At 54.2% G+C, this 115909-nt stretch overlaps 12 protein-coding genes, 1 non-coding gene and 1 pseudogene across 16 annotated transcripts in view; 8 read left to right on the top strand and 6 right to left on the bottom strand.

Moving 5' to 3' along the window:
- FHAD1 (forkhead associated phosphopeptide binding domain 1) overlaps positions 1 to 3436 on the top strand; it is a 16327-nt gene extending 12891 nt beyond the window's left edge. The window contains exons 22-28 of the mRNA XM_070956131.1: positions 1 to 87; positions 614 to 740; positions 1373 to 1488; positions 1627 to 1722; positions 1837 to 2057; positions 2226 to 2391; positions 3171 to 3436. The exon at positions 1 to 87 is cut by the window's left edge and continues 40 nt beyond it. Coding sequence (XP_070812232.1) covers positions 1 to 87; positions 614 to 740; positions 1373 to 1488; positions 1627 to 1722; positions 1837 to 2057; positions 2226 to 2391; positions 3171 to 3269 — 912 coding nt within the window. The 3' untranslated portion in view covers positions 3270 to 3436. The remainder of the gene's footprint in view (positions 88 to 613; positions 741 to 1372; positions 1489 to 1626; positions 1723 to 1836; positions 2058 to 2225; positions 2392 to 3170) is intronic.
- Positions 3437 to 8699: 5263 nt separating this feature from the next.
- Positions 8700 to 14103, top strand: EFHD2 (EF-hand domain family member D2). The gene is given in 7 exon segments (XM_070956079.1): positions 8700 to 8747; positions 8750 to 8851; positions 8853 to 8978; positions 8980 to 9224; positions 11640 to 11787; positions 11898 to 12032; positions 12295 to 14103. Coding segments are annotated over 7 exon segments (939 nt in total). The 3' UTR covers positions 12430 to 14103.
- Positions 14104 to 14995: 892 nt separating this feature from the next.
- Positions 14996 to 17665, top strand: CTRC (chymotrypsin C). Its single transcript, XM_070956028.1, has 8 exons — positions 14996 to 15137; positions 15472 to 15560; positions 15801 to 15898; positions 16069 to 16191; positions 16325 to 16461; positions 16566 to 16711; positions 16989 to 17138; positions 17606 to 17665. The coding sequence occupies exons 1-8, from the start codon at positions 15098 to 15100 to the stop codon at positions 17621 to 17623; spliced, it is 801 nt and encodes a 266-aa protein (XP_070812129.1). The 5' UTR covers positions 14996 to 15097; the 3' UTR covers positions 17624 to 17665.
- An 853-nt stretch (positions 17666 to 18518) lies between these two features.
- On the bottom strand, positions 18519 to 22712 carry CASP9 (caspase 9). 2 transcript variants are annotated; one of them, XM_070956024.1, is made up of 9 exons: positions 22581 to 22712; positions 22216 to 22450; positions 21807 to 21844; positions 21090 to 21266; positions 20345 to 20434; positions 19674 to 19821; positions 19408 to 19587; positions 19164 to 19273; positions 18519 to 18930 (listed from the first exon to the last, which is right to left on the bottom strand). In XM_070956024.1, exons 1-9 carry the CDS (start codon positions 22710 to 22712, stop codon positions 18835 to 18837), a joined length of 1206 nt encoding a protein of 401 aa, XP_070812125.1. In that variant the 3' UTR covers positions 18519 to 18834. The 2 variants fall into 2 exon arrangements, with proteins under 2 accessions (XP_070812125.1, XP_070812126.1); XM_070956025.1 differs by lacking the exon at positions 18519 to 18930 and having other exon boundaries at positions 19182 to 19319.
- A 160-nt stretch (positions 22713 to 22872) lies between these two features.
- Positions 22873 to 31930, top strand: DNAJC16 (DnaJ heat shock protein family (Hsp40) member C16). The gene is made up of 15 exons (XM_070956021.1): positions 22873 to 22907; positions 24101 to 24302; positions 25003 to 25069; positions 25202 to 25547; positions 25857 to 26041; positions 26618 to 26722; positions 27015 to 27173; positions 27827 to 27957; positions 28258 to 28441; positions 28878 to 29060; positions 29352 to 29428; positions 29822 to 29902; positions 30022 to 30117; positions 30315 to 30482; positions 30619 to 31930. The coding sequence occupies exons 2-15, from the start codon at positions 24136 to 24138 to the stop codon at positions 30995 to 30997; spliced, it is 2328 nt and encodes a 775-aa protein (XP_070812122.1). The 5' UTR covers positions 22873 to 22907; positions 24101 to 24135; the 3' UTR covers positions 30998 to 31930.
- Positions 31931 to 32977: 1047 nt separating this feature from the next.
- On the bottom strand, positions 32978 to 37787 carry AGMAT (agmatinase (putative)). The gene is given in 8 exon segments (XM_070956023.1): positions 32978 to 33645; positions 33958 to 34042; positions 34150 to 34329; positions 34628 to 34823; positions 34988 to 35036; positions 35192 to 35394; positions 36278 to 36786; positions 36788 to 37787. Coding segments are annotated over 8 exon segments (1401 nt in total). The 5' UTR covers positions 36863 to 37787; the 3' UTR covers positions 32978 to 33541.
- Positions 37788 to 37867: 80 nt separating this feature from the next.
- On the bottom strand, positions 37868 to 43720 carry PINK1 (PTEN induced kinase 1). Its single transcript, XM_070956022.1, has 8 exons — positions 43373 to 43720; positions 42076 to 42348; positions 41568 to 41671; positions 41244 to 41426; positions 40443 to 40606; positions 40155 to 40282; positions 38930 to 39166; positions 37868 to 38707 (listed from the first exon to the last, which is right to left on the bottom strand). The coding sequence occupies exons 1-8, from the start codon at positions 43691 to 43693 to the stop codon at positions 38435 to 38437; spliced, it is 1683 nt and encodes a 560-aa protein (XP_070812123.1). The 5' UTR covers positions 43694 to 43720; the 3' UTR covers positions 37868 to 38434.
- A 1271-nt stretch (positions 43721 to 44991) lies between these two features.
- On the bottom strand, positions 44992 to 68423 carry CDA (cytidine deaminase). The gene is given in 10 exon segments (XM_070956027.1): positions 44992 to 45695; positions 47044 to 47101; positions 47616 to 47727; positions 48204 to 48249; positions 48251 to 48387; positions 50440 to 50705; positions 50830 to 50900; positions 53703 to 53870; positions 63880 to 63981; positions 68245 to 68423. Coding segments are annotated over 5 exon segments (444 nt in total). The 5' UTR covers positions 48368 to 48387; positions 50440 to 50705; positions 50830 to 50900; positions 53703 to 53870; positions 63880 to 63981; positions 68245 to 68423; the 3' UTR covers positions 44992 to 45584.
- On the top strand, positions 48392 to 56926 carry LOC139326134 (trypsin-3-like; annotated as a pseudogene).
- Positions 58698 to 62185, top strand: FAM43B (family with sequence similarity 43 member B). Its single transcript, XM_070956268.1, is given in 8 exon segments — positions 58698 to 58850; positions 60738 to 61403; positions 61405 to 61557; positions 61559 to 61717; positions 61720 to 61885; positions 61888 to 62141; positions 62143 to 62154; positions 62156 to 62185. Coding segments are annotated over 8 exon segments (1593 nt in total).
- A 100-nt stretch (positions 68424 to 68523) lies between the features above and the next one.
- Positions 68524 to 72471, top strand: UBXN10 (UBX domain protein 10). Of its 3 annotated transcripts, XR_011601135.1 has the most exons (4): positions 68524 to 68597; positions 69118 to 69217; positions 69492 to 70586; positions 72161 to 72471. XR_011601135.1 is itself a non-coding variant. In XM_070956242.1 (3 exons), the coding sequence occupies exon 3, from the start codon at positions 69507 to 69509 to the stop codon at positions 70386 to 70388; it is 882 nt and encodes a 293-aa protein (XP_070812343.1). In that variant the 5' UTR covers positions 68524 to 68597; positions 69118 to 69217; positions 69492 to 69506; the 3' UTR covers positions 70389 to 71169. The 3 variants fall into 3 exon arrangements, 2 of the variants coding, with proteins under 2 accessions (XP_070812343.1, XP_070812344.1); XM_070956242.1 differs by lacking the exon at positions 72161 to 72471 and having other exon boundaries at positions 69492 to 71169; XM_070956243.1 differs by lacking the exons at positions 68524 to 68597; positions 72161 to 72471 and adding an exon at positions 68664 to 68718 and having other exon boundaries at positions 69492 to 71169.
- A 1492-nt stretch (positions 72472 to 73963) lies between these two features.
- Positions 73964 to 82060, bottom strand: LOC139326115 (ATP-dependent RNA helicase DDX19B). Its single transcript, XM_070956241.1, has 12 exons — positions 81934 to 82060; positions 80323 to 80371; positions 79404 to 79457; positions 78532 to 78667; positions 77776 to 77868; positions 77518 to 77620; positions 77126 to 77240; positions 76778 to 76955; positions 76414 to 76651; positions 76167 to 76329; positions 75147 to 75338; positions 73964 to 74447 (listed from the first exon to the last, which is right to left on the bottom strand). The coding sequence occupies exons 1-12, from the start codon at positions 81991 to 81993 to the stop codon at positions 74386 to 74388; spliced, it is 1443 nt and encodes a 480-aa protein (XP_070812342.1). The 5' UTR covers positions 81994 to 82060; the 3' UTR covers positions 73964 to 74385.
- Positions 79142 to 79281, bottom strand: LOC139326217 (small nucleolar RNA SNORA57). The gene has a single exon (XR_011601138.1). It is a non-coding gene; the product is annotated as a small nucleolar RNA SNORA57 (small nucleolar RNA).
- Positions 82061 to 89936: 7876 nt separating the features above from the next.
- VWA5B1 (von Willebrand factor A domain containing 5B1) lies at positions 89937 to 110177 on the top strand. Its single transcript, XM_070955973.1, has 21 exons — positions 89937 to 90075; positions 90811 to 90957; positions 91209 to 91431; positions 92234 to 92379; positions 93620 to 93751; positions 94287 to 94411; positions 94967 to 95143; positions 96240 to 96350; positions 97171 to 97373; positions 97788 to 97902; positions 100230 to 100415; positions 100883 to 101084; positions 101424 to 101617; positions 104407 to 104602; positions 105080 to 105415; positions 106514 to 106651; positions 106999 to 107118; positions 107639 to 107713; positions 107919 to 107979; positions 108443 to 108566; positions 109488 to 110177. Exons 1-21 carry the CDS (start codon positions 89937 to 89939, stop codon positions 110175 to 110177), a joined length of 3840 nt encoding a protein of 1279 aa, XP_070812074.1.
- Positions 110178 to 115909: the final 5732 nt, after the last annotated feature.

The following is a 115909-nucleotide window of genomic DNA, read 5'->3' on the forward strand; positions in this document are numbered from 1 at the left end:
AAGGCCGCGGAGATGGCCAGGCTTGTGCAGCACAAGGGCGTGCAGACCATGGGGGCCCTGCAGGACCAGCCCCACCCTGCTGCGAAGGCAAGTGGGGTGGGGCTGATGGGAGTTCTCAGGGGTGGGGTGTGTGTGTGTGTGTGTGTGTGTGTGTTGCTCGTATCCCTGGCCAGAGGGATGCCTGGAGCTCTCCGTAAGCAGCCAATGTTTTCATCACACCTTTATGGGAGCCTCAAGTTTTGTCATTGCTAATTGTTGCTCTAATTGCTGAGGAGGGGCTGTCAAGGCAGCTTGTGGGAGGGAACAGCAACATGTGGCTGCTCCTTCTGCCTGCCACCTCCCCCCCCCACACACACACATACTCTGGAGGATCCAGGCACCACTCTTCTCCTTTCACAAGGTGGTTGGGGGGTGGGGTTATCACAGAGGTATTTTTTCAGCCCCAGGAAACATAAAAGTGACTGGGGAGCTTCTTGTGGGCTGACGGAGCTGCAGGAGCCCCTTGGCCCAAATCCTGCAGCCAGCTTGCCCAAGGAAGCACCCCCTCCCCCCTTATGCCTTCTGGCTTTAGCAGGGCATGCTGAGTGCCAGTGGGGTGTCTCTGTGCTTCCAGGAGCCCCCGCTGTTGTGCCTAGCCGACCTGGGAGCCAGGTGCAAAGGCTCCCGCCACGAGGAGGTCATCCATCGGCAGAAGGAGACCCTGGCCGAGCTGCGCAAGAAGCTCCGGAAACTGGAGAAGGGTGAGTCGGGGGCTTGGCTGGTGCATGAGGGGAACTGACCTGCTCCACTGTTTTGAGATGCGGCCGAGGTTGTCTTTTGGGTGGGGTGCCCTGGACGGCACGCTAGAACACAAGCAGGCAGGAGCTGCCTTTAGGTCTTTAAACGGGGGCTCTTGGCCACTTGGAAGACTTCAGCTCCCAGAATTCCTCAGCCAGCTTAGTCTTAAAGTGGCCACGTTTGGAGACCCCTGGTCTAAGCTAACTTTTCTCCTTGCTCACATTAACTATTGCAGTATGGAGTCTGCTTGGGGGGAGGGGGGGGGCATCCTCACACCAAGTGCTTTCAGGGGTGCGCCCAGAACAGTACAAGGGTGCAGGACCCTTCCCACCAATGGAAACCCCTTGGTCTTGGCGGCTGCTTGGCCTCCAGCGTCCAGGCTCCCGGTTTGCGCTTCCTTGTGTACTTCTGGTCTGAATGGATCGGTCATTTTCAAAAGCTAAGAATTTGAGAGCTCGGCAAATGCCAGCCCTGACCCCCGAAGTGCCGTCCCATTCAGACATGGCAGTGGGGCTCTGAGAAAGGTGGCGGCAAGGCCTCCCCTTCACCCAAAGCTTGCCTTGCCTTCAACGTGGCCACGTCTTCCCTTCTGTAGACGCAAAAAACTCAGAGCCGCTTCTGGTTGTGCGGAAAGGGCCGGAAGAGAAGCGAGAGCAGGCGAGGGAGAAGGACCCTGCGGCGGTGCTGACGGCAGCAATGGGTGCCCACCAGGTAATCCGAGCTCTCGGGGGCATCGTGGGGCTTGGCTCCTTTTAAGAGACGGGCAGGGCAGAGGTGCCAAGCAGGCTCCAGGTGCAAGTGCCTGCAGGCCATGCTTCAGGAGCTCTCTGTGTCTTTCCTTCCTTGGAGCCTCCAGCTGGGCCCTCCTGCATCGACCCCAACGTGGCCACTGAGAGGACCGCCAGGCTGGAGATGGCGGATGCGCTGGACCTCAGCGAGAACCTGGTAGGGAAGGAGGGGAGCTGCCAGTGTGGGCCTTCCCAGTGTCTGCAGGCCTCAGTTCCGTGTGTTGGGCAGGCCCTTCAGAGGACTCACCGCATCCTCCTCCCCCCACCCCAGTACCTCAGCCTTGTCCGGGGCCTCTCCAGCCTGATGGACGTAGAGCAGCTGATGGGCTTGCGGACTCTCAAGCACCTGTCCCAGGCCGAGCGGGAAAAGGTGAGCCTGCTGCGCCAGAAGAACCTGGAGCTGCTGCTGGACAGGATCAGCAAGCTGAAGAGCCGCCTGGAGAGGAAGGAGTCCCTGCTGAAGGAGTACGAGGGGGACTCCGGGCCCTTCAGGTACCGGCCCTGGAAGGAGAGGGAGGGAAGGAGGCGGGGGGCAGTCAGCTAGCAGGGACCAGGAGCATAGAGCTTGGGGGAAGGCGGGGGGGGGGTGTCTTCTCTAAATAAGGCCAGTTCTCTGGGGAGGAGCTCAGAGCGCACCCCCCTCCCCTTGGCCCCACGCAGGAGCAACAGGCACAGCCTGCAGGCCTACCAGTCGGAGGTGGCCAAGCTGGCTGACCAGGTGTACCGGGACGCGGAGGAGAAGGCGCTGCTGAAGGAGGCGCTGGAGAGGACACGGCTGCAGCTGAGCAAGGAGAAGAGGCTGAACAAGGCCCTCAAGAAGCCCAAGGTAGTAGGGGCCACCCGGGACTGGAGGAGGCGACAATAAACCAGGCCTGTGGCGTCCGACGGGGGCTGTGTGCCAGTGTCGTGCCAGTCTCCCCCTGGGAAGGACTGAACAGAGGGGTTGAGGGGTCGTGGGCATCAAACCTGAAAGGCGGCAGCTGTTGCGGGATGAATCTCAAGATCTGAGGTGCCAGGTGGGGAGGCCGGGTGGGCAGGGGTACAAGATGCCAGCGGATGGCCCTCTCCAAACTCCCCACCCAAAATTGGAGGCAAAAGAGCCCTCTGTCAAGTTTCCGAAAGATGCCCTAATTAATTAATTAATTAATTAATCTTTGCAAGTTGACACCCCCATCCCCATCCAAGGAGTTGACACTCCAGAGCTGCTTGGCCCGGGGCTTCACTTCTCGGGGGGCACCCGAGGCCCTCCATGGCTGGGACACACGCAGCACCCTGTGCCTGGGCCCAGGAACATGCGCTGTGCAAGCCACAGCACAGGGAGGTGGGCAGGCAGGCAGTTTGGTTTAGACCATCGGGGGGACTTGTGACGCCATCCTCCCCACCCACCACCCTGAATAAGGACCTCCAGCTCAGGCTTGGGGAGAGGGCAGAGAGAGGAGGGAGGGCACCCCTGGGCCCTCGAGGCCAGGGGGCAGGGAGACCTCCTCCAACACTCAGGCAGGACGTGGGAACAAACGGTTGCCAACGCCAACTCATCGTTGGTCAAAAGGCCTGTGCCGTCCTGCCTTTCCTCACGCGCCTCCCCTCCCTTCCTGCCTTTTGTAGACGCCGGCCCCAAGGAAGCCGCCCTCCGAAAGCCCGAAGGCAGCCGAAGGGCCGAGGGAGGCCTGCCGACCCCGAGTGCCTTGCAGCGGCTGGGCCTAGGCAGCCCCCTTTCTGGAGCACTGTGGGGTAGGAACGGTCCTGCCGCTGTAAATAGAAGAAAACGGTGGGAAAACGATGTATTTTGTAACTACGTGGGCGCCTCGTCCAGGCAGCCAGTGGCCCCTCTGGAGACGCCATGCTTCGATTGTGAGAAAAGCACCAAAAGTGCCAAGGATGGATAAAAGGCTCTGTCGCCCTGCTACCCGTGTCAGGCTGGCATCTTTGGGGAAAGAGGCGTGGGCTTCAGACGGCTCAATCCCATGGGGAGGGGGCTATGGGACCCTAATCCGCAATGAGCAAGCGGGTCTTGGGGGCCGTTTTATGGGGACTTTGGGGGTAACATGATAGCCGAGTTGGGGGCAGGCGATGGCATTTCACAGGGACTTCCGTGAGGTTTTTCTGGGTGAAAGAACAGACTTCTAGAACGTTTTTTTGACTTCCAGGCCGAAGCAACATCCCCCTGCTAAGTTTGGCTTTTTGGGATGAACCAAGGTCTGCTCAACCCTCACCTGGACACTTGGGAGGGGGAAGGGGCTGCCTTTGTTCCTAAACTGGGGTGAAAGCTGACATCTGGGAGCGCCAGGATGGCCGAGCTCGCTTCAGACGCGGATTCCCAAGGAAACCAGGACCCAGCTAGCGCAGAGGCCACCTCTCCAGCGGACTTGAGGCCGATGGCAGGAGAAGATCCAGGGGGATTGTGCCCGCTGTGAAGGAGAAGGTAGTGCGGGTCGTTGGGGCAAGTGAAAAGAAGGCTCTGCCTGCTGCAACCCGTCCCAGCATCCCCCAGAGGGCCTGCCTGTCATTCTGACTCTGTGGGTCCCTCTGGAAACGCCTGAGGTTGGTTGGGAAGGAGGCCAAAGCCCACCGCAGGCCCACCCAAGCCCTGCGGCCGCGGCTGCCCTCTCCAGCCCAAGGCAAACCTGATTCGGGCAAAAGGGCCGGTCAGCCAGCCAGTTCTCCCGTGTCTCCATCCGGCCGGCCGGCCAGCCAACCAACCATCGGGAGGCAGAGAAGGAACCTCTGCAAAACTTGTCCCAGGAGATGGACCTTCCTGGCACCTTTGCCCAGAGGGCTGCCTCATTCCTGGAAAGCGGGCCATGGCTGGCAGCGCCGCTCTGCCTCTTCCACGAAAGAATGCCGAAGTAAAGGGGCACCTTTTCCAGGTGGCAGAATTCACCCCTCAAGTTGCACTGTGGCTCTTGCGCTTGCAAGTGGGTGTTTGGGACCCAGGCTGTCACACTCCCCACGAGGACGCAGCTTCTGGAAAGGCTCCGCAGAGGCCTCTCTCTCTCCACTCCACGGGAAAGACAGAACAGGAGCCTCTTCTGATAAAGATCCCAGATTTTTGTTCGGGGGCAAAATGCGAGCACCCACGAATATCTTTATTTAAGAAAGAAAAAAAAAGGAAACAGCCCCTGTCGTGAAATTTGTCATGGAATTGATCCTTTTTTCCTTCCTCTTTCCTGCTTTCCCCCCTCCCTCTTCTCTTTCCCCATTTCTACAGCATTCACTTTAAAAAAAATCTCAGCCAAGTGTTGTTTTCTTAGCTTTTCCCTTCAAGGACACACCCCCACCCCCACCCCCACAGCGGCAAACAAAGGTCTCGGGATCCGTGGCTAAAACGGCCCTTCTTGGCCTGGGCACGTAGGCCGGTGCTTTCCGTCCCAAATGTGCCAGCCAGCCAGCCAGCCAGCCAGCTTGCTTCCAAAGGTAAGAGAAATGGGGGTTCCCCCCCCCCACATACTTATTTTTCAGTTTCACTGATAGAAATCAAATGTGCTCAGGAGGCCAAATAGTAAAACTATTAATACTAAAATAGGAAATGACCCAGGAAGAAGAATCAATGTGGATTTATTGTAAACAAGTTTTGGATTTTTTTAAGTTTCTTAGGAAGGGGGTGTTTTTCACGACTTTTATGTTTGAGTTTTAGATTTTTGAGAAACGGTCAACAAGCCTCTTTTATCCTGCACTTTTGGTAGCTGCGTATAATAAACAACTATCTTACTGTCTGCTTGAACATACGAACACAGTGTTTCCATAAATTTGCTGGGTGATGCCCTTTGCAAAGGATTTTATTTGAAACAGGTGAAGCTTTCCTGCAAAACGGCATTTTACACACCCGTGCCTGGGGACATTGGGTTTTCCAGAGGGGGACGTTTCCGGTTTCGGAGCATGTGAAGAGAGCTCTCCTTAGGCCTCAGGGTTGTTTCAGGCTGCCCAGATGGCCCAGACTGAGTCCCTCCATCGTTCCCAGGCTGCTTAGACAAAGTCTGCTGTCAGGATTGGGGTTATATGGCCAAACTTTTATTTATTCCATGAGTGATTACATTTGTTTAGCTAGGGGGTTGAATTAACACTTGTTCTGGGTTCACATAAGTGGTGGAATTCGGAACTCGCCAAACAACCTGGATTTGCAGACTCAAAGAAAGCTTCAAAAAGAATAAGAAAAGTTGACTTTAATCTGGCATGTTTTTTTTTCCCCCAAAGCAGGGGGGGGCACTCTTAAAAAAGGCCCACCCTCCAGGCTTCTCCTAGCAAAATTACACCATGTATTTATCTGACTCTGGCGCTAATTAGGATGATTTCAAGTATTTATAATATTTTTCCCCCTCTCATTTAGCCCCTCAAAAAACACGTGTGAGTTTGCAAATAAATTGTTAAAAGTTTAAGTTAAAAAATGTTAAAATAAGTTTTTTAAAAAGCAAGTGCCCAATAGCAGTGATGAACAGAATAACAGAGTTGGAAGGGACCTTGGAGGAGTTCTTCTGGTCCAACTCCCGGCCCCCTCAAGCAGGAAACCCTAGACCAGGGAGGGCGAAACTTTTGGGCACCGAGTGCCCAAACCGGAATGCGCGTGTGTGCGCCAGAGCCCCGGAAACTTGGACCTGCGCACCAGCCAAGCTGGTCTTTGGGTTTCTGGGGCTCCGGGCACACGCGAAGAACCGCTGGCTGACGCACATGCCTGCGCCAGAAACCATAAGAGCAGCTGGCGACGGCAACACGTGCCCCACAGAGAGGGCCCTGCATACCACCTCTGTCTACCACCATCACGGCCCTAGAGTCTAGACCAGTCTGGACAAGCATCTCTCCCATCTCTTTTTGGAAACCTCCAGTGATGGAGCGCCCACAACTTCCACCGGTCGCTTGTTCAGGAAACCCTTCCCCGAGTTCTAAAGCGGCTTCTCTCCTGGAGGGGTTTCCATCCGTGGCTTCTTGTCCTGCCTTCTGGGACTTGACCCCTCCCCCCCCTTCCTTCGTGCCAGCCCCTCAGTTAAGATTAACGTTGGTTCTGCCCAATGGATCCATAAAAGCCCCTTTCCCCCCAAAGAGCCATCAAATCCCCTCCCTGGAATGAAAAGGTTTGTGCTTCAGGCCGGCCCAGGTCCCTCCTGATGGAGCCTTTGGGAGAAGGACACGCTGAAGGTGCCGGCCTCCCCTGCCCGCCTCTTTCTGTGGCCGTTCCATGGCATCCTTGTTCTGCAGCATCCACGGGGGTCATTCGAGGACAGGGCAGCCTCTGAGCCGGGAGCGCTCAGCATCAGCAGCAGCCGACCATCTATGTTGGAGGCTCTGCTCTCGCCATCCCCCCCCTTCCCAAAATAGCTGTGCACCCACTTCACCCGCCCTAGCCTGGCAGGAAGCTGACCTTCCCCGGGGGCATCTCTGGCCAGCTTCTCCCACTGACACCCCCCTCCCATGCGGCCTCCTTTGCTGGACATGGGGGGGGGAGGATCGCCCTCCTCTTGCCTGGCACCCCACTGTGCCACGGAGGGCCTTTCTCCCTGCCCAAAGGGAGGTGCCGATGGGGTGGCAGCCAGGATTCTGTTTCCTGAAGCGGCCCATGGGGCTGTCGACATAGCTACCACCAGCCCGAAGCAGGGAAAAGGGAGGGTGGGGGGCAGCCGGGATTCTGATCTTGTCTCCCCTCGATTGCACCCGTTCTACGAAAGCTTTGCAGCAGCCGCTGCCTGCCCTGGTTGTCACCTCCATCTGTCTCAGGGATCTGTGTGGGTGCAGATCTAAGCTTGACATGATTGCTGGGGAACCGGGTGCGGATGTCTGTGTAGGAAGCCCCCCCCCAACCCCCGCCCACCGCTCTTCAGAGCCAAATGGGATAATTTCCTTATTTTCTCCCCAAGATGCCCCTGGCAAGGTCAGGCCTGGGATGGGTTAGAGCCCACAGCCAAGCCCCCCACCCCCACCCCGCCTTCCCTCCCTGATCCTTCCCCAATGCCCAGCAGCTCCTCCGTGGGGGAGGGAAGCCCCCAAATTTCCCCCAGGAGGACCGTGGGGGCCCAGCAGGAGCCTTCGCTCTTCATCACGAAGGCAGCCAGCCGAGGGGCAGGGGCTCCCCTGGCCTTCCCTTGGGATGTAAGCAGAGGTGGAAAGGCAGGAGGACCCCAAATGCCTGGGAGCTACCCAGAGGCAAGGGCAGCATCCCCCAGCCCCATCCAAAGCCACCCACGTTCACCCCTCTGGGCAGAGGCCCAGGCAGGCGATGCTCTGGGAGAGGCAGAAACCATCTCAAGGGGTCCTGGGAGGAAGAGGAGGAAGGGACTCCCTGACTGGAGAAAGAAAGAAAGAATCCCTGCCAGTTTTGCATTTCTGCCCAAGTTTTTCCTTTCAATACCCCACCCAGTACCTGTCTTTGTGCTCTGGTTAAAGGTGCCGCCTATTGTGTGTGTTGTTCTTGTGAGGTGATGGGACACACTCAGGCTGGCAGGAAAGTGGGCAGGTGCTTATCGGAGGGTCCCCCTGTGCCCCCCCTCTCTCCCCCCCCCTCCTGCATGGGTTGGTTCTCAACCTCCGCTGATATTCTCCTTGAACCCTTTTTGGAAGGAAAGGCAGCGATTGGCCCTGCAGCCAGGAGGGTCTCTGCAGCTGAATCTGCAGCCCACGCCCCGGGCCCTCACCCCAAACGGGGCCTGGCCCTCCTCGGGGAACCACAATCCCCCCCTCCAGGTTGGCGCAGAGGGACAGAGATGCTCTCCGAAAGAGGCTTCCGTTTTTCTGCCTCATTTGCTTTCGGTGGTCTTTTCACCCCCTTTGGCGCTTCCTTCCCTCCAAGTTAGCAACGGCTGGGAAGTGTTACTTGTGGTCCCTGCCCCCACCCCGCGGAGCCCCCCTCCTTCCCTCCCTCCTGGTCCCCGAAAGCCCCCAACGGCTGGGCTCCCCACGGGGGCCATTTGCACTGCCTTGGCGGTGTTGTGGGTCTTCCGCGGGGGGGGGGACGGAGGGACAATGGCTGCTTTTGTGGGGATAGCAGCCCCCCAGAGTTCCCTGGAGTGGGGTGTCGGGAGAGAGAGGGAGAAGGGCAGAGTGGGGGGCTCTCTTGCCGGGAGAAGGGGGATTTGCCCCCGTGTTGGGTCTGCTGGGGTTTGGGCTACGCTGATACGTGCATCTCCAGGTCCTGCCTAAATTGAGGGGGGGATGGGGGAGGAAGTACTCCGCTCCAGGGTCCTCTCGCTTCGGAGCAGGGCGGGCGGGGGAGCGGCGGGGCCGCGGTGTGCGCAAGGCTGGGGAGGGGGCCGGCGCGAACTACGACTCCCAGCAGCCCGCGGCCGGGGCACGGGATGATGGGAGCTGTGGTTCTGCCCCTCGGGGGCCGCCACCCGGCCGCCCGTCTCTCTCCCCCACCCACCCCCCTCACTTTCCCGTGGCCGTCGGGGCGGAGCCGGGCTCGGCTGGCCGGCGGAGGGGAGGCGCGCTGGCTGCCAGCGCTGCTGCCGCCAGGATGGCCACGGAGGAGCTGGCCGGCAAGCTGAGCCGCCGCCTGCGCGTGGAGGGGGCCCCCGAGGAGGAGGAGGAGGGCGAGGCGGAGGGGTCGCCGGGCCCCCGAGCCCCCCCGGCCGGCCAGCTCTCGCCGGGCGGCGCCCACCGCGTCTTCAGCCCCTACGGCGAGTTCCGCGAGTTCTCCCGCCGGCAGATCAAGGACATGGAGCGCCTCTTCCGCCAGTGAGTGGCGGGGGGCTTCGCGGGGTCTTTTCGGAGGGGGGGCTGCAGAGGAAGGCCCCCTACTCGCCCCTCCCCCCGCTTCTCTTGCGCCCTGCCGAAAAGCTGGCTGGGGGATGCCCTGCTCGGCGCGGGAGGTGGGTGGGTGGGAGGAAGAGTTGGGGGCTTTTCTTTAAACCCGGAGCGACGCAGAGAGAGAGGGAGGAGGGGGCGGCGGGCAGATGCGAGGGAGGCCGCCTCCGCTCGCATCCTGGGGAAAGCATCCTCTGGGCACGTGCAGAGGACCCTGGCGACGGGATTGCAGGCCGCCCTGGCTTTGGTGAAGGCGATGGGACTTGGAGTCCAAAGTAGCGGAAAAGGCCAAGGCTACCCAGTCTGGAGCCTGGTCCCAAAGAGAAACGCAGATCCGAAAAGCCGGGTCCCCCCCCCCTGCAGGTTTCGGCAGGGCATCGTTTGTGAATTGGTGGGAGGGGGAGGCTGGGATTCCAGCCTGCGATCTGCTTCTGGTAGGAGGGATTTTGGTGTGTGCCCACCCCCCCCTTTCCAGGTGCTCCGCAGCTCCCCGCCTTCTGCTTGTGGGGCTGGCAAGGCAGATCAAGGAGAGCAGGTTGTGCCAGGTGGAAATGCAGCAGCCTGTTTTTCATTCAAGGCTGCCAGGGACTTGGCTTGTGGTGGTTGCTGCTGCTGCTGTTTTATGGGCTGGTTTGCCAAGAAATTTAGGCTATAATGACTCTGAGGTTTAGTGGAGCCTCACTGTTCGGGATAGTCTTCCTGAATACTGGAACTTTGGGGATGGTTCTTTCCGCTCTGGAGGGTCTTTTGGGGCTGGGTGCAGAAGGGGCTGAAACTGACCGGTGGGGCTGCCTGACCTGTAGGTGCTGGGCTGGGGCAGTAAGGAGGGGAAGTGGGGTTTTAAAATTGGCTGGCCTAGCTCTCTCCGTTTCCAGCAAAGCAGACGTGTGTTGCATTCTCGACAAGGGTTGTTTGTGCACTATCACACAGTTATGAAGCGTTTCATCAGCTCCCTGAATGGGGGAAAAGGGGGAAACCTGGCGTCCAAAGGTCATGCTGTAGTTTCTGACTCGTCCGGTAGAGAAAAGGTGGGGAGAAACCCAGGTCACTTGCAGCCCCACCCCCACCCTTTCCTGGCTTCCAGGTTGCCTCCCTCCCAGATTACCTGGGAACCCGAAGCCCCTCCCCAGTTCTTGATAGGCATCTTACTGGCCCACCTCATGACCTGTTCCTGGCACCCCGCATCCAGCCAGCTAGACGCCCACCCAGTTCTGCACTAAACGGAAAGGGTGCGGGTGGCAGATCACACCTGGACAGGCCCCAGTGCACAGATGATGGGGGAACAGAAGGGAAGCTCAGCCAACATTACCAAGCTGTTATAATAATCTGTAGATTATTAAAATGGCACCCTTATAGTTGTAATAATGGTCCCATTGTGAGACCCGGCCCCCTCAAAGCTAGCTTTAAGCCTCCCTGAGCTTGGTGGTTTCCTTGCAGACGTCTCGTAACACCATTAGTGCCACTGGTAACATTACCTGGTTTGGGTCATATAACATCTGCAAGGAAACCACCAAGCCTCTCAGGTTGCCTTCTCTCTAGTGCGCAGCTGCTTCCAGCCGGTCCTTCCAGCTGCCCCCCGTGGGCAACTTCTGCCACTCTGCTCCTTTGGGGCAGGAAGCCAACGTGTGCTCAGACTGGACCCCTCCGCCAGCAGGCACAGCAGTCCAGCAAGAGAAATGCTTGTTTATTCTGGCAGAGGCAACACTGTCCTTCCTGAAGGAACTTCTGTTTTGGAAATTTCCCTGCCCAGGAGAAGGGGAGGTGGGCGAGGGGCATGCAGGGATGTCTTCTGCCAGCCTCGCTCCTGCCAGCTGTGACCTCCTGAACCAGCTGGGTGGCAGCCGGGCAGCTCTTGGAGAGGAAAAGCCGCACAACCAGCAGCACTCCTTTCCCTGCCCTCCTTTGGGCCCATAAAGGCAGCCCAAAAATGCCACCAAGCGACAGGCGAACGAAGCCCGCATCGTTTATCCGGGGGGGGGGGAAAGAAACCCACACGAAGGCCACGTTCGCCAAAAAGTCTCGGAGAAGTTGGGAGCCCCCAGGCTGGAGAGTTCCAGTGGTTTTAGGCCTTCCGTGCTGGAGAGTCCAGGCTCTTGACGGAAGCAGGCCATTCTCTAGGGCGTGTGTGTGTGTGTGTGTGTGCGTGCACGTGAGGGGGGCAACTGGCAACCTCGGGGCGGAGGGTGGCCCTTGGGCCAAACCATGCCACCCTCAGCAGCAGATCCGTCCAGAGCCCCTGCAAGAGGGATCTGGGTCTCCCTGGGAGATCAGCTGGCCGAGGAATCTGTCCAGGGCGGGGGGGGGGGAGCTGGATAACGGGCCCTCCGCTCCTGTTTCCGTCCCCAGGTACGACGCGGGCAAAGACGGCTTCATCGACCTGATGGAGCTGAAACTGATGATGGAGAAACTGGGGGCTCCCCAGACGCACCTGGGCTTGAAGAACATGATCAAGGAAGTGGACGAAGATGTGGACAGCAAGCTCAGTTTTCGGGAGGTGAGAGTCCTTCCCCCGCCCACCCCCCAGCTTAAACAAGGGCTGGGGCAGAATCTGGCGGAAGCTCCGGTCTGTTTCCAACCCTTTCCCCCCTCCCACCATCACCACAGTTCCTTCTCATCTTCCGCAAAGCGGCCGCCGGGGAGCTGGAGGAAGACAGTGGCCTACACGCCCTGGCCTGCCTCTCGGAGATCGACGTCTCCACCCAGGGCGTCAAGGGGGCCAAGAGCTTTTTCGAGGCCAAAGTAAGCAGGGAAGAGGGCAGCCTCGGGGGGGGGGGGCAAGGGGAGCAGGTTCACTTGCACAGTTGAGCCTGGAAACCAGCTGGGCGGCTTTGGGCCCCACTTTCTTGGCCCACCTCATGAGGACATTGTTGTGGGGGAAAAAAGGGGGGAGGGAGGGAGAGGATCACCCCCTTGAGTTATTGATAAAAAGAATAAAGGAGGGCTAAACATAAATAAACCCACCCCCCACCCCCCGCCCTCCTTGGCCGCCCCGTCCCCGCAGGTGCAGGCGATGAACGTGGGTAGCCGCTTCGAAGAGGAGATCAAGGCAGAGCAGGAGGAGAAGCGGCGCCAGGCAGAGGAGCTGAAGCAGCGGAAGGAGGCCTTCAAGGAGCTGCAGTCCACCTTCAGGCAGTAGCCAGCACCCCGCCCCCGAGCCCCCCACCGGACACAGCCCATCCCCCCGCCACACCCATCCGCCCCCCCCACTGCAAGACCCTCCAGCCGGTGTTTGCGGGCCAGGTGACGGCTAGAGGCGCAGGAGCCCGAGGGGTCCCAGTCAGCTGGCGACCCAGCGTGGTTGGTGGGCAAACCGCTGGGGGAAGAAGGCAGACCTTGGAGCCCCCAGACCCATTTGGGCCTGATTTGCAACCCCCTTCCCCCGAGCCAGCCGTTCGGTGTTTCCTTCGCGGCGTTTTCGTCTCCCGTCCGTCGGTCTCGTGGTTCTCCGTGTCTCCTGGTCCCAGGTTTGCGGACTCGATGTGTGAATCGTTCCATTCTCCCCCTGGGGTTGTGGTGCATGGATGTGGCTTGCTGTTAAAGGCGGGGTGGAGGTCTCCCCACTCCCCCCACCACCCCCGGCTGCTTGTGCCGAAATGCTGTCTTTGTGTGCGTTGCCTCAGCTGTATAGATGTGCTCGGACTGGGGGCTCCAGCTCCTGGGGGTCCCCAGCCAAGTGGGCAGGTGGGGGCGCTGGGGGGGTCTCCTTTGAGGGAGCCCTTTATACCACTTTCCCTCAGGGCCCCCGTCACTCTCCTTTCCCACCCTGGCTTTGGAGTTTAGACTCAGCAAAACGTTTAGGGGGCGTCCCCGGCTGTTCTCTGACAGGCAGGGGATAATGGGAGCTGGAGTCTGGCATGTCTGCGGGACAGGGTCAGTTTATAGTTTGTGTGTCTGTGCGTGTGTTTCTGTGTGTGTGTGTGTTTATGTCCAGACAATAATTTCCAAGTTCTGGAATTGTGTTGTTGTGTAGAAGTGTTCTGGTGGCAGGAACAGAAGGAGAGGAGAGGTGCCGGAATCAGGCCCTCCCGAGAGATTTGGGGCAGGTGGGGCCCCGGGTCTGTTTGAAGCGGTGAACCCTCCAGCCCCGGGAGCTCCACCGGTCGGGGAGGGATGGGACTGTGTCAAAATCCCCCAGGTGGGAGTGGCACCTAGAGGTCATCTAATCCAACCCCCAGCCGAGGAAGACATTCACGGTGGGGCAGTTGGGGACCCAGCTCCTTTTCCACTGCCCCAGACGGCCGGAGGGTTAGGCCGACTGGAGCGTAGAAGGGGCCTCCAGTGGGGCCACTTGTCCACAAGGGGGTCTCTTTCCTAGGTGGGCCCCCTTAGCCAGCTGTGTGAGCTCTGCCATGGATGGCCAAAAAAAAACCCCCACAACCCACTGAAACATGGCTTAATAGCAGCGTCTGAGCCAGAACATGGTTAAGAAGGCGGTGTGAGGCGTGAACCACTCTGATGCTAGCTTGTTCAACAAGCCACAATCCAGGCAGACCTGGCTCAGTACTTTGCAGAGCCCTGTCTAGCTGTAGTTGTGCGGGGGGGGGGGGGGCTCCTTCCACACACACACCGCCCCCCCCTTCTCTCCGTGCTTGCTTGCTTCTGTGCTGAACTTGTGCTTTTGGGCCCCTGAAGGCTGGCTGGCTCCTTCCTGGGGCCGCGGGAGGGTTTGTGCTCCGCCTGACCTGGAAGCCACAAGGTCTGCGGGTTGGGAGGCGGCGGCCTTTTTCGGGTTCAGAAGCTGCTCCATTTCAGTGGTATGGTTTTATTTTTTTTACCCAAATATAATTAAAACAGAACTATATTTCATAAAGCTCATGGTGGTATCCGGATTCTCTCTCTTGTGGCGGTGGGGTGGGGGGAGGAATTCAATCAGGAAGTGCGGCTGATGCCTCTGGGCCATTCCTGTGGCTGGGCTTACTGACTCGAGCAACCTCTCCGGTCTGCTGCAGAGGAGGGGGTGGGGTGGGTAGGACGGAGCCGGCCAAATGGGCCAGTCGGTCAGATTCAGACCCCACCCCAAGTGGAGGCAGCAGCTTTCCCCCCCGCCCCTCCCCCCCACCCCCGAGAAGGCCAGATGGCATCGCTTAGCCATTCCTGGGCAAGCCAGAAGCCAAAGTGAGGACTTGCTGAGGTTGTGTGAATCAGGCGACAAAGACATTGATTTCCATGGTTCTGGGCTTGGTGTGCAGGCTTCTTCCGGCCAGGCCCCATAAAGGTTTGATTGTGGTTTATCCCACAAGCCACGGGGTGCCTCCTGTTCCCCCATGGGAAGCGGACAGGTGAGGAAGGACGCGCGAAAGGGAGGTTTCCACCGGCCGTGCCAGGCTGGATGAGGCAGCTGCTGCTTCTCCCATGGCTGGGACTGCTGAGCCAGGGCCCCCCCCCCATTACCCAGAGGGCCTCTGGCCATACCCGTTGAGGCCAGGAGTTGCCCTTGGGCCCCCGAGGAGCTGGCGTCACCAGGACTGGTCTGGCTCCCTAGTACCAAGGCTGGGATGGCTTTCTCTGGGCAGCACCACCCACAGCCAAGCCAGGTTCCTGATGGGAGTGTGGGAGGGGGGCCCAAGACGATTTTGGGGGGGGGGTGCAGAAAGAGCCGCTCTGCCCCCCCTCCCCCTGTGAGCGGACGATGACTGCGATCTCTGCCAAGGGGCAGCCTTCCTCCTTTATCGACCCAGCGATAACCTGGCAAGATCAAAGAGGCCTGGCGATCACACCTGGTCGGGGCTCCAAGGATGCTCGGCTGCAGCTGGCTATAAATACGGGAGGGGCTTCCCACAAAGCCCACTTCAGCGGCTGCCATCATGTTCAAGCTGCTCTGTGCCCTCCTGCTCGTGGCTCATGGTAAGTGGTTGTGGGGAGGGAGCCCTGCCCTGCCTCCCCTCTGGGAACAGATGGTTAGGGTTAGGGCTAGGGCTAGCCTTGCCTGGAACTGCTCAGTGAAGGGACTAGTCAGTTTCTCTGGCTATTTAATGCAAAGAGAATCTGGTCACTCCTTCTTGCACTGATGCACTTTCAAAAGGTGACATTTCCCCCTTGGAAGTGCCTCAGTTTCCCCTGTTTGTGGGGGCCAGACTTTAGAAGAAGAAAGCTGTCGAGAGGGCTCGTGTGTTATTGACCTCAGTCGCTGAGAGGCCTCCTTTCCTTCCTTCGCTCTCCTCCTCTGTGCTTTTCTCAGCTTACGGCTGTGGCCACCCCACCTACGTGCCCAACATTTCGCGTGTGGTTGGGGGCGAAGATGTCCGGCCCCACAGCTGGCCCTGGCAGGTAAGGGGTACTTGGGGGGGGATCCTTGCTTGCCACAGTCTGGAAGGGCAGAATGATGGCTGACTGCCGGTGTTGCTCTGGGGGACTCCTTGCCACTGGAAGGGGGAAGAGGAGATCTTTGTGAAAGGGGGGTTCTTGCCCGTTTCTTCAGGGGTTTGAGGTGCAGGGCAAAATCCAGGTTGGAGGGAAGGGAAATTTTGAGGGTTTTGAAGGTAATAGTTGGGCCCATTTTGCTTCCAGGTCTCCCTCCAGTATGACAAGAAAGGAGTTTGGGCTCACACTTGCGGCGGGACCCTCATTGACGCCAACTGGGTGCTGACAGCGGCTCACTGCATCAGGTACCCCCTGCGTCCCTCCAAGGGGCCCTGAGGGGGAGGCGGAATTTGTGAGAAAGAGGCTTTTCTTCTCCTTGGATTTAGCAAGCGAAGCCACAGCCTCTTGTCTCCCAAAACACCTGCCAGCTTTCTGAAGAGACTCTTGCTTCCCTCCCCTTCCCCTGTCCCCACAGCTCCAAGCGGACCTACCGAGTGCTGCTGGGCAAGCAGAACCTGAAAGCGGCCGAGGCTGGGGAGGTGGCCGTGGCAGTGGAGAAGGCCATCGTCCACGAGAAGTGGAACTCACTCTTCATTATGTAGGTCTCTGGAGGACTGGCCGAGGAGGGGGCGGCCATGCCACAGATGACCGGGGGGGGGGGGCTTGCTTCACCCTCTCCTTCCCGGGGTGCCCTCCTGCCCCCCCCCCAAATGCTGCTGTTCCTCTTGCAGCAACGACATCGCCCTGTTGAAGCTGGCGGAGCCGGTCCAGTTCAGCGACACCATCCAGCCCTCCTGCCTGCCCTCCCCGGAGTCTCTGCTGCCCCAGGGCTTCCCCTGCTACGTCACCGGGTGGGGCCGTCTCTGGAGTAAGTCACCGGCTGCCCCTCCCCCACCCAAAGCGGGGAGGAATAGCCCCAAAGGTGGGCAACCTGGGCTCCTAACGCCCCCCCCCCCCCTTCCTCACTTGCAGCCAACGGGCCCATCGCGGACACCCTTCAGCAGGGCTTCCTGCCCGTGGTCGACCACGCCACCTGCACCCAGAAGGACTGGTGGGGCTCCATGGTCAAGCCCAGCATGGTCTGCGCGGGGGGAGACGGTGTCATTTCGGGCTGCAATGTAGGTTTGCTTCTCCTGGACGACAAATGGGAGTTGCCGAAGGCCAAACTGTGGTTAGCTGAACTCATGATCAGCCACAACAGTCTGGGTTCTAATCCTGCATGAACCCACAGGGCTTCGTGACTGGATTGGCAGGAAGCTGGGATCCAACCCAGTGCAATCTGGTTTCTCACAATCAGTGGTTACAAGGACGGGGACATAGCCACCCAGCCAGCCAGCCTCTGGAGGGTTGCCGCTCTCCCGTCCCTGCAACCGGCCTGCCCTCCTCTGTCCTCAGGGTGACTCCGGGGGGCCCCTGAACTGCCGCAATGGCGACTCCTGGCAAGTCCATGGCATTGTGAGTTTTGGGTCCGCCCTCGGCTGCAACACGGCCAAGAAGCCCACCGTCTTCACCCGCGTCTCTGCCTTCATCACCTGGATCAACGAGGTGAGTGTGCAGTGGCAGGGACCCCGTCCTGGCTCCCACTTGGATCCTTTCCCCACGGACTCAGAGGCCCCCTATCCGGAGCGATGGACAGACACCCTTTCTGATAATCTGGGAAATCCAGCAATGTTTGATTCTATCGCCATGAGGTCAGGAAGCCTCCTCAACGATAGGCTTGGCCCTGATCCTTCTGTGGCTGGAGCATGTGCAGAGGGCAGACCCTGAAAAGCCAGGCATCGGCTCCCCCGCCTTCTCCTGCCGAAGGGGTGGCTTGGCTACATAGCTCACCCCGAGGGGAGCCCCTCCAGCTCTGCTTCCGCAAGGGGGGGAATTGTGCCTGGTTAATGCTGGAGAAGCGTCGCGCAGGGCAGAGATGCTGCAGCTGCCATCAGGGTTTGTCCAGGAAAAACACGTATTTTAAGAAGGCGGTGAACAAGAACCCCTTTGCTTTCTCTTTTCCCCTCCCATAGAAAATGACTCAGGACTGAGGAGGCAGCTGTGCCGCCTGGCAAACCGAGATTGGAAAAGGCTCAATAAACATTTTAACCTCCCAAAGGGCTGTGTGTTTGTAGCATTTCCTGCCCTCCCCCCACCCCCACCCCCCAAAAAAGCCTGGGATTTCTTCAAAAAAAAAAAACACCTCCCCCCATTCATTCATCTCCGGGTCGGTCTGTGTGACTTTACCTCGCCTGTTAACCACAACTGCACCTCTAAAGGCAAAGGAATCCGCCACCATCAGGCAACTGAGGCAAGAGGCAAGCTCTAGCAGGTACAGGGAGTCCTCGACTTATGACCACAATGGAGCCAAAAATACATGTTGCCGAGACATCTGTTAAGTGAGTTCCCCCCCCCTTCATTTTACAACCTTCCTTGCCACCTTTGTTAAGCGAACCACAGCAGTTAAGTTAGCCAGATGGTGGTTATGTGAATCCAGCTTCCCCCATTGACTTTGCTTGCCAGAAAGTAGCAAAAGGGGAATCACGTGACACCCCCCCCCCAGGACACGCTGAGCGTCTGAATTCTGATCATGTGACCATAGGGAGGCTGCCACGGTCGTGTGAAAAATCGCTCCACGGCCCTTTGTTTCAGTGCATTCGTAAATTTGAATGGTACTAAATGAACTCTGGTAACTCCCCCCGTACAATGCTTTCACAGCTCAGGTGTGTGATGGGACTGTGTAGGCGACAATTTTGGGTGGAGAAAGGAAGGCGGAGGGCGCCCCCCCTCCCCCTCACTTCTAAGCTCACGAGAGGCTCCAGAACTGCCCGATGTTTCCTGGCAAGACCAGGCCTCCCTCTCAGGGAAAGGAGCACCTTAAGGGGTTTTTTTTTTTTTTTTTTTAAGATTAACGCTTGTGGCTCAAAAACAATTTCGAAGAGCACCTTCTCATTGTAATTATCTTGATTTCTCAAAAAGAGGAAGAAGAGAAATGTAAACAGCAGAAACTTGATTCACATTGATTTGTTCCATTAGAACTCCATAAGCCAAGGTTTCCATGCAACTCCAAAGGCTGGCCGATAGGGGAGGGCGGGGATCATTTGGAGTCTGGGGTCTCTGCCTGCTGTTGGGGGCTTTCCCATGGAACACAGCACTGAACAGGCACCAGGTGGCAAAATGGGGCCTTAAAGATCTCACCCACCCACCCCCCAAAAAAATACATCTCCAGAAATACGTCCCAGGACCGGTGAAGGAAATTTTGTCATGCCTTGAAGAAAAACTTTTTCCGGAGAAAGTTGAAGTGACCCGGCATTTGCTTGTAAGGTCCTGCAACTTTGGCAGCGACGATGTTTCCCACCTGCGGAGGAAGAGGGGTGGGGTGGGGTGGGGTGGGGTGAGAAATGGGTTCCTGCAGAGACCATGTGGGCCCCCATCTCACTGGGAAGGAACCGCCCCCCGAAAGCCGGAATTCATGGCTTGAGGATGAGGAAGGCGCCCCACACTTGCTACCCCAGATTGGGGTCGGGGGGAAAGACTAAAAGCACCGCCCGAGGCCCAGAGGAATGGCAAAGGGGGGGACCACGAAGGTACCTTCATGAGGATGCTGGGCAAGTCCTCCAGGTGGGCATATTCGGCCAAGACCTGATCCAGAGCCTCGATGAACCAGGAGCCGCTCTGGGTGTCCCGCCAGGAGACGTGGCCTTTGGGACAGAAGTGCCACGTGTCAGAGCTCGCCCGTCCTCACAACTGAAAGGTGGTCATGAAAGCTGAAGTGGCGCCCATCGGTGGCACAGGAGGGGGACTCCCCTGGTGACTGCCGAGGGTTGCCCCTTACCTGGGAAGGTGGGATAGCAAACCAAGATGTCGCTGTCTGTGGGCAGACTAGCTGTGGCATCAAGCTCATCGGAGTCTCCTCCCGGCCCTGGCATTGGGGTGGCGTCTGACTCCACGGCTTTTCCTTCACGCCGGCCTGGCGGTGTGTCGGCCTCCATTTCAAAGCCTTGGTCTTTTTCCTCTGGGAAGCCAAAGAGGTTTGTTTTCCCAGGTGATGGTTTGGGCCCGTGGCCCCTCTGGAGCTCAAAGATCACCCCCCCCCCTCACCTCCTCCGCAGGCCTGGATGAGGAACAATTTTGGCTTCCCCCTCAGACTCGGGCAGTGGGAGCCGTTGAAATAGCTGACCACCTTCTGCACTGGAATGCGCTGCCCGTCCGTCCCAATGATGGCGCCCGGAATCTGGATGTGGTAGCTCTGGAAGTGGCAGGAGACCCTCAGGAGCGACCCCCCAGGGAAGGGAAGCTCTCAAGGAGCAAGTTGCTTAGGCGGTAGTTACAACCTAGCCTGAAAAAGGGGAGTTACAGCCCAGTTCCAGTGGTTGGCCCCCTCCCCCATCATCATGTCATGCCTTTGGGCCCCATGGCTGCCATTGGGTTGGGTTCATGACCGCGGCATTGTTTTTACGACAAAGTTCCCTTAACAACTGCTGCAAAAAAAAAAAAAAAAAAAGGTGTGTGTCTTACAAGGAGCCAAACTGGTTTCTAGGCAGCAGCAACACTTGAATTACATTTATTCGGAGCACAGCAAGGCTTAACGGTTCAGAAAAGCAGCAGCTGCCCCTCAAGTATCAAAGCCCCGGCTTCTTCAGGCCTGCCCCCCTCGCACCTGCCCTAGACGGATTAATCGCTGGTCTCTGGGTGGGATCTTGAGTTGATGTTATCCTGTGGGGGAAGCATGCGGCCACCCTGCACGAAGCATGCTCTAGGCGCCTGCCTACCTCACAGCCGTGCGACAGAATGACCACCATGCAGCAGTCCAGACCGCTGTGATCGCACCTGGCCAGGCTCTGCAGCTCCTGAGCTATTTCCTGAGGGGGGGGGGGAAAGAGAGAGAGAGAGACCCTGAGGACGCCCAGCAACAAGAGCAGCCTGCCCACCCAGCAAGACCAATTTCCTTTCGGCCTCCTTCTGCCAAGCAACGGAAAGAAGGAACAGTTGCCTTATGACTGCTTTCAAAGCTGAATCCAGATCTTGGGGAGGGGGGAAATATTTTCCCCTTTGAGACAGGAATTTGTACAGCAGATCCTGAAAGGGGTCTCAACTAGGCCACCACTGGCAGGCCAGATGCTCCTGATCCATTATCATCACCTATTTATTTATATGGTATCTTTTTATGTTTATTTATAAACAATATCCTCATCGCTATTTTAGAAATACAGCTTTTAACTTTGTCCATTTTTCCAAACCCTTTTACGGTTTTTTATTCTTATATTGTTTCTGTTTTACAGAAAACTCAAGTCATAAAATTAAAAATAAATTGCCTCTGAAGGACCACTGATCGCTGGATGAGGTCAGTTTGGAGATGGACCCTGCACGCTGCCCAGGGTGCTACAGCCACATTCTGAAGTGTGGGTCCTTGCGTGCAGCCAGGGGTGAGACTAGATGACCACCTGGACCCCAGATAAGTTCTGTCGTTCTGTATGAGTGATTTTCCTTTCTCAAGCCCCAGCTTGAGATGCTCACCTGAGCTGTAAGGTCTTCCTTGGTCAAGACCTCGAAATGCAGCGCCCGGAACCTCTTTTCCAGCCTCTGGCGATCGATGTCGGAGCCCAGGCGACGTTTCAAATCCGTGTCTTTGTCGAAATGGACGTTGTTGATGATGAGACAGTAGCCACAGGGCTCAGAATTCAGAGGGTAAACCTGTCAGGACACGTCAAGAGTTATACCGGCCTGGCACCACTGCAAAGTGACCTCCAGCCGGCCCTTAGCCCAGTGCGGCCTCTGAATGGAACCTAAAATCTTGGATAAAATTTTAACTGGAGATTTTACGCAGCCCATCTTCTGACTCTGGGGAGTGTTCTCTCAAGAGGGGAGAAGGAATTCCATCTCAGTTTTTCACGTGGGAAAGTGAAGGCAGCCAGGGAGACAGAATGACATTCTCTCCCGATTTCAATGATCGAGAAAAGTAAACAAATAAAAATCCAAAAACTGGAAAGAGTCCCGACCCTGTGAGGAGAGCGGCAGAAAAACCAAAATCTCCTTTTCAGGGGAGGAAATGGCCCAACACTCATCCGAACAGAAGCAAAGCGCTGGAGTTGCAGGCTTTCCATCCCGTCTGCTGGTGTTCCTGAGGCAGCCCCCACTGCTGGCCGGGGGAGTTTTATGTGGGCACCAGGAGTCAAACGCAGCCCCTGGGAACGGCCGGGGGGGTGGGGGGGAGGGGGAAGGAAGCAAACTCACCATTTCTGAATCCATTTTGGGTTTCTCTCCGACGGGGTCTAGAAGGCGGGAGAGAGAGAGAGGGAAGGGGAAACGGTCGGAGGGGAAAACAAAAGTCCCGCTTGGAGCCAAGCCGCACCTTGAAACAAAGCCCAGCAGGACTTTGACTGTCTCCCCGGCCGGCCGGCCAAAAGGCCAGGAAATCTGGACTTTTCCCCTCTTCCGCCCTTCCCTCCTCCTCCTCCCCCCCCGGAAGCTGGCCCAGGAAGGCACTTGGGTGGGTGGGTGGGTGTTGTGTGGGTGTGTTGTGTTGTGTAGAGGCAATGAAACCCAGGACCACCTGCGAAGGGGGGGGGAATGATACCCACAAGCAGCCACAGAGCCGGTGGGGGTGGGGGTGGGGGTGTGGGGGTCGACCTGCCTCACTTACCTGGCTGGCTGGGCTGGTGGGCCGGGGCCTTCCCGGGCAGGGGACGATGGGCCTCAGGGTGCCTCGGGGGCTGCTCGGGGGGTCCCTCCGGGCGGCGCCCGTCGCTCAGCAGCTCCGCCAGCGCCTCCTGGCCGCTCTCCCGCAGGCACAGCACGAAGTCCCCCAGCGCCCTCCGGCCCCGCGTCGCCACGTCGCCCACCAGCTGCCTCGCCTGGTCCCGCCGGGTCCCCGCCGACTGCGCAGGCGCAGGGAGAGAGAGAGAGAGAGAGAGATAGAGAAGAGGGGGAGAGAGCGTTGGGGGCACGACTAGATGGCCGCACGGGGACCCCCATCCTCTCCCCCCACCCCCACCCGCACATTAGTACCTGGATCTCCTCGATCATGTCGGCGGTGAAGAGGCCCCGGCGCAGGAGCGGCGCCCAGAGCGGCTCCAGCCGCAGCTCCTTCACCAGCCTCACCCGGGAGCGAAGCAGCCGCCGCCGGTCCGCTTCCTCCATGGCCGGGGTCGGGGTGGAAACGCTGCTACTGCGCATGCGCGCACCTCTCCCTCCCTCCCTCCCTCCCTCCCTCCCAGGTCCCTGCGCGAAGGCGGGGCTAACCCCACGCCGGAAGTCAGCGCCGGCTGCGCCGTCTCTATGGTGACGAGGCCGCCGAGCCGGAAGTGGGGACCAGGGAGACAGGAGGAGCCCAGGGTGGGTATCGCGGCTGCCCTTCGCCCCCCTCCTTTCCTTCGGGGGGGGGGGGGCGCATCACGTCGTCGCCTCGCCCGGGGGGGGAGGAGGGGGACGCGGTAGCCCATCTTCCTCCGCGGGGGCGGGAGGGCCGCGCCGGGCCTGGGAAACCTTGGCGGCGGTGGGTGGGTGGGGCCCCCCTCCTCTTTGGGGGATCCCGAGGGACCAGCACTGCTCCCGGCTCCAGGCAAGGGAAGGAGCCGCCCAGGAACGGGCCCTGCTGGGAACGGGCCGAAGGATGGAGTGGGGCAGGCTCTGCGCATGCGCGCCAAGGGCCCCCGGGCATCCTAGCCCCTCCAAGGAGGAGGAGGAAGAGAGTTGAGGGTCCCTGGATGCCCCCCCCCAAGAAAAAGTGACGGAGGCCCCAAAACAGCCTAACCCCCTCCCCCCAAAAGTGGCTGCCTGGCAGCAGAAGCCCCCCGCTAAAGACCCTCCCTGGGTGGAGGCAGAAGACCCGGCAAGCCTCGGCCTGCGGAGGACGCGATGCCCCTGCTCAGCCAGGCAAGGAAGACGGGCACGGAGGCCCCTCCAAGCAGAGCCCTGGATCGCCTCTAAAGGGTTGGCGGCTCTTCTCCTTCCACGAGGGGTGGGGGACCCAACAGGGGAGATGAGACGCCCGAGAAGCCTCCTGCGGCATCCTTGCCTGGCATGCAACCCGTCCAGCTGCAGATGAGCAACGGAAGCCAGAGAGGGACGCTGGATGTCTGGATCAAAGCGCCTCGTCTCTCCGGTTTGGCATCCTCCGTAAAAAAAAAAAATGGCCCCGAGGTGCTGCGAGGGCAGATTTCCCCAGCTGAACCCGGAAGCATTGAGGCAGAACATGAGTTTTTCATCAAGGAACCTTTTCCTGAATATTCCAATAGCTCCTGCCTTGGTGACAAAAGGCTGGTAGATCCATCTCGGCCTACACAAAAATTATCCCTCTTGCGCTGCTCCCCTGGATGGCTCCGCCTGGGTTGTGCTGCAAAACACCAGCCTTGTTTTGGGGTGGCTAAAAAGAACTTGAGCAATATTTTTTAGCTGCAGGAATTAAACCGTCTCCAAATAAACAAGAGGGATGGAAATGTGGTGGTTTTCCTTACCGGGTTCTGACGGGGTGCGTGGTTGACCTGGGAGGGCCCACCACAGGCCCTGACATCTCCTCTTGTCCCCAGGGAGGCTCCTGGCCAGATTCCCTGCAGGAAAGGAGATGGAGATGAAACGGCTCAGCCTCTCCCTGGTACTGGTCCTCTTCCTTGTCTTGGCCTTGCAAATCTTGTCGGCCGTCGATTTTGACCCGTATCGGATCCTGGGCGTCAGCAGGACTGCGAGCCAGGCGGATATTAAGAAAGCCTACAAGAAACTCGCCCGGGAGTGGTGAGTATATCGAATTCAGAGTAACCTGATTCTGATTCTGATGAGAATTAAAGTGATTCATATCCAAACCACTCGCCTGACGAATTGAGGTTTTCAGGGCTTCTGCTCCGACCAATTTCCAGTCATGGGAAAATAGGCGAGCCATTAAAAGCACATCAGGATGCTTACCGGCTTGTTACATGCCAGAGTGTTCTTGTAGCTCTTTTTTTCTTTTTTCTTTTTGCTTTTATTGTCCATTTGCTGTATTTGACACATTTTTAGATTGCTAGCTGTGTCTTCCTCTTGAAATGATATACCACTCGGTGTCTTCCCTGCCCAAACAAAGTTATTAATGCCTTTCTGCCATTCCTCCAAATTTACATCCTTTTTAAGTATTGGTATCATTTGAAAGAGAAATAGAAACTTGGGCAGAACATTCATTTTAACTACTGCTATTCTTCCCAACAAAGACAGTTGTAATTTTTTCCATTTATCCATCTCTATCTGTATTTTATGCCATAACAATTCATAATTATACTTGTATAATTTCCCATTTGACGTTGTAATAAAGATTCCTAAGTACTTAACCTTTTTCACTATCTTGCATCCTGTTACTCTTTTGTTTAAAAACAAAAAGTAGAGCTCCCCCCCCCCACCCCGTGCATAACTCCATGAAGCTGTCAGTTCTTGAGCTCCTGTTGATCATCTTTTGACCTTCCAGGCATCCAGACAAGAATAAAGACCCAGGAGCGGAAGACAGGTTTATACAAATCAGCAAAGCCTACGAGGTACGGAAGTCACAGTTTGTGGGTCCGAAAGTGCAGATGTATGTGAGAGGGACAGCTGCAGGGGGTGGGGGGGGGAGGAGAAGGCCGGTTGGAAGAAGAAGAGGGGACAAGAGACCGGCTCTTCCCATGCAGATCCTGTCCAACGAGGAGAAGCGGTTGAATTTTGACCGTTACGGCGATGTGGGCGAGAACCAGGGCTTCCCGCACCAGCAGCAGCAGGCACCGCATCGCCATGCACACCCCTTCCATGAGAGCTTCTACTTCGACGAGTCCTTCTTCCACTTCCCCTTCAACTCAGAGCGCCACCAGGACTCCATCGACGAGAAGTACCTGCTGCACTTCTCCCACTACGTCAACGAGGTCGTTCCCGAGAGCTTCCGGAAACCTTACTTGATCAAGATCACCTCCGATTGGTGCTTCAGCTGCATCCACATCGAGCCCGTCTGGAAGGAGGTGGTGCAGGAGCTGGAGGCGCTGGGTGAGCCTAAGGCGGAGGGAGGGAGGGAGGGAGCGCATGTGGGGGGAGGGTCCGTCTGGGTGGGGCTGGGCAGCCCCGCTTGAGTTGAAGCTGCTCACCCCGAGAGGCAGAGGCCAGGCGTTGACTTTTGGGGGATGGTGGCTGATCTGGGGGGGAAGGGGGGGGATCTGAGGTCATCTGAGGTTAGCCTGTCCGTAGCACAAGGCTTCAGCTCCTCCTGAGCAGGGAAGGCCTGAAGCTCTGCTGGCACCCTCTGGATTGGCCGGCTTGCTTCCATGTTGAGGGGTCCGTCTGTTCGTCACGTGCCAGGTGTGGGAATCGGTGTTATCCACGCGGGCTACGAGCGGCGCCTGGCCCAACACCTTGGAGCACATAGCACCCCGTCCATCCTGGGCCTGATCAACGGAAAGGTCACCTTCTTCCACAACGCCGTCGTCCGGGAGAACCTCCGGCAGTTTGTGGAGAGCCTGCTCCCTGGGGCGCTGGTGGAGAAGGTGAGCAGCGGCTCTCAGGCAGTTTGGGACGCCCTCTCCCCACACACACACACCCCTCCCCACTCAGTTTCCAGGAAGGAGCCCGACGGACAGGGAGGGGCCAGGAGGAGAAGGCCAATGGTTCTCAGCCTGTGGTCCCCTCGGGAGGGGGGGGCTTAATGTCGTCACAGGGGGTCCATGAAGGCTTGGAGAAATGTTATGATTTAAATGTTTAATCTTGGGGGTCCGGGGTCAAGAAAAGGTCTTTATAGGTGGCTCCATGGTGAAGAAAAAGTTGAAAAGCACTGGCTTAAACGTTTACTCTGCGTTCTGCTGTTTCTCTCTTTAATTGGGTGGGGGGGAGGGAGACGAGTAAGGGGCTGAGGGGGCGGGATGGGCAGCACTCAGCTTCAGAGCCAGGGCCAGGGCTGCTCAGAGAGCTATTTCCAGGGTTTGGCGCCTAAGGGTTCATTCACCAATCCAAGGTAGCTGAGAAACCCCTTCGAATCATGCACGGGGCCTGAGCAGCTCCGTGGCCCCCTTTTGGCTGGCAGCTGGGCGGGAGTCTGACAGCCTCCTCTCCCCCCACCCCCGCAGATTACGGACAAGAACTATGTCCAGTTCCTGTCCAACTGGAAGAAGGAGAACAAGCCTCACGTCCTGCTCTTTGACCACATGCCCCTGGCGCCCCTCCTCTACAAGGTCAGTATCTGAAATGCCGGCCCTTGAGGGGAGGGGGAGGCCTTGGAGGAGAGCCCCCTTTCGGGATGAGGTGGGGGAGGAGCCTGGGCACCCAGGCTTTGCAATCCCCACCCCGGGCTCAACAGGGTGCCTCTTCTTGGCCCATTGAGGCCATGGGGCTGCAAGTACGACAAAAGGGGGAGCTCAGAAGCCTGGGGTACCCAGGTACGATGGAGGTGCTCCCATCACCCACCGCCTGGTGACCCTGAGCAACTGATCCTCCCCTCCTCTGCTGACTCCTCTTCCCTTCCAGCTCACGGCCTTCGCGTATAGAGACTACCTCTCCTTCGGCTACGTGTATGTGGGGCTCCGGGGCACCGAGGAACTTTCCCGGCAGTACAACATCAATGTCTACACGCCCACCATGATGGTCTTCAAGGAGCAGATTGAGAAGCCGGCTGACGTCATCCAGGTAAGCCCCACGGGAGGCGCAGCGCAGCACAGGCCGAGGCCTTGGGGGCTCTTTCCTCTCTCTTGGGGGCTTCCGGGGGCCTTGAGGCCTGGCCTGCGGGGGTGTTGGCTTATATCCAAGGGGGGAAAGTCGGGATGCTTTGGAACCTCAGGGAACCTCAGAGTATTGGGGAGGGGGAAGCTGGAGAAAGGGGCATCAGGGCAGTCAGGGATGGAAAATACAGAGGAGGAAGATGATGAGGTTTTAAGGGGCCCAGTTTTGGTCTTTCCCTTCTCAGACCGTTGGGGCCCATAATTTCCATTGCTCAGCAAGGAAGTTGTTAAGTGAGTTTTGCCCCATCGCCCGACCTCTCTGGCCACAGTTGTTAAGTTAGTCAGACGGCTGTGAAGCGAATCCAGCTTCCCCACTGACTTTGCCGTCCAGAAGGTCGCAAAAGGGGATCATGAGACTCTGGGACACGGCAACCGTCATAAATGTGAGTCAGTTGCCAAGGGTCCGGATTTTGACCCCGGGGGATGCCGTGATGGTCGTAAGTGTGAAAAAGGATCCAGAGTCCCTTTTTTCGGTGACCTTGTAAATTTGAATGGTTGTAAGTGGAGGACTCCCTTTTCAAAGGCGGCCCATCCTCTTCTCTGCCCATGGCTCTCCCGCAGGCCCGCCACATGAGGAAGCAGCTGATCGATGACTTCCTGTCCCAGAACAAATTCCTCCTCGCCTCCCGCCTGACCAGCCAGAAGCTCTTCCAGGAATTGTGTCCCGTGAAGAAATCTCACCGTCAGCACAAGTGAGTCCTCCTCCATCCAGCCCCTCAGATTCCGAAGACAGGGGAAGCGGGACTCGGACTCCCAGAATCCTCTGGAGAGGGTCTGGCTTTGAGATGGCTGGTCCCAGGCAGATGGGCTCTGGAGTCCAGGCCTGCATGGAGGACTACCGACTATGAACAGACCTTGGTGGCTGGCAAAGCGGAGTCCAGAGTCCTGGGGGGAGGGGGAGGGGGGGGCAGCTCAGACAGGGCCTGGGTCGTCCTCTGCCAAGGAGCTAGTCCTCATGCTTCCATGGGATGCCACCCACTTTCCTTGTGCAGGTACTGTGTGGTCCTGGCCACGGGCGAGGGGGAGAAGTACGCGGAGGGCTACGGGGCCTTTCTGGCCTTCGCTGTGGCTAACACGAAGGAGACCCTGCGGTTCGTCCATATCTACGGCGACAACCAGCCGGACTTTGTCCGCACTCTGCTCCAGGGGGACGCTTGGTTTCGGTCCAAGTCAGCTGTGAGTGCTGTGAGCCTGCCTCCTTCCCCTTCCTCCCCCTCCCCCTGCTTCAGGTCTGCCCTCCCCCCAAACTCCTCCTCCCCCAGCTGTGTGGCAGGCAACATCACTCTGCATTCTCTGGGGAAGTAAAAGCAGAGCCGGATGGGCCCCGCTTGCATGGCGTTGGGGGAGGAGTTTGTGTCCTAGATGGGGGGTGGCTGTCCCTGCATTGCTGAGGGGGGGGGGCAGCAGTGGCTCTCCCTGTCATTGGGGGACATCTGAGCCAGCATGAAGGGTCTCTTCCTCCCCGAAGGAAGCCTTTGAGAGCCCTGGACCTGCTCCCCCGCATTGGGCAGCGCCATTGGAGGTGCCAGAGGGGCAGAAGCTCTGATGCCCGCTGAAGGGGATGCTGGACATGGCTTCGGTGCTCTGACCCCCTCGGGTTCCCCTTTCACAGGTGCTGATCCTCGAGAGACGCACCAACTCCGGGCAGGTGGTATACAGGGCCTTGGAGGAGCCCTGGACGGGCACCGAGGAGGGCACCTTCACCCTGCTGGACTTCCTGGACCAGCTGAGGATGGACGCCTCCTTCCTATCCTCCCAGGCTGTCCTGACGGACCTGACGGACGAGCTGGCACCTGTAAGCCCTCTGGGGGGGAGGGGGGTCAGCAGGGTGAGAACCCCAAAAATCCAGAGAAATGTGGCTCCTCTTCCCTTGTGAATTTTCACCAGTCCAAAGGCCGAGGGGCTTTGATTTGGGGGGGGGGTGTTTTCACAAGCCCCCCGGAAGGAAGGAGGCCCCTCGGCTAGGCTACCTGTCTGGGTGAAGCTCCAGCAGCCAGGCCCCTCTGGAGGCTGTCCCCTGCCCGTCCACGCCCCTTCCCCTATTCCAGCCTTTCGTTTGACCCTCCGTGGCATCTCTCCGTGGCAGGTTTTCTTCCTCCGGTGGGCCTACTCAGCTGTGGACTACGCCGTGGACAGCTGGGAGAGCCTCTTCCGCAGCAACTGGTGCGTGTCCAGAGGGCCCCTCTTGCTGTGGGCATCCGGCTTGCACTGAGCCAGGGGCCTCCAAAGCCCATAATTCCCTGCTGCCCTCAGTTTGTGAAGATAGATAGAAAATAGAAAGCCCCCCCCCCCCCCCTTAAGTCCTTCTTTCCCAAGAAAAGGGAGAGTCCAAGGAGGAGCAGGCGCCCTCTGCTCCCCCTCATGATTTGGGGGGGGGAATCTTAGCAGTAGACTGGGCTCCCCACCCCCACCCCAGTTACAAGCCCCTGTGAGATCCAGAGAGGCCACTTGGATCTTTCACCCTTAAAATCATGCCAGCCACCTTGTCTGACCCTCAGTAAGGGGCTCTGTTTCATTCATCCCCTTTCATCCGTGCGCACCTTCTCTCTCCTCCAGGCGGGAGATGATGCCTTTGCTCTCCCTGATCTTCTCGGCGCTTTTCATCCTCTTTGGGACGGTGATCGTGCAGGCCTTCAGGTGAGACCCCTTCCCTCCCCCTCCCCTGGTCACCTGGGTCCATTTGAGGAGGGAGAGGGCGGTGTCAGAGGTGCAAGATGCTAGAGCCCCTGGGACCAGCCCCACTTTCTCTTCTCCAGTGATTCGAGTGACGAGAGGGATTTGCCTCCCCCCAAGAAGGAGGACCCTACCCCCAAGAGCGAGAAGAACGACATGAGCTTCGCCAAAGAAGACAGGTGTGTGTTTGGGTCGGGATATTGTGTTGTATTAACAACGCAACCGAGGATCACACAGCTGCGTCCACACCCTGCTGGCCCTTGGCCGGCTGGAAGGCCTTCCCCTCTCCTCCCCCGATGTCTGCGGAGACTCCTGCCTTCCCCCGCCCTCCCCCCGCTTTCTCCCTGTGCGATGACCGCCCGGTGCTGCCTTGCAGGATTCCCAAGAAGTACTCGGTGAAAGTGACGGAGCTGACGGACATCACCTACACCAGCAACCTGGTGCGGCTGAGGCCCGGCCACATCAACGTGGTCCTGATCCTCTCCAACGCCACCAAGACCCCCCTGCTGCAGAGGTTCGCTCAGGAGGTCTTCACTTTCACCGGGTAAGGCCCCAGCCCCTCCTCTGGAGTGTGGGAGGGGAGGGGGGAGGGGGCGCTGCCTTATTCAGGCCCCTAACCACCGTGGCTGCTCTTCCTGGGCCTCTTCTTGATGACCTCCCCTGACCCCCTCCCCCCCCAGGAGCAGCTGCCTCCATTTCTCCTTCCTGAGCCTGGACAAGCACCGGGAGTGGCTGGAGTACGTGCTGGAGTTTGCTCAGGACGCGGCCCCCATCCCCAACCAGTACGACAAGCACTTCCTGGAGCGCGACTACGCCGGCTACGTCCTGGCCCTCAATGGCCACAAGAAGTACTTCTGCCTCTTCCGGCCCCCGCAGCCCGAGGAGGGCCCCTGCGAGGACGAGACGGCCGACCCGGCAGAGGCGTGGGGCAGGCCCTCTTCGTCGGGCGGCCTGCGGGGCGTGAAGAGCAAGCTGCAGCGGCTGTCCTTCTGGATGGAGCGGCTGCTGGAGGGGTCCCTGCAGAGATTTTACATCCCCTCCTGGCCCGCCCTAGACTGAACCCCCATTAAAGTCCTCCCAGAAAGGCTGAGAGGCGGCTGGGTGACTGCAGGCTCGGAAGGAGGGCCCCCTGGAGCCTCTCGGGGGCCCGATAAGACTGTAGCGTTTAGATGACCTCTCCTAGGCCCGGTGAGTTAGAAACCGCGTCGTGGCCCTCAGGGCTGGCTGGCTGACCAGGAAGGCGCTGACCGGTCCCCTGGCACCAAATAGTCCAGACTGTCTCAGGGGAGCCTGGGCGGGGGGGCCTCCACCTCCTCTTCCTCCCCCCTGCCCGCTTCCCCAGCCTTCGAGGGGTCTGCAGGAGCCGCTGCTGCTGTTAGAACTCTTGGCCTACGGACTTACGGCTGCTGTTCCTTCGAAGATGGGCTTTGTTCTCTCTCCAGACCCTCCACTTATGGCTCGTTCAGGCCTGGCCTCCCCCTGCATGCACCGGGCCTGTCCCCCCCCCACACCAGCCGCTTCTGGCGGGAGGGGCTCCCCTTGATCGGATGACAGGACAGGCAGTCTAATTGGGGGGTGGGGAGACCCCCCACCCTGCCCTCCAGTCTGGGGAAGCTGTGCAGAATGAGCCTGGCCGGGTCCCCAAGCAGATCCACGAGCCGTTTTCCTCCTTTTGTCTCCTCCGTGGCTGCCCGTGTCAGGATGTCTAGTCTAGAGCCATAATCCAGCTGCTCTGCCCCCCCCCCCCGCAAATCCCTTTGTGCCCCCCCCCCCGCTCCCCACAGGGAAAGGTGACCACGGGGGGGGGGGGGCAGGGAAGGTCTCGAGAGTCCTGGATCTGGTCTGTGGGAAGCAGGGCCGGGGTCCCTCCGTCCGGCTCTTTGTGGCCAAAGCCAGCCCCATTTCGGTTGCTTTTGTTTACAATTTTTGTGCAGCTGCCTCTTTACCTCTTTTTGCCCTCTCGTCTCGGGACAGGGCAGAGTATGTGTCTTTTTTGGGGAGGGGGCTGTTTGTCCTTTCAGTTCATCTCTGTGTCTAGATAGGCTGCCTGGATCATGGGGGGGGGGGTGTTTTTCAGACGCTGTCGGGGGGGGGGGGAGATGATTGGAACTCTGTCCTCCCTTGAGGTGCTAGCTTTCTTCACGCAGGGAGGCTTTTCAGTACTCTTTGGAAATACAGCCCCTTCCCCCAAAAGCCGGTCCAGAGTTCTGCAGGTGGTCCTTTACTGTGGGGGAACTAAGGAAAGGGGGGGGGGCTTTCATTTTGTGCACCTTTGCATGCCTTTTCTGGGTCTGTGTTCTCCCGCGGCCATCGTCTGCCTTGTGCTGCCCCAGAAGGGACTGGCAGGAGAAGCACGCACAAAGCCAGTTTGGGAACAACCCCCTATTCTCCTCCCCGCCCCCCCCTCCCCCCAAATGGAGGGATTGGGTTTCAGGCTGGGGGCGTTTGCCTGGACCAGATGCCTTCAGGACGGAAGCTGTGGAGACGGTGCCTTTAGCAGAGCCCGGGTCTGGGGGCTGCACACAGGTGGAGGCTTTGCCCCCCACACACACACACACATGCACACATATTGGGGCAGGGGGCTGACCTGGGCACTTGAATGGCCGGTGCCAAAGCAGCTCCCTTGCCAAGCGATGGCGAATGTGACTCTGACATAGTGCTTCCTCCCCCCACCCAGCCCCAGTGGCCTGCAGCCAAAAGGAAGGACGTGGCCCAACCCAAAGCCTTCAGATGTTTCGCCCCCCCACCCTTCGGTTCCCCCACCACCACCTTTCTCCCTCCCCCTCCCCCCCCCCCGGGCGTTGCCTCCCATCTGCGGAAGAAAAGGGGTGCACCACAATCCAGGCAGGGAAGTCGCTTGGAGGGATAGCGATGAATTTTGCACTTTTGATATTGGGAGTGGGGGGATAGGAGGGGGGGGGGGTGTCAGGAAATAAATAATTTATTGGGCAGCCTTTTCTCCCCCTCCCCTTCCCGGGTATCTGTGAACAAGCCCTGCCTTTATTGGGGGTTTGCTTTGCTTTAAGACTCCGAAACCAGTTTGAAGCTGAAATAAACTTATTTTAATGTCTGGCCACAAGACGGAGCAGCCATAACCTCAATTAGCAGAAGTGGGGGGGATGGGGGGGCCCTTTGGCCCTACCATGGGACCGGAAGCGGAGGCACCCCACGGGGGGAGGGGGGTAGAGGAGGTTTCCAGATTCTCTGGGGAACTGGCATCACCAAGTATGCTTCGCGCTGGGGTGGGTTTCACTGAGGGGGCCAGTTCCCCCAAGATGCGTAGGGACCCTGGCTGAGACAGAGGGGAGGGCCAGAGGAGCTCTAAAGGGCAGCTGGCTCTCTTCCAGGGATCTGGGTGCCAATCTTCCTCTCAATAAAGCCTCTGCTTTTGGGGGGGGGGGGAGGACTCTGCTGATGCTGCCGGATGCGTCTTCAGCCTCTTCCCCCTAAGTGGAGGACTCAGGTCAGCCTCAGGAGCCGGCCTCTTGCCATTGTCCCCTCCAGCGTCCTCAGGATCTCACTGCAGCAATGAGGACTAGCTACTTCTTGCTAAAAACGGAAAAGATGTTGCAAAGCCAGAGTCCCAGAGGCAGCTCCCCTCTTCTATTCAGACTGCGTGGCCTTTTGGGGGACAGGATGCCTCTTCACCCCAGGGAGGGCGCACAGCATTTCAAAGAGCAGGTTGGCGCCCAGGAGCCCAGTGTTACCTGGAAGGCAAAGAACAGGACGTGCTTCGTTCATCCGGGGGGGGCAATGACCACTGAAGCCTCCCCCATCCTGCTGCTGGGGTGCTTCCCCCCACAACCAAGCTTTATGCAGGGAAGGGGAGGAGACTGTGGAGCCCCCCATTTCCTCTCACCAGCCTCAGCCTTCCGGTCTGTGAGGTGGGACAGCAGCAGGGGCCATGGGTGGCTCGGCCCTCTGACGGGTGCCAGGGCTTGGGGGAGGCTGCCCTTGGCACTGAATCTGATGTTTGAGGAGGGGAATTGTGACCCCCCCTTCCTCTTTAGCCCCCTTACCAGACAGATCGTACGCGGGGGCCACTTCTACCAGGTCCCCCCCCACGACGCGTAATCCTTGGCAGCCTCGGATGATCTCCAGGGCCTGCGGGGAAGCCGGAATGAGGAAGTGGGCGGGCCACTAGGACTGGCTCCCGGGACAATAGGGTAGGGGTCTTGAGGCGGGGACCCAAACTAAAGCAGCCGGCTGACCTGGGCTGGGGTGAGACCTGCCGTCTCAGGGGTCCCTGTGCCGGGAGCGAAGGCCGGATCCAGCGCGTCGATGTCGAAGCTGATGTAGAGTGGCCGGTCCCCCACCTGCTCCCTCACTTCGGTCATCAGGGGGGCCAGAGACTTCATCCAGCAGTCGTCAGCCAGCACCACCCGGAAGCCCTGGGGAGGGGGGGCAGGGGGCTTCTATTGGCGGGGAGGGCACAGGGGTGTCCTCCCAGCCGAAAGTCCCAGTTAATTTAAAGGGGGGCTTTGCAATTGGACAGGGGGAACCTTTACCTTTTATGCAAGGAGTGAAAAGGGGGGGGGCTGGCTTCAGAGACCCTTCCCCTATATTTCACCCCCGCCCCTCCCCTCCCCCGGTTTCAAGCCATCTCAGGGGCCCGCTTTGCTTCTGCTGCAGAAATCTGGGTCAGCTAGAAAGGAGGACCCAGAGAGATCTCCCAAGGGGATAGCTCACCTGATCCCAGGAAAACCTGTATGGATCCGGAGAGTAGGAGGAGCCCCGGATCCCGATCTGGAAGACCCGCTGGCAGTCCAGCAACCCCTCCTCCACCGAGCGCCGGAAAGGGCTGCCGTGGTAGATCCGCTCCCCCAGCGCTTGGTCAGCCGTGTCGGTGTGGGCGTCCACGTGGATCAGTGCCACCGGGCCGTGTCTGCGGGCAGAGGAGCAGGGCCGGGAGGGAAATCTACCAAGCCTGGCTGGCTTCACAAGGCCCCCGGGGGGAGGGGGGGGGGAAAAGACACACACCACATTCTGGCTATTTTCCAACCAATCGTAAGATGAGCCAGCCCTGATCTAATTCCATTTTGGACTCACTTTTCTGCCATGGCCTGCAGGATGGGGTAGGTGATCGTGTGGTCTCCACCTGCAAAAATCCAAAAACGTGACCGTCAGCCCCTTCCCTCCCGAGCTTTCCCTTGGACAGAAATCTGTGGAACTGCCCACCACTACACGGAGGGATGAACGGAGCCCTTCGTTTAGGCCAAGCCCCCCTCCCCGCCCTCCTCCTGCTTGGCTCACCCAGCGTGAGGGGGATGCAGCCCCCCGCCACGATCCCCCGAAAGGCTTCCCGGATCCTCCTGCAGCTGTCCTTCAGGTCGTAGAGGTTGATGTTGACGTCCCCGATGTCAGCCACCTGGAGCGAGTGGTAGGGGTCAGCCCCAGTGGCCGGGTTGAAATGGCGCACCAAGATCGACTCGGCACGGAGGTGCCTTGGGCCAAACCTGGAGGAGAAGCAGCTTGCTTGGTGACAATGCCTCCCCCCCCCCCAAAGCCAAGCATTAACCCCCCTCCCTCCTCGGCCTCAAACACGGCCTGCCTGCCTGCCTGCCTGGGCACAAGAGCAGACGAGCTTGGTGGATCAGGCCCACCAACTCTCCAGAACTTCCTGCTCCAGCAGGTTTCAAACTCAGGATTCAGAGGCTGCTGGGCCTCCGTGCTTTGCCCACCAAGACCCGAGAACCCTCCATGGAAAAATTCAGCACCAAGTGCAACAAGTACATCTAAGTGCCGGTGGCGGCCCCCTTTGATGGCGTCTGTCCCAACCCCCAAGGTACGGGGGTGCCAACTCTGCTGCCATCCAAAGCGGTTTGATTGAGCCGCCTGGGGGAAGGCAGAGGGCTCGGCTGCTGTCCTTGCAGGGACGGAGGCTGAAGGAATTCCCCCGAGGGTTCAAAGGGCACCCGGCTGGACTCACCCTGGCTCGAGTCCGAGAGGTGGGGGGGCACTTTGGCCACCCCCCAAATTGAGCAGTCCTCTGTTGCCAAGTCAGATGGGAGCAGTGCTGGGCCCAGGTCAGCCCTCCCTCCATGGGGCACCTTCTGAGCCAGTTGGACTATGGCACAAGTGGCCAGGGATCACTCGGGGGGGTGTATGGGGGGGGGCACATTGAAGGTACTGAGGAGCGATCGGGGAAGCCAACCTGGCCCACAGGAAAGGGGACCAGCAAAACGATCAAATAAGCAAGGCTGGTGAATTAAACCCAATACATTTTAATTTGATGCAGGATTTTTCCTGCTGGAATGGCAGACTGCTGCCCCCCACCCCCACCCCCATCCTGGACTGCTGGATGGGTCTTCACTCCCACCCCAAGAACAGCCCCCTTACCTGGCCCCGGGGCGGTGGGTGGTGCCAATGTCAAGAGGGACGCCCACAAAGGCCACGTCCAGCCCTTCGGCCGAATCCCGCATGGGCAGCTTGAACATGGAGCAGACGCCCACCGGCCTGGCTATCTCCTCGGCGCTGGGGGGTATGTTGAACGCAGAGCCTGATGCCCGGCGAGGGCAGGGCAGCTTCCTGCCCAGGGGGGCGTGCAGGAAAGAACCGCCAGGAGTGCTGCGGCCGATGCCCCGGTGGATGGCCAGGTGGGTCTTGCTGCAGCAGGAGCGCACTGCCGGTGCCATGCGCGGGATGCCCAGGAGCGAAGCCCGGAGCAAGCCTTGGCCCCCGGGAGCCAAGAGAACAGCCATGTTGCCACTCAGCAGCCGCGGCAGAGAAGAGCCTTGGCAGCTGCCAGGGAGAAGTGCCAACCCGTCCCTCCCCCCTGCAGCAGCCAAAGGGCAGGAGCCGTGTCTCCTTCCAGCCACGGGACAGGAAAATATAGCCGCCCAGGCCTGGCACGGCACCAGCCAAGGAGCCCATTGGATGCCCATCAAGTCCGGCCTTCCTCTTCCTCCTTTGGCCACCAGGCATTTAAAAAAGCCACCTAAAAACACCGGTCTAAAGCGACGTGATGCATCCGGATGCCGTAAACAAACAGTGACCCTCTGAGGTCTCATCTGAAAGGGCCACCCGGGGGCACTTCCTCACCCGCAAAAAGCCAGCTGCTCCCATTCCCGGAGAGGGGACAGACGTTTTTTTTTTTTTGGGGGGGGGGGGGTTTCCCAAGCGCCCGTTTGATGCCTGGGCAGAAGAGACAGATTCAGACCCCAGAGAGGAACCAGACGGCCCGTGTTCAGCAAACTGAATTCGGATTGGAGTCGGTTCAAAGGAGAAACAAACAAACGTCCCTTCTGCTCTGCCTTGAAAAGATGCTGCCACTCCCCAGACGCGCCCAGGTGCACTCCCCGCTATGGTGGGTGCCCCCTTCACAGAAGAGACAACTGCCTGACAACAAGGCGTGGCTTGGCTCTTCCTTGCAGGAAAGTGCCCAATTAAGTTTTCCAGGAGCAAACAGAGCCCCCCCCCCCCCCCAAACTCACAGCAAGTGACTGAGAAGAGGCTCTGAAAGAGAGAGGAAGGGGCAATCCGGGACCCTCCCCCTGGCACGGGTGTAGCACAGCGCTTCACTTCACGTGCCAGCCTTTTTTTCCCATTTGGGGGGGAAGGTGCTGGGCTCCCTCCCGTGGCTATGGAAATCTCAGAGGGCCTGTTTCATTTCTAACTTGAGGATCTGCTGCCAACCAACCTGAAAACACTCAGGGCTAGGAACTTGATCCCGATTTTGCCTTCTGCATTCACCATTAAACACATCATCAAAAAGGGAGGGAGGGAGGAAAGAAAGAAAGAAAGAAAGAAAGAAAGAAAGAAAGAAAGAAAGAAAGAAAGAAAGAAAGAAAGAAAGAAAGAAAGAAAGAAAGAAAGAAAGAAGTTCCCATGGATTTTCAACGAAATAAATTAAAAAAACTATACCTGCCTTTAAACCACTGGAAGAACACCCCCCCCCCCCGCCCCCAAGCACCACACACACACCTCTGCAAACGTGAATGTGATTTATTTGCACGACCCAACAAGCAGTTCCACCACTAAAAAACTTCACCGCTAAGGAGGGCACCCTTTTCTACCGGAAAAAAACAGCCCAGAGAACCACAATGAAGTAGGTGAGGATGGTATTTATCTCACCTGGTTTCAACTCACAAAGGCAAACGATGATTCATCCGCCACTTTGGGGTGCTAAGTCACGGAATGAAATTAAGTGGTTCTAGGCGTTTTTACTTTGCTTTTGCAACTTCCCTACGTGGTCAAACAGGCAAGCAAAGGATTTTAAATAATATGCAACTCAAAACCACACCTGTTGAATGCTACTCGTGCCAAGCAGGAAACCAGAAAGACGGGCGAGGAGCCAGCATTTCTGGGTCCCACCAGGCCGTGGTTCACCTCAAAAGAGGCCACTGCCTGGCCTCATCCTGCCCAGCCGCCAGCTTGATGAAATCTTGGGGAGAAAATGCCACTTTCCGTTGCTGAACTCCCCCTCCCCCCTTTGCGCTACAGCTCCCCCACCCGGAAGCTGCCTCCCCCCAGGGGCACTTAACGAGAGGAGCGCTTCTACTGGGGGGCAGGCCAGGCCGTCCCCCTCCAGGAGCAGAGCAGGGCCGCTGCCTCGCAGAGGTCCTCGTAGTCCAGGCTGGCCAGGAAGCCCCTCTTCAAGCGGGACTCGACCCCTCGGGTGCCGCCCAGGCGCTCGGTCATTAAAGCCGCGGCCGACTGTCGAAGCAGCCAGGCCACCAGCTGGGGGAGAGGGAAGCCCGCCCGGCCAACAGCCGCTTCGCCCCAGAGGCTCAGGTGGAGGACGTTGGCCGCCACTCGGGCCGATGGCCTCTGGAAAGGAAGCAGCAGTGGGGAGGTCAGCCCCAGGAGCGGCTGAATCTCTGGGGCAGCCAGCCATAGGGAAGCCGGCTGGGACTCAGAAATCCCTTTGGGGAACTCCACCCATAAGGACCATAAGGAATCCAAGACAGGAAGCTTTTAAAAAGCGGGTTCAGCTTTCTGGCTCTCATGGCGGCTGACTTCATGCCCCCGCGACAGACGTGCCCTTCTCACCTTGGCCGGGTTCCGCCTCAGGAGCCTGGCAACCAGCTCCTTTACTTCCGGGGCTGCCGGGGCGGGCAAGGGGGGCAGCTCTTCCTCCCGGTAGCTGCGGCTGTCCAGGGCGGCCCCCCCTTGGCCGTAGAAAGGGTTCCCGGGCCCCAGGATCTCGTAGGCCAGGGCCCCCACGGCCCAGACATCGGCCTTGCTGTAATCGATCACCACGCCTGGGCCTGGCACGGCCGTGGCCACCTGGGGAACGGGGGAGGTTTTGAGAAAGGTCCTTGGGGAAAAAAGAGAACCATGGGAGGGGGGGTGGGTGGCTGACTTTAATTGGCGGCATTGCTGCTTGCTTTCCCGATACCCTCTTTGGGCAGGGGGTGAACAGCCATTCAGACCCAGGTTCAGATTTAGGAGAAGGTAAGTTTCGGACAACCGGCGGAGACCCCGGAGGCTATCCCTGTGCGTAAGTCAGGCTGCCTATAGGGCAGAGCCTTCCAGGGGAGGCCTCTGGTTCAGCATCCTCTTTGTGGGTTGTGGCTCTGTGTGGCGCGCAGACCCTGACCCTAGCAGACTCCGCTGAAGTGATGCGGTTTCCTGGCCAGAAGCCCCCTTTGTTGAGGGAGACGGCAGATCCGAGCGGGGGCCAATTCCCTTCCCCTGGGCTGCCCTCTTAAGGTCGCCAAGATCGGAGACCCCTGGTCTAAAGGAGGCGCAGCCGCCTTCTTCTGCATTTGCCTTGGGGGGCCACGGGGATGGGTGGGTGGGAAGAATCCTTTTCGGGGCTCTTAAGCGAGGGAGACCAGAGGAAGGCACCCCACAACCACCTCCAGGGCTCTCAGAGAATGGAACTAGGAACTGGGGAACTGAGCCCTCGTCCTTTGGGATCAAGGGCACAGCCAAAACACAGCAGATTCCTACAGAATGCTTCAATGAAGGACTGTTTTCTTTATCGGCCTATTCAGCTTTATAATGCGGTTACCTCCATCTGTACAAAATGTGTCTATACGTCATTCAAAGCTTCAAGACTCTGAATTAAAATGGCTTCCAGGCATTTGTTTATAAATACATCCATCTTGGTTCTGCTTTGTTTCCTTCCTTTCCCATTCCTTAAACTACAGTCTTCTCTGCCATTGCACCTATTCTTATAGCCCCTTGACTTAGGAGGAGGAGAAAAAGTGTGGATGGGCTCCTCCTGGGCTGGGGTGCACAGAGGGGGGCCTCTCTCCCCAAAAGTTACCTCAGGCGCCATCAAGCAGGTGTTGCCCCCGCGATCCACATACCAGCTGGGGAACGGCAGCTTCAGGCCCAGCCTTTCCTCGGCCAAACAGCACCCAAAGTCGGTGATGACCAATCCTGGGCACCCTGCTGCAAGGCCAAAGAGAGGGGACCACCGCTCAGCAAATACCCACAGTTGCCTTTCCCCCCACCCAAAAAAAAAAAAAAAAGGACCCGCGGGGAGAGATCGCAGCAGAACACGCTTTAACCTCTCTCCAGGGTCCCACGTTGATTAAAAAACACAAGGTACCCGGGTCGAACTCCACCAGGATGTTGTCTGACTTCAGATCTCGGTGAGCAACTCCCTGTCGGACGAGGTGGTCCACCCCTTCCAGCAACTGCAGGATCATCACAGCCCCCACACGGGGGTCCGGGTTCCCCTCAGAAAGGAACTGCCGTAGCGTGCACGGGTAGCTGAGCAGAGCATGGGAGAGGAAAGCAGCCTCAGCCAGACAGGCTTCCCGCTGTGAAATCAACGCCTCGAATCGAACCCAGAGGAGAAAAGCTGAGCCAATCTCACTCCTGACCCCCCCACACCCAAAGGCGGGCATTTCGGCATTAAAAGGCTGGGAGACCCATGGCCCCCTATTTGGACCCCCGGCTTCTGACTTCTCTAGGAGGCCAAACCTACTCTGTGCCTTTCTCCAAAGGGAGGGGCTCAGCTCAGGGATTCTGAATGAGGGGAGGGGGAGAAGGGTTCAGCCAAGTCCTGCCCAAATATCAGCCAGTCCATAGCTCCCTACACGTCCAGTTCAGAAATCAGGCAACTAGGGCCTGTTTTAATGACCATGGCCGAGAAAGGGAGCCATTTCTGGGCTCTGTCCAGGTGCTGAACTTTATGCTGGCAAATTCTTGAACCTTTTGGGGCCGTAGCCCTCCTGCCTTTCTGATGTGACTTTTAAAGGGTGTCAGAAGGCCAAATTGGCCACTACACCGCAGACCTCCCTAGCTCTTGCAGCCCATTCCAACCTGCCGGTACATTTTCCTGCAAAGACCCCTAAATTAGAGCTTCAAAGGGAAGACGCCCATTTTGTGGTATCCATCTACTTACTTCTTCATCACCAGGAAGAGGGTGCGGCTGTGCCCAATTCCGGAGGGGTTCAAGGTAGAAGGCAGGACGTCCGGATAGTCCACCGTGGCGCCCGGCAGCAGCGGGACCTGAGATGTGAAAGCCCGGATCACCCGGATGATGTTGGGGTGAGGTTTCAGCCACTTCTTCCCAAGGAGGAGCTTCCTGGGTGGAGACAACAATCACAAGTAGCCAACGTGAGAGACGGCTCATTTTTTCTGGTCCGGTTGCAAAACTACGCAGTCCTTTCTTTTCCCTTTCTCTGTGCCTATAAACTCTTCTCCACCAGAATTAGTTAAGTCCTACCTGGGTCTGGCAACAGCTCCAAATTCTCCAGAAAGGGCCCGTCCGCTGGCTGGCACAAGCTCTTGAGACATGGTGGTCAGGATGCCTTCGCTCGAAGAACCAGCCTGGAGAAGCCAGAATCAAATAGAGACACTGACTATAGATCAGTTTATTTCTTACCTATTCATATCCCTTTATCTTTTTTTAAAAAAATAACTCAAGGCAGTGAACACATCTAACACATCTCCTCTTATTCTCCCCACAACAGCCCTGTGAGGTGGGCTGGCTGAGAGAGAGGCACTGGCCCAAAGTCCTCCAGGCAGCTTTCATACCTAAGGCGGGATTAGAATTCCCAGTCTCCTGGTGATTAGGACAAAGTCAGCCAGCTGGCTTTCAGAGCTAGGGCCGGACTAGTACTCGTCTCCTGGTTTCTAGCCTGATGCCATTACACCAAACAGTCTCTCTAAGTGCAGATATTTACTTTCAATTAAGCAGCCAGGAAAGCCAGCAAAGCCGACAGGTTCCTTACCGAAATATTCCACATCATTTTGATAGCCAACGGAAATCCTTCCTCTGCCTCTGCCGCACCCTGGGCATCCAAAGCGCCCTCACCGCCATCCCTCCGCTTGGGCATCCGATCTCTGTTCCCAGTGGGTGTGGCAGGTGTGACAGCTTCATACACAGCCCCGCTGCAGCCTTTGCCAATCGACTGGCCGATGAAATACTCCTCCAGGCTGAAGCCTCGCCGGGCTACTAATCCCAGGGTGTCCTTCTGGGGCTTGTTCCTCGGGTGGAAGATTGTCTGGAACAAAGAGCAGCATTAAAAGCATTAAAAGGGACGCTGGGCTCAACTGCTTCTGGCCAGGAGGGAAAAAGCAGGGACTCCTTGGTGGATCCAGCCCAGAGATCAGTTGGCCATGGCTTCCTTCTCCCTCGGAGGCCATGAAGGCCTGCAGCGGAGACCCCCTACTCCACCTTTGGGCTTTTAGCTACCTCTGTCTAAGGGGTGGGGGTCCTTGGTGCTCTCTGAGCTTGGTGGTTTCCTTTGCAAACGTTTCATGACCCAACTAGGTAACATCATCAGTACTAAAGCAGAAGGAAGTGGGGTTTGCAAAGAAGAGAGGAGGAGGAGAAAGAAATGGAGATGGTGAAGGAGGAGTGGGGGTAAGAAGGGGGGAGGAGGAGGAGGACTTTGGGGTCCTTGGTGCTCTCTGAGCTTGGTGGTTTCCTTTGCAAACGTTTCATGACCCAACTAGGTAACATCATCAGTACTAAAGTAGAAGGAAGTGGGGTTTGCAAAGAAGAGAGGAGGAGGAGAAAGAAATGGAGATGGTGAAGGAGGAGGAGGAGGAGTGGGGGTAAGAAGGGGGGAGGAGGAGGAGGACCTTGGGGTCCTTGATGCTCTCTGAGCGTGGTGGTTTCCTTTGCAAACGTTTCATGACCCAGCTAGGTAACATCATTAGTGCTACGTAGGAAGGAGTAAGGTTTGCTGTCAGAGGTGTATAAACCATATACAAACATTCCCTCCCCCCTTTTTTTTTCCTGCCCTGGATCTATTTGGGGCTTCATCATTGATTCTACAGAAACAGGCGGAAAACGTATTAGTAAACTCAACAACCAACTCTGTAGGCGGAGAAAAAAATGTAGGTGGGCGGGCATGGATTTTATGGAAGGGGGTGGATAGAGGCAGGGGAGGAAAGGGGGCTTCCCTCTTGGGGGGAGGGGCAAATGGGGGGGGCTTGGACCCCCTTCCCCCCCCCGCATGGCTGGCCCCGCCCCCTCCCTCAGGTGCGAGGCGGGCCCGTCGCCCAGCAACGCGGCGGCACCTGGATGTCCCTGCAGGCCGCAGCCGCGCGCCTCTCCTCCTCGGCCGCCGCGGGCTCCAGCAGCGCCAGCCCCAGCCCCAGGGCCAGGCCCAGGCGCCGCGGGGCCGGCGGGAGGCGCCCGAGCGGGACGCTGCGGAGGCCCAGGCGGGCCGCGGCCAGGCGCAGGAGCAGCAGCCCCGGGGGCCGCGCGGGCGGGGCGGCGGAGAAGCAGGAGGCGGGCGGGGGCGCGGCGGGGTGGTGGTGGGGAGGCCCCCCGAGCCAGCCCCGCAGGAGGACCCGGCCTAGCCGAGCCCCGAGGCCCAGCGCCCGCCGAAGCCCCATCGCCGCCGCTAGGCCCTCAACCGCCCGCTCCACGCGCAGCGCGCATGCGCCAGGAGCGCAGAGGGATGGCGGGAGTTGGAGTCCTCAGGGGTGGGCTGGTCCAGTCGCTTTGCTCTTGGCCGGAAGAGTACCGGTGGTATTCTGGGGGGGCGAAGGGGGGGGGGGCGATAAAGCTCTAAGCCTGGATTTCAACTCCCAGAATTCCCCAGTCACCTGATAGTAGAACAGATGCCTTTATTGGCCAAGTGTGATTGGACACACAAGGAGTTCGTCTTTGGTCCATACGCTCTCACTGTCCATAACAAGGAGAATAGAATACATTCATCCAGAATAAAAAGATTTTCAACACTTAGTGATAGTCAAAGGATACTAATAAGCTATCAAATCGTACTAGGAAACAAATAAAGACAATGTAAATTGAAAGATAAGTGGGAAGAGATCGATACTAGTAAGCAAGGGAAGAATAATAGTAATACAGTCTCCGTACATTATTTGACGGTGTTGTGGGAATTAATTGTTAAGCAGAGTGATGGGGAAAAAACTGTCGGGGGGGGGGGGGTGCATGGTGCAGACACATACATGGCACTTTAGTGCTACCTGGTATGTAACTGGAGAAGGACCACTTAGAACTACTCCTGGATGGCTGGAGAGAGCCCCCAGTTGGAGAAAGAACCACCGACATCTTACATAAAATCCCGAGTTCTAATTCTGCCTTGGACACAAAGCCAGCTGGAGGACCTGGAGCCAGTCCCACCCTCTCAGCCTGAGTTTGAAAGAGATTCAGGCAGACCTTTCTGAAAAAAGTGCCTAGAAACCCTCAGGGACTGACAGTGTTGGAAGGGATCTTGGAGGTCTTCTAGTCCAACCCCCTGCTCAAACAGGAGACCCTATAGACCCGTGATGGCGAACTTACGGCATGCGTGCCACAGGTGGGACATGGAGCCATATCTTGGGCACGTAAGCGTTGCCCTGGCTCAGCTCCAGCGCCCATGTGCGTGCCGGCCAACTGATTTTCAGGCCTTCCTGCCCCACCGGAAGTAAGGAAACGGGCTGTTTCTGGCCTCCAGGGGGGTGGGGAAGGCTGTTTTCGCCCTCCCCAGGCTCCTAGAAAGCCTCTGGAGCCTGGGGAGGGCAAAAAAACGGGCCTACTGGGCCCACCGTGCCATGGCGTGCCAAAAGCAGAGGGAGTGCGTGTGGGTCGCACGCTCATGCGGGAGGGATGCATTGAATTATGGGTGGGAGCACGCACATGCGTAACCCCACCCCCCCCGCACTCTCCCCGCTTTTGGCACGCGATGGCAAAAAGGTTAGCCACCTCTGCTATAGACCATTTCAGACAAGTGGCTGCCCAGTCTCTTCTTGAAGACCTCCAGTGATGGAGCACCTACAACTTCTGGAGGGCAGCCCTTCCACTGATTAATTGTTCTCACTTTGGTCCAAGTCATGGGCCAAGACTAATTTGAAGGCACCTCCTGAAATATCTACCTATCAAAATTGAGTAGAGGGGTTTCCTCAGAGGGAGGGGCTGGGGGGGTACCCTCTGGAGAGGACGAGTGCAAAGAATACGGAGCCGATGGACTCAAAACACAGCTGTTTATCTTGGGGTAAGGCGGGGGCTGCAGGTCAGGGGCCAAGAGTCCAGATTTGCCCCCGGCCTCTCTGAGGCAGCTGGGCAAGACACGGTCAAAAGTTCTGGAGACCTTTGAAGTGACGCCAACGATCCCGATTGCGCAGGCAGCACCCGCCGGGAATGCCAATATCCAAATTTTGCAAAAGGGAAGGGTTTAGACATCCATGGACTCGACAGGTTGGAAGGTCAAGGCTTGCCAAGTTCAGGAGATCTCAGGCCGCTGGAGGTGTGGAGAAGCAGAGAAGCCATCCTTCTTCCCGCCTAGCTCTTCAGGTGTTCTGGACCAAAAGACAAAGGCAGGAGGTCCTCCAATGTCTTCTGGATGTATGTGCCGTCCATCCTGGTCAAATAGATCTCCCACTCTTGACCGAACTGAAAAAATGAAATCCACAAGTGTCATAAATCTTAGATGGTCCTCAACTTACGACCACGATTGAGGCTAAAATTTCCATTGCTAAGCAGGACAGCTTTTAAGTGAGTTTTGCCCCATTTTATGACCTTCCTTGCCACAGTCGTTAAATTAGTAACACGGTTGTTAAGTGAAGCTGTCTTCTCCACTGGCATCAGATGTTCGCAAAAAAAGTGATCCCGTGATCACATGGGATGCTGCGATCATCATAAATATGAACCAGTTGCCAAGCGCCCAAATTTTGACCCCGTGACCCCGGGGATGCCGCAATGGTCGTACGCCTGAAGAACTTTTCCACTGCTGCTGTAACTTTGAACGGTCACTAAACAAATGGCTGTAACTCGAGGCCTGCCTGTGGTTTGTGCCCGGTTACAAAGTGGTTTCTCTAACCCAAATTCCAGAGAGAAAGTCGCAGCGGTGAAAGAGCGGGCTACCCAAAAAGCCACTTCCCCTTCCTCCCCCCCGTTGGCAAGGCTGACTCCTCTGCACAAACCCCGCAACCACAACCACACTCGAGAGCAGGAAATATCCAGAATTGCACGTTACACACGGGAGACATGATGATAAGACGGACGTGTTTAGGAGAAGGGAAGCCAATTCCTGCACCACTGAACGTTTCTGCTGGCTTGCCTCAAGAATGAATCATCCGTTGCTCAAGAGGAAAGGGTAGAAAACGTAGGCTTTTTGAAATAAAATGCAACTTAGTCATCCCGGGCATTTGTCAGCAGCTAAGCCTTTTGACCACCGTTTGAAAACGGTAAACCTAACACACCTTTGAAGCATTTTACTCTTTGCAAAAATCCTGCTCAATGGCTGACTCAAGATCAGTCAGCCATTTTTTAAATTGCTGTAGAAGCCAAGCAGATGCCTCAAGAGAGTCTGACGTTACGGTCACTATGCCAACGGCTGCAAGTGGAGAACTGCGCGGAGTTCCCAGATGGGATGAACAGGATACAATGAGGAAAAGAAAAAACTTCTGGGAAACATATTATAAACGCTTGCATTTCTGGATGAAAGAAAATTGAGCCTATCATTTAATAATTTTAATAATTTTAAATTTTTTCTGTCTTTGTGCTTTTAATCAGGCTGTACACCGCCCTGAGTCCTTCGGGAGAAGGGCGGTATAGAAATAAAATAAAATAAAATAATAAAATAATAAAATAAAATAAAATAAAATAATAAAATAAAATAAAATATAAAATAAAATAATAAAATAAAATAATAAAATAAAATAAAATAAAATATAAAATAAAATAAAATAAAATAAAATAAATAAATAGCAGTTTGTATTTTTTAGGTAAAGCATTTTACCTCGCGGAGGAACTGCCTGCAAGCTCCACATGGAATGGCGTAAAACTCTTGGCTATTGCTGTTAAAAAAGAAGAAGAGGGAAATATACAATTATCTCACTGAATTTTGGAAGGGAAGGCATCCAAAATTACGTGAGAGGAGGCCTGCGCTGGCATGTTTTACCCTCTTCGCTTGAACTAATCCAGTTTTTGGCTTGGAAAATGAACTGAATGGGCATGAAGCGGAGTGACTAGGGTTTGCAGGACCCTCTGAGTGCCCCCCGCCCCCCCCCCCCCCCACAAGAGATGCCCTGAGCCCTCCTGGGACTGAGCCCCGCTCAGCGGAGGAGGCTTCCTGCTCCAATCGCTTCCAAAGAGAAATGGACTACAGGGTGGCTTTTCAATCTACCCCCGGCCAAGATGGGGGAAGGAACCATTTTTTTCCAGATATCAACAATCTCCTCCCAATCTTCAGCCTGTCTCCAGCTGGAAATTCAGGGTCAGCCTAGCTGAAAACGTCTCCTGCTCGTGCCCTACGAAGGCCTTCCTTTCGCTCCCCACGGCTAAAAGGGAAGGAGGATGAATCCCACCTACCAACTGATGGCCATGGCTCGGAATTTTGTGTGACCTTCAGACACCGCCTTCTGGATGGCCGTCCGCTCGGCACAGACGCTCAGCGGGAAAGATGCATTTTCAACATTGCAACCTGGAAAGGGGCGAAAAGTACCATCAAGGATGTTTTAAAACAGACCACGGAAACGGTCGCTAAGGCCGGGTCCTGGGTTCAGGCAGCAACCATGCTGGCTGGGGAATCCTGGGAGTTGAAGTCCACCTACCTGCAAGCTGCTCAGGGTGAGAAACACTTTGACTTGCAGCCCTCCAGGCCACATCTCCCAGCATCCCTTGCCAGCCAGAGCTCCTGCTGTAACTGCTGGTGCCCCCCAAATCTTCCCTGATGCCACCTTGGCATCTTGGGCATAAAGAGGGGAGTGGGTACAGTTGACTCACCAGCCTCTGCCGTCTGGGCAAAATGATGATGGTGAACCCAGGGGTTTGGGGGGGGGGGCAGGGGTTCAGCTTGGCTGCCACTGTTCTGCTTGCCACCCTCACTCCTCTGGGCCAGGAGGGGAGGGTCCAGGCAGGGCAAGGTGGTCCAAGGGGCGCTGCTCCCGGCTTCCTTACCCGTGAAGATCTTCCCCTCTGAGGTCAGGAGTGCCGCTCCCACGGGGGTACTTGCTGTAGGGGCAGTAGGCGAACCTCTTGGCTTCTTGACAGGCGACCAAAAGGAGCTGAACTCCCTCCGGCTCGAGGCCGGCCCTGGGACTGCCTCCCTGCTCGTGCGCCATGGCCAGGAGCTCTCCCTACCCTCGATGGCACCAGGGGAAGGAAAGGAGACAGAGGCGGTGAGTTTTCCTCTCCCTCCAGTGGGGCCTGAGCATCAGAGATGACGGTGCCTCCTTGGGAAACGGTCCCCCCTTTGTGTGCCAGCTGGGAGCTTCCAACTTCGGCACAGGAGCCCTTCTGTGCCACCCAAAAAAGTTTCCAGCTTTGATTGGGAACCTTTCTGGAGGGAGACTGGCCGCTCTCTGCGCCCGCCCTCGCTGGGAGGAAAGTCACCTCTCGTTTGCCTCGCCAAGGCGGTAGGTGGTCATTGTCCTCGGCTGCCTTCTCACCCCCCTCCTCCCCCCCTCCCCCGGTCAGCCTCCTGGCCCTTCTCAGCTCCCAACCTCAATTCTGGCTGCTGGAGGAGGATAAAAGGGCCTCAAGTAGCCAAGCTTTGCCAACTCAGCTGTAGCAAGAGACCAGCGGCCGTGCCAGAGCTGCCGTCCTTCTCCGGATGCCCAGGAGAGCTGGTGAAACCTGTCTAGGGATTCCCTGCAAGGAGAGTCACATGCCCGGCTGGTGGGGGAAGCGAAGCAGTGGGGCGTGGAAATCACGGCACCGCTGTGGGAAGGGAGGTGGGAGGAGGGGAGAGAGGAGCGGTCTTTGCCGCTTCCCAGCAGCTCCGGCTAACAGGAGCCGGTGAGGGCAACTGGCTGTGACCGGCGGTGCACAGGGAGAGAGAAGCCGGGCCACCCAGGTGCCCTGATCTCCTGCACAGCCTGTCTCTGCCCAGGCTACTTCCGGGGAGGCGCCAGGCTGGCACCTGGGAAGGGACCGGCTGGGCAGGAGAAGACCAAGCCGGTTCTGCTTTGGAGATTCTGGTGGAAAGCTGGAAGAGCCGAGAGCTTTTCAGAATATTTCTAGGGCAGTTTGCTGTTCCTTGAGTTAATAAATACAAAAGCAGCTTAGCGATCTAGCAATCCCTGGCGGACTTTATCTGAAATTCTAGGCTTCCTCATTAGCATTTTAAGAAAGGGGATATTAGCATGCCAATACCCTCATCAATGCAAAGTTCCAGGTAACCATCGCCACCCTGGGAGACACACAGTTCTCCGGAGACAGAGGCTCCTTTCTCTGTCTCAGACCTTCTTCCTTGCTCTCCGTCACGCGTGGATAGAAATGCATTTTTCTCAATGACATATTCTTACTCGCTATTTGCTGGACCTGGAGGAATCAGACACACACCCTACGCTGCCCTCCCGCAGGAGGCTGGCTTGGCTCCAGGAGGTTTTTCTATACCCCTCCATTGAAAAATTGGACCCTCCTCCCCCCACAGATTTTTCCTGGATCTCTTCAGGGCAAATTTGCTCAAGGGTACTTTGGCTCCAAGGAGCCCAGGGCTGTGGTGCCCAGTTTGCCTGGCTAAGGGTCACTAGAGGGGCCCCATTCGGCTCACCTCTCATTTCTCCCTGGGCTCTGCCCAAGTCAGGCTGAAGGGCGGACCCCTGATCTCTTTCCTAGTGATGGTTCAGTCGATTCCAGAATTGGAACAAGTGACTGTTTAACTGCTCCTGCAATGAATCTTTTCTTCCCTACAAGGAAAACTTTTCCTGCAAAACTTGGCATAAAGTGAAAGGGAGGGGAAAAAAAGGCTGCCGGAGAGATGCTTGGCCAAAAACGAAGGAAAATTTTATTTGATCACGCTGACCTTCCCCTTCTCCATCTTTGCTTCCATCCGCAAAGAGTTTCTGCAGTCTGCTGTTATTTCACTTCTCCCAGCCGGGAGAGGCCAATGGCCCGGGGAACAGACCTTACTGAGGACTGGAATGGTGAGATATCCCCAACTGTCACAACTGAGAATTTCAGCCCCTTTTCTTTCCCTGATTTCAGACGGGAGGGAAGAACAATGAAGCGAGTGGCACTTCGGAAGGGCTGAGTTCACAAGCCCATCATGCCCGGCAGAGAAAGAAATACCCTCGTTTGAATCCCTGAGGATTGAACCCAGCCCCTTCCTCAATCCTCTTTCTGCTCTGAAAGGCTTGGGATGCCTTCATCCACCACCCCCACCCCCCACCCCCACCTACACAACACATACCTGTTTCCCAAGGCTGAGATCTGAGGGGCCCCTTCTCCTCTGCTGCAGGGTCTGGTTGGCCTGGGGGCACCCCTCAAGACGTGGGTGGTGGGTGGGGGGGCGAGTTCTTTAGTGCCCTGCGGCCACTGATGCCGATCCTGCTTCCCTTCTCAGAAGAGGGTGTGGTTGGCCCCTCGGTCCACCCTCCGCGTCTGCCCGTCATCATTTCTAAGCAAGGAGGCCGGGACTTCCTTCCCCTCCCTGCTTGCTTCACGCCAACCAAAGCCCTGTGCAACAGAAAGAGGGGCTGCTGCCAACCTTGGAGGGGCTTCGCACGACTCCACGAAACAGTCCTTGCATCCCCATCTCCCCCCCCTCCCCCCCCCCACGGTCACGTGAATTGCCACTCACGGCCTTCTGACGAGCAAAGTCAATGCGGGAAGCCAGATCCACTTAAGGCCTGCAGAGATTCGCCTGACAAACTATGGAGAAAAAGGCTGCAAAATCAGGCATGACTCTCACACGCGCCTCCTCGCTTAGCAGGAGAAATTCTGATCCCGGGCTGGCCCTGAAGTCCAGCACTACCTGTAGGCGAGAGAGAGAGACTCAAGGCGCCCTCACACACCGACACCCAAGGGGTGGTGGAGAGGCGGGGGGGGGGGAGTCCGGAACAAGGAGGACCTTCCAGGCGAGGAGAGGGAGGGACCCTTCAGCTTGGAGAAATGGCGGGGTGGGGGGGGAGCTGAGAGAGGAGAAGGGGAATAACAGAATAAGAGAGCTGGAAGGGACCTTGGAGGTCTTCTAGTCCCACCCCCTGCTCAAACGGGAGACCCAGTCAAATGGCTGTCCAGTCTCTTCTGTCCAGAAGACCTCCCGTGTTAGAGCTCCCACAGCTTCTGGAGGCAGCCTGTTTCACTGGTCATTTGTTCTCGCTGTCAGGAAATGTCTCCCTAGTTCTAGGTTGGTTTTCTGGACGTCCAATCCTGCCTGGAGTGGAGGAATGGGCAGGGGCAGCCTTTTCTCCCTCAAACCCCTGGGAAACTCCCTGGACTGAAGACAAAGGCGTGAGGACAGCCACTAACCTGGCCGGTTCTCCAAGGGGACTGGAAGCAGCCGTGGAGTAGATGTACCAAGGGCTCCAGGGTTCTTGGGTGGGGGGCATCAAACCCTGGTTGAGGAGGCGAGAAACAGGCCAGAGGCATCGGATTGGCCTCTGTGGAAGGCAGCCGTTCCTTCTTCCTCTCTCATCCACCCCAACCATCCGCCTGCCTCCCTCTTCCCAAGGTGACTACCCAAGGTGTAAGGTGCTTTGGGGTCCCTGGCTGTGGGATTCTGGGGGTTCAAATTAAGGAGGGTCAGAAACCAGGAGGAGGAGGAGGAGGAGGAGGAGGAGGAGGAGGAGGAGGAGGAGGAGGAGGAGGAGGAGGAGGAGGAGGAAAGGCCGTTTCCGTTGATCAACACATTACAAACCAGCTCGAACCTGCTGCTGAAGACAGTCAGAGCTTCTTGCTTTGTTTTAAATGTTGCAGTCAGTAAGCAGGGATTTTGTTTTGCGCGTCCTCGGAGTGACAGGTGAAACAGGAGCTCTGGGATGCAGAGGGGCCACGAGAGGGCGCGCTGGAGGGCTCTGAGGCAGAGAGAGAGAGAGCTGGAGATGAAAGCAACTCAGGAAAAAAAAAGATTTTAAGGAGAGTTGTTGGCTTTCTGCCCTTTTAAAGGCAAGTGAGATTAGCTGTGAAGGGCCACTTCAGAGGGTCTTCCTTCCTTCCTTCCTTCCTTCCTTCCTTTTTGCTCTGGGGATCCTTGACCTAAATCAAGCCCTGATTGGGTCTGTTTAGTCAAGATCTCTCTCTCTCTCTCCCTCTCCCTCTCCCTCTCTTGTTGTAGGATGAAAAAATAGCCGAGGGAATGATGCGAAGACTACCTTGAGCTCCTGGTGAAAAGCCCAGCTCTAAGTCTTACCAGAAAAGACTTAGAGCAGTCATCAATTTCAGATGACAGATGTCAATCAATAGTCCTATGAATTATACGTGGAGCCATCTTGGTGGGCGTTGCCTAGAAGGTCCTTCAGAGCTACCCAGAAGATCCCATCACGAGGGACCTTTTGCAGGCTTTCTCCGACTCGGAGCACGTCTGGTCTCGAGGGAGGGCTGGGCCCATCCCTTTTCAGGCTGTGCACCATTGGTTCTGCTGCCTGGCGGCAGATGCTCCGTTCTCCATGCCAAGCAGGGATAGTGGGGCCTCCGGGATGTCACAGAACCACCAAGCCTGCCGAGAAACCTGAGCCTGGCCCTGAATGGAGGGCACAGCCCAAGAAGGAAGCTGAGAAGGCCAGAAGGAAGAGGCCAGGCAGGCGCAGGTGCCCTGAAGGACCTCGAGGACAGTGGACCATTGACGGTGCTCCTGGGATGGAGGTTGTTATGGCAACGGAAAGAAGAGCCAGGGCGGAGAAGAGGGGGACGGTTTGGGGCATCCCTCTCTTCTTCAACAGAGGCTTTCAGAAGGAAAGTGGGATGAGACCTCGCAGTCCAGGACTTCTGCTTTCGCTCCTGTTCTCCTCGTTGACCGGTGAGTGGCTCACACACTTCTTCCCCCTTTACAAAACCATCACTTGGCCTTTTGGCCTTTTGGGGGGGCTGGGTTTGACCCTGCAAAAGGAAAGGGCCTTTCCTTTTGGACTTAGGGATTCCCCCCCCCACCTCTTTTGTATAGCTAATAAGGTTTATTTCATAAATGAGGTGTAATCACTGGGTGATTAGCCCAAGTCTCTACCCTTGTTTTTTTTTTTTTTTTCCTTCTTCTTTAAACAATTGGAAATTTACTGCTGTTACCTACAGCCAGGGGTGGGAAAAATGGTTGTGATTCATCTTCCCCATATTCCTAAATCAAGATAAATAGAGATTTAATGGGCAATTTCAGGCAGTTAAATATGGTCTTTACTGAGGTTATTATCTCTCTGTATTTATAGTCCTAATAAAACCTTTTTAAAGGTCTGTTTATATCATATCAGGAGTACATTACGAAAAACACTGTGCAGTATCTTCAGAAAGTCGCATGTTAAAATGTGCCCCTCTTCTTTCTTTATTAACATGGGGAGATACAGTGAATTAAAAAAAAAATCATTCTGAATTTCCTTTTGGGAGGAAATTCTCACTTCTTCAGAATGGAAGTCAGGGCAGAGGGAGATGGAGGGAGGCCGAAGGGACCAAGGGAAATGGAGAATTCTGTCCATCCGTATGTAAACCTGTAAAAAGTCAGCCAAGAACCGAGGGCTTCAGACGTACCTTCTCTTACAGCAGCTCCATGGTTTGGCTCAGAAACCGGGGCAGCCGAACAGGATTTTGGGGGAGACCCCCACACGGGATCCCCTTCTGCAGTGATGGAGGCAGACAGGAATGGCCAGGTAGGAATCCACCGACATCTGGAGACTTGAGCCGACGGAGATGACCGGCCTGTATCGTGAATTACAAAAAAAAGGGAACGTTTTGTTTCCTCATTTGGACCACAAATGTTGTCGAAGAAAAAGGAAGCTGTCTCCCCATCTAAATTAAGAAAAAGGCATTTTCCTTCAGCTTTCCTTTGGGTCCCCACCGGACTCCCCCCAAATGGAATCAATGGGGAAACCCACTTTAGATTTAATGCTCGCTTTCTTTCTGCCCTGAGTTGTTTGAAGTGGGGGTGTGCAAATCTTGGGTGGGAGAGAAAATGTGTCCATCTTCTTTTGCTACCTGGCATCCTTCAATTGAAATGGATTCCTAGTTCAATCCTAGCTTTAATAAAAATGGGATAATGAATGACGTTACAGATCAATGATGAATTATTTAATGAAGAATAGACCTCCAGGGGGCGTTTAGTTAATTCTGAACCTCCCACCCACCCAGGAAAGAAGCTTTGGAGTGGTGTCGTTTCCCGGAAAAGACCAAGAGGAACTAATAATAAAAGCAACATCCTGGCAGGGAGCAAGACATAACCCTGCAGACAATTGCCTTAATTGTTTGTGAGAAGACTGTAATTAAGCCCAGGGAAGTGCGGGAAGGTAGCTGGTAATTAAAGGGCACAAGCATCTTGAGGTCGCAAAGTTGTAAAGACAGCTAGAAACAGCTCGGAATGAATAAATAGATGTGTGTGTATCTCCTGGGCAAGAAATCTTATGAGTAGCAAAAAAAGTTGCTGTGTTTGGGGGGGGGGGGGAGAGGGAAAGAAGGGAAGGAGAGAAGTAAAAGAAAGAAATAAAGAAATAAGGAAGGAAGGAAAGAAAGAAAAAGAAAGGAAGGAAGGAAGGAAGGAAGGAAGGAAGGAAGGAAAGAAAAGAAAGAAGAAAAAGAAAAGAAAAGAAAAAGAAAAGAAAAGAAAAGAAAAGAATAGAAAAGAAAAAAAAGAAAAGAAAGAAAAGAAAAGAAAAGAAAAGAAAAGAAAGATGCTTTAGGTAGAAGAAAAGATTTAATTCAATATCCCTACCGTGTGAACCCCATGGATTTAATTCAGCCTCCAACTGGGTTGTATAAATTGACTGATTTGCCGTTGGGGTCAACCAGATCACAGCATCCTTTTTAAAAGGGTCAGAGAACAGCAGAAGTGACCAGTGCATTAAAACCGCCAAAATAAAAGCGTATTCCATTTTAACCTGAAAAGGCTACGGTAGCATCAATCTCAGCTGGAAGATTTCTACAATGAAAAGCCCAGCACATAAAAACGCGTAGAGGTTGCCTGTTTTTGTTTTTTTAAACAGCTGAACTTTCCTTCAGAGTAGATAGAAAATAATTTTGCTAAATGGAAGATGGTGGAGTGAATTGGTACAAAAGTTTCAAATCTGCCGAACTGAGTCCGGAAGCGCCAGAAATGGGCTGGATCAGGGGAATAACCCGCATGGCAGGAATGGCATGAGTTGGGGGAGGTGGGCTCAGGGGCTAGGGCCGGCTTGAACTCCTCGGGGGCTGGGAATTTTGGGGCCTGCAACATCTGTCCCATCGCCTTAAGAGGTGGACAGTTCTGGGACTGTGGACCATCTCCCTCTCCCTGCAGACCGAGGGGACGGACTCCCCCCCGCATCATCGGGGGCTACGTTATGGCCCCCCACTCCTCCAAGTACTTGGTGTCTCTGAAGAGGAAGAGCGGCTTCCACTTCTGCGGGGGGGCGCTGGTCAGCCGCAGCTGGGTCTTGACCGCTGCCCACTGCAAGACCCGGGTAAGAAGGAGGCATCCCGGCCAATGTACAGCTGGTCCTCGACTTACAACCACAATTGAGCCCAACATTTCTGTTGCTCAGCGAGACATTTGTTAAAGTGAGTTTGGCTGGCTGGGGAATTCTGGGAATTAAAGTCCACCCATCTTAAAATTGCCAAGATTGGGAAACACAGACGAACAGCAGATTAATTCACAAAGCCATGTTCACGATTAAATCTTAAAAAAAACCCTCTCACTGGTTATTGGTTATTGGTTACCTCCTCCCTTCCCTCCTCCTCCGGCCCACCGTCTTGCAGAATAAACCAGATGCTCATCGTGGCCGGAGAATATTCACTCTCCACTTTTGAGGGTACTGAGCAGATCTTCCGGCCGGCCCGCATGGTGGTTCCATCCGGGACTACAGCGCCTCTTCGAAAACGCGGACATCATGTTGATTAAGGTGACCCCAACCTCTTGGGCTGGGGGCTCGGTGACCGATTGGGAAGGGGGGCAGAGAGGGAGCCAATGCTTCAGTGGGGAATTCTCGAAGGAGGGGAAAGTGGGCGTTTCAGGTGATCTCAGCCTGGCAGACCTCTTTTCTGACCCCCTGCAATGCCCCCCAAAGCTGGCACGGTCCCTTGGGGGAAACAAATGGGGGTGCTTCCTTGTGCCTCAACCCCCCTCAAGGTCTCTGTGCTCTCGTCCACCAGCTGAGCCGGCCAGTGAACTACAGCCCCTTCGTCTCCCATCGTGCCAGTCCCTCGCCAAGGGGCGAAGGTTCGGGCCGGCCGCTTCTGCCAGGTCTCCGGGTGGGGGCTACACTACTCACGTTGGGGGCAGGACTTCAGACACCCTGCGCAGCGTCCACCTGCCCCTCGTCTCCACCTGCAAGTGCAACAGCTCCGCTTCGTACGCCGGTTACATCACCAAGAACATGATTTGTGCCGGATTTGGCCGGGGAGGAAAAGACGCCTGCCAGGTAGAGAAGGTTTTGGGTTGGGGGCCAGAAAGCGTCCAGACCATCCAAGGACTGTTGGCCTGAACCCTTTTTGCGGAGGGGGAGGGGGGGAAGAAGGATTCCTTGGAGAGTCTGTGGGGTTGTTGACGAATTTCCTGACTCCTCTCTCTCTCTCTCTCTCTCTCTCTCTCCCCCCCCAAAAGGGTGACTCCGGGGGTCCTCTGGTGTGCAAAGGGCGCGTGTTTGGCATAGTTTCCTGGGGTCACAGTTGCGCCAGCCCCGGGTATCCCCGGCGTCTACACAGCCGTGGCCAATTTCCAGAAGTGGATCTACAAGACGATTTTTCCAGGGATAAGGGCTGCTTTTGGGGTGGGGTCTGCCCTCTAGAGCTCCTTTGCATGGGGTGGGAGGGACTGAACGGCCTTGCAGTTTGTTTGTTTTTCCTACGAGAAGGACAAAAAGGGCCCCGTTCTCCTTCTGTCTTGGATTAATTTGGGGTTCAGTCCTGTGAATCTCAAGGGGGAAGCTGGTGGCTGCCCAGGGGAGCTGGAATTGCCCTGCCAGAAATGCCTGCCCTCGGTCAAATCATCTGGGCCAGCTGCCAAGTGCCCATCAGCCCCTCCCCCACCCCCGCCCTTTCCGTGTTCTCTTCTGCAGAAGCCCAGGGAAGACCTTGGCCTGAGCCCCCTCCGGCCTCCTCTCAGGCTGAGCTCTGCAACGACGGGCAACAACTTTAAGAAACTTACTGTAGGTTGTACGTACAGCACGACTGAATGCTGTACAGGCCCAAAAATAAAACACATCTGCAAAAAAATGAGAGGATGTGCCACATGGATAAATCCTGATGTTACTGGAAGCTTCTCCCAGCTTTTTTGAAGCTGAACACCCAACAGTGATGCCATTTGTCAAGTTGGAAAGAAAAGGCTTGCCAGACAACACACACACACACACACACACACACACGCTCTTAATCTGTACTCTGAGACCCAGCTGGGTTTCTGTTTCCCTAACCCTAACCCTAACCCTAACCCTAACCCTTTCCCTTCCCTTTCCTCCTCTCCCTCCCCTCCCTCCCTCCTTCCTTCCTCCCCTCCCCTCCCCCCTCCATATTCCCCTAACCTTTTCCTCCTGATCCCCCTCTATTTCCTCCCTCCCTCCCTCCCTGCCTGCCCTTTCCCTTCCTTCCTTCCCTCAATTTTCCTGTATTTCCTTTTTATTTGGGGTGCAAACAATGACCCAGACTATTCTTTATTTTTACAACCAGTTCCTGCGGAGAGGTGGATTGTGTGACTCTCAATCTCTGTGGCCGCAAGGGACCCGCAAAGGGAGAGAGGGAGGGAGGGACTTGCTGCCTTCCTTTTAGCAGAATCCACATTGCCGGGGGAGGGACGGGATGTGACAGTGATGCAGTCATTACGAAAATCCAGTAATTTATGGCAACCTGGAGAACTGGGTTGCTAAGAGACGGAGCCCAGCTCATCTGGGGGCAAGGGAGGCAGATTGCAAGGCCCGAATCCTCCTGCCACGCAAGGGATCGGGGTTGGGGGGGCTCCAGTTTGGATGTGCGCACATACACGTGTCAGGGCTAATCAAGACGTCACACCGAAACATCATTTGTTGAGCTAACTAAGTGAACCACAACTGGCTGGATTCACACACATTTCCGTAAGTGAAACAGTCTGGCAGAATGGTTAGCCCCACACATGACATAACCCAGGCCTCCAAACACTGACACCACAAAATCTGAAGTCCACCCTTTCTCTCATTACCAAATTGCATCCATGTTAGCAATGTTGCTTAAGATGAACGTAACTGAAGAGAAACCATCACCAGCTCTATATAACAGAATAACAGAGCTGGAAGGGACCCTGGAGGTCTTCTAGTCCAACCCCAACCCCCACCCACCCACCCACCCGGTTCAGGCAGGAAACCCTATACCGTTTCAGACAAAAAGCTGCCCAATCTCTATGTTGGGGTTTCTCTACAGCCTCCTCTAAAGCAAAATTGGGGGGATGTGGGGTTAGCCTAAGTTGTATCAGCTCATTCCATTAAGCAGCGGCCTTCCCTGATCATAGTTTCAGGGTTTTGCTGATCAATTCTCCTCGTGGGTGGATTACAGTTCTTAGGGGACCTATCTGGGGATCAGAAATAAGAAGCTATGCACTCCAGACGTATGGGATATGATATCCCAACAAGGATCTCGAAGAAGCTGGTTCTAGCCCAAACGGGGCAGAATTGCAGCACCCTGGAGAGCTCCTGTGGGAAGCTGTTCCTTCAGCACCTTTCTGCCACCAACCGGCTCCTTAAGGAGGTTGGCCAGGCAGGCGACCCCCCTTAGAGCCCCCACCTCCCCTCGCTGAGAACTGAAGTACCCCCTCCCCCACCTACCCCATTCCTGAAGCCCCTCAATTCCTGGGCGGCTGAGAACCCCAGAAGATCCACCTCCAGAGATGGGTCTGGATTACAAAGAGTGGACTCCAATTCACACAGGAATGGGCCACGCCAATACCCATCTCACCCTCTGTGGCTGAGAGAGAGGAACAATGGTAGTCCCCTGGCATTTTATTTTCCCACAATGCTTTGAGGGGAGCCCTCCTCCAGGGCCTCTTGGGAGATTGAAAGGCTTGGATGGAGTTGGAGCAGCCACCCACCCCCCTTTCGTCCTGGCTGCCAACTCCCAGGTGACAAGGGGCCCCTTTAGTCCATTCCCGCATCTCCCCATCCAAAGAGCCCACTCCTCCATCAGCCAGATGGACTGGGAAGGGGAAGGGAAAGGGGATGGGGTTGGAGAAGAATGTCCCTTCCCTTGGGGATTGAGGAAGACGAGCCGCAGCAGCTCACTTCAAAAATAGCACAAATCTCTCCCAGGTTTTCTCCCCCTCAAACTCCTCCTCTTTAGCACTTGGGGTGGTATTCTCTCCCCCCACAAACACCCCCTTAAAAGCAGCCTCTCCTTTATGTCTCCATTTTATGTATACTGCGTACTATTTGCATTTATCTCTTTAAAGCAACCGCATTCAACAATTTTCAAAGGATGGACAATTGCCAGAATTCCTTATGCTGCAATTTACAAAAAAGGGGAAAAAAAATCTGAATCTGAAATTCGGAAAGATGACGGCACAATTCAGATGGGAAACCTCTCCTCTTGAAGACTCTTGAAGACTGGAATGAGTCTTCCTCTGGGGCAAACCCTCCCCCCAAAACCCCCCACCATGCTTCTGTGGCCAGATCCCCGACAGGACTTATCTTGGTTATGGGGGCAGACAGCCTTGCCTTCTCACACAGATCCTTCCCAAGGAAGCTTGGGATTAGGGATGCCCTCTGCTGAGCTGTATTTCCCATCACAGCCCCCCACAACAGCCCAGCAGAGAGGGGGCTTTGCCTGGGTTCAGATCCTCCAATCTGATCAACCCATCCATTAATCCTCCCCAGGTAACCTGGGAGCAGATGCGCCCCTCTCTCCCTGAAGCTCTCCTTTTCAGCTTCTAGGATTCACACAAGCCACCAGCTCCTTCCCTCCTGAGGAAGAGGAGGAGGGATGGTAAAGAAGGAAGGTTTCCAGGGAAACAACGTCATGGCAACCATCCATAAAGAAGTACCAAATCTGTCAGATTCAATCTCTTTCACTTACATGCTTTTGAGAAGATACAAAATTTGTTTTTTCTTTTCTTTTCTTTCTTTTTTATTTTTCTTTCTCTCTCTCTTTCTCTTTCCTTCTCTCTCTCTCTCCTTCCTTCCTTCCTTCTTTCTTTTTTAGTGAAAATCTTCATTGGACACCCCCCACCTCCACGTTGCCCACCAAAGAGTTTGTGCCATCTTCCACTTTCTCCTAACTGAATTCACAGAGAATTGAAAGAAAAAAACAAAAACAGCCCCACCACTATTTTCAGCTTTAAAGGAGGAAAAAATGCTGTAGAGCTGGCACCTCTACAGCTTAAAACTTCTGAGAGGAAACATTAAGCAGCTACTTAAATCACTGATGCTCGGCCTGGGTGCTGAATTAATTCAATATAATTTCCGAGCATACACGATACACTGGACTATAACTCCACCTGGAAGAATTGGCTGGTTTGGGGGGTGGTTGTTGTTGTTGTTTTTGGAACCCACCAAGCCACAAAAAAAGGTTGGGGTTGAGATAGATATATATCTCAAGCCCCCCCCCCCGGAATCACCATTTCATTCCGCTCTCCGATTTTAGGGAAGCCCCCCAACCCGCCGCCGGCCCCGGTCGCTCTTCCGGCTCTTCCATCGTCTCCCTGTCATTCCGGAGCTGCCCCGCGGCCCCTTTTGCGCAGGAGGCGCAATCCGGCCCTTCCGGGAAGGGAGGGAGGGAGGGGGAGCTCTGGAAGGCCGGGGCGCGCCCGGGGCGGGGGGATGGGGATGGGGGGGAGGCGCCGGGCTGGGAGGCGGAGCGGGAGCAGCCTGCGAGGCTCGCCGCTTCTCCTTCCTCCGCCGCGGCTGCCGCTCGGGCGATCGATCGCAGCGGCGGCGCCGAGCCGGGGCAGGCGGCCGGGGGGCTGCCGCGTGGGGGGGCTGCCGCCCATGGCGGGGGCGCTTGCTGCCCTGGCGGCGGAGCAAGTGGGTGCTGGTGAGGCCGGAGGAGCGCAAGCGGCCGGGGAAAGGCTGGGCGCCGCGGCTGAGCTGCGCCTCGCTGCTGGCCGACCTGCTGGGCTCCTGGCCGGAGCTGTGGGCGCCGGGGGCGCTGGGCGGGCTCTTCCGCCGCCGGCGCCGGACGGCCCAGCTCAACGCCGAGGAGCCCACCTTCCGCGTCTGCTACCTGGGCAACGCGGCCACCCTGCAGGCCAAGGGCGAGGGCTGCGCCGAGGCGGCGGTGGAGAAGCTGTGGGCGCGCAGCCAGGCCGGCCCAGCGCGGCGCCCGCATGCAGCTCAGCCTGGGCCCGCAGGGTCTCCACCTGCGCCCGGCCGCCGCCGAGAAGGAGAGCCGCCGCCCGGGCCACGCCTACCTGCTGCACCGCATCACCTTCTGCGGGGCCGACCGGCGCCACCCGCGCGTCCTGGGCCTGGGTCTACCGGCACCAGGTGAAGAACAAGGCGGTGGCGCTGCGCTGCCACGCCGTGCTGCTCTCCCGGGCCGAGAAGGCGCAGGCGGCGGCCCGGCTGCTCTTCCAGACCTCGGCCGCTGCCTTCAACGAGTTCAAGCGGCTGCAGCGGAGGAGCGGACCTCGCGGCGGCTCCAGCGGCAGCTGCTGGGGGAGGCGGTGGTCCCGCTGGCGCCCCTCCGCAGGCTGCTCAACGCCAAGTGCCCCTACCGGCCGCCCCCGGAGCGCGGCCGCAACGCCCCCCGGCTCAGCTCCATCCAGGAGGAGCAGGAGGAGGAGGAGGAGGAGGAGAAGAGAAGAGCAAGGAAGAGCCGCCGGCCTTGTGCACCCCCACCAGGGCGACCCACGACTGGCTGGCCACCCGCACCGTCCTCTGTGCCATCAGCAGCTTCGGCCCGGCTGGCCCGGCCCTCTGGGCTGACCACACAGCCCTTCCCGATGCCAAGATGGCCAGGGGCCTGGAGCGCCCGGAGATTCAGACTTTGGTGCGGGAATTCCAGTTCTGCAGCTTGCGGGGTGCACTGCCCGGGGGGGACACGGCCCTCCTGGACACCTTAGCCCGGAGCCCCCTTGCCTGTCCCACTAGGAGGGCCGAAGCCATAATTTTTAAACAAAAATTCCTGGAGATTTGGGCAGGAGAGACAAGTGGGGGGTGGGGCCCCTTCCATGTTGTTCCTGAACCATCACGCAATCCTTGTCAACGGTGTTCCATCATCCGGTGTCACATTATCGCAGCCTGACTTTTTCGGCTGGACGGGGGGGGGGGGGGGAGAACAACCAAAGCTTTGCATCCTTTTCTGTGGATTTTGGAGACTGGCAGAAGGAAGGAAGCGCCTGTGAGCTGGTGCTCAGCAGGATGTGGGGCGTCTTGGTACATTGCGGGGTGGGGAAGGGAGACGCTTTTTGACATATTTGGTGGCCTTGAGGAGGGAAGGAGTGTTTGTACTTGCTGAACTGCAAAAAATGGGGGGAGGGGGAGGGAGGGAGAAATGCCTTTAAATAAAATCTCTTTGGGTATCTATAGAGGTTTATTTAGTACATAAAACACATTTTGCCTGTGTTTATCTTGGTTCTCACCAGTTTGGAGGTCAAAATTGTGCAGTGTACGGGAAGAGGATTTAAGAGAGGTGGCACGGGGGTTCCTCTCTTGTCTCAAAGCCAAGAAAATTGGTTCCGAATTCAGGAATAGCCCCCCAAAATTGATGGAGCTTGTGAGGCCCCACTGATTTCTGTAGGTCAGCGTGGCTTTGGCATGGCTTGGTCTCTCAGAGTTATGGGGCAGAACAGAGGGTGGACTGGAAGAGGGGTGGGGTGTTTCCCTGGTGGCTTTCAGAAGGTTTCACATTGCAAAGGTTCTGGATGCAGTCCTCCAAAATACTTGCTTCTCCGGTGGAAGAAAAAAACGGGCCACCAAGAGCTTGCCTGTGTTCAGCCGGTAAATTGAATTATTACTGAAAGTCTGGCTGTGCCTGTGCTGCCCATTCCCCTTGGCATGGATCCATTCCCTGGGACAGCAAGTCCTTTTTATGGTGGGCACATCCTTGGATAAGAAGCTGCGAGGGACTGAGGATGACTGAATGTGTGTGATTAAGTTTCTAGTCCTCGTGGTTTTAAAACCACATAGGCTCTGATGAAAATCAGGAATAAAGAAGGCAAGGGATGAGTCAGTTGGCAGCCGGTTCTCTCCTGGCACAGAAGCTCTCCTGCCAGCTTCCCCACCCATCACCCTATGTGTAACAGAATAGCAAAGTTGGAAGGGACCTTGGAGGTCTTCTAGTCCAACCCCCTGCTCAAGCAGGAATGCATTTCAGACAATATCAGCAAGCCATATCCCTCCAGGACATTGGCCAAGGCCCTTTTGCCCCCTTCCTTCTGCCCAAAAAACAGGGCAGGTTGCTGCCTCGCTTGGTAGGGTCTCCCTGGAACTGCTGTACCCTGGCATGGAGCCCCCCCCCCCCGGGGCTTGGCATCACCAATAGAGTTTTACCACAGTTGGGCTGCCCAACTGACAAAGATGGGGAGGGAGTGGGGGTAAACGCAGGACTGGACCTTTATACAACCCGAACCTCCGTTTTGCACTGAAGGGTTCCTTATTCTTTTCTGGGGTGAATGACGGGGTGCTGCCATTTGATCGACAGCTGGTTATGCAACTGGGCTATTTTTCCTCAAGTCTCTTTAAAACCAGAAAGAAATTCCAGTACTGCCAAAGGCCACCCTGTTTTCCTGCTATGACGGATCTTAGCAGGAATTTTACATATAAACAATCTCAGTTTTCAGTACCTTTGATTTCTGACGCTCTCTGGTTCTTTAGGGAGTGAGGTCAGAACTCCAGATCTTTTCTTCTTTTCAGTATGCTAGCAGGGACAGACGGAATCTTGCTACCTACAATAAAACAACAACAACAAAGGAGGAATTAAATACCAAAATCAGATATCCTGAAACGTCAAACTGTAGTTTTGGTTAATTTTGGGAGAATATTTGTAGTTATATAGCAGGGGTCTCCAAACCTGGCCACTTTAAAATGTGTGGACCTCAACTCCCAGAATTCCCCAGCCAGCCATGGAGACCCCCTGCGATACAGCATCAAAGTATAAATAAAAGAAATTGGGAAGGAAACCAGCTTGGTTTAAACCCTGAATTCTGAAAGTGATGAGTTATTTATAAAAATAATAATAATAATAAAAATGGGATAAAAAAATTTAAAATTTAAAAAAAACAAATGGTAAGTGATCAGCTGAGTGATGTAGTGGAAGTTTTCAGAAACCCAGAAACCCAAATGGGACGATCCCGTTCAGCAAAATTGCACATCCTGAGTTTCGGTTAAATAGGGGAATGTCTCAACTCTCCATGCGGACTTAAACGTGTTTCTTGAGAAAGTTTAATTTCAGGTTTGTTTGTTTGTTTGTTCAAGTCCAGTTTGTTGAGTCGAGAATCTTGGCCTTAATGGTAGAATTCGAACACAGGCTTGCGTGGGGCGATTAAAACTCGGGAAAAGAACCCACACTTTTTGGGCCACCTGTGACAATTTCTGGTAGAGGAGAAACAAATCAAAGGACCCCCAAATAATGGTCAGAAAGAGATGCATAGGTAGGGGGTTGGACTAGAAGACCTCCAAGGTCCCTTCCATTATTCCGTTTTGTTCTGCTTGGGGAGTACTGGGTTTTAAATGGGTTAAGACTAAAAGTCCCATTATCCCCAGCTGTGATGGAAGAGACCAGTAAGGGGGGAAAGGGTTGCATTTAACAATGATGGAAGAGAATGACGAAAAAAAACCCTCGTTTTGCTTCCCAAACCTGGCTAATGAGGAGCCCTTAGGAAGCCTCCGTGTTTCGGAAGCATCTTGGAGAATCAACACAGGGGTGCCTTTCATTGCTTTTAGTCCAGGAAAGACGGAAATTCTCTTCTGTGTCTCAGAATCGAAAGCTGCCCTTCAAAGAAAGACCAGCATCTCAACGATGCTTAAGCCCGATCACAGAGTGGCACCGCCAGTCAGTGCCCAGTCACTACCACTCGGCCCTCCTCCTATAGCTTCGCTTTCCTTAAAAAATGAAATGGGAAGCCAAGATGTTGCAGAAGCAAGTGCCAGGATCCCATTTATTCCCACAGAGGACTTGCAGGGAAGGAAAATGAGTTTGGGACTTGAAAAAGAGTGAAAGGAAGCCCCACATTTCAAGGATTTCAACCAAAGGAACCCCTCCTTAAAATACCATTAGATCTGTCTCCCTGTGGCTTGCAGAAATGAGAGCTGGGTACACCTGGGGTGGGGGGCGCAGGGGGTGGAAGTGGAGAGTGGAAGTTCCACTCCCAGGAAGTGGGGCCCTTGGAGAAGACACAGTCAGGACTAGCAACTTGGAAGGACAGGCTGAATATTTCTCCGCAACGAAAACAAATCCTGTCATTTCACACAAACATCCAACCCCAGCAAGATGCTGTTTCCCGCGCCTGCTCACATATCGTCCTTTTGTTAATTCTGCTGTTATATAAAATCGGACGTGCAGAGATAGAGAGATGCTTTGGTAGATGAAAGGGTGGCATTATTTTTAGATCTTCTCTCCACTGCCATGGCAATTCATTTCTGGAAAAATCTTGACAGATGAAGCAGGTGGAGGGAGGGCGAAGAGGAGAGAGATAGAGGGTGGCCATGGCAACCGGCTTACTTTGATTTTAATTTTTTAAAAAATCGGGCCAGCCGGTTCATTGGCGCAGCACCGTTCCTGCAGCCTTCTGCCAAAAATCAGATTTTGTGTCCCTTTTCATCGGCCTCCACTGACCCACCCCCAACTTTGAAATGCAAGGATTTTAGGCAAGCTGCCTTTTTTTTTTCAAAAGGAAAAAACATTGAACTTTTCTTCCCAAAACGTTTATTGGGGGGGGGGGAATAGAAATCTTGCTATCAGTGGCTCAAGCAATTCCATTCCTCCCATCCTCCCTTTTTGATTCAACTTCTACACGTTTGCCAGTTCTATTATTCTTCTTTTTTTTTTTTATCCCTGTGCTGCCAAATGCTTCCTGGCACCCTGGCAAAATGTTGATGAAAGAGCCAATCTTGATGCTACTGTTGTGCTAAGGTGCTTTCTGGCATTATGTGATTGTTTTGTCTTCTGGGGATGAATTTTATCTGTCCCCTCCCCCCCCCCCGTCCCCCAAGAAAACCTCCCAAGTTGCCAGTGGATTCTGGAACAGCTCTTGGTTCCGCATTGGTTTGATCGCTGCAGATCTCTGCAACAGATCCAAAGCAATCAGGAGACCGTCATAATCAGCTCAGCTAACCCAGCTACTAAAGCTTCAATTAAGACAAGGCACCCCATTTACTGGCTGGGGGTCACCCAGAACCGCTTTAGGGTGCTGGCATTTCCGGATGCTGGGAGGGCCAGGGCAGCTGCAAGGGGTCCTTGGTGTACTCTGAGCTTGGTGCTTTTCTCTCCAATGTTTCATGATCCAAAATAGATGACATCATCAGTGCTAGAAGGGGGGGGGAAGGACTGTGGTGGTCCTTGGTGCTCTCTGAGCTTGGTTCTTTTCTTGCAGATGTTTCATTACCCAATTAGCTAACATCAACAGTGCTAGAAGGGTTTGCTCTCTGTCACCACCTAGTTGGGTCATGAAAGGTCTGCAAGAAAACCAGCAAGCCCAGAGAGCACCAAAGACCCCTCATTTCAACCCTCAGCTACAAATACTCTCTTTTATTGGTGTAACTACATCATGCAAACCTAAAGCCTTTCCTTTCATAGCTTGCTGAGGATATAATTCTGCGATTTGGGGGCTGCCCCCTTTCCAGGTCTCCCAAGGGGCTTTGGAGTGATGCAAACACAGTGTAGAAGCCAGAGCCCCCCCCCTCCAGCAGCATTGGGTGGAGGGGGGTGGGTTTGGCCCCTAGGGGCCAGTCAGGATCCCCCAATGTGACTGGCGTCCCAAGGATGATTCTTCCTTGCTTTGCATGTGAGACGGACAGTGGGACTCTTCTCCCTCCCTCACCTTTCCCTCCCCAAGTCTCTAAGCGACATGGAGGTGCTTGTTCAAGACCCCAAAGGGACCCCTGAACTCTCCCCATACCTGAAACACCACCACCATGGGCAAGGGATGGGGGGAAGGTTACACTTCCCACAGCAACTTCGCAGGGTTGTTGTGGTGAGGAAAAGAGGAGGAGGATTAGATGACGTTCGCCACCTTGGGTTACTTATCATAATAAAGGTGGGATGGATAGACAGATGGATGGGTGGGTGGGTGGGTGGGTGGGTGGATAAATAGACAGACAGATAATATAGAGGATACATGATATACATGGTACATGTACATGATAGATGATATAGTTGATAGTTTAGATGATATAGATGAGATGATATAGAGATGATATAGATGATAGATGATATAGATGATAGATAATATATAGAGATAATAGATGATATAGATGATAGATAGATGATTTAGAGGATAGATGATATATAGATATACATGATAGATGATACAGATGATAGATGATAGATAATATATAGATAGATAATAGATGATATAGATGATAGATGATTTAGAGGATAGATGATATATAGATATACATGATAGATGATATAGTTGAGATAGATAGATACATGATATAGATGAGATGATATAGATGAGAGATATAAATGATATCGAGATGATATAGATGATAGATAGAAGATGGATGGATGAATAATGATTGATAGATAGATATACAGATAGATAGATGAGATAGTTGAGATAGATAGATGATATAAATGAGATGATATAGATGAGAGATGATAGATGAGATAGATGATATAGATAATATTTATTTATTTATTTTATTAAATTTCTATACCGCCCTTCTCCCGAAGGACTCAGGGCGGTATACAGCCAGAAATAAAACCATGACAATATAAAAATTAAAAGCAATTTAAAACAATTAAATAAATTGGCCGAAAACTCTAATAACAACCCATTAAAATAGTAAAATATTATTATCTATTATTATAATAGATGATATATAGATGATTGATAGAGATGATAGGAAGATAGATAGAAAAATAGATATAGGTACACACACTTGTAATTATACTCTATAGTTCATGAAATCACCCCCCACTGAAGCTGAGACAGAGGCCAATGGGCGCCCCTGGGCGGGAAAGACCCTCCCCCAGCCTGGCCTACCCAGCAGGGCTGTTGGGAAGCGAGGGGGTGCTTTTTCCACGGGGGGGGGACTTCCACTCCGACCTCCCCCCCCCTTAGTCTCGTGAACCGACGTCGCCTCTTTTCTTATTCTTTGCCCTCCAAATTCCCTCAGGGAGAGGGCCAGAGCGACGCCAGCTAGCGCATGCGCGCAGGAACGGAGCCCGGTTGTCGTCTATGGCGAGGCGGGGGGGTCTCTCTCTCTCTCCCTCGCGTCTTGTTCCGGTCAAGACCGGAAGTCGGCTGGCGGCGGCCGTTGCCGTGGAAACGCGGCGCTGTTTACCACCGAGAACGGGCCGCCTGCGCGCAGGGCTGCTGGATGGAGCCGCGGCCAGGTGAGGCGGGAACCGGGCCTCCCCCGCTGGACTACAATCCCCATCGTCCCCAACCACGGCTGAGAACCGCGGGGGACTCGATCGAACCGAGCTCGCTGTGACGACGGGCGTTGAAACTCCGGTGCAGCCGACGACGCCGGGCTGGGGATGATGGGAACGGTGGTTTTCCGGACGGCTAGGACCATAGGAGGAAAGCTGGGGGCGATGGGAACGGCGGTCGGGGGAAATAGGCCGGCGGGGGATGATGGGCGGGCCAGGCTGGGAACAATGGGGCCTGGAGTCACGGGACAGGCTCTGGGTGGCGGGTGGGAGGGGGGAAACCCACCCTCCTGGGTTGGCCTACCTCGCAGGGCTGTTTGGGAGAGGAAAGGGGGGGCGAGTGGCCGGCTCTCTGACCCTGGGGGGGGTTCCCCTGGTGGGCATTTCTCGGCCCCCCCAGCCTCCCTCCAAAGACCCTCCCCCCCAAAAGCCCCTCCCTCCCTCCCTCCCCCGGGGTCAACGTCTCTTCCTCCTTTTCCAGGCTGCAAAACCAGCGACTCCCCGGAGACCCTGCTGGACTGACGGCCTTCCTGATGCCCAGAGCCGCCAGTCACCCGGAGCCCATGGAGCATCTTCAGCAGGTGGGCTGCCCTCCTGGCTTCCTTCCTCCCAGGCCTTTGCGGCCGACAGCAGGGAGCCTCGTGCTTGGAGGGGATACTTTAAAAGTTCTGGGCTTTTAAATCCGCCCGGTGAGAGGTTAAAATGGTGGCAGGGCCAAGCCCAGGGTGGGTTGGCTGCCTGTGGGCTCCAAAGCAGGTTTTGGAAACCGGGGTTTGCTACTTGGCGAGGGGAGGTGCAAAATGCCGTGCTGGAGAGGCTGACCCGTGCCTGCTATTTCTCTCCCTTTCTTCCCAGGCCTCCTGAAAAGCAATGGCCGCTGCCTCACCCCTGACCATCTCACCCTCTGAACGGAAAGTCCCCTTCGGCATCGCAAAGTCTCCCCGCTGGCCGCCACTCCCCAGCGTCACCATGCATGTCACCCGGCCAAAATCCGCCAAGGGGCGCACCCGGTCCAACCTGAGCTATTCCCAGAGCCTGGGGACCTACTCCTATCAAGTGCCATCGTCCCCCCAACCGGTCGCCACCCCCGGGGAGGAAGCGGTCAGTGGCCGGAGGGCAGCCTCCTCCCAGCCCATCCAGGCATTCCCAGCTGAAGTGCCGGACCTCCTCCAGCAAGTGCCCACCAGGACCTCGTCTTCCCTCAACAAGTACCGGGTGCTGCCGTCCATCAGCAGGAAGGAACGGAGGATGGGCACTGCTGAAGTGATGTTTGAGCAGGCTGGCCAGCTCCCAGCCAGCGCTGACGAGGAAGAGGAGGGTCCCCAAGATCCTCCTCTGCCGAAGGGGTCCACCTCTCTCCTGCTGGAGCACAAAGGGGGAGGCGGAGAGTACCCCCAGCCCCCCTTTACTCCCTTGGAGAGGCCTCAGCTGAATAAAAAGAGGGAAGGACTTTCTCCCACCACGCTGACCCTCAATCTGGAGGAGCCCTGTGAGGAGCCCCGGTTGCTGCTGGCCATCCGCTCGCCTTCGGGGGAAAGGTTCGAACGCTACTTCCGACCCACGGACAACCTGGGGACGGTAGTCGCCGTGGCCGAGCAGAAGAACGCAGCCACCTACCGGCGCTGCAGCATCAGGACGGTGGAAGTTCCCCGCAGGACCTTCTCAGACCTCAGCCGGTCTTTGCAGGACTGCGCCATCCACCACAAGTCCGTGCTGTGCATCCTGCTGGACGAGCAGCAGGGGGAGCTTTGAGCAGCCTCACATTAACCCCCCCCCAGAAGAAACTCGGCCCCTTCCCAGCCTTTGTCTGCTCCTTTAGACCCAGCCGCTGCCCCTCCCGGGACCCTAACTCGCCCAGGTCTCCCTGCTCAGCCAAAAGGGGTGCAGCCTTGGCTTTCAGGCACCTGTCGGTCCCTTTGAGGGCCCATCCCCCCATCTGCATTCCGCCAGGTAGGCAGGGAGCGTTTATGCTCAGGGGAGTTTCCTCCCGTAGCTCAGATCAATCTTTCCTTCCTCCCTCCTCCGATTCAATTTGGTTTGACCCTAGAAGAGTGGCAAGGAAACCACTCACAATCAGCGCAGGGCCAGCAGGAGCTCCCCACACTGTGCCTTTTGCTCCAAATTCTCTCTTGCGCAACAGGGAAAGTGCAGATAATCCTTTTTTGGGGTGGGGATGGAAGGAGTGTGTGAAAGCTTTTGCACAAGATACGAAGACTGGCCTTGCCTGAGGGAAGGCCAGGGCCCTGACGCTCTATTTCAAGGCTTCTACTCGATTCTCGTGAGGGTGGGGGGCTAGATAAACTCTTGAACTGTTCAGCCTTCCTTCTCAAGGTCTGCTACTGCATTTTTAATCAAATTTATTTTACAAGATTATGGCACAAATTAAGTCTGGAAGGATCCTCCCCAAATGGGCTTTCTCTTCAGTGTAAATTTGAAATTCAGTGTTCTTTCTGGCAATCAGTTCAGGGCCCTTGGCCATTTGGGTGCCAACGTGGAAGTGTGTTCGCGTTTCGCATGGTGGCCTTGAGTTCTGCCTGGGGGGGAGGGGGGGGCTTTTCCCGAAGGGCTGCTGCTGTGTTTTGAACGAACAAATCAACTTGCTTTGATTAAGAGTGGCCTGTTGGTGTTATCAAAATGCCATTTTTTTTTCTCCTTAAACTGTATTTGAATGTTTTAAAGAAAAAGGTTTCTCTGTCCGCAGGCAGAGTTTGAACTCTCAGTATTCTGCACAATGAGACATGCTAACAGAGTGGACAGCTTGCCAAAAAACACTTTTTGTCTTCCGAGTGTTGATTTCTTAGCCCAGACAGGCCAAAGGACGCTGGGAGGCAGGAAGGGAATTTCCCAGGGCCTGGAAGCTTTGAGCTGTGCTGGCGTCCGGCCACCATCCAGCTGGCCTGGGGGCTCAATTCAGCTGTGGGCAGGGGCTGCTCTGACCTACAACAGCAGGGCCCGTTTTCTCCCCCTAGGGTCACGGAGAGGGTGGGACACCCAACGTGGAAGGTCAGTGCTGGGAAGTGGGCAGCTTGCCTTGGCCTGGTCTGCTTCGAGGTGTTGGGGGAAGGAGACTAGGTGAGGCGACCTGGCATCGGGCATTGCTCAGTCAAAGTGGGCAGCTGGGAACTGTAGTCACCCGAAGGCCACCTAGTTGAGGGAAGGCGATAGAAACAGCCCCATGCATTTCTTTGACTGGGGGGGGGGGAGAGAGAGAGAGAGAAGAGAACGTTCCCACACGATCAGGTGCTGGTTTTATGCCTTCCTGGCTCTGGCACAGACCAGATGGAGCAATTTGAAAACCGCCTGGGCAACCCCCCCCCCCCGGAATTCCTAGGGGAAAAGGGGGTGGGGGTGGACCCATTACTGTATAGGAGGGGGATAATGGCTTTTTCTGCACGCGGTTGGGGACCGTAACCCCACGCAAGGTATTCTGAGGGAGAATATACACACTTAAAAACGCTGGCAGGTGAATTTAACCCTAAATATTTGGGCTTCAGCTTTGATGCTCATTTCCGTCACCCTTCTAGGAAATGGAGTGAGAACAGGAAGATGGGTGGAATAAAAAATTAATAAAGAAGCCTACATGAAGCGAGTCCCTCAGCACTCCCAGGCAGAACCCCAATGTGCAACGTGCACCCCTCAGCAGCTCAACCTGGGACCCCCCCCAAGATTCATCTCCCAAGCTGGCAGAAGGAACACCTAGCAGGCACCAGCTGTGTTCATTTTATTTCAATGAAAGTGCCATGACCACAAACGTAGTCTTTAAGGAGGGCCGAGCTCTCACCTGAAAATGCCAGGAGGGACCCTCCTCAATTTAAAAATCCCCTCAGGCTTGGCAGGAGGAGGGGAAAGAGCACCTTCAGCCCCCAGAAGACCCACTGCATGGAAGGCAGCCGAGGCCGGGTGTCAAATCTCGTGCGGTCTTTATTCTAGCTGAGAAGTTACATCGGAAAGCAGCCCTGGCTGCCACTGTGTGCCCGGCTCGCGTGGTCACTTGGTGTGGCCAGAGCGGATTGAAGGCTCCCGGCCACATACAGCCCACGTCTGCCTGTTATCTCCTGTGGAATAAAAATAAGTATGCCCCAGCATACTAAATCTGTGTACAGCTATGTTTTTTTAAACCTCCCCTGACACCCCCTCCCCCGAAGACCCCCTAAAGCCATGGACAGAAACCGAAGAAGAGGCTGTGCACAAACATCCTAAAAATTTAGGTACATTTCTAAAACGAGCAGGGCGCATATATCGTATTTTTCATGGAAAGAATCCCCACCTCAGTCCCAGCCCCAGGCTTCCTTTAAAACTCAAGAATTCACAATTAATCATTTTAGAAAAGGGTCCCGTATCAAGCGGGAAGCCAGGAGCTCTTCTGCCCCCCCAAGCCCCCCCCAAGCGTGAATAAAAATACTTTCAATGCTACTGTGCCACAAAGGGAGAGAGAGAGAAAGCAACCGGATCCAACCCTTGCTGTACCTGCCACGGTGCAATCGGAGAATCCAAACTGAACCCAGAGGGGGAAAAAATTTGCATTCGATGAGCCTCTTCGGCCAGAGATGCCCCTTCCTGCCACCGCCAAACCGAACGTCATTTGGGGTCACTGCAATTGTAGGCATGATCTCTCTCTCCTCACCCCCCCCACCCCAAAAAAGCCAAATTGGGGCCAAATCAATTTGATAGCAACCAACCACACTCACGCACGCACACACACAAAATGCAAACCACTGGCCTGATGCCCCACCAACGGTGGACGGGGAGAGGACCTGCTGGGACTCGGGGAATAAAGATGCAATTCTCAGCATGGCTCCGTTAAAAGGGGAGGGGGCTCCTCAGCCCTTCCAACAGACAGCTGCCCGTAGGTGAAGCTGAAAACCCCTCTTCCTGCCTATCCTTCCTTCCTTCCTCTGGATTTAACTTTAGCTCAGCATTAAAAGTTCTCACAAATACTTCCCCTGCTGAGCTGTCCCTCATTTCTGCTCAAACGTCTTTTAATTTTACCTGCCTATTTACCTGCAGGTGAGGTCCTGCGAACCTGCCAACCAACTTTTGGCTTCCCTTCCCCCGCCACCCCTGAAAAGCCAGCCAACGTCTCGAGATTCCCCACCTGGGATTGCAACTCCCCGAAGTTTCTTGGGGAGCAGAAAAAGGATAAGAATGAAACGGCAGACCGTCATGCCATCAACTGGGGGTGGGGGGGGAACCGGAAAAGGAGCAGGGCGATTTTCCATGAGTAAAAATGGCAATCTTTGCCCACTTCACACATACCCACCACAAAACGAGCCCTGGGACATTTGCTCTCTTTGAAGTGTAAAAGAAAAAAAAAATCACAATCTATAGATATTTGTCTGTTCAATCTTAGTACTGTCCCTCTCCATAAAACAGGCATTAAAATCCCTTCTAATTATTGGCTATGTTTTTGGTTTTTTTTGGCATCGTTTTCATAATTGAAGAGCTTCCCCCACTCTTAAGGCTAAACTAAAAGAAAAAAAAGAAAAAAGTTACTGTAAACATTTCTTCGCGAAACGTGTCTTCTGTTCTCCAGTTTGCGCTAATTTGGAAATTAAAAGTCCAGCCGCATCGTCATTGGTTGAAGAAGATGAGGTAACTTCTGTGATCTCGGGAGGTGGGGAGGGGGGAAATGACACCCCACTTCTCATGTGGCTGGTGAAGAGACGTGCCTGTTGGGATGGCGTGTCCATTTTGGGTGGGACAGCCACGGAGTGGAAGGCGGGCACTCCTGATCCCCTCGGCCACCCCTTCAGTTAGCAATTTTCTCAATCTCATCCAAATCATCTGTATCCAATTTATGGATCTTCTTGTCTGCACAAAAGGAAGCGAAGCCAAAAAAAAAAAAAGTGTCAGAAAAGATTCAGAAATCTGTAAAACTGGGAGCCCACTTTGGATCTCCAGTGATGCGTGGCCCAAAAAAGACATTAAGTTTCTGAAAACTCACAAAAGCCCCAACGGAGAGCCCGGAGTTGCTGATGACCCTTAAAAAGCCCCCGAAACCCTCTTCCCATGTCACTGAATATATGTTAATATTCTGGATTAAATTATGTAATGGATGGCAGCGGGGGGTCTCCAAACTTGGCCATTTCTTAAGACTTCAACTCCCAGAATCCCTGCTGGCTGGGGGAATTCCAGGAGCTGAAGTCTTAAAGGGGCCACGTTTGGAGACCCCTGACCTGGAGTCATAATATTTGGTGGGGGAGGGGGTTGTTTTTGGAAAGGGTGCCTTTGAAATTATCCTAATCCCTGGCAACCGCCTGGACAAATCCCTGCCGTTTTCTTGGCCTCCTCCTTGGCTGGGGCGGAGAGAGAGGGACCGGCCCCACGTCCTCCAGCTGGGCTTGGGGCCTAAGGTAGGATTAGGTTTCCTTGGCCCTACCGGAAGGCCAAGAGGTGCTGTGGGGCACAAGCAGGCGAGAGAGGCACACGGCTCCAAGGCAGAGGGGCAAAGCTGAGCCCTGAAGCCCCCCACCTCCCCCCCACCTGAGGCGGTTGTGGGGAGGGACTCACTGAAATGTTCCTGGATGCGGCTGAGGATGTTCATGCTATGCTTGCTGTCCACCATGTTCACGGCCAGACCTCGCTTGCCGAAGCGCCCCGTGCGGCCGATGCGGTGCAGGTAGGTCTCGTTGTCCGGGTTCCCGTCTTTGTCCACCGGAAGGTCAAAGTTGATGACCACAGAGACTTGCTCCACGTCTATGCCTAGAGAGGAAGTTTATCATCAATAACAGCTTTTCTATATCGGTGTATCTATCATAACAAACGTATTTGCAAAAGTCTATATATCTCTATCTTAAATTACATCCTTACTTAGATTATGATTACCTCTATTCATAATTCAATTTCATATCCTATATTTCTTCAACAATTTTACTTTCTACGTATTATATTTAGCAGATTATCCCTTATTTTTTTCATCTCCTCTCAAGCCAGGAATACCATCTGTTCCAAATTTGATACTACTCGGTTTCCTCCCTCTCCTTCATTTCCATCGACAGTCTGTCCATTTCTGCACAATCATATATTTTTTTAATTATAATTTGATCTGGAGGAATACCTGAGACAATCTGACGTTCAACAGCTTGGGGGGGGGGGGCAGGGGCCTCCCCACACAAAGACGTTGCGATAACCGCAACGCTGCAAGCTTCCTTCTTGACTTTGCTGGAAGCCGGCTGCAAATTGCGGCCAGATGACCGTGGGATGCTGCAACCGTCATAACTACAGGACAGTGGCCAAGCACCCACATCCCAATCCCAAGGACGCGGTACTGACGTTAACTGCAAGCGCCAGCCCTCAGTTACTTTTTTCTGCGCCACTGGACCTTTGAACGGTCGTTAAATAAACGTCCCTTAAACAAGGACTGTCTGTAACCGTCCAGGACTAAACGGGGTCTGTGTGGTGAGGAAGACGGGAACCTCCGAGTGCTGCAACACTGGAGCCCTTTTAAGAAGAGACTGGAGCACCATTTGTCTGCTTGAGCAGGGGGTTGGACTAGAAGACCTCCCGGGTCCCCTGTGATTCTGGACTCACCTCGGGCGCAGACGTTGGTGGTGACCAGGACCTTCTCCTTGCCCTCCCTGAAGCGCTCAATCACGGCCGCCCGCTGCTCCACCATCATCTCCCCGCTCAGGAGGGCAACCTGGTGGCCTTCTTTGGACAGCTCCCCCGCCAGCCAGCCGGCCGTCTTGCGAGTCTGCAGAGGGGAAGGGTCAGGGAGGGAGGGTCCTCCGGAAGGGGCGGGGCTGGAAGGGGGGGTGTCGCCCAGCCCAGCACTCACATGGCAGAAGATCATGGCCTGGGCGATGGTGATGGCCCCGTAGATGTTGCAGAGGGCGTGGAACTTCTCCTCCCGGCTGCTGCAGAGGACGTAATACTGCTTGATGGTGTCCAGCGTCTCCTCCTCCCTCTTCAGCTTGATGATGTTGGGGTCGGGAACCACCTTCTGGGCAAACTTCCACACCGAGTCCTCGAAGGTGGCTGAGAAGAGCAGCATCTGGCAATCCCGGGGAAGCATCCTGAATGCAGATGGGGGGAGGGGGAGAGAGTTCGAAGTGGGGAAAAAAATGTTTTCCTCCTGATGAAAACTGTGCCCACTTAACGGGCGGTGCCAGCTGACGAAGGGCAGCCCCTCGTGCCCTCACCTCTGGATGCGGATGCTCTGGTCCTGGTGCCCCTGGGTGGCAATCATGACATCGGCCTCGTCCAGAACAAACACCCGGATCTTTTTGGGGTCGATGAATTTGAGCTTCGAACACCAGTCCAGGACGGTGCCCGGCGTGCCGATGACGATCTGCTCGGCGATCTTCTGGCCACGCTCCACTATTGGGAAGGAGGAGGAGGGAAAGTGACCCCTTGGGAAACCTGTCCTGCCCGCCCTACAGACCCCACCCGACTCTCGCAACGGAGGGACCCTCACGGATGGCAGAAAGCAGAAAGGCTCTGGCCTTGCCAGATGCCAGGAAAGGGAGAGAACCAAGCTGGGCACTCACGCTTGTTGCCCCGGACGGCGTAGGCCAGCTTCAGCGCAGGGTAGAAGCGGCCCATCTGTTCGATGACCTTCCCGGTCTGGAGGGCCAACTCGTAGGTGGGGGAAAGGCAGAGGCACTGGAGGAGGGGAGAAGAACGAAGAAAGTCAGAAGAACGAAAAAAAAAAATCTGTCCAGTGTCTCCCTTTCCAGTACCAGGGCCCAGCAACTGGCACAGCCACCCCCCCCCCCCCCGCCCTGTCTCTTCCCAGTGGTCAGAACCAGTCTTTGGAGAGAAAGTCCCCAGCCTCAGGGGAGAAGGCCCACCCTTAGCCGACCGAAATCACCCTCGGCAACATTATGATCACACCACGCTCCATCCCCTGCCCCTAATCAGGGCTGGTCACGGTGGCTACCTGGGGATATCTGTGGTCCGGCTCCACCCGGCTGAGCATGGCCAAGACGAAGGCTGCCGTCTTCCCGGTGCCGGACTGGGACTGGGCAATCAGGTTCTGTGGGCTGCAGGCAGGTTGACCCCATGAGCAGGAGAGAGGAGGGCCCTGAGCATCTCAGAGGAAATGGCTCCCCTTGGTGGACCCCCAGCAAAGGGTTGTTAGGGGACCCCGTCACATCTTCCGCCCCCCCACCCCCTCTGCCCAGGGCCAAGAACTTACGGCTCCGCAAGCATCATGGGCAGGGCGTTCTCCTGGATCTTGGAGGGCCTGTTGAACCCCATGGCGTACACCCCCTGCAGCAGCTGGGGCTTCCTGATGGAGAAGCAAAGCGCAGCAGGGTTACTGAACGAGGTCAGGGCCTCAGAGTTGAAAGACAAAGAGGGAGTTTAGAATATTTACCATTTAGTAAATAATAAATATTTACTATTTATTTTTTAATTTTTTTAAATACTTTTCTGATATTTTTTATGTATATTTGTTGGTTTTAACAGTCGCTTGGTCGATTGTCGTTGTGAGCCGCCCTGAGTCCTCGGAGATAGGGTGGCATACAAATTTTATAAAATAAATAAAATAAATAAATTTCTTGTATTTACCACACAATATTTACCACACTTGTCACTGTGAATTTATGTTGCATTTACCGTTACTGGTTCCAGCCTCCTTGCTGTATTTCCTACGCAGGTAATCCTCGATTTACAACAGTTCATTTAGTGACCGTTCGAAGTTACAACGGCACTGACAACGGGTTGAGGGCGTGCTGAATTTCCCGTTGATCAAGGGCTCCTTTGAGCAGAGGGGAAAAGGCACCGTGCCGGCCTGGGAGCCGGGAAACCCAAGAATACGCCTACACAGCACGAAGGCGGCTTCGGACCGGCCCCCCTCTCTCTCCCAAGGCACCAATGCCCCCTACTCTGGGGGATGCCCCTCCCCTCTAGGGACCACGGGCTCCCAAAGAGCCAAGCGGGCGGCACTTACAGGCGCAGCTCTTCGAAAGACTTGACCGAGTAGAGGGGAGAGGTGGGGTCCCTCTGCAGCACCTCCACCTGGTTCGTGTTGTCCACCAAATTGCTACGGATGAGCTTGTTCAGCAACGACTGGGCAGCCCGATCCTCTGTGGGCAAACGGGGAGGAGGGGACAGAGGAGAAGCATGAAGAGCACGGAGACTTCTATGCCGCTTCACAGGGCTCTGAGGTTTACAAAGGCCAGCCTCTTGCCCCCAGCAATCTGGGTCCTCATTTTACCGACCTCGGAAGGACGGAAGGCCGAGTCGACCTTGAGCCGGTCAGGATCAAACTGGTGGCAGTGGGCAGTTAGCCTGCCATCCTGCCTTTTAACTGCTGCGCCCCCTGGGCTCTGGAGATTTGAGAGATTTCAGCCACAATCTCTTGGCAGGACACACCTGTGACAGTCACGGTTGCTTCTGCCAAGGTGTCCTCTTAGCACGAAAAACAGACCATCGAGATGGCCACAAGGCAGGCTATTGTTCTCCATTGCTGGCACTCCCCATCCTAAAACTACGGCCTCTCCACCGTCCTGCCCCACATACCAAACCCACCACCCCTAGAAGGTCTCTGGTTGAAGACTGGGTGTCCCAGCGCTTGAGGATAGAACCAGCTGACGGCAAACAGCTGGCACCGAAGACAGAACGCTGAGTGGGTTTGGCTTTACCTCCGGACATTACAGAGCTGGGCACTCACCTGCCCAGCCCTGCCAAGAAAAGGAGGGTCTTAATTGCCCCCCACCCCACCCCAAAGAGCCCTTCTTGGAAAGGCAGACTAGGCCGGGGCCTGGGGTTTTCCCCCCACCCAATGCCAGGTTTTCCATGTCCCGAGCCACTTGAACTTACCCTTTTCCTCCTCTTCTGTCTTCTCGGCATTGTTGCTTGTCTTGACAACGGCACCTGTTGGGACAAACCATCCTTTGTAGGACCATCAAGATGGGTTGGCCAGAAAGTGATTCTGTTCTGTTACTCCAGAAGGGCTCGGATAAGCGCCGCTCGTGGACGGCTAGTAAATCATCACCATCTGAATTATCCAGTTAGAACCTCCCACTGCTGACAGAGCCACAATTGTTATACAGGTAGTCCTCGACTTACAACTACAATTGAGCCCAAAATTTCTGTTGCTAAACGAGACAGTTGTTAATGGAATTCTGCTACCGTTTTATGGCCCCTCTTGAGAACATTAAGTGAATCACAGCAGTTATTAAGCTAATAATACAATTGTGAAGTGAATCTGGTTTCCCCACGGACTTTGCTTGTTAGAAAGTTACAAAAGGGGGTGGGGGGGATGTCACATGACCCCGGGACACCGCAACTGTCATAAATATGAGCCAGTTGTCAAGTGTCCAAATGTTGATTGTGTGACCTCCAGAATGCTGTAATGGTTGTAAGTGTGAAAAACAGTCCTAAGTCACTTTTTTCAGCGCCGTTGTAACTTTGAATGGTCACTAAATGAACTTGTTGTAAGTCGAGGACCGCCTGTATATGTTTGCCAATGAAGCTCGCAGATTTATTACCGCTGAGCAAAGCTCTGATTAACTCAACCTTAAGCCTAAAATAATTCCTTGGAGCTTAGAGCCTTAGGTTGCGTTCCAACAGGTTGGGCTCCTAGGAATGAGGATGTAATTTTACTCGTAAAAGCAGGAGGAAAATTGTCTTTGCATGTGGGCGCAACTGGCAAGAACAAAGAGCAGGAAAAAGACTCGGAGGTGTGTGTGACAGTTACGGGAAATGGATCCGCCTCGGGAACCATGGCTGCACCCACCGTTGGCATCAGGCTTGAGATTCTCCTCCTTCAGGTGCAAGTTGCTCAGCTGAAAGGAAGAAAAGAACCTATGAGAACCACAGCTTCCTTCCCGCATTGATTCTCCTGAAAGGAAAGGATGAGCTATCACTCTTTCCCCACACTTGGACGTTGCCAGGCTGGCTGGGGGATTCTGGGAGTTGAAGTCAAATCAAACCATTATTGTCAATGCACATGTATACAATGAAATTGAATGAGCCTCCCTTGGTGCAGCTCCCTCCTCCCAGAACACAAAATACATCTCAATAACTCAATAACTGAAATAGAATCCCTAACCCAAACAAGCAATAACTAATACACATTATACATATGTAACATATTATATTACATTGGTATGAACATGTGGCATGTTGTGCTGGCCCTGCAAAGTCTATCATATTAAACCTAATTGTGGTGTTGCCCATCTTCCAAGTTGCCAAGGTCGAGAAGCACTTAAATAAGCTTCCCTTTCTTGAAAATGAGAAAGCGACAAAGGTCTGCTGGTCACTACAGCCATTTGGGACCGCCTGATCTGAAGCACGAACGGCACCTTTGAGGCTGGACAACTGTTCGGCTGCTGTGAAAGCCACTTCATGGCCTGGAGAGTTCTTTCAGTCTCCTTCAGAAGGCCCCTTAAGTACTAATACCAACTGCAGAGAGTAAGGAAGGTGAGCTTGATGGAAATCCGTTACCAAGAGGAGAAAAACATAGCCCAAGTCCAATGGACAGAACACACACAAACTGTTTATATTGCATATATATCAATCATTCTGTTGCTTAGGCTTATATACATAGAAATATTTGTATTATAATTATACATACATATATATTATGAAGAATATATGCAGTATGCATACATACATATTGTGTGTATAATGTAGTGTGTATGTACATGTATATTATGTATATATATACTTATGGGTATGTCTATATATATATATATATATATATATATATATATATATATATATACACGCATTATATACATACATACATACATACATATAACAAACTATTCTAAAAATACGAGTTCCAGGTATGTATATATACACACATATTCCACAGAAGCATGCATATATATAAATAATTTTATTTTGTTGTTGTTAGTTGTGAAGTTGTGTCCGACCCATCGCGACTCCATGGACAACGTTCCTCCAGGCTTTCCTGTCCTCTACCATCCTCTGGAGTCCATTTAAGCTCAAAATAATTATAGATGGATGGATGGATGGATAGATAGATATTGAGGTAGATGATAAATATAGATATAAAATATATACACACACATCCCACACAAGCAGCAGGAGAGAGCTTCCTACAAAAATCCCTTCAAAATCACATCACAAAATCCACTTGGTACCAAATTCGCCCACAGGCGTCAGGTGAGTTGCCCCTCCCCCACTCAGGGCTTCAACCACAACTTCGCGCGGCCGCCCAGGGGCGCTTGCGGGGTTGGGGTTGGGGGGTCTGGGCGCCCCCTTCGCTTCAAGGCCATGGAGGGGGGAGGGGTTTCCTGCTCAGTTTCCTGCTCCCCCCCCCACCGTGGCCCACTGTTCCCACGTGCACAGGCGTGTCCTTCCGCTGGGCCTTTCTCACCGAGGCCGTGGCGGCCGCCTCCTGCTCGTCCACCGCCAGCGCCCACGAGTCGGTCGCCATCCTCTCCCCGGAGACGGAGAGCCCGCTCGGCCTCACGCTGCAGCCCCCGGGAGGCCGACGGCTCTGCGCAGGCGCCGCAGGCGGGGGGGGCATTCCGTGTGCACCGCAGAAAGGATTCCGGGCGGGACGCTGCGGCGGCACGACGGACGTTCCGGAAACCGCTAGATCCGCCCCGCCCCCTTTCTTTTTTTCCCACCCCCTTCTCGTTTCCAACGTTCCGCTGGCGGGGCGAGTGCGCATGCGCGATTCCCGCAAAAAACTAATGCGTTTCTCCGTGCCGCTCCTCGAAGGAGACCCCCTATTTTTCCTGGGTGGGGCTGCTGCCCCGCCCGCCGTTGCAATGTCCAGCCGGGGGCCTGAAGGTCTTCATCTCCGTCCGCCTGCAAGGCTCCTTTGCAAGGAAGACCCAGATCCCCTGCTGGCTGCAGCTGAAACACCCCCCCGACCCCCCCCACAATGTTGGCTCTGCAATTATGGGGCTGCATAAAGAGGTGGTGGGCTGGCACGCAATTGCCACCCATCCTTGAGCAGGGCTGCCACCATCTGGGAAGACCTGAACTCAGAACACCCGAGGGATGGGTGGGAGGGAAGGCTGGAATTCACCTGTGTGGGCAATTATCGGCAATTCAGGTAGTCCTCGACAACCACGACTGAGCCCAACATTTCTGTTGCGAAGGGAGACATTTGTTAAGTGAGTTTTGCCCCATTCTGCCACCTTGCTTGCTTGCCACGTTAAGCGAACCCCTGCAGTTGTTCAGTTAGTAACATGGTTGTTAAGTGAATCATGCTTCCCCCTTGTCAGGTCACAGAAGGGGATTACGACCATCATAAATATGAGTCAGTTGCCAAGTACCCGAGTCTTGATCATGTGACCACAGGGATGCTGAAATGGTCATAAGTGTGAAAAACGGACATAAGTCACTTTTTTCAGTGCTGTTGCAACTTTGAATGGCCACAAATCCAATGGTTCTAAGACAAGGACTACCAGTACAGAGTCACTCAACAGACAGCGAGATGGGCAGCATATCAATTTAATACATAAATAAACCAACGTATTTACATCAGAACATATGAACCGTGAACCAGAAGATCTCTAAAGGTCTTTTCTTCGAAGAACTTTTTGCACGGATGACGGCTTGATCTTGGCTCCACTACTTGCTCTGCAAAACCAGGTATGGGCTCGTGAGTCGTTCCTCGAGGGAAAAAAAATCCCATTTGCAGTGGTCTGTCCAGGTTTGAGAAGCACCGCAGCAAGCCAGGGCTTCCTTGGTGAGGGGATGCTGGGTGAACCATGGCTGGGTGGGTGTGTACTCAGCAAATCCTCTGGGCTTCCCCCTTTCCATGGCTGAGCCCAGCGGGCATCATCATGCAAAAGGCATTTTCCTCCTGGTCATAACCCCCCTGTCCCTCCTGCCAGCCTGGATGATGCTGTTAGCATCTCTAATTATGGGAATTTGCTTCTCGGAAGGATGGCATGGCATGGCTGCTCTGCATCGCCTCACTGCCCCTTCCTCCCTGGGGCTCAGCCATTGCCCCCCCCTTCCCTCTCATCTGCCCCGTTCTCCCATCCTGACCCCTTCGTGCCAGGGTCAACTTTGGGGTCCTGCCGTCTCATCATCGTCTCGATTTCCCAGGGTGACATCACAGCCTTTGCCATGGCAACGGGCAGCCGAGTCAGTGTGGGTGCTGAGCCACGCACAGGCGCCGGGGAAGCAGCTGCGGCAAGCCGAATCAGAGCGGGCAAAGGGAAAATGGGATATCTGCTGAGATGCCCTTTGAACAGGGTCCTTGCTCAATTGCCGGGAGACCTGCTTGCTTGTTTTCCCATAGCCATCTGGACCCCACTTCATTCACACCGTTTCCTGTGTTTGCTCAATTCCTCCGGCCAAACGTTAAAACCACTTGAATTGTGTAGATAGTTCAAATGGTTTGAGGGATTTATGGGTCAATATCTTGCTAAAGCTCCAGCCGGGATCTTGGCACGTGGTGTGAAGCAGGCAGGAATTTAGGCGCTGGGCATCATGTGGACGAGGTACTGTTAATCTGGATGTGGGCTTCGGAGTTGGCCAGCCCAGCCACTGAAAAACTAACCCAGGAGTCTGTCCTCAAACCCTGAACTAGGTTCCAATAAAGGGGAATATTTGTAGCTCAGGGTTGACACGAGGGGCGCTAGGTGCTCTCTGGGCTTGGCGGTTGCCTTGCAGATGTTTCCTTACCCACACCAGGTAACATTATCACTAGCACTGATGATGTCATCTGGTTTGGATCATGAAAAGTCTACAAGGAAACCACCAAGCTCAGAGGGCACCCGGGACCCTCAAGGGTTCTCAGTTGGGGCCTTGTTCAGCATTCTGGGTGTTGAAGTCCAACCATCTTAAAAGTTGCCAAGGCTGAAAAATAGCTGCTTTTTCTCCTCCTGGGGTGAGATTCTTCTTCAGATAACCTCCTTTTCTGGCATTTAAATCTGGGAGGTGTCTTCCTTCTCCTGCGGTCGCCCCGGAGGAGGACGGCCAGATGGCTGGAGAAATAGATGGGGATAATAATGAGAACCTCATTATGTTTCCACTTAAAGAACGGAGAACAGGGCGACTGTCTTCCAAACACCCTCAGCCTGATTGATGAGGCTGTTTATGCTTGGCTCTCAGTGCAGAGGGCAGGCTCTCCTGTCAAAACGAGAAAGCCACCGTTATCTGGCAAGCGGCAACTGAGCCAACCATGCGGGGACCCAGCCGATGGCTACTTTAAGCAGCTTTTGCTCAGCTGGGCTATGTACGCCCCTCACACCACCCAGACTGCCCATTTTTAATGATGTCCGGTCATCGATGAGCCAAGCTCTGCGTTCCTCTGTTATCAGAAGAATTACGGAAGTTAGAATGACCGCTCAAACATTGAGCTGAGAAGCTAGCGAGGCCCCTTCTAGCCAACAGCTGGCTGGGGAATTCTGGGAGTTGAATTCCACCCATCGTGCTCAAGGCTGAGAAAAAGGGCCCTACAGAAAAAGAATAAGAAACTAAACTGTGATTTACAACGTTCAAACTTTTGTCGTAAAACCCGTCCTTTCTAGACTGCTTGAAAAACTAAATGAAAGTTTATATTCTGTTAAATGAGTGTTCTTTTAATGATAGAATCCAGCAGGGCCAACCTACAGTTCACCCACCCGGGTATCCCCCTGAGAAAGGAGACTCCAGGTCCCATTCTCTCCCACCACCGTGGCAAATTATCAGCAGGGTTGGGGATGATGGGAGCAGGAGTCCAGCCTTGAAGGCGACGGGAAGGAGCAAAGTTTGAGCTGGGTTTTTTCCCCCCTTGTTGGTGTCACCTACAAGCGTGATCTCCCTGAATGAGCAGGAGCCTGGCTGAGTGCCAAGGACATCCACGTCCTGTCCAATGTCTCCGTCTTTCATCTGTCGTCCTTCAATCGCAAGAACGACCCTTCCTGTCTCAGGAGACTTTCCCGCCAACGGGAAGCAGGGAAGGATCCAAACTAGAGAGGACTTTGATGGGGGAGGTTGTTCCCCTCAAATGCGAAGGCTGACGGACAGGCAAGTGTCCATCTGACGCTTGACCAGGAGGCTATTAAAGGTTATTAAAAATAACCAAGAAGCCAGAAAGACGGGGGAGCCTCCTCATCCACCTGGGGTGCCCCTTTCCAGCCCCTTCTCCCCAGAAAGAATTTCAAAGGCCATTAAGAATCCTCCCTCGGATTCCTGTCCAGTGCTTCTCAGCTGGGGCCCCCTTGGACCTGAACCTGGACTCTTGAGGGGGGCACCTGAACACCCCAACGGTCCAACCGCCCCTCACCAGGAGCCCTGGTGGCAGAACGCAGTATTGCAGGCAAACTTTGCCCACAGCCAAGGAGTTCAAGGTTGACTCAGCCTTCCACCCTCCGGAGAAGTCGGTAAAATGGGGACCCAGAATGCTGGGCGGGGGGCATAGGCCAACTCCGTAAACCGCTTAGAGGGGGCTGGGAAGCCCTGCGAAGGGGTACCTAAGTCTAAGCGCTAGGGCTATTCCAGGAAGAGGAGCCGTCCCACCTGTTGGCCCCGAAAGGGAGGAGAGGAGAGGAGAGGGGCTCGGGCGGGTTCTCCTGGCTGATACTGGGGGGCTGCGGAGACGCCGTGCTGGACGCTGCCCGAGCCGCGCGGAGGTCGGTGCGGGGGAGTCGTCCTCCCGCGGCTGCGACTCGCTTTGCGCCCGCCGCCTGTCCTGCCTGCGTGTGCGTGCGCGCCTGTCCTTCCCGACGGCCAGCCGAGCCCCCGCGCTCTCTCCGCCAAGTGGAAGAGGAGCTGCAAGCAGGTGGAGAGACTCGCCAGCGGAGCCCCCCGGCCAGCCCCACGCCAGAGCCGGCCGGCTCACCTGTTGCCTCCGCCAGCTGCTTTCAGGAGAACCGGCGGGGACGGCCGTGCTCCCGGAGGGCAGCCGTCCCGGGACCCCCGACCGGCCCCTCCGGCCAGGTAAGAGCAGCCCACTCCACCCCCCCCCAAAACAAAGCCCTCGCGACTTTCGCTCCCGGTTTGTTTTTCCGTCCAGTCCCCCGACCGCCTCTGTGCGGGGACTTTCTCCTGCCCCCCAAAAGTCTCCGCTTTTTTTCTGACGCCCCGCGCTGAGTCTGGGACAAAGCGGGGGAGGGGGGGAGAAAGCCTTGATCTAAAGGGGAGAGAAAGAGAAAAGAGGAAGGGAGGGAGGGAGGAAGAGAGAGCGCCACCTGCGCCCCCCTCCCTTGTTTAGCTCCAGGTCTCCAGCTGCTTTCAGACACAACATCCCCCCCTCCCCGCAGCTACAGTTGTGGCTCTGCGTGCGTAAAGGGTGTTTGCAAACGAACGACAGCTGCAGCCTCGGAGCAAAGGGACCCAATTCGGCTTCTTTTGGACGGCTGCTGTCCCGTGGGAAGGGTGGGGTGGGGGGGGAAACAAGGGCTGCACCAGGGAGGCTGCGAGGGACCTGAAGATCGGCCCCCTCCTCATCTCCATAGAGAAGAATTGGGGGGGGGCTTGGGATGAACCCAGCAGCGGTCCCCTCTTCTCCCGTGAACCCTTGAGTGGCGGGGGACAGGTGGGCGGTCTACCCTCCCCAAGAGAGTGGCTCCCCCTTGTCTTTTGCACCTGAGTCCCGTTTTCACCCGAAGCCCCCCAGAGTTGGGGGGGGTCCTGCCTTCACACTTTTCCATTGGCATCTTATAACCTGTTGCCTGCCCTCATCCATTCAAGATCCCCTTTGCGGAGGGTGGGGGCTTCTGCTGCCAGGGGGGTGCTGCAGGATTGTGGCCAGCCTGGACGTGGCCTTTGGTCGTTGCTCCCCCCCTTCCTTCAGGAACCCCTTTGGAAAGCAACTCTCTGGGGTTCTCCTGCTGGAATTGTGTCGCTTCTCCCCTCTGTGGGACCCTCTGTTCTGGGTGGGCTTTGGGAAGCAGCAGAAGGGAGCAAATGCGTCTTTATCACAGAGTAAGCAACATGTCGCAATTACTCCGGTATTCTGTTCGTGCGCTCACAGTATCTCACCTCCAATTGCTGGTAGTGTGGCCTATAAATGTCATCCACTTGATGAATAAATAAGATTGCCTCTTATTCCGTTATCAGAAGAGGAATCGCGGATTCCTAGTCCTCCTTTTGCTAGGCAGAGCACACAACGCCAGGCACAATTAGTGCACCACACTGGCATCTTCTGCAAAACGTCACTTCGCTTGGAGGGCAGGTAGTCCTCGACTTACGACCACAGCGGAGCCCAAAGGTTCTGCTGCTAAGTGAGGCGTCCATTAAATGAGTTTTGCCCCATTTCGCCACCCTTCTGGCCACAGCTGTTAAGCAAATCGCCGCCATCGTTAAGGTTGTGAAGTGAACCCGGCTCCCCCCAGGGACTCTGCTGGCCAGACGGTCGCAAAAGGGGACCCTGGGACACTGCGACCGTCATCGATACGAGTCCATTGCTAAGAATTTTGATCATATGACAGTGGGGATGCTACCCTGGTCGGAAGTATGAAAACTGGTCGTAAGTCACTTTTTTTCTGTGGTGGTGTAACTTTGAACAGTCATTAAATGAAACTGTTGTAAGTCGATGACTACCTGTACTAAGCGGTTCAGGTATTTGTGCCCGGAAAAGCCCCTGGTTTTGAGGGAAATGGCAAACATGGTTGTCTGAAGCCCCCCTTAAAATCCGGGGTGGGGGGGTGAAGATTGCCAGTGAGAGACGTTTAAGGCCCTCAAAGAGAAAACATGGGAGCTTTTCCTCCTGGGACATTTACGCCTCCCTCCCTCCCTCCCTGCCTTCGGTCAACCTCGCTGCGGTCGCAGCCGCTACGTAAAAACCCTGGTCCTGTGATTCAGTAGCTAATCGAATCTTGCAGCTGTGCTTAATCTGAATTAATGGGCCCAATACTAGGCAGACTCAGCAGGCACAGCTGGGCTGGCCGGACCTCTTCTGGGGGGCACAGCTTCCGCCCAGGGCTTAACCGAAAGAGAAGGGCAATTGGCGAGAGACGGCTGCAAAGACTGAGTGCCAACCGAGCCATCATCACTGACCAAAACCATCTCTGATTGCTTCTGGTTGCTTCCAACATTAGGTCCCAGGAATGGCTCTTCATTCAGTTTAAGCTTTTGGTGGTAGACAGTCCCTGAAAGGGGAGGCTCCATTTAGCTCCTCCCTCTATCGCTTCAGTTTTCTTAAACTGAATTCCAAATTAAATGATCCACTGGTCCACTTTGCCAGACAGGGACAGAAAAGGAAGGAAGGAAGGAAGGAAGGAAGGAAGGAAGGAAGGAAGGAAGGAAGGAAGGAAGGAAGGAGCCCAACCCTCACCTGTTTCTCTACCCCAAACATGGAGGTCAGCCCCGAGGGTCACCCCCAGAGACACCATGTGGGAAAATAGCCCAATTTGAAGGAAGCTTCAGTGCATTTGACAACTCAGCCTCTGAATGGTAAGGGAGCCATTCAGAGATCCTAGAACCCAAGGAAGTGAGAAAACCAGTTCCCTTGGAGGTGGGTTCTCTTTGGCACACCTTGGGAATGTGTGCAAACTCCCCCCCCCACGCCTTCGCTTTCTCTCCCCCTCCCTTCCTGTTGACGCTGAGCCTGTATGCAACCCCTCCCTCCCTCCCTCCCTCCCTTCCAACTGGGAAGACTAAACCCTTGATTTATTACCCTGTGAGGGAGAGACACTGTTCGGCAATGAATCACTCATCCTCACCAAAAGGAAATCGAACATAAAGAGAGTGGGACGGATCCCTTGGCACATCTGTCTAGAGCTGCCCTTGACCGACCACAGGGCCAATGGTTGCTCTTGGGATCCGTCTGGATCTCCAAGCGTCCCCTTGGCTGTTTATTAGTGCTCCGGAGCATAAAGGCAGGCAGGGCCACAAAATTTGAGGCAGGGGGTGCACAAATCCAGCCCATCATGGCCAGAGCCCACCTCTGCTTTCTATCCAAGCACAGCCCCTCTGCAGCTGCATCTGTCTCAGCCCCCCCCTCCCCAAGAGTTGTGTTGCAAAGTTTCAGCAGCAGAAAATGCCCCACAAACAGCGGCAGGTTCCCGCCATGAGGTTCCCAAGGAGGAGGAAGGAAAATATTCACCATCACCAGATTAAGGATTTGATCCCTAGAGAAGCCAATCTCAACCCATTGGTCAAATGTCCCCCCATCCGCTGGCAAAACACTCCGAAGGAGATCTCCGAAACCGATTCTCAAACTCTTGGGGGGGGGGGGAAAGTGAAAACTGCAGAGCAGATTCATGGGGGGGCTGAACAGCCGCTTCGTCTGGGAATCGCCCAAATGTCAAAGAGCCTCTGATTTTCCACTCCAGACTTTTTCTATGCCCACCAACCAGTCCTTGCAGTGGCCTGGCGGACGGTTACGCTTGTGGCCATTTTAGGGCTGATGCGATATTTCTATTTCAGAGGAGAGACACGGAGTCCTGGGTCCTTTTCTGCTCTGATCCTAAGACGGCCGCCAGGATGCCGGGCTTGGTCAACTGGACGACCAGCACCGTCCTCCCTCTGGCTGCCTCAGAGGTCACCTCGTGTGTCAGTGGCTACGCCTTTGGAATGACCGCCTGTCTGTCCTACCGCAACTCTGAGAACCATCCTTTCGAAGGTCAATACGACTGCCTTTCCCCGAGTCTCATTCTTCTATTTTTTTTCCTGCATTACGAGGGGATGAGAAGTGTCCAGAGTTACAGGGGGTTCTCGACCTATGACCGTTCAAAATTCAAAAAGTGACTTATAACTGGTCCTCACACTTTCAACCATGGCAGCATCCTCACAATCACAATTTGGGCAATTGGCAACTGACGTTCTGGGATCACGTGATCGCCATATGTGACCTTCCCAGCCAGCTTCCAATGAGCAAAGTCATTGTGGGAAGCTGAATTTGCTTAATGACCACCTGATTCACTTTTAAAAAAACCCACTCCCTTTTTACAACCCTGTAATCCCTTAATTTGGGGTAGAGTTAGAGCAACTGGATGGAGCTGAGCGTTTACTGGCCGGATGCCCTTCCTGATGTCTACACAGGGTTCACAGCAGATTTTTTTTTCTTTGCGTAATTCACTTAACAATCATGTCAAAAATGCTCATAATTCGGGCACGAGTCACTTAACACCTGCTTTGCTTAGCAATGGAAATGCTAGCCTCAACTGTGGTCCTAAGTCAAGGACTACCTATATTTGGAGGGTGCCAACCAAGACACCCCTTGGGCTTCCATATTTCACCCTGGGGTTGCCAAAGCACACGGGCCAAGGGATCATCCTGAGGGGGGCTGTTTCTCTCGGTCGTTTTTCTCTCTCTCGGGGAGGTTTTATTCCGCTGAAAAACTGCCTTCCCTTCCCAGGCTTGTTTGTCTATCCCCTGGACGAATACACAACGGTGGTGGGTTTCGAAGCGGTGATCTCTGAGCGGGTGGTAACGGTGCAGATCAAAGACAAGGCGAGAATCGAGGAGAGCTGCTTCAGCAACGGAAGACCCCCAGATGAGGAGGGTGAGAGAGGCGGAGGGGAGGGGGCAAAGTGGTAAACCCAGGTAATATACAGGCTTAGAAGAGGGGCCTTCAAACTTGGCAACTTTTAAGGCTTGTGGACTTCAACTCCCAGAATTCCATGCTGGCTGGGGAATTCTGGGAGTTGAAGTCCACACGTCTGCCTTAGAAAGAAAGATCCTTGAAAGCCTTCAATGAAACGTAGACGAGGCCTGCTAAGCAGACACGGGTCGTCTGAACTTCCTTTCCTGTAGGCCATGTAGTTCTGGATGAAGACCTGGAGAGGATCGTCTTTGTGGCCAGCGTGGGCATCGTTCCCCCTCAAGTGGATGTGTCCATCTGCATCAGCACTTCCTCTGAGCTCCAGACTCTCCCAACCGGGGCCGTCAGGGTCCTCCTTCCGGCCGTCTGTGCCCCCAGTGTGCCCCAGAAAGCCTCCGATCTGACCAGCAGCCTCTCTGGACACCACCTCCCCTTGTAAGCAGCCCCCGGCCCGGTGGGAATCTCTTCTGCCAGAGTTTGCTTTGAAAGGAGAGATCTGAGTTGAGATCCTCACGGATTTTAGTCTCCTGGGTTAAGGCAGGAGAAGACAAGGAGAAAACCCAAGAAAAAAGTCCTTTTTTGAGTCAGATTGCTGTTGCGGCTGACCTTTTCCTAAAAAAAAAAAAAATCTAATAATGCTCCGAGCGGGAAAATAATCTTGGATAAGCAGCAGTTCATCAAAACCACTTGTGGGAGGCTTTCATGATGGGGAAAGTGTGTGTTAAATAAAATAGACAGGCGGTGAAATCCCAAATGCCGGGCCTTTGTTTGTGGAAATAAAACAAAACGGAGAACTTCTTTAATGCGCTAGCAGCAGCAGAATAGAAAAAAAAATGCCAAGTTATTAGGATATAGACTTTTAAAGAAGAGCATCTTGGAAGGGTTGAAAAATTGGTGGGTTCAGCTTTGAACGTCCTTTTTTCACTTGGGGTTTATACCTGGCTCCAAAGCTCGCTTTGATTGTGGAGCCCTTGGAGCGGGGTGGTTTCCTTGTAGACGTTTCATGACCCAACTAGGGAACGTCATCAGTGCTAGGAGGTTAGTGGGGTTTGCTCTCTGTCCCCACTCCCTGCTAGCACTGATAATGTTCCCTAGTTGGGTCATGAAACGTCTACAAGGAAATCACCCAGCTCAGAGAGCACCCAAGACCCCACAGTCCTCCTCCTCCTCCTCCTCCTCCTCCTCCTCCTCCTCCACATACAGACAGACATATTCTGACCAACTGCCTTCTCCTCAGCAGGGACAGGCACTGCAGTGGGATACTCTCTCCAGAACAAGCAGGGAAATTTTGCCTGGCGCATCTCCTGGAAGCCGAGACCACCAACCCTGCGGAGTACGAGTTCAGCTTCTCCCTGGAGATCCGAGGACCGTGTTTATTGGCAGGTCAGCTGGGGTATCAAAGGAAAGGTGGAGGTGGAGATAAGAGGCAGGAAAACCATCTTCTGGGCACCCAGATCTCTGGTCCTGCTTGAAGCCAGATTCACTTATTATTTGGGCTGGTCAGTTGGCCACGCAAAGGCCTCTCTTAAGAACCTAAGCCATGGCTGGTGGATGGGAGCCCTGGCTCCTCTCATCCAGCAGCCTGTCCACCCTGTGGTCAACCAACTAGTGTCCCAGAAGGTGGCCTTCAGAGGGCCCACTGCCCTCAAAGTTAAGACCTGCATTCAGATCCCCACTGAAGGATCCAGGGAGCTCTCCAGGGTGCTGATATGGCCAGGCCTCATACTGGGAGTCTGTGAATTACAACAGTGACCATTCGGAGTTGCAACGGCACTGAAAAAAGGGACTTATAACCATTTTTCACACTTAATTATGGCAACCACCCCATGGTCACGTGATCATAATTCGGACACTTGGCTTGGCAACTGGAAGGCTGAGCAAGGAAATGAGGGCAGGGCCGGGCTTAGAGCCCACGCGGCCACATGAATCAAAGTGATCAGAATAAATATAATTAAAAACACTGTCGAAGCCTCCCGAAGAGATGCAATATGATATTTACAGCCAATCCTCCAGAGAAGTTTTCAGAGTTTGCTCTCAAGGGCACAAAGGAGAAGCTGAGGCTGCCGTTAATTTGCACATTAGAGGCGGGAGATGCTAATCAGATCTCCCCTCCATTTTTGCTAAATGCATCTAATGGAAACTGATTCATCCTGAGATCGGGTCAAAATCCCATATACTGCCTCTCGATCGCAGAAATGACCTTTTAACATGGTATTTTAGTGAGGGAATAAAAATATATGGATGGGTGGACCTTGACTTATGACCACAATTCAGTCCAACATTTCTGTGGCTAAGCGAGACGATAGCTAAGTGAATTTTGCCCCATTTTACGACCGTTCTTGCTATAGTTGTTAAGTGAATCATTGCAGTTGTTAAGTTAGTAACAACTAACTTAACTTGCAGTTAGTAAGCGAATCCAGCTTCCCCACTGATTTTTGCTTGCTATAAGGTCGCAAACGGGGATCGTGTGACCCTGGGACATTGTGACGGTCATAAATACGAGCCAGTCGAAGTGGAGGCTAAGTGGCCATCTTGAAGGTTTAGGCAGCCGCAAAACTATTTCCTCACAGATCTAGATGATCTCTAAGGCCCTCTCTCTACATTCCCCCTTTCCACAAAACAGGAGTGGAAAGCCCCACGCACGAGATCCGAGCGGACGCCGACCCTTCGGCCAGATCAGCCAGGAGCATCACCATCACCCTGGCCAACAAGCACACCTTCGACCGTCCAGTGGAGGTCCTGATCCACCCGAGCGGTAGGTGGGAAGCCTCTTTGGCTCCTTAGCCCAGAGGGTGGGTGGGTTGGTGGGTGGGTGAGGGGTCTTTCCCTTGTTGGGGAAGAAGAGAAACATGGCAGGCTTCAAGTTGTGGCTGCTCCCATCGGTTTTCAAGAAGAAAAAATGGACAGTCATTTGACTGGGATGGTGGAAGCTCTTCCGCTTTGGTTGGACTAGAAGACCTCCGGGGTCCCTTCCATGTGATAAGCAGGCTTTCTGTTTTCTGAGAACTGTCCCTGCCAGTCCCTGTTTGCATTTGATCTCTCTCTCTCTCTCTCTCTCTCTCTCTCTCTCTCTCTCTCTCTCTCTCTCTCTCTCTCTGTGTGTGTGTGTGTGTGTGATTGTTGGGCTTGTTGCAAATCGCAGCTGTCCAAATGAGAGCCAAAAATCGTGGCTTACTTACTTTAAAAAGGGCGAAGCTTTGCCCTTCAAAAGGAATCAGTGGTTCCGGAGAGTTCTACCTGTCCCTCCATTGATTATCCAGTTGTTTCCTCCCCTCCCCCTTGTTTCCCAGAGCCCCACATGCCCCACGTCCTGATGGAGGAGGGGGACATGGCCCCTGCCCAGTACGAGCAGCACCTGAGGGGGCGGAGCGATTTCATCAAAGGCACCAAGAAGGACCCCAGCCCTGAGAAAAAGGTGAGCGGGGGGAGGGGTGTGGGGTTTTGCCAAAGGAGGGACATGTGGGGCAAAGACCCCCTTTCTATTCCTTTAACCCCCCTCCTCCCCAGATTCTGCCCGAAGTCCACAGCTCTTCCCCCCCCTACTTAAAGCGGGGCCATCCATTCAGACATGCAACTTGGACACCCAATCCTTGACCTTCAACCACAATTAGGACTGGAAGACTATGGAACTGAAGAAGCTTCTTGGATGAGAAGTGAAACATTTTCAAAGAAAAACGAGAAAGTCCAGTTGCCTCTCCAAAAAAAGGCACCTCTGGGACTTTGTTTTAGATCTGAGCAGCTTGGGAACGTCTCTGCGTCCCCACCTGTTTGCAATTGTCCGATTCTGGCCAGCCCTCCCCTTCTGCTGCCCTCTGGTTCTCTTATCTGCCTGTCCATCCATCGGTCCGTCTTTGTCCCATCCTCTAATCAGCCCCAGGGAAAGTTCTCCCTCCACGAATTTCCCCAGATGGGCCGGCAGCCAGAAGAGTTTTAAAAATGTCTTTTAATTTCTCTTCCTTGGTCCTTTCAGACCGAAATTATCCGCAAGAGGCTTCACAAGGACATCCCTCACCACCCGGTGATCATGTTGAACTTCTGCCCAGATCTGAAAACGGTGCAGCCAAACCTCCGGATGACCCATGGAGAATTCATCTTCCTGGTGGACCGCAGCCGAAGTATGGCTGGCACAAACATCGCTCGGGTGAAGGTAGGATGGCTATGCTGTGGTGGTGGGGGGGGAGGGGGTTGGATTGAGGGGAGTGCCGTGAAGGAGGGCTTGGAGGCAGAGAGAGAAAGAGGGGTCCGGCTGGGTTCAGGTCCCATTTTATCGAATTCTCATGGAATGAGAAAGCTTCCTGCAACACAAATTGGGGAACAAAACACCCTTTAGAAGCACTGCTGCACAACCTCAAAAGCTTGAAGATGGGTGGACTTCAACTCCCAGAATTCCCCAGCCAGCCATGCTCGTTTTATTTCCCCTCCCATCCCGCTCTCCAGAGTGGAGAGATTGGAGAGAAAGGGATTAGGGCTGGGGAATTGTATGAGTTGAAGTCCACCCATCTTCAAGCTGCTGAAGTTCTGCAACATAACACTGCACTGCAGTCGAAAGGAGAGTTAGACGCACACACACAACCTTTCTGGTGTGCAGACTGCACAACAGGGATAGGAAACAAACGAAAAAAAACAGCAACTACCAACCCTCGAAACGACATGATTTCATGGCATGCCTGGAATGCAAAGCGCCCAACGCTGCGTGACACTGGCAGGAAGAAATGGACAGGTTTGGTGTGTCTCTTCCCTGCCAGGACTGCCTTCCCTGAGCTTGGAGGCTGCCTGCACCAAAACCTTGCAGCGTTTCTCAAGTGGTGACTCACCATTCATTAATCCATCTTTGAAAGTCACTCAAAGTCCCAAAGGCTGTGGGAGGAGGAGGAGGAGGAGGAGGAGGAGGAGGAGGATTATTATGGGGTCCTTGGTGCACTCTAAGCTTGGTGGTTTCCTTGCAGACGTTTCATGGCCCAAATAGAGAACATCATCAGTGCTAGAGGAGAGGGGGGGTTGTGGAGAGGAGGAGGAGGAGGAGCTGTGGGGTCATTGGTGCTCTCCGAGCTTGGCTGTTTCCTTGCAGACGTTTCATGACCCAACTAGGGAACGTCATCAGTGCCCTTGGTGAGCAGAGTGCATTTTCACTCTCTCCTTCACCGAGGACTCCCTGCTGGAACTGGGCATCTCTTGGGCCTCCGTTTCCTGGAGCGCGAAAGCCTCGGATCTCTGACCCCTGAGCGTCTCTGTTGCTTTGGCAGGACGCCCTGGTGGTCATCCTGAAGAGCCTCGTGCCGGGTTGCCTCTTCAACATCATTGGCTTCGGATCCACCTTCAAGGCCGTCTTCCCTGCCAGCCAGGTCTACTCGGAGGTAAAGGGAGGCATTTTTGCAGCCCACCCTGGATGCTTCCCTTCTAACACCCGTGCTGGCTGACGCAAGGGCTGCTTTCACCTGGTTGGCTCCTCCTAACCTCCGCTGGTTAACCAAGGTGGTGGGAATGGCGGTTTCTGGGTCAGCCGATGCCGGCCTCAAAACGGGTTAATTCGGGGATCAGAGCCAGCCTGTTGTGTGAACAGAGCCTCAGGCCATACGTCAGAGCTAACTTGGGGGAAGACTCTGCTCCCTTTTGAAATGCAGGAAGTCCTTGACTTATGACCACCATTAAGCCCAAAGTTTCTGTGGCTAAGCAAGACAGTTGTTCAGCGAGTTTTGATCCATTTTATGACCTTACTTGCCACAGTTGTTAAGTCAGTCACACGGCTGTTAAGTGAATCTGGCTTCCTCGTTGACCGGGTTGCAAAAGGGGATCACGTGACATTGCAACCATCATAAATACGAGCCAATTGCTAAGCCTCTGAATTTTGATCAGGTGACCATAGGATGCTGCAACGGCCATAAGGGTGGAAAACGGTCCTAAGTCACCTTTTTTCAGGACGGTTGAAAATTCAAACGGTCACTAAATGAGCTGTTGCAATTTGAGGCCTACCTGTATTTTTTCCTTCTGGTGAGGAGGAACCTAACTCTGTTCTAGCTGCCTCCATCAAGGTCCAGTCAGTCCTTCTTCCCTCCTTCCATCCTCGCCAGTCCGGGGGTGTGTGTGGGGGGAGAGGAGGTTTGGCCAGGTGTCAACCGGTTGGCCCAACGCCCCTTCCTGGGTGTGTCCAGAGCCCCTTCTCTGCTTCTCCTGCAGGAGAACCTGGCGGGGGCCTGCGAGAGCATCAAGAAGATACGGGCGGACATGGGCAGCACCAACATCCTGCCGCCTCTGAAGTGGGTCATCCGGCAGCCGATCCACCGGGGTCACCCCCGCCTGCTTTTCCTGCTGACGGAGGGGGTGGGGGGGAACACGGGCAAAGTCCTGGAGCTCCTACGAAGCCACGCCTCCTCCACCAGGTGGGCCAGGGGAGATTCGGGCCACAAGAGGGGCCGACCCGGGTGTTGGAGGAGGGCGTGAAACCAGCTGAGGGTGGGTGGGTGTGTGGGCAGTCCCTCCCTCTCTGCCCTTGCAAGGAAGCAGCCAGGACAAACCCCGTCCCGAGAAAGGAAATCAGGGTTGACTTGCCAGCCCACAAAGACAACAAAGCACTGGAGTTTTGGCAAAGTTGCCGGTTTGCTGAGCTTCGTTTTTTCAGCGAAGATTCTCCTGTTAAATCTGTGGGCAAAGTTTGCAGAAAAAACCAGCCTGAGTTTCCCACGGTGGCATCGCTGACAAGTGGCCTTCCAGTCTCCCTTAATCCTTGGGGGCTGCAGGCTGGTTCTCCTCGCCCACCTGCTCCTCTCCTCTCCTCTCCTCTCTTCCTGCTGCAGGTGCTACACTCTCGGCATCGGTAAGAACGCCTGCCGGAGGCTGCTGAAGGGCCTGGCCGCCGTAACCAAAGGAAGCGCCGAATTCCTGGCCGAAGGGGAGCGGGTGCAGCCAAAGGTGGGGGCCCCTCGGACTGCTGCAGTTGAGGCCGTACAGGAAAAAAAGGTCCCACCCACGTTTCTAAAAAACCCATTCTCCTCCCATCTCACTTCTTTTTTAAAGGAATGGCTTTCTCATTTAACCCCAAGGATGAAGGTTAATTTCATGCAGTTCCTATCGAACAGGATGAGGAGGAAGAAGAGGAGGGAAAAAGGAGAGGGAGAGAGAGAGAGGGAAAAAAAGAAAGGAAGGAAGGAAAGAAAGGAAGGAAAGAAATAGAAAGAAAGAAAGAAAGAAAGAAAGAAAGAAAGAAAGAAAGAAAGAAAGAAAGAAAGAAAGAAAGAAAGAAAGAAAGAAAGATGATTAGGAGACTGGAGGCTAGAACGTGTGAAGAACAGTGGCAGGAATTGGGTAAGGTTAATCTAATGGAGAGAAGGACCAGGGTTGACAGGCTGGCATCGTCCAATATTTGAAGGGCTGCCACAGAGAAGAGGGCAGTGGACGCATTTCTCCAAAGCAACAGAAGGCAAGGGCATTTCTGTTTATTCCTTTGTTTCATAATCTGCCTCATCTCGATGGCCCCAAATGCAGCAAATGGAAGGATTTCTCCTCCTCTGTACCCCCACCACAAGAACCCCGTGAGATGGCCTGGGCTAAGAAAGAGAAACGAGCGAGCTCCTGGGATTACTCCGCAGTAGATTACTTGGATCAATCAGGGTGAGCTGAAAAGCTTGCCGGGTAAAAATCTAACCGCCCCCAAGGACTCTCAGAGATGGTCTCCGAGAGTCTCTCTTGCTACGAACCCTGAGCGTTTTCCATTTTCCCTTCTGCAAAAGGAGGGGGTGGGAGAATGAAAGGACCCCCCCACCCCCAATAATGATATATGGTTCTTGCTCAGCTCCCGAATCTGTGAGATGAAGGAGGGGCATCAGCAGAGAGAGTGAGAGAGAGAGAGAGAGAGAGAGAGAAAGAGAGAAAAGAGGGAGAGAGAGAGAGAGAGAGAGAGAGAGAGAGAGAGAAAAGAGGGGGAGAGAGAGAGAGAGAGAGAGAGAGAGAGGGCATCAATTGACCTCTTGGCATGGTTGAAGGTCAGAAAATGCCAGCTGCTTGCGGCAGAAGGTGTTTATGAGATTTGTCAGAAACATCGTTGGCCAATGAGGAGGGCAAAAATGCATAGCTGGAAGACAGCAGCGGCTCAGAAGTACCAAAGGCAGGAAGGAGGGGATTAGAAAAGCGCCTCTTTCCAAGAAGAGCTCCGTGTTCGCAGGAGACCTGCCACAAAGGCAGTCAGACGTCAGAAACCTCTAAAGGCCTTTAACTGTCCCTCCTTCCCTCCCTCCCTCCCTCCCCTCGTCCTCAGGAAGGTGATAAAGGAGGGGAGAATGCGGCCAGCAGAATTCTACTGCTTGCATCATTAGAATAAAAGTAATACCGCAGAATCACAGAGTTGGAAGGGACCTTGGAGGTCTTCTAGTCCAGCCCCCTGATCAAGCAGGAAACCTTATGCCACCCTGGACAAATGGCTGCCCAGACTCTTCTTAAAAACCTCCACCTGCAATTTCTGGAGGCAAGTCGTTCACTGTCAGGAAATCCCTCCTTTATTTCTAGGTTTCTTCTCCCCTTGGGGAGTTTCCATCCGTTGCTTCTTGTCTGGCCCTCGGGGGCTTTGGTAGAAGAGGTGGACCCCCTCTTCTTCTTGGGGGCAGCCCCTCAAACATTGGAAGATGCTGTCACGTCACCCCTAGTCCTCCTTCTCTCTAGACATCCCCAATTCTGCAACCGTTCTTCTTCTGTTTTATCCTCCAGCCCCCTCATCCTCTTTGTTGCTCTTCCCTGCACTCTTTCTGGAGCCTCAACATCTTTTTTATATTGTGGAGACCAAAACTGGATGCCGTATTCCAAATGTGATCTTGTGGTTGCTGTCGTTAGTTGCGAACTTGTGTCCGGCCCATTGCAACCCCATGGACAGCGTTCCTCCAGGCCTTCCTGTCCTCTACCCTCCTCTGGAGTCCATTGAAGCTCACTCTGACTGCTTCAGTGACTCCATCCGGCCACCTCCTTCTCTGCCGTCCCCTTCTTCTTCTTTTGCCCTCCCTCGTTCCCAGCATTCGGCTCTTCTCCAGGGAGTCCTTCCTTCTCATTAGGTGGACAAAGGATTTGAGTTTCCTCTTCAGGACCTGATCTTATCAAGGTGTTATTTAGTGGTCTTCCCTGCGGACCAGTCAAAGCAGATGGATTTTGTTTGGGGTTTACTTGGATTGGGGGGTTAGTGCGATCAGGACTCCGTGTTTTAAGGGCAGCGACCAACATCTGATCTGAAAATCTCTTTTTCCTCCGGGTTTTAGATGATCAGGTCTCTGAAGAAGGCCATGGCGCCAGTGGTGAGCGATGTCTCTGTCGACTGGGTGTTTCCTGAGACGACGGAAGCCTTGATTTCGCCAGTCAATGCCAGCTGCCTTTTCCCAGGAGACCGTCTGGTGGCCTACAGCATTGTGTGCGACACGTCCCTGTATGTCTCTAACCCCCGGCTGGTGAGTGGACGCAACCGGCTGACCTCTGCTAGCCTCGATGTCCGTGCTCAGTCATCTGTGGTTGATGGAGCTTCAGGTCCAGGGCTCCTTGACACACAACGCATGAACGAAGCTACACTGAACGATCGTGTCACTTCTTTCAGTGCCGCTGTGACTTCGGACAGTCACTAAACGAACCGTTGTAAGTCAAGGACTTCCTGTATTCAAGCCAAAACCCAAAGATCTTTGATATGAGATCCCTGACCAATAAAGAACCATCACGGGTCTTCTGGGGGAGAAGAGGTCAAAGCTTGGGTTTTCTCACAGGTAGCTCCACCCACCAATCCTGGTTTATCAGCATCCATCATGGTAGTTGTCCTACCATGGTTTCCAGTGACTCGGTCAGCTTCCCAAAGTGTTACACAGAGACCTGGCACTCTCCCACTGAAGCCACGAATGCATGCCAACCTGATCTTCTCTCTCCCCAGGATAAGAGGCGCCGGTACAGGATGCTGCATTCGCAAGAATCGGGAAGTTCTGTTTTCTTCCACTCCCAAGAAGAAGAAGGGGGAGGAGGAGGAGGAGGAGGAGGAGGGCTGGAGAACTGGGAGATTACCAAGGACCCTGAAAGTGGATTTCCTTCGGAGAGGAGCAGTGGGGAGATGGGAAGCGAATCGGACATAGATTCAGGTGGGTTTGGACGGATCCAGCCACGGATCGTATTCTACAATATCTGCCAATATTTATATCCATTTATTCCTTTGCTTTGCAGAATTTTTTTTTTTTAGTAAACTGGAGAACATTGAACTAATGGAAAGATAAAGAACGTGGATAATTTGTGCAATTTTTAAGGAAAAAAGAAGTATGTTGGTATAAACATCAGGAACGCAGATTTTATTTTCTTGACATGCTAGACCTCCTGCTCTTCAAGGACCCCCAAACCCAACCAGTTTTCCTACCCAGGATGCTCAGTTGTTTGATGCTTGTTGTTGAGCTGCGTCCACTGATGGAGGCCTCGTGTTTTCTCAGGCATTGACCCCATAACGACATCCCAGCGAAGGGCCTACAGCACCAATCAGATTGCCGACCAGGAGCCCCCGCAGAAGGTCCCCACGGCCAGTGATTCTGGCTTCGTCCAGGAGTCAAATCCTCTCCGGAAAGTCCACCTGCAGGACCTCAGCTGGATCGCTTCAGACGCTCAGCCCTGGCAGGTGGAGCTTCAGGTGAGGATCCCGGATGCTTCGACCGAAAGCTTTCAGGGGGGTTGGACTAGAAGACCTCCAAGGTCCCTTCCAACTCGGTTATTCCGTATTCTGAGATCCGTACTCAAAATAAGGAGGAATTTCTTGACAGGGAGAACAATTCATCTTGCCTCCAGAAGTTGTGGGTTTTGAAGGAGAGACTGGGCAGCCGTTTGTCCAGAATGCTAGAGTCTTCTGGTTGAGCAGGGGGTGGGACTAGAAGACCTCCAAAGGTCCCTTCCAACTCTGTTATTCCATTGTTCTTTTTGTGGACGCACAAATGTTGGTGCAATTCTTGTGCAGGAGGAAGCAGCAACAGGGTGGGTGTGCGTAGACTGTGCCTGCGATGTGGTGTGTTTGATAGGACAATCATCCCCGTGTTTCCCAAATGGGAAAACAGCCCCGGGGAATTTAGTGGGACTTGGAAGGCTGCAGCCAGAGACCCAGAGAGCAGCAGAAAAACCAAGCAGCCCCTCCCAGCAAATTGCACCCCCGGGGGAATTCCCAGAGAAAGCAAAGGAAGAACGGTGCCACTTCTGGGCCTCCTTAGATGTGCCAGGGTGAGGGGGGATCGATGCTATCTCTAGGGTTGGCAGGCTGCAGTGCCACCCCCCCGCCCCTTGCAACCCAGCTGCCTCCACTGGTTCCAGGGAGCAAGACCGGTCTGTGAGCGCAAAGGTTTCCATAGCAACCCAAGGTGGATTGTGCAGGAGCCTCAAAACAAACACCGGAGCTCCACGGGGCGAGATTGGCAGGAGACAGCGGAGATTTAAGGGCTTCGAGCGGATGATGGTTAGATCAATGCTGGCTTCCGCAAAGGCTGGCTCCTCCGCCTCTGATTTAGGGCCATCGTCTCATGAAATCACGGCCATCCCTACGGGCCACAAACAGACCTTCAAGGAATTTAAAGCTGCTTGTGAATGCCGCACCATCTTCGCAGCGCAAAGCCCGCTGCCAGCCTGTTGCATTCCAGCCGAGACAACCGAGGCACAAGAGCCGGCTCTGTCGAGGCCCCCCGGAGGAAGCCATCCAAGGAAGGGGCCCTGGAGGTCTTCTAGTCCAGCCCCCTTCCCAAGCAGGAGACCCTCTATCCTTCCCTTCCGTCTTCCGTCTTCCGTTCTGGGTCCAAGGCAGCCCCACAGAGGAAAGGAAGGCCTCTTACTTACGACCTAACTGGACTCCTTTGCAGAAATGGTCCTAAGTTGAGGATACAGGTAGTCGACTTATGACCATTCATTTAGTGACCGTTTGAAGTTACAACACGGCACTGAAAAAAGTGACTTAGGGCCACGTCGAAGCATCGCCGTGGCAACGCGATCAAAATTCGTACGCTTGGCAACCGACTCATATTTATGACGGTCACAATGTCCCAGGATCGTGTGATCCCCTTTTGCGACCTTCTGACGAGCAAAGTCCATGGAGAAGCCAGATTCACTTAACGACCCGGTTCCTGACTTAACAGCGGCTCACTTAACAATTGTAGCAAGAAAGGTCATATAATGGGGCAAGTCTCACTTAACAACTGTCTTGCTTAGCAATGGGAATTTTGGGCTCAGTTGTGGTCGTAACTCGAGGACCATTTGTGTGGGAAAAAATGTACATTTTTCATCCCTGCCAAAGACCTCCGTGGCTTCTCTTCTCCCGTGTCCAAGCTTCCACGCGTGGCCTTTTCAGCACACACCTACCACAACCACCCCGAAAAGGGTCCCTGCGTGCCACTGGTGGTTACCAGGCAACCGGAATCGGGGAATCTCCCATTTCTCTCCCTCCGTGCAGTAATTAAAACAGTGGCTCGAGTCAAAACCTCCTTCCTTTGCTTCTGTGCCTGGCTGGCTCTCGGGGGCTCAGGCCCACCCACTCTTTTGCCTTCCGAGAAGCGTCCATCAACGCCTGTCAAAGCTGGCTGTGACTTCCTGGCCTGGACAGACAACAAATCGGTAGAATTCGGAGGTGACGCAAAACTAGCTTTTCCCCCCCCCTCCCCCCGTAGAAGATGATTTGTGACTTAAATTCTGGCCGACAGCAAATCTCCGCATCGGTTCTTCATTGCAAGAAGCAAAACCCCCAGATCCCTTCGGCTCTGAGTTTTAGGGGTGCCCAATCTTCGCTTGTCGCACCCCAAGGGCGGCCGTGGTAGGCTTGTGCGTATGCTGGCGTTGTTGTTCCTTTCTCACACTAGGTTTACCCTGGAGTCAAACACGGCACGAAGCAAAGCCGGGCGTTGTTTGCCCTGGATGTGTCAGTGTTTCAGGTAGTCCTCGATTTACGACCACAATTCAGCCCAAAATTTCTGTGGCTAAGCGAGGCAGTTGCGAAGTCAGCCTTGGACTATTCTGTAGCCGTTCTTGCCACCGCTGTTCAGTGAATTGCTTCCCTTCTGAAATTAGTAAGATGGTCGTTAAGTGAATCTGGCTTCCCCATTGACTTTGCTGGTCAGGAGGTCACGGAAGGGGATCACGTCACCCCAGGACACCACAAACGTCATAAGTACGAACCCGTTTGCCAAGCGCCTGGATTTTGATCAGGTGACCCTGGTCACGTTGCTGCAACGGTCGTAAGGGTGAAAAATGCTCCTGAGTCCCTTGTAACTCCGAGCGGTCACTAAACGAACTGTTGTAAGTGGAGGACTACCTGTACAAGAGAGTCACTGGTTCTGATTGCTGTATCTCAGGAACACTTTTACTGAGTCACGCGTGTGTGTGTGTGTGTGTTGGGGGGGCAGTGTGACCCTTCCTCCTCCTCCCCCCCCTCATGTGTCTCCCTCTGAGCAGCCTCTCAGAGCCAGCCCCACCCCAACCGCAAAGAAGATCCGAGGAGCCGGAGCCCGGCGGCCATCTCTGCTCCAGGACCTGCGACAGATGCACAGGGGCCCCACGCAGACAGTGGCAGGGACGGGATCCGGGGCCCAAGACACCAGCTCCCTTTTGGGATACACCTATTCGGATGGTCGAAGCCCTGGAGAACAGGGTAAGCTGCAACGGTGGCTTGCATTGACTCTAGGATGCTCTCGGAGCTTGTAGACCCCTTGTTGATGACCCAACAAGGCAACCCACAAGGCCTCTTGTGTCCGGTGGCTTTGGGAGCCTACGCATCCACACCCCACACACAGATGTATTGAACGGAGCCCTTGGCAAAGAGAGCATCCCGCAAGTTGAGTTACTCTTCGTGTTGCGCACAACAACTCCTGCAGATTTCCTTCAAGTTCTCATTCTGCAAAATTGCCTTCCAGATTCCTTGCAGAGGAGAAGAGAATTTGTAGGGGGGGGGATTGGGGCGGGGTGAAGGACCAGAGCCACCTGGGGCTGGTTTAGGGAATGTCTTGCTTCCTCTTGTAAGACTCTCGGGAGTGGGACAAGGACCCCCTGCGCAGAAAGCAGGTTAGATATCCCCACATGGCTTATGGATTCCCACCACAGGTGATCATCTCTTTGACATTTCTTGCAGAGTCTGCCCAACATCCTTCCTTCAACTTTGAAACTGAGTCCACCTCGGATTGGGACCTTCCTGATCTGGAACCGGGTTCCTCAGCCAGTGGTGGCTGGAGGGGGTCTCGAAGGTCGTTCTGCAAGGCCCTGGTGAAGGGGCTCCAGAATGGCGAACCAGTCAAGTGGGAGATAGCCTTCGACCTCGGCCCCCTCTTCCAAAGCAGAGAAGACAAGGGCCAGGAGGAGGAAGAAGAAGAAGAAGACATCTGGAACGAGACTTTCCACCACCTGGCTGCCAAGTCCATCGTCCAGGACTTTGAGCAGCTGGCCGAGAGGGAGTTTGAGATCGAGCATGGTATTTGGGCACCCCTGGATTAAATTCTGGCCTTCTTTAGGTGGCCCCGATCATCTCACTGGTTTTTCAGCTGTCCCATTCTCTGGGGAGACCTTCTGTGTGTGAAGTGTTGGAATTGCCCTAAATATATTTTTCTGACAGATTAGGTTATTTTCTCCTGAAAAAGGCAGATTTCTTTCTTGCCCAGAATTGGAACAAGGCTAAATTGGTTACTGAACATCCACAAGGCAAATTCCACACGGCTCTTAAATTCATGCCTGGCCGTTTTAATGCAAAGCAGGGAACTCCAGTTCTGTAAATGGGTCTGGGGCTCCTAAATTCCCCAGCTGTGATGGAACTGAAAATTATAAAAAAAAAAACATGCATTTTCCACCTGATGTTTGCAGAATTTTTTAAAAAGTTTTTTTTTAAAACAAACAAACACATAATACACCAATCCTTCTGTGTGTCTTCTCAGTGTTTCTTCCGTGACCACTACTTCTTTTTATTAGTCGTCCTATCTTCATTTCTCCTTGATAATTTCTATTTCTCTGATGCGATATTCCCCCCAAATTACAATACATTTAATATAACATTCTCCTAATTTAATTATCACAATCTTTATATCTCTTTTTTAACCAATCATAAAATTTCCCCCATATCTTATAATAGTCCGTATCCTCTCTTTAATCATCAAAGTTAATCTGTTCATTTCTGCACAATCTAAGATTTTTTTTTTAATTACTTCCCCTTCCAAAGGAATTTTCTCTGCTTTCCATCTTTGCGCAAATGCTATCCTCGCTGCAGTTATTATATGTATAATCAAGTATATATTTTCTTTACTAATTTTCTCTGGTAGTATGCCCAATAGGAACAGCTCAGGTTTTAAATCAGTGCCTTGTTGGATCATTTCTTCTAACCATGTCTTTGTTCTGCTCCAATAGTCTCTAGCGTCTGGGCATGATAATAGATGATAATAGATCCTGGTATTTGATGGCATTTCCAATGTTTGCAGAACCTTTTGAGCAGCACAAATGACGGGAGACCGAAAGCTGTGCGAATATCCTGAGTCCAGCTAATATGCAATTTATCTGAGGTTTCTGGTCCCTCTGTCTACAGGGTCCGGGCGGCGGTACCAAGCCAACGCTGTGCACACCAGCAAATCTTGCAACGTGATCAGCAAATTCACAGCGTTTGTGCCAGTCGACCTGAGCAGCAACAACTATTTGACAACCATTGTTAAATATCCCAACACAGGTGAGCCTCAAAGCTCTTGTGAAGATACTGCGCTGGCATTCAAAACCCAGATAGTGTTTCTCAACCCTGGGCATTTAAAGATGCACGGACTTCAACTCCCAGAATTCCCCAGCCAGCGTGGCCCATCAAAGATCGTAAAGTCAGGTGTGACTCACTTAACAACCACCTGGAAATTCTGGTTGTAAGTCAAAGACCCAGGTCTATTATTATTTTTTTTGTTGTTGGGCCAGATTGTTATCCCTTGTTCATCACTCCGAAATATTTCCTTGAATTAGAGCAGCCCTTGGTCCTCTGAGCCCTTTTAAGACGGACTTTCTCCTCCCTCCCCCCCCCCGTCTTTTGTTGAGGTGTGCTGATGAAGCCCTCCAGCCAACGGAGTTCCGGGTTCGAGGGCCGACGGCACAGAGGACTCTCGGCTAGTTGGGGGCGGATTCACGACGGCGCAGACGGTGGGCTGCCCAACGCAAGTAAGCTCTCTTTTCATCCTGCCCAATTGCAGTCATAAGTCAAGGACTACCTGTACAGCTCTGAGGTCCTAACAAGCAGCCTTTAGATCCCCTCGTCCTTAAACAGAGGCGAGCACTCCGCACCAGCCATGGAAGTTCATCCAGGCTCCTGCTTATTTATTTATTTATTTATTTATTTATTCTGAGAGGGCAACAGGCCCATTGCTCAGCAGTCCCTCCATGGCGTGGCTGCCAGATCAAACCATCCATGCTTTAGCTTTTCTCCTTAATTTCCACCCAAGTGGAAAAACCCGGCGGGAGCTTCCCTTCTTTACGCTCCTTAATCCTCCTCCTGCAACAAACCAGTTGAAAAAAAAGGGTTTCGAACTTAAATTTAGCTCCCGGGGGCCAAAGATCAGCATCGCAGCACCAATTTTATTCCGAGTTATGCTGCGCACCAACATTTACGTGCCTGAACAAAATTTACTGCTCAGAAAGCTTCAGGAGCTTCTGATTCGGGGCTGCTTTTTTTCCATTCCAGACGCAGAAGAGAATATTTTGTCTCCTTCTGGCTCACTTTCTTCCTCCGGAGGGAATCGCCAGAGTTTTCCAGACGGTAGGAGATAAAAAAAAACATTTATTCCTTCGGGTCTGCCCAGCTTGAGGGCCATTCTCTTTGATTGGCAGCTCAGGGTCATTCTCTTTGATTGGCAGCTGTTTCCTATGAAGGGGGGTCAACAAGCCTTAAAGTTGCCAAGTTTGGAGGCCCCCTACTCCAATTTATACCCTACATCATTGCTAACGTTCACCTGTCTTTACAGGGTCGCTACGGAGCCCATCCGTTTCCTCTCAAAAGTCCATTGAAAACTTCTTTGGTGCCAGGTAAAATTCGTTTTTTGTCCCCAACAGTGGTTGCTGTTTACTCACATAAGAACAGAAGAAAATAGGCAAACTTTTTAGAAAATTTGTCAGGAATTCTTCTTAAAATTTGGTATTAAGTGTTACTAGTTTCCTAGCAATAAACGGGGTTTATCACCCTCTCTGAGTCTTCTAAAGATTACATTTCCCGTGTTTTGATGAGCTAAAGCTTAAAATATTTTGCACATTCTGCGATAGCCACAATTGGAACTCAGGTCAAGCAATGAATGAATGGAAACGAATCAAGGAAAGATCCAACCTAGAACAAAGGAGACATTTCCTATCAATTAGAGAACAATGAACCAGTTTTGAGTTTTGTTAGAATGTGGGACATTTTGATTTATAAAAAAAAAAAAGAGGCCATAAGGGGGAAAAGGGTCTGGATGTGTAATTGCTTCTTTTCTGGCTCGGTTTCTTCTTCATCCAGGCTGACGTTTAACAAGACCAGACTCCTGACCAAGGCTGCCCGAGGCTTCATGGGGAAGTTTCCTGCCAAGAGCAACGAACTCAGTTCGGAAAATGAAAATGAAAATGTCGATTATCTGCCACTGGTGAGCATCCCGGGTGGGGCACGGGGGCTGCCTGAGGAAATTTAGCTTTGAGGAAGTTGAAAGAGATGTTCCTTTCCTATCTATCTATCTATCTATCTATCTATCTATCTATCTATCTATCTATCTATCTATCTATCTATCTATCTATCTATCTAAACAGGAAGCGGGAGGAAATTTATTTCTGTTGCATGCCAAAGAGCAGCCAGGTCTGAACCAAAAGAAGCTACAAACCAGGTTCAAATCGGATACAGCAGTTCCACCCCTTAATGCTGGGGTCTCCAAACTCGGCCACTTTAAGACTTGTGGACTTCAACTCCCAGAAAGGCTGGCTGAGGAATTCTGGGAGTTGAAGTCCACAAGTCTTAAAGTGGCTGAGTTTGGAGACCCCTGCCCTTAATAATGCAGGCAAAAATGCCTTGCAGATGGACCATTTCACTGCCCTATCTTATCCAAAGTCCGATGCCCAATGCTGGGCTGTGTGGTTTTAACCAAACTTCCATCCTAGGTTTGTAGAAACCTGGTTCTCCATCAGGTCTCCGTTGGGGGACTTGAGCAGCCTTAATTTGCCTTTGAGCTTCTGCTGTTGGGGGCTGGCCTCGGTCATCAGGCGAGTCCTTTCAGAAGAGAATCCATACCACTTCTCCAAATCTGAGATATGCCTCCAAAGGTAGCTTCTCCACGTCCCAAGAGAAGGTCAGAAGGTTCTGATGTTCCTGCTGGACGTGGGGAGAGAACAGACGAATGCTTTGAGACCTTCTAGCTGGGCTGGCTGAGGAAAACCTGGCTACGAAGATTGAACTGGACTTGAGGGGTCAGCCCTTCTCAGCTTTTTTTTTGTCCTGTGCTTTTGAGAAGTTCGTAACATCTTAAGAGATGAAAGAACTCTTTCATTAAGGTCCTCTCCTTCGCCTTTCTCCTCAGGTGTCTCTCCAGCTGGCCTGTGGTGCCTTCCTCTTGAACAAGGCCTTCTCTGAGGCCATCAACATCCCCCTGGAGAAGCTCAGGTGGACCTCACCGTTTGCTTGCCACCGCATGGACCCCAGCCCTTCCACCAGCTCCAGGAAAGTGGAAGATCCAGGACAAGCCAAGAGCGCAAGTGTTGCTGATGTTCCAGGGAAACTTCTCCACCAAGAGGCTGAGGAGGAGGAGACTGCCCTGCATGGACATCCTTCTGGAGGCCCAGCAGAAAGCTCCTCCCGAGTCCCCAAGGCCGAGACCAGCCTGTCCCCTCCCTCGATCACCATCCAGAGCTTCTCTACCCCAGAGAACGCCCCATCACCGCCGGATAGCGGCCGAGGCTCGGAGACCGAGACCTCCGAACTCCAGGCGTGGCTCTTCGACGTGGAGCTCCAGCAGCGAACCGAGCCAGAGGGGATGCTCTGGGCCACAGCGGTGGCCTTGGCGTGGCTGGAGCACAGCTCGGCCTCCTACTTCATCGAGTGGGAGCTGGTGGCCGCCAAGGCCAGCCGGTGGCTTGGAGAGCAGGACATCCCGGAAGGGCGAAACCTGCCGGCCCTCAAGACAGCTGCTCAACAGCTTTTTGTGCTGCTCCGGCACTGGAACGAAAACCTCCAGTTCAACTTGCTGTGTTACAACCCGAAGGATGTCTAGGAAGTGGGGGAGGGAAGAGGGCGAGCAGAGGCAGGGAGGCCGCTCAGGGCCCCAGCTCCATCCAACTTCAGCCAGGCTGGCGGCCATCTGGTTGATGCCAGGGGTGCCTCTGGACCCTGGTGGACTGCAGCTCCTGTCTTGGGCTGGGTTGCATGGAGCTGGCTTCTGATGCATCCAGAGGGCGCCTGTTGGGGAAGGTTGGAGCACGTTGCCTGGGAGGGGTGGGTGATGGCCCTGCCACCTTCCCAGCCTTGCCCTCCCTCCGATCTTTCTCATGCCCTGTGATTCAGGTATGGCCATTGTGCATCCTTCCCTATTGTGCTTCTGAGCAGTGGCTGCCTTCCCTGTAGTTGCCCTTCGCTCCACCTGGGAGGGAGATCACCAGATATATGGACCCCTCCAAGCTGGACCTCAGGGTTCCAGGAAAATGTTTCCCCAAAGGTTTTTCCTGGAGATGCTGGCAGGGTGGGAAGTGACCCTTGTGGAGCTGCTCCATTGGTTGACACAGATGGAAAGAGGCACCCCAGATTTCAGAGAGGGCTGTTCCCCGGGGCCCCGAGTGGCAAGGGGGAGGCGTAGGAAGGTTAGGGGGACCGTGCAAAGTTTACCTTGGGGGGTGGGTGCCAGGCCTCTGGGACAGAACACAAAAGGATTGGCTTGGCTGCAGATGGTCTCTGGAAACTTGCCCTCTCAGGCTACCTCCCCACCCAATCTGGATTGCCCCCCCCTCACACACACCCCAGGGAGCCCTTCACCTCAGCCCAGTTGCCCAAAAGGGCCCCGCGTCCCTCAGCTGCTCGTCCACATGCTTTGCTGCCAGCGGTGTGTTCGAATCCCCCCACCTTTGCATTGCATCGATCCTGCAATGAGCCCTGGATTGTTCCCTGGAGGCCCCTCCTTCACCAGGCTCCCTGCTGGGGGTCCAGGCCTAATTATTCAGACCCCCGAAAGGCTGGAGGGGGGGCGAGGGAGAGGAATCTAGCCCCTCCTCCCTGAGCGGAAAACCTTCTTTGCAGACGCTCTGCAGCCACCACAAGCTTTGCTGGCCCTGCTGTGTGAGATGCAGTTGTGATTTTGCGATTTTGCCTTCGCTCAGAATCGACCTGCCCCCCCCCCCCCCCCGCCCTGTCTGACTTTCACCTGGAGCCAAGCTGCTAATTTCTCCATCAAGGCTTTCAGAGTTTTTTTTAAAAAAATGGGATTTTGGCTTTTAGATATCCAAGGATTGCCCAACTGGAATTAGAACAATTTATCAGTTTTAGGAGAATTAAACAGTGGTTTAATTCCAGAAGTTGTGAGTGATCCATCCCTGGAGTTTTTAAAGAAGAGACTGGACAGCCGTTTGTCTGAAAAGGTCTATATAGGGTCTCCTGCTTGACCAGAGGGTTGGACTAGAGGACCTCCAAGGTCCCTTCCAACCCTGTTATTCTGGAATGTTACCTAAACCTTAATGACAGCATCTGCTTGTCAAATTCAACATTATTATGGCTCTCAAGAACATTGTTTCTTCTGCAAGAATGAAAAGGAAAAAGAAAAAAAAGGGACGAAATTCCTCCGCCGATGTTTTCATCTCTAGCTTCAGTCATGCACCGGGTGGGCATTGGGAAAAAGGCAGCCTATGATGTGAAGGAAAGACCCTCCCCTGAGTGAAAAATCTAGGAAAGTTAGCAGTGAGGATTTTCTTCAGTTTCTTTCTTTCTCTCTCTCTCTCTCTTTGCTGGTTTCATAAGTTATTATTTTTTCATTTGTGGCTGCTTCAGTGACTTAATAAACTGAGAACTGTTGGAAAAGTGTGTCTATTTTTCTCTCTCTGCATTGCTGGCAAAGCCACCGGGAGGCACTGCTGGGCTCCAGTTTGGTTCCTGATGGGGGGGGGGGGGGCCTTCTTTTCCGTTGCTCAGGCAACCAGAGAGCAACTCTGCGCTGAGCCAATGATGCTCTACCCTTTACTGCTCTTCCCCATCCCTCCCACCGCCCTTGGATCCACAATCAACCTGGTGGGAAACGTTTCTGGAGATGCTCGATCACCCAGAGGTCCTGCTTGTCCCCAAAAAGGCCACAGGTTACACTGCCCACCGTTCAGTCAGAACTGAAGAAGCTGCTTGGGGGAGAAGCAAAATTTTTTCAAGGAGAAAAAAAAAACTCAAGAAGATCCGTTGGCCCTTTGGAAAAAGCACCTTCGGGAGTTCTGTCCAGGGCTCTGAATTTTGCAGGGCTGGTTTGTCTATATAAAAAATGTCTGTTGGGGAAACTTTTTCCCTCCAATGAATACCTGGATGAGAAATCTTTTGCAAAATGCATAATGTTTGGGAAAACCACAAGGGAGAGGAAGAGGAGGAGGAGGAAGAAAAGGACTCCAGTGTTCTTGGTGCTCTCTGAGCTTGACGGTCTCCTTGCAGACATTTCATGACCCAACTAGGTAACATCATCCGTGCTAGAAGGGAGGAGGGTTGGCAGAAAGGAGGAGGAGGAGGAGAAGGACTAGGCAGAGAACTTCTGTCTTTCCCATCTACAAAGCCAGCTGGGCAGAAGCTCCACAAGGCTGGGAAAAATTTAGGCATCCACAGCTCCCCTTAGGAAACCTTTCCCTGCAGAAAAGGTTGAAGAGAGCTAGAAACTTCTAAAAGTGCCCGTTGCCATTCCTTATCAACGTCCTGCAACAATGCAGCTCTCTATTGCGCAACGCAACGCTTCTCTGCGCACACCAACTCACACGCGTGTCACTTGGTGGCAGGCATACGAGCGGGGGAGTGGGGTTCAATGCTCCCCCCCCCCCCGGAGGCGTGCTGCCCCAAACGAGGGCCTGGGGGAGAAGCAGCCGACGTGACAGCGAGGCTACAGATGGTGAGTGGGACGGGCGGTGGACAACTGTGCCACCAGGGGGCGTGCGTTTAAAAAACAACAAGGAGCGGAGGAAAAAACACTGGAACTCAAAGTAGGAAAATAACTCACAACTTCAGAGATGTGCGTGTCTGTTTGTGTGTCTGTGTCTGTCTGTCCGGAGCCTTGCGTTACTGACCTTTGCACAACAGCGCAAGCACTTGAGTTAACAATTGTGGGTCGAGGAACTTTCAACTTACAAGTGCTCCCTAACTTACGACTGTAATGGAGCTGGCCCAACACGCTTCTAAATTGTAACATGTAAATTTTAATAACGGCGAAGATTCACTTAACGGCCACTGCAAAAAAGGTTGTAAAATCAGGTCAATCCTGTGGGTGACCTGTGGGTTTTACATCCGTCATGATTTACAATCTACAAATAGTCCTTGACTTACAACAGTTCATTTAGTGACCGTTCAAAGTTATGACGGCACTTTAAAAAAGTGACCGTTTTCCACCCTTATGACCATTGCGGCATCCCTGTGGTCACATGATCAAAATCCAGACGCTTGGCAACTGTCTCGTATTTATGACGGTCACAGTGTCCCGGGGTCACGTGATCCTCTTTTTGCGACCTTCTGACCAGCAAAGTCAAGGGGGAAGCCAGATTCACTTAACAACCGGGTCACTAATTTAACCACTACAGTGATTCACTTAACAACTATGGCAAGAAAGGTCGTAAAATGGGGCAAAACTCACTTAACTGTCTGGCTTAGCAATGGAAAAGTTGGGCTCAATTGTGGCCGTAAGTCGAGGACTACCTATACAACACACTAAGCAATTAAACAAACCCAGTATTTTTAATATGGAGGGTTTTTACATTTTTAATAATGTTCATTTCATAATATTTTATTTAAATTTCATCCACCACCCAGAGTCACCAGATGGATGACTTTTATGATGTTGTAAGCCACCTGGAATTGCTTGACAGCAAGATAAATGGCATGTATCCTCCCACTTATGACTGTAGGACTGTAACCTTGTTGCTGGTATCCTTACGGTTTATATTGGCTGTTTCCTAATATGATTTGATTGCTTATTTGTTCCCTATGACTCTCATTAAGTGTTGGACCTTCTGATTCTTGACGAATGTATCTTTTCTTTTTATGTACACTGAGAGCGTATGCACCAAAGACAAATTCCTTGTGTGTCCAATCACACTTGGCCAATAAAGAATTCTAAATTTAATAAATATACATTTGCCAGATGGATCTTGACAGACTTGAACACTGGGCCCTATCTAACAAAATGAAATTCAATGTAGAGAAAAGTAAAGTCTTACACTTAGGTAAGAAAAACCAAAAGCATACCTATAAACTGGGGGAAACCAGGCTTAATAGCGGTGACTGTGAGAGGGATCTTGGAGTCTTAGTGGACAATCAGCTAAATATGAGCTAGCAGTCTGCAGCGGCAGCTAAAAAAAGACAATGCAACCCTAAGTTGCATTAACAGAGGGATACAATCAAGATCAACGGAGGTACTAATACTACTCTATAAAGCCCTAGTAAGACCACATCTAGAGTACTGCATCCAGTTTTGGTCACCACACTATAAAAAAGATATTGAGACTCTAGAAAAAGTGCAGAGGAGAGCAACCAGGATGATGTGGGGACTGGAGGCTAAAACATATGAAGAATGGTTACGTGAACTGGGCATGGATAGTCTAGTGAAGAGAAGGACCAGGGGAGACCTGATAGCTGTCTTCCAATACTTGAGGGGCTGCCCCAGAGAGGAGGAAGGGGGTCAAGCTATTCTCCAAAGCACCTGAAGGCCAGACAAGGGATAATGGATGGAAACTGACCAAGGAGAGATTCAACCTAGAAACAAGGATAATTTTTCTGACAGTAAGAACAATCAACCAATGGAACAGAAGTTGCCTTCGGAAGTTGTGGGAGCTTCATCACTTGAGACTTTCAAAAAAAGATTAGACTGCCATTTGTCAGAAATGGTGTAGGGTCTCCTGTTTGAGCAGGGGGTTGGACTAGATGACCTATAAGGTCCCTCCCAACTCTGTTAATCTGTTAAATGAAAGAACAAACCAAGGCTTATGGTGGAATGTGTGGTGTGAATCCATTCAATGGTGGTTTATTTAGTGAACTGTGCTTAAGTACATCACAACTTAATGCACACCAATCTCGATTTAGGCTGCTTCAGCTGTTTGCTATGGGGCTGTTTGCAAATAATAATCCCTCTCTCTTCCCCTTCCTCAATTCCCCCCCCCCCAACACACACACACACCGGTTTCATAACTATTTCACGGTAAAATGCTGACCTGATTTAACATGTCCTACTTGGACAGAGGAGAGGGGAGGAATTGCTTATGAAAATATATGAATATTTATGTATATATTTCAGGCTTCGCTTCATCTGAGTGAGAAAAATCAGCTCTGAGAGAGCAGTTGTGAATAATTCACCTGTTTGTCTTTGTTTTGTGTGTGCGTGTCGAAGCTCAAACTGTGCAAGGAAGATGCTTAAGAGACCCCACTTTGCAAGACAACACACTGACCTGTTTTTAACTCAGCTGGGTAACTTCCCGGCTCCTTTCTGTAGCCTTCTCAAGAGTTGCACACTGGCTGAAACTGGAGCAGAAGAAGCTATGGTTAGGAGTGGACACAGCAACAGGCCGGGTCTCCCCAAAGGCCTTTTAATCGGAGGGAGGGAGGGAGGGAGGGAGGGAGGGAGGGAGGGAGGGAGAGAGAGAGAGAGAGAGAGAGAGAGAGAGAGAGAGAGAGAGAGATGGTGCAGAAAGAGAAGAGAGGAAAAAAAAAGAATCAAGGGCTTAGAAACAGCAGCTCAGCCCAGGTGCAAAGAGAAACCTTTCGCCCACCTTAAAAACTCCCTATAAGCAGAGT

This window comes from Pituophis catenifer, unplaced genomic scaffold (genome assembly GCF_029215685.1).
Source record: "Pituophis catenifer annectens isolate HBS135680 unplaced genomic scaffold, rPitCat1.0.hap2 SCAF_18, whole genome shotgun sequence".
NCBI lineage: Eukaryota > Metazoa > Chordata > Lepidosauria > Squamata > Colubridae > Pituophis > Pituophis catenifer.

Excerpts from the sequence above, each read along its gene's own strand:
- CTRC (XM_070956028.1), top strand. The coding sequence starts at position 15,098 with ATGTTCAAGCTGCTCTGTGCCCTCCTGCTCGTGGCTCATG. Across the intron at positions 15,138-15,471 it reads CCTCCTGCTCGTGGCTCATG|CTTACGGCTGTGGCCACCCC; the intron begins GTAAGTGGTTGT and ends TGCTTTTCTCAG. Across the intron at positions 16,712-16,988 it reads GTGTCATTTCGGGCTGCAAT|GGTGACTCCGGGGGGCCCCT; the intron begins GTAGGTTTGCTT and ends CTCTGTCCTCAG.
- CASP9 (XM_070956024.1), bottom strand. The coding sequence starts at position 22,712 with ATGGAGGAAGCGGACCGGCGGCGGCTGCTTCGCTCCCGGGTGAGGCTG. Across the intron at positions 20,435-21,089 it reads AGGAAGACCTTACAGCTCAG|GAAATAGCTCAGGAGCTGCA; the intron begins GTGAGCATCTCA and ends CCCCCCCCTCAG. Across the intron at positions 19,822-20,344 it reads TTCTGTCGCACGGCTGTGAG|AGCTACCACATCCAGATTCC; the intron begins GTAGGCAGGCGC and ends TGCCACTTCCAG.
- DNAJC16 (XM_070956021.1), top strand. The coding sequence starts at position 24,136 with ATGGAGATGAAACGGCTCAGCCTCTCCCTGGTACTGGTCCTCTTCCTT. Across the intron at positions 25,070-25,201 it reads AAATCAGCAAAGCCTACGAG|ATCCTGTCCAACGAGGAGAA; the intron begins GTACGGAAGTCA and ends CTTCCCATGCAG. Across the intron at positions 26,042-26,617 it reads CTGGGGCGCTGGTGGAGAAG|ATTACGGACAAGAACTATGT; the intron begins GTGAGCAGCGGC and ends CCACCCCCGCAG.
- PINK1 (XM_070956022.1), bottom strand. The coding sequence starts at position 43,693 with ATGGGGCTTCGGCGGGCGCTGGGCCTCGGGGCTCGGCTAGGCCGGGTC. Across the intron at positions 40,607-41,243 it reads CTCTTCCTGGTGATGAAGAA|CTACCCGTGCACGCTACGGC; the intron begins GTAAGTAGATGG and ends TGCTCTGCTCAG. Across the intron at positions 39,167-40,154 it reads CCTGCTTGATGGCGCCTGAG|GTGGCCACGGCCGTGCCAGG; the intron begins GTAACTTTTGGG and ends CCCGTTCCCCAG.
- UBXN10 (XM_070956242.1), top strand. The coding sequence starts at position 69,507 with ATGGCCGCTGCCTCACCCCTGACCATCTCACCCTCTGAACGGAAAGTC.
- LOC139326115 (XM_070956241.1), bottom strand. The coding sequence starts at position 81,993 with ATGGCGACCGACTCGTGGGCGCTGGCGGTGGACGAGCAGGAGGCGGCC. Across the intron at positions 80,372-81,933 it reads AGGCGGCCGCCACGGCCTCG|CTGAGCAACTTGCACCTGAA; the intron begins GTGAGAAAGGCC and ends TCTTCCTTTCAG. Across the intron at positions 77,241-77,517 it reads CGGACCACAGATATCCCCAG|TGCCTCTGCCTTTCCCCCAC; the intron begins GTAGCCACCGTG and ends CCCCTCCTCCAG.
- VWA5B1 (XM_070955973.1), top strand. The coding sequence starts at position 89,937 with ATGCCGGGCTTGGTCAACTGGACGACCAGCACCGTCCTCCCTCTGGCT. Across the intron at positions 91,432-92,233 it reads TCTGGACACCACCTCCCCTT|CAGGGACAGGCACTGCAGTG; the intron begins GTAAGCAGCCCC and ends CCTTCTCCTCAG. Across the intron at positions 107,119-107,638 it reads CGGTGGGCTGCCCAACGCAA|ACGCAGAAGAGAATATTTTG; the intron begins GTAAGCTCTCTT and ends TTTCCATTCCAG.